This window comes from Lingula anatina, chromosome 1, assembly GCF_051362555.1.
Source record: "Lingula anatina isolate TDL-2025a chromosome 1, LinAna3.0, whole genome shotgun sequence".
Taxonomy (NCBI): domain Eukaryota; kingdom Metazoa; phylum Brachiopoda; class Lingulata; order Lingulida; family Lingulidae; genus Lingula; species Lingula anatina.
Genome location: NC_141767.1, coordinates 31,236,976 through 31,354,134, shown reverse-complemented (window position 1 = coordinate 31,354,134; position 117,159 = coordinate 31,236,976). Strand labels below are relative to the sequence as shown.

Sequence of the window (117,159 nt, the reverse complement as noted above, 5' to 3'; positions counted from 1 at the left end):
TTTTGCGTATCGCCTATATATTTCTCAGCCGTCAATTATTTTTGAATTAGGATAGAGAATTCTAGATTTGCGTAGAAAGCAATTGTTTAAGTCTGTTTTGACAACACATGCGCAACTTTTCTCTCTTCATTTTTTTCTACTCGCAACCAGAACTCATCTTCACACTCATTAACTCTTTAACTTAACATTTAGTTCCTCAAATTAACTGTACGCATTCTTATGTGCCGCATCCAAAATAATTTTTTCGGGGTCTTGATTATTACTATTATATAAAATATTGAAATGGTCAGGTATTCAACGCAGTCGACAATTTCCACTTTCCAAGTTATTTCTGCCTCCTATTGTTACCACAAATACACATTCAAAATAATAAAAAATTATGGAGACTGGGTTAGTATTAGTCATTTAGTTTCACAAAGACAAACTGCAATCATAAATTCCGTGGCAAACGCTTACAATCCACAAAAGCCACATGTACAAAGTCGAAGAATAAGATGTAAAACACGCGAGCCAATACCCTAAAATAGCTTCGATTTAAAAAAAAAACACCTCACATCAAATTGAGAGCAGCCACTAGCACTAATGACTAGTCCAAAAAGCAGAATTTATTTCACATTGCACGAAAGTTTTTGAAAGAGCACCTAACAAATTAACATCTTTACATAACGGACAATGCAATTAAGTGGTACATGTAAAAAAAAGCCCTGCTCTACACAGAAGCTCAAGTAACGAATAACCATATATTCTATCCCACTAAAAGCACGCTGTTTGAAAAAAATTTTGTACAGTACATAACGATACGGATGTCGATCACCTTTTTTCTCTCGAGTAAAGCGTGAGATGCCAGATAGCTCAAGTGTCTTCATTTCCTCCTATGCTCGCATTGGGAGGTTACACGCGTCTGGAACACTGAAACTAGGCCGCAATATACATTGTGTACTGGACTGAAACAAAAGATCCTACATTTGAATCTCACTCTCTGACGATTTTTAGATATTTCATGGGCAGTTTCATCTCTTCAGGAGTTAACAAAAGCACGGGAGCGGGGGTAATTAGGTTAATTAAGTGGATATTGACGTCACTGACGTTCAGCGTGATCTGATTTATTAAGTATTACCACTTGCTGCTTACTACACTGGAAATGTTACATTTGTGATTTTGTTTAATTTTAGAACATTAAAGGTCTACTACTTTCTTGCAAAAGTTCAGAATGTCTAATGTCTAAACATGACAGAATTGCACAATGCTTTGTTTTAAGAATTTGGGAATTCAGCATAATGAGTCTAAAAAGATAAATGGTTTGATAATTTTTTTCCGAGGAAAATGACGTTCTATGGGCATTCAAAATTAAATTCATCATCAAAATCTTAAGCCCGTGGCAATATGGCATTGCACAGTAAGTTCCCGTACAGGTATTGTTCGGGGGACATGTGGTGATCCTGACAATAGTTGAACATATTGTTGGTCTATTTTCTTTCCTTTCCAACTTATGTAGTTTTAGGAAGCATAATCATAGTGAAGATATTTCAAACTTAGTTTAAGTGTAATTCACTTGCATGAATTTGAAGGAGTGTGTTTCCTTATACTGACCACGTGGGCATTGTAAATCATGGGAAGGGGGGGGGGGGGCAGAAGGGACAACGTAGGCCCTTCGCTCTTCAAGGAAGCTGCACAGAGGACGTGCAGCAAGTGCACTGAGATCGAAAGGGCTCCGTATAACCACTTTTCAGCCGACAAACCTATTTTTCCTTACCGGACCTCAAGGCTCTGTCAGAGAAATGGCACGGCAGCTGTACATGATGTATACATACACGCCAACAGAAAATAATAAATAAATTAAAAAAATAAATAAATAAATAAAGACTAAAAAATCACTCAAAAACCGTTACGATTTCATTGCACAGCACCTGCGTCAAATGTTAACTCTATCATAAGGTCTTAATAGAAAGGATATGCTCTGTTTACATAATTTGCCTCTAACCACAAACTTCTCTGATCCAGTTCACTCCTTAACCACATACTCCTGCACTGGCTGTAGTTATAGGGTACTGAAGTGAGTACACTGCTTAGTAGATGCGCTTTTAAAGAAGTGCAGGGCATTAAATAGAGTACAAGAAAAAAACATGATGGGAAATATGATACCTTTGGTATCGAGTTATACTGCACTTAAAAACACTTGACTTTCTTTGTCATTATTTTTATTAGGTGTTATAAACGTTATCCTTCAACACAGCATAATTTGTAAAAAAGCTTCATATTTCTCAGTTTGGCCCTCAGAAATACCTTTTGTCTATCAATCAAGTCTCATGACTGGGTGTTTTTAGTAGGGTATCATGGTCCAATTTCACTTATACAAAATACTCTTTATTTCATATTTTTCAAGAAAGAATAAGAGTAAAATATAGCCGTCTATCATTTCTTCAATGTATATCTTTACTAGAGCAATTTCACTGCTATAGCACTGACAGTTCTTGATGAAACTTATTATTAAAAATATATATCAAAGCCTCTTGTACAGAATTTGCAAGCTGTGTTTATAAGGTGATTCCTTTTCACCTAATTTTCTTAGAACATTTTAATTGTTGCTTTTTAGTTCTCTTCTTATTTCCAGAATAAAAGTCTGTTGTCATGGAAATATTCCCGAGAGAACTGTTCTCCAACAGATTGCTGGCATCCTGAGTGAGACTGTCCTGCACAAATTCATCATATGGCACCTGGAAACAAATATGGTAAAATACAGACATATATTACAGAAACATGAGTAATCTTTAATTTTTTTCTAAAGCACAACAACTACATGGTTGAGCCCGCACGACTTCTCTCCACTAACTAAATCATGTATACATCTATGTAACGGGCATTCAATACTACAAGATCTCACCCAGACTCTCAATCTCTTGCATCGCAAACAAAAAATTGAAAGAAGACTAGTTGCTTTAAGTGCAATCATATTACACGAGCAGTGATTAAGTCTGTGTGATCTCTGGTCACGGTGGGGTCTGATCTGGTGGTGTTATCAGTACTGGAGCAGTAGCCCCATGTGAAGGAACATGTTATAGGAGGAGATTAATGTGTATGGGAGGCATTATAAGCCTGCTTTGGAGTGGAAAAAGAATGAAGTCAGTCAAAGTGAAAGACATTTCATGGCTCCCACATGAGGCCAGTCAGGCATGCTGGGATTAGTGCTATCACATGCACAGTGTACTCCCACGGCTTGACGTGACAAACTGCACAGTCTTTTATGGAACTGTCAGCATCCTCATCAATTCCTTTCACGCGTGTAACTGTACTATACACAAAAAGGACTGGAGTACATATGGGAATAAGTGAAAATGCTATTTGGGTGTTTTGGTATAATAATTTTCATTTTCACTAGACAATTTCAATTAACATCTCCCCTGAAGGAAAAACAAAATAAAACAAAAAGGACCTTGAGTTAACATCAGCAAAGGCTGACATATGCCACAATGATTTCCCTGTCCATTACATTAAGAAAAGGAAAGTCCCTGGATCTTCAATAAAACATAGCCACAATAATGTCCAGACATTATTTGTGATTTATCTGGTGAGTAATTATATAAAAAATCTTATTGGACTTAGTTGAATATATGCTCGTAGTTGTTGTGAATCCATCATCTAAGAACTCGCTATTACTGACCTGTACTCTCTTGGTTTTGGGGGCTTCCTTTGGTAGGTCTGGGATGAATTTCATAAGACCTGCATCGTATGCATTGTACAGCTCTTCTGGACTCCTTAAAGTGAAATTATATATCAAACTTATTACTTAGCTGTTTTATCAAAAACCCAATGAGAAAGCACAAAAAAGTATTAAAATATGTCCCATTTCAATCACAAAAAAAATCGCATATTTCACATCATGTCAGGTCAGCATTGTGTAAGATATCCTCAAGATCCTACTAAAAGAAAACACAACTGATAAATTAAAGCAAATAAAAGGTCTATCACAACATAAAATTTAATATATTTTGGCTTAAAATATGTGGGAGAAGTTTGTAAAAGCTTTGTGCGTGCACACAAAGGTTTGTTGAGATATTATGTTCTTACAGTATCATTATTCTAACTAGAAACAGCAACTGACAGTGCAGCAATTGCTAACATTAAAACGTGACCTACAACATGAATGTACCACTTCATATAAACTTAACATAAATTTCAAGTAGAGGATTTAACATCTGTAGTACAGCACATACAAGAAGCTACAGTCAAGCAGAAGTATGACAGTCACATAAGTTTTTTCAAGTTGTTAATTTCACTGACTTATTATCCAAGTTTATGTTAGATATAATAATGTTAGATATAATCACAATTTAATATAATGAATACAAAATGATACTAAAACAGGGGTGGATCCAGAGACATTTTCTGACAGTCTTCCAAATCATCTTTGATCCATCCTCCATTTTTTGAATGTCTTCCAACAGAAAAAATGAGTTACCCATCATTGCAAACTAGAAAAATCTGATTGTCTTCCGGAAAACCCAGAAGAGGGCCTCAATTGTAAGAAATAAAGTCACCTATGCTCAGATGAGTAAAATATGCAACTTTTCTGACATCTGACTTGTTGGTTAGGGCAGTTGTTAAGTGGAAACCAATTCCAAGAACATATACACAATTGATTAACTGCTCAAAACATGCCTCAAATTTGCAGAGCACTGTGTCAAAAGAGGGTAATTTTCTTTTGTAGATACACATTTACTCCACAAATGTTTTAATCTCAGTAGAGCACTTGACTAAATGTGGTGGCCTTTGGCAAGACCTTATCCTTTAGTAAATGGGTTTGCCCCTCTTAAAACAGTATTTTCCTGGAGCTGACATGGACAACTAGCTAAAAATTTGGTTTATATGAAAGCCACACAGTTTGCCTACAACTCTCTAACAATATTTGAAGCTTATTTTTAACAATTAATGAAAGCTGAAAAGTCATGGATTTTATTAAAGCTTGGGTTATGTTTTATGGCATGTATTTTATAGTAAAACACATATATGAACATATTTAACGGGAAATACACATTTAAAGCCAAAGTAACCCCCATTTTAACTACGTATTCTGGTGGTACAAAAATCATGTCAATGTGACACTAAAAAACACATTGAAACTACAAAATGAAATACGTATAACATGTAAATTGGCAATATAATTTTCCAATTTCATAGTTAATATGAGCAATGTCAGTATATAGTAACAACAAATAAAAAGACAATCTTACAGATTCTTTGGAACTTGCTCAATAAAAATGCTTACAAAGAGAAAAAGAGAAAAAATTCATTAAACTATGATATAATATAACTTACAGTTTTGTCATCTCAAGTGGAAGCTGACCATTTCCTGAGGAAGGGGCTCCGTGGCAGATGTGATTGCCATATTTCCTCACCACTGGGTGATAGTGTCTCTAAATGAATATAAATCAATTAAAATTTTATAACAATTTTACAATTTATAATTTCTTAAATATTCCATCTCAATTTTATAAACTTGAGCTTTAAACTTGTCACCTGCCTGTTCAGTAAGTTCCCAATGTGCCAGAGATGCTGAGAATGCATTACTCTCATACTGATACAAAGTAGGAATAGTTGATTACAGAAATGCATTTGTTTGATTCATTTTGAAGCACTTTGTTTATTTTCAATGATAATGTTAATTCAGAGAAAAATATTTGACCATTACAAAGTAAACTCCAGGCTTCTACTGTACACATTTTCCACATGAGCCACATGTGTCATGTTGTCCAAGCACTGAGTGGCAACTACATATATATAACTATACATATCATTTCCCCCTTTTAGACCCCATTCCCATGACTAGATTGATCTAGCAGGATTGACCCATCTCCGAGGGGTCACTTGCTAAACTGCATTCAGCTTAAGAGGCTCTGATGTCTGGAATGCCTACTGAAGCTGCTTAAGGATAGTTAATTACCCCCTAACAGTTTCAGTAGGCATGCCAGACATCTAAACCACTTTAGCTGAATGTACTTTAGCGAGAAACCCCTCGGGGATGGGTTGATCCTGCTAGATTGACCCAGGTATGGGAACAGAGTCTAATTGCACTCAAGCCACTTGAGTATGCCTTGGTGTAAACATTAAGAAGCTTATCTCTTTCATTATCATTGGAGAAAGAAGAGAAAATATTACTCTTTTTTTTAGTTTGAATCTCCAAAAGGTCTAACATGCATTTGGTTGTACTTGGTATCTTCTACCAGAGTTTGCAGTTAAGAAAAAGAACCAGTCTGTATACTGCAAGAGACCCGAGTAAAATCCATCCAATAACAAACTGTTTGTGGCCAAAAAGGCAATGCTGACAGTTAGTATTTATACATGAAAAATCAGTTCAAGGCAGTAAATCATGATCGAAATCACTTATTTGCAGTTCTAAGTCACAAATTGAAATTATTATTTATGACGGCAGGGCCTGATGTGCGTAAAAGTTGATTTCTGATGGGAGAATTCACCTCAAACTGATAGTACAAATTGACATCTCCACTGTTATTATTCTCACAGGCATTTTGAAGTCCAACAATCCCGCAAATTTTTGGACCACAAGGATTTTTTTCAAAGCAAATACATATTCATCAAATACTTTCAATATTTCCAATGTACCCCCGATGTATTTTGCTGCTTTGCAGAAAGCCATAATTATAGCCATCACCTGGAGCAATCACTACAATTACACTGCACACTAAATGAAGTATATCACAGAGCAGAAGTAACTCAATATCAATAATTTGTGATAGCTGAATTACTCCAGGGAGTATAGTCCATTACCATTGGAAGTACGGCTTAACATTGCTTTCGAATATATCAGCTTTGACAAATTTACCAGGCAAACATTGCACAGAAAGTCGCCAAGCTCAATGCTTGAATTTAATGGAAAGAAGACAAACCAACCCCTACCAACATTGCTCAAGGGCTATTCCACAATATTCAATGACTTCAGTAACTGCTTTCACTTCCATAATCTTTACATTCCCACTATTTTGTCAAAGATAATTCTGATGGAACACGATATCTTATTTTTGTATTTCATGATATATGAATGAGAAATGAGAACATTTTGGTGGTAGGAGTATTACAAAGGAATGAACCCAAATCTTTTGAACCCTTTATTTGTGATGAACTGATCGTAATTATGCAGGAATTTTAACAAGTCTTAGATCTCACTCATTCAACATTAGAAGTATATTTCATCATTTATCTATTTGTGTATTTATATGATATAAGCACATTTTTTGAAAACTATGACCTAATGAAATATTCTATATGGAATGAGAACTGCATTAAAACTAGGTTTATAATTTTTACAATTACAGATAACCACATAAGACTCTTTGTTTACTATATAAACTTACTCTGAGGGTGTGCAGTTCATACAGTGCAGTGGCATGGGCATTGCAATGCTCGGGATCAGCCAGCTCAGGGAAGAAAGTACCACTCCCAAGGGTTTCTGCATCAAACAGCAAGTCTGACTTGGGAAAGCTCTGCATAAATGTTAAATACAATATTGTTAAATAGATCAAGGACAACAAAGTATCCAAGTATGTAATGCGATCTGAAGAACAAGTCAACATTGTTACTCAAGCATTTGGCTAGAATATATAATTGAATATGTACTTTACATATGAAAGCAGTGCAAAACTAGGAAACTAATTACATGCTGACAAAATGTGTAGCAAACAAGTCCTAATAATAATGATGTTGTTGTTGTTGATGATGATGATGATCACGATAATTAAAAAAAAAAAATTGCAAAACTTTTGATGAAAAAATCAGGCCAATCTTTTGACTTGACCTGTATTTTAGCCAGACAGATGACTTCAATGTGTTTGAAGCCAATTATGCAGCAGCTGTATCTTTAAGTCATCATGGTATCTAGGGGTTTAGAACCTGTGGGCCACACCACCTCCTGGGTATGTACCACCAGCTGGATTATGTATATCAAAGAAATAATAACACATACAAGTTGCTAAAAATGAGTTATAAAGAGCTTTCAATTTGGGCATGATGACTAGCACATCTAAAGAATTAAGTCACCTATTATACTAACCACAAACTCAGGCAGCAGATGTGAAACACCAATGTACAGACTCATTTGAAGGCTTATTTTATTTCATTTTCGAACCTAAGATTGTAATATAATTTCTGTTTTATATATATTTAATTATATATATGCATTGGCCTGGTAAACCTTTATTATTATTATTATTATTATTATTATTATTATTATTTCCAGTAACACATACAAACCACCTCTACTAGTTTCTTATACAACTAAAATAAAGACAGCATTGCAAGTCATAAGCCAAGTTACTCTCTTGCTCAGCAGAAAGACAGCTTTAAAACTTCTTCAATTTTTTGGTCATAAGTTGATAAAGTACACAGTCTGTATATAAAAAGTTTACATTTTACTATATATATATATACACACACACACACACACACACACACACACACAGTCTGTATATAAAAAGTTTACATTTTAATATATATACACACATACAGTCTACATAAAAAGTTAACATTTTTAACTTGTAATTGCTGCTGCTCTGGAAAATGCACTGGTTGACCCCTAACTCAGCTGAATGGACTCCAAGTGTAACAATACAAATGCATAGATCTTTAAAGTTAAAGAAAATGGGCACAATCCTGTAAGAAACAGGTTTAAAATTCAGTCTTCCCATTAAATCCACAATATTCCAAAGCCAGAGCTGTAACATGTACATGAGCAGTTTATCAGTCAATTAAACAAAACCTCCACATGTGCGTTGATTGACAAATAGGGCTGCAGTGAAGAAAAACTGAAGCCAAACTGCATCCAAAATCTGTGGCACCTAATTTTTTTTTTTTTTTTTTGTATCAATCACAGCAGTAACTGGTCTGCCATGTGCTGCCTCTACAAATCAACAAAAGAGTTATTGTAAGCACTTACATGAACCAACTGGCGCAGGGCTGATAGGAGGCCCAGGGCTTCAGGATGCAGCACCTGCAGGGTGAGGGTGCTGAGGCGTTTGATGAATGCCAAAGCCCTTGGCACAGACACCTAGAAACAAGGGTGGAGAGGAATCAGTTAAAAAAGAAAAATGGATATAGGTTTACAGCAATCTAAATTCATACATTGTAATACCTAAGTAAGAGAGTATTATATTGAAGTAATAACAACAAATACTGTTGAAAGTCTATTTGTTACTTGTTACATAAATTTATTACATTCTCACTCTAAAACTTTCTTTTTTTTTTTTTTGGGGGGGGGGGGGACAACGTGTTGTTCAGTTTGTTTGTTTGTTTGTTTGTATACAAAATATCTCAAAATGTTCTTCACAAATTTTGTTAAAATTTTGAGGACAGACAGTAATCTGAAATAGCTCAGCACTGCAAGATTTTTGTGATGATCCTGCCCCATGCCCACATACAAGGATTTGAAATAATAAGCAAACAAATAAATAAATGCAAATCTTGACTTGTCACAATCTCGATTCCAAACGGTCACATTTCCTTACTATATAGTCCCAGTATAGAAACCATATTACTACTGAATGCTAATTGGAAATCATATATGGCCTTTAAATGGTATTGACCTTGGGTGATCCAGAAAGATCAAATATCAGTATATGAGATGTAAATGGCTTGTACCTCAGGAATGGTGCCAGGTACTGACTACTGGTTAATACTGAACGATAACAGGAAGTCATATGTGAGCTCTCATTGCCATTCAAAAGCTTGGATAATCTGGGAAGAAAATTATTTTTTATCAAGGCTCTCAGAAGTGTCACATATCAATAGAATTTCAGTTATCTTAAAACCAAAAAATGTCAACCTACCAGTGACAAATTCCCATATTTTTTCATTAAATAATAAAAAAAATTAAGGTGATAAAGTACCACATAACATATACGCTATCACCTCTAAAGTCATATAATTTTTTTTGCAAGGTTTCTAACACACACACATATACATGTACAACTCCACGTATCACTTTGATTAAAAAGAATACTAGCTGGCCTTCAAAGGGGTTCCTCTATATTACCCAATTTCACATCTCACTACAATATATCATCATAATATAGATGCACAGGTGCTTTTCATGGAAACACTAATGTTATGTTTTAGTTATGTCAGTACCAGATTGATTAAAATACCAGCTTTGTATATAGTTGAGTCTATTTATGTGCATCAAATGGCACATGTGGAATGTTAACCCAGTTTCTCTCCTTTGTTATGTTCACACACAATGTTGCCAGACAAACTCTCTACGGGATGTAAAAAAAATCCCCAAGGTCACTGAATAAGGAACTAAAGCCTGCCCACTATCTACCAGGGAAGCTTGAAACAAACTATGTATACAGAAAATGAAAAAAAAAAAAAAAAAAAAAAAACTATGAATTTTTAAAAAGTTTTTTAAAATGCACAGATTTAAAGGTATCCTACAATCCTTCTTCATAACATTTGATAAATAAGAGTAATATGTAGATACAAAATATACAGTCCAGTTTCATTTGATCATACAATATGCTGCCCATACAATGAATTAATTCACTGCCATAGCTAGGTGCCCGCAAACAGTCAACTAAATACCAGGTTCTTTATTGAATTTTACTTATTAAATCTCCTCTGGAGTTACAGCATCTAGAATTACCAATTTTTTATGTAAGCTTAATTCAAACAATTAATGTGGTTTTATATCTGGGAAATAAAAAAGTATTCATACTGTATCATGCAATACATAGATGACAATGATATTCCTGGGATGTTAGTGCTCTTAGACTTTGAAAAGGCTTTTGACACTATGCCATGGAAATTCAGAAACAGGGATAGATACTTTCAGTAATGGTGCACTGGCATGGTGCACAGGCAGCCATACACCAAGAAGGTCTTCAAAATGCATAAAAAACTACATAAACTCACAAAGCTACTTTTCTAAATGAACCTGCCTCATTAGAATACAAAGCCACTTAATAAATTTAAAGTTAAACAAAAAATACTGACAGGAACTTTTGGGACAAACATCTTGAAAAGTGTTATAAGCACACACACAGAAAAAATATCAATAACTTTTGTAAAAATAATTTTATCAAGTTAATTTTCAAGAGGAATATTTTTTAAACCAAAAAATACTATCCAAGGAATGATTTTCAGACAGCAATGACAAAGACAGACATTGTGATCAGAATATATACAGCCCACACAGTGTCTGTATATAAAATGTGCCAGGATTGATAATGCTCCCATCTTACTAACCCAAGACATTTGTGCCCAATGGTTCAGAAATTTGCTATGTAAATTAATGAAGGGGGTGGAGTTATTTGCAAAAATATCAGCCTTAAATATAAATACATTTTCAAGCTTAAAGGAAATTTTCACATATAAATAACAAACATGATCCTTATATAAATCTATCTATCTGACATGATCCTTATGAAAATCTATCAATCATTCTATCTGTCTGTCTATCTATCTATCTAGATGAATTTTCTCATTTGGAAGCCTCTCAGATCAGACAGTTTTTGAATTAAACAAAGTCCTCTATGACTAATACATTGACTGACCAACTTCTCTAAGCAAACAAATTGAAATTCCAATAAAGTCATTTCTTGAGACAAGTGCCACATTTTCACAGGGTAATAAGCTAATCAATAATAATCATCATTCTCAGATGTCCTGGCCAATATAAATATAATAGCTTCAATTTAAAACAGATAATGAATCTATGCTATCACCTAAAAATACCAGATACTTTATGATGATTATAAATAACCAGAGATCTTTACATGCCCCTCTGAAATGCACATTACATATATTGGCTGTCCATTAGTTAATCAAAGATAGGAATTTATTTAACCAATAAATTTATAAAGATATAAGAATCAGAAACATTTTTTTCTCTTGAGAGCTATCTGTTCTACAGTAAACAACTGAACATAATGAAGTGTTTATGAGAGAATAAAAATTTTATGTTGCACAGGGATAAAAATTACCTAAAATCATTTAATATCTTTAAAAGAGATAAGTCTTGCTTTGCTTGGTTAAAATCATAACAAAAGAATTAGCTGGATGGGTGGGATCCCCTAAATTCTGTTTCATTGTTTTTTCCATTCTGTCTTTTATGATACCATCCAGTTGGAGGAGATCTAAAGAAGAGGTATTGATACCATCATAGAGTTCTTTCCTTTCCCTTGAACAGAGCCCTGTCATGCCAGGTGCTAATACTAAAGGTTAAAATGCTATCAATTACACACTTATAGTGCCATAAGTAATTGTTGTTATAGATAAACATATATTGATCTTATGAAATATAAATAAATATGTATCACCTTTCGTAAAACTTTTTATTTCTTTTAAAATTCTACTGTTCAAAAACTTTGTAAATATGAAATTACCCTTGTGTGCTACTTGTAAAAACAGCAAAGTAATTGTGAGACGATGAATAAGCTGACATAACAGTTGTGGAAATATCTGTTATCAAAATTCATAAAATAAAGCTCATTTATAGATTTGATGACATGGCACACTTTTTTAAAACTTCAATATACTACATAGAGAACTATCTGTATTTGTACTTGAAACACCAATTTCTTAAGCACCACTTTCCACAGACATCTTTTTACATCATCAGATAATATAAGACTTAAGGAGCGGATGTACCCAAATATAACTAAAAATAGCCATTTTTGTTTTTTTATGTCTAATTATTGGTTAAACGTGTATTTAACGTTAAACAGAATAAAATTTTTACATTTTGAACAAAAAATTTGTTTTTTCTGATTATTCTGATGCTGCACACATCGACAGCGGTGGCCTGGTATATGCCCCGCCTTCGTTGTCAAGGGCCGTTGGCATGGGTAAACTCGGTAGGCGGACCTTAGCAGCATCAGCACGTCTAGGGAAACAATAGAACAGGGATGCGCCATGCCCCCTTTGTCATAAACAGCGATCGGCAAAGCAGTGCCTATTGTTCCGCTTAAGCTGTTTTGATAGTCTCTCTTGATTGTGATCAGCGCTAAGATGAATCTTTTCCGACACATTGGATTTGCTCGAAATACTCGTTCTCCCTTGAATATTGCTTGTTGTTACACGCGTTTTTTCGATTTTCTTGTTAACTTTTTGAGATACGCAAAAGAAAAGAAGAAAATTCCGTTGCTTGCTACCCGTGACAACAATCGTCATTCTTTCTATCCATTTTCGCCAACAGGTCGATGCAGTTTAGTGTTAGATTTTAAAAATATACATGGGGGTAACTAGGCATACGCACGGATGCACTGTGCGTACATTTTTTTGGCCAACCATGATATTATTTTATATAAATTTAGTGTATTTTTCACGGAATATAAAGAAATTCTCTGCTTATTAAAGTCACCTGTATGGAATATACTGGAATAACACACAAGATTGTTTTGCGTAAATACAAGACTTGAGCCCACACCCTAGCATAATTATTCACTGGGTGGCGCATAGGTTCAATACATGTGCATTAAAGAAAGTAAAGCAAATAAATCTAATGATATCGCTAGACTCCGCGCGAACTATATCAGGCTGAGGTCACGAAAGAGCTTATTATAAACATTTTGATTTTTCCGAATTATGAGCTGGAGAATTAGCCTTAGCATCAATTCTAGGTACAGTTCTGGATTCATGTACGCACTTTAAAGGCCGACATAGTGTTTTTTTTTCTTCAACAATTATCGCAGAATTTTTCCTGACTCACCCAACTTTAGACATTTCCTCTAACAAAGCCTTTCTGGTTGCATCTATTTCTTGTTGTTGGTGGTCCGATCGGCGTCCTGTAACACGACCGTGTTTTCGAACCATTTTTCGCTTGGCGAATGTGGACAAGACCGCATGCGATGCTGCTATTGTGTGCACATCCTAGAGCGCATCCCTAACACTTGCCCCGACGGCAATTGACGTGGCCACTGATTGCTTGGGTCATTAGGGCTTACTTGATTGCCTGTCAATCATTCTGGCAGTGCTAGCGGTAACCCCTTGAAGTTACTAACAGGAGGTGAGATTGATACAAAAATAAGATTTTCTGACATCCAAATACATGCAAACAAGCTAATTTCAACCGGCAAAAGAGTACCCATCTTCGCGATCGTCAGAACGATAACAGGTAAAGCTGTCAACAATTTTATTTGCTTATATGGACAATTACCTTCACTGAAAGGGTTTTTGCTCGTTTTCTTTGCTTTCAATATTGACGAGATAGCGTTTTCTTAACAAGCTTTAACTATCTACCTGTACACCTGAGGGAGACCAAATTCACCATGCTAATTATGAACAGTATGCTCTAAAAGTGCTTTTTAAGAAATTTTGATTGATCCTCTCTTTTCTAATTTATAGACTTTGAAAGTGAAAATTCCCTAATAGTTTGATGTAATTTCACGTTTTTATAGATAAAATCAACAATAAGTGTCTGAAGAAAAATCCCTGACTCCATGCTGTAGTACTTTGTTCAAGTGTCATAATGACATCAAAAGCAAGTTTATAGCTGTCCAGGTGCCTGAGAAAATCAGGTGTATAAAAATTGTGTTTTTGTCCCCAAAATCCCAATATTACGTCACACGATGATGTTAAAGCTGTGTTCCAAGCATAATTAGATATTTTGAAGATACGTTAAATGAATGTGACAGGAATAAAAAAGCCAAGACCTTTATTTTAAGAGAAAATCTCAAACCTACATTCCCTCCTTAACTGTAAAACACAAGATGACATTCTCTGAGTAGGTGTGTATTAAAGAGGGATGTTATAACATGACTCCAAATCGATATGTTCATACTATTAGCTTCCTTAGCAACAGGAAAGTAAATACTTTTCTCATGCAACACTCTCATATGTTTCCTGTATTTTGTGAATTGGCAGACAACATCCTGTCACTGCTGATGCTGATGCATGAGTCATTAGGGGGTCATTTCACTAAAAAATGAAGATTTAAGTCACATTTTTTTGTGGAAGGACACTAGGGAATTCTGGTTTAACAAATAATAAAGCTGTACAATTCCAATGACCACCTACAAGCGTCACTGCGGAATGACATATGAATACCCCCTCATTGTGGCAGAAGGAGTATTCACTACTGTATGGGAGAATATGAAAACTTGATCCATTTAAGCAGAATATGAAATATGGATATAATTCATACTTAAATACACGTTGAAGAAAATAGTTTAGTGCTGAATGACTGGACTGTATAATTTCTGTATTTATATATATATATTTTTTGCAACTTAAGGAACTAAAAATCATTGCCACCAATTTTGGGTCAAATCCTTAATTTCATCATTCTACTGGAAGTGATCTAATGTTTCTGAAAGAAAGCCATATGGAACTCGTGGCACAGATCCAAACTTCCTAGTACATAAAGCTTCATTAGCACTCCAAGTTGCTGTAGGTATGCCAACCAATAAAACACATTCAATGTTCAGTGCTTTAAAGCTGACATCACAATTACAACATCCATCTCAGCAGTGAAAATTGAAATCTGTATGGTTAGCTCATGGACTAGGCCAAATTCTTGGTATTAGATATATAAATTAAGAGCTGGTTTGTCAGAATGAATGCGATATCCAGCTGAAGTTGAGCTTGGAATGTTAACCATGAGAAGCATTGAGTACCTAGGTCTCTGCACTGCATTGTCCGCAATCTCAAGTAATGGTCCAATTTATTAAAATGAATAAGCCATTTGCCAGCTATAGATCCCTCCATGTGCAACCATTCCCATCAAAACTTTTACCCCAAGTAATAAACAGAATACTAAAAAAGGAATCTATTTGGCAAATGCAAAGATGATATGTACTTCATCATTGCTCTCTCTCATTTTTTAATACAACAAATGATTCAAATAATTACTTAGATTTTTCTAGATATCTGTAGGTAAGTATCATTTTAAAAATTTCAATTGCCTTAATGTAGAATGTTCACATTATCTAGACTTATATCAAATCCTGTGTGGATTGCAAGGACATCTATTGGAGAGTGAGATTTGATCTCAAGCCACAGTCCACACGCATATCTCATCCACTGAAAGGATATCGAGGGGTGAACATTCATCTTCAGTTCTGGAACATACCCATCTTAATTTTACCTTAGACTTACAGTTGTAAAATAGCAAAACTACACACACACACACATATTAATATGTTAAGATCTAACTAGAGAATGCATGTCCTGTATGAGGACCAAGGTTGACCTCAGAACAACCTGAATGTATTGAATCTGTCCTTAAGAAAGCTCTATGAGTCTTATACCCAAGTTTTAGTTATCAGTATGCCCTGCAATGTGTACATGGAAATTAAAGAATTGCTCGAAAAAATGTTCATGCATTAGAATGTATGGGAATGTGTTTGATAGCTGCAGCAGGCTTTATAAGATTTACTCTTTTCTTTTTTCAAAAATCTGTGTTATGCATTGAAACTCAGATTAAGTTTTTGGAAGAGTCCTGAGGAAGACTCATGGCTTAGTGAGCAAGGTACAACTAATACAGCTCCGTATTCTGGATGCATATAAATGAATTGGCAGAAATTGTAACACTTTTAGCAGATAAACTTTTAATAACTGGAATCGAAGACAGCACATACATTAAACAAATAAATTTTAAAAATATAGATTCAAAGACATAAAGGCAAGATATGGTGAAATGATAAAAAAATCATCTCATGTCTGTCTTAAAGGAAGTAAATGCTTTTCAAGTTTTCTAAACTCTTTTGGTTCTATGACAAATCCAGTTCATTTAACACTAGTGAAACAAAAATATGGTTTGACGCTTGGGGGGAGAACAGAAAAAATTCTTATGTAAAAATAATCCCATCATGTTGCTTTTTACCAGATAAAGCCACTAAGATAACTTTAAGTACAACATTTAACTGATCATACTTGCATTTCTCTACAAGCTTCTCAGTCCCAAAATGATTCATACAGAAAATCCATATATCAGTCTAAACTAAAAATCTCTTAGAATAGAACCTCAGTGACCTGCCTAAGGCTGCCCGTATTATGGTTTTTAGCATTAAAGAGTTTCATATTGTTGCTTACTTACCTGCTTTTTCCTCTTTATCATCATTGAATCCAAACACTGAAGAACAATCGGAATGTGAGCATTGGTCTGTGCTAAAATAAAATATCATAATACTGTTACAGATATCATGAAATACTGGGAACCACATTCATTACAATGCCTTTCCCAGTGTACAAGATGCATCAGTTTGTTAATGAGTTATGGTATTACACATCCAAAATCATTTATGAACAAACTGGTAACATTTAAAAAAAGAATTATCAAAATTTAAAAAAACTTTTATGATGAAATGTCTGAACACTCATAAGTTTTACAAAATGGAACTACTGATTTTAATGTTTTATTTTCTTACCAGCATTGATACTGAGCAGTGTTTTGTAGAGGTGCCTGTAAAAATTGAGAGGGTCAATATTCAGGGCTGATCCTTGCCCAGAGAGGATAGTGAAGGCAGTCTGGATACAGAGGAGTGATTCTCTTCGGCCAAGTTCCTAGTAAATCAATGATTAAGTACCATTGTTACAGTAAGGACAAACACTCTAACTCTGCAAGAGAATGTGTACAGACATCTTTTTTTCTACTTACATTTTTTAACCAGTGTCAAGGAACGTACATGACAGTGACACACATAAGCCTATGTTAATAAAGGGCAATTCATAAAAGTAAAATCTATTCCTGCTATTAAAGAATATAACAATGAATTGGAAAACAACTTAACATAAGGAAAAGAACAACAACAAATGATTAAAATTACCTCCGATTCCACCAATGCATTAAGGACATTAAATAAATCACTGAAGAACTCCACATTTATCAAGTGGGCATATCTGCAATAAAAAATAAAATATGATATAATATTATCACCTACATCAAAGATTTTATGTTGACTACTTCAAGATCTTTGAACTGTTAGCCACATCCCACCTGTATGCTATGCCTGTCCAAATATGGTTTATTAATCCCATCATGTTGATTTTTGAACTCGGCTTTAAAGAAATTCAAAGATTTATTGAAGAGTTATAGTGACTACATGACTGTACACAAACACATACATACATACACATTAACATCACTTGGTTTCAAAATATCCCTATACATGTGATAACTACTTAAAGACCATTGTCTTTTACAAGACAAAATAAACTTTTGATTCAATTTTAGGATGTAATAATATAATTTTTTCATAGCCCAATTGATTAGATTAAAGGGAATGTTTTTTTGGAATTCATCAAAATTAGACCAATTGTGCTAGAGAAGACACTGAACAATAACATTGCAAATAAGATAAAAGTATGGCAGATCAACAGAGTAATAAGCAATTATACAAACTTACTTTCTGTATATAAAAATAATAAAGAATCTCTGCAACAGAATCAGAGATAAGTCTCTATTAGACACAGGTGTGGCTTTGAAAATATGTTTGGTTATACTTACTTGGCTAGGCCTTCTAACACCGAGGACAGTAGCACTGAATTTCTTGCTGTCTTCAAAATACGGAAGTAGACTAAAAACAATGTCTGAACAATGTCTGTGAACTACAAAAGGAAACATTTTATAAATAAACCAAGTGCAATGCAAAACAACTTAAAATATAAAATATATCAATCATACCATAATATTGCATTTTAATCAAAATTTATAAAAATATTAAATATTTAAATACTTCTATAAAGTTATGACCAGACATGAACACTTAGAAAAATGAACACACAAGAGCTATATGAGTTCATTTAAAAAACCAGATGGTGTAAATGGGCTGCCATGGCATATCCCCTCACTTCCCCACATTTTAAAGAATAGCCTAGCCTTAGAAACCCTGTTTCCTTGATAACTATGATACTACATAAAACTATTGAAAGTCAACTTCATAATAACATCTGAAGAAATATGCTTCCATGTATGGCTTTAAAATATCTCTGAAAAATTACTTTATGTAAGATAATAGTATCATCCACCCCCAGGGGGAGCCCCACTCACTAAATTCTGAGGTGTTCATCAATGATTAAAGATCTATCAATCCATTCAAGTTTCAAGCAGTGTGAAAAATTATAATCATCCCTCACCTGCAAGGACAGCCCTACCCCCAGGCCCATTAAAATTCAGAAGGTCTATCAATCCTTAAAGTTTCGTATGTGAAAATAGCTTCACCCTGGGGAGGGGGGGGGAGGTGAGAGAGACTAACAAGTCATCATCAAGACTGAGGTAATTCAGTTGTGACCAAGTCTGGCAGAGCGAATAGACGGAATGGTCAACACATATGTAAACTATCTGGATCTATCAAAATGAAACCTTTTTGAACCTCAAGGTTTCACGTTCCTCACTCTAATGGTCTAGGAGATCGCAGAGATTACCATGTGAAGAAATGAAAATAAGCCAACCCAACTCCAAGGATAGCCCAATCATGTTAAAATGCAGTTTTGAATACACAGTGAGTTCTCATTTCTGTTTAAGACAAGTCACTGTTGTCTGCAGTTACTATAAGCCTTTGTCTGAGAATATGAAAGACTAGACTCCAAAACCCCAATTTAACCACAAATGTCAGGCACCAAGACTAAATAATAACATTTTACTTTAGTTTCTAAAGTTGATCTATGAGACTCCTATAAGAAATTCTTTCTGGAGTTTGACATTTCCAATAATTTCAGTTAGTAAATTAAACATACCAAATCATATACAAAATGCTGAATGTCATGAATATCACCCATATTCTCCCAGGCCCACTGCACTTCAAGCTGTCAGACAGATTTAATGTCACTGTAATACCACTTTCACAAGGGACCTCCATTTCCAAATACAATTACACTTGTATTGTCCACAATTTTATTTAGAGACCCCATTTGGGACAATTCAAATCCAGCTTATGTTATATAATATTTTGCTGATGACCAATAACATCTGCACAACACACCATGTCATCTGCATACAGCAAAAATATTTGGTGCACCTTTATTAACATATATTCATTATTATAATTATTATTATTTCTGGAGAGGCAGACCAATGGACCTTCTAACAGACTGACCAACTGGTTATCTCCCCTTTATATTTGTTAAAGCAGGTATGAAACTGACAAAAAACTTCTTAACTCACTGTTCTTGCTCTCTTCTTCTTGTCCACTGTGGCCTGAGCTTCCTGTAACTCTTTTTCAAGAACTTCCATCTGCTTGTTTCTCTGTATTTTCATAATGAAAAGAAAATGATAACATTAATAGATCTGATCATCCAAAAACTCTAAACACTGAAAAATTAAAGGTATTTAGTGCACTAGGCAAGCACTAGAAATACCAATCAGTGATTTTGAATGTTTAAATGGACTGACAAAATCCAAAGCACTGCTTTATATATATACATACATATGTATATGCAGAACAAATTGTAATGGGTTGAGGTCAAGATCAAACAAAGATCACCCAATCATGGTTTGTGATCAGACAATTTTGTGATGTATTGTAATTTATGTGGAGAATATGTTTTTATTCTTCTTCTGAAGTATTTTAATCACTAAATTGATTGTAATGAAACATCAAAATGAACTCTATTGAGTGTGTAGTATTGCTGCATGTGAGGCTTCCTGGTGAAATTAAACAGACTGCTTTGTGATACAATTTTTGAACGTGTTAAGCACATGAAGGGTGATGTGTATATTCTGCAAAGCATGAAATCCAGGCTGATGCACCTGCAAGGTATGAGATACAAGTTCATATCAGACACCTTCAAGTAGTTTGGATACTTATATCAGACAACTGATGATACTTCTGCCAAGTTGTTAAGCATTAAATAAATTACAAAAATATCAGATGTGTGTGTGTGTGTGTGTGTGTGTGTGTGTGTGTGTGTGTGTGTGTGTGTGTGTGTGTGTGTGTGTGTGTGTGTGTGTGTGTGTGTGTGTGTGTGCATATATGTGCGATATTCCTTATACAGTGACTAACCATCTTACCTTTCTCTCTTTCCTCGACATAGTTTGCATCTTTTGTTTTTTAGTCATTTTTTTATCTTCTTTTTCTTCTTCTTTATTTATTATATCACTTTCTTTTATCTTGAGGGAAAGACATGTCTCCAATACCTAATAAAGAATTCAAAGAATATTGATATTGATAACATGAAAAAAATGCACTGACTGTAATTTAATCTGACTTCTGGCTTTCATGTTTTAGTAATCAACATATATTATGATCTTAAATCCATGAGTTTTAGGTCCAACAAAACCTCATATTGACCAGTGATGTCACTGTCGACTTTTAAAACCAATTAAGGAAATGGATACAGTGTTGGGTAACAGTGATGCTGCAACTTTAGATATAATCTAGGATGACAGCGACATTCAGGTATTAAATTATGCAATAAACTAGAACAAGAGCTTTCAAACAAGATGTTATTTTGGAGTTTGGTTAAAATTTAATTGCCAAATTGGTATAAAATAAGGCTGTTTTAGTCCTAAGGACTTGTTTGGGAGGGATTTGATGACAACATTTAGTTACTCAGTTATTTGGATTTTTGTTAGTGATGTGTTGCTGTAGTTTTGGTAGATTCCCAAGTAGAGAAGTGCAAGAGCGAACTGGCTTTGAGTTTGATTTTTACAGCCAGCAAGTTCCACAGAGGACTCTCAAAAGGCTGCATGCCGCTTAGCATTTTGAATTCTTGCAATGCTAAATTTTTCTTTTCTCAGACTGGTCAGAAAATCAGTTTTTATATCATTGGACAATATTAAATTTGTTGATGATGTTTTTGGTCAATATTACGTTTTATAAGACCTCAAATTCACAAATGTAAGATCTTAATCTATGCTAATAAAATAACAATTGGGATGATAGGAGGAATATTCTGAACAAAACTAAATAGATTAGTAAAATATTTACACTAATATCACAAAAACCTTTTGGAAACTATTTTATTTGACTCATGTATAGTTCCACAATTTAGTTTAGAGATACTGACCGCTTGACTAAGAAATGCTTTGTTCTTAAATTTTCATGATGCCCCTAGCTATCATGAACAAATCAATAATCAATAATGTTTTTCTTTTTATCATTTTTGAATTCTCTATCCTACCTTAGGTTGGACATGTTCTCCCTTTGACTTAACCATCCTGTTAATGTGCTGGACAATCTAAAATGCAAAAAACAAAGGGTTGCTATAATGGGACACAGGGCCATGAAAAAATGAGTTCACAAAATGAATGAATTACCATACTGCATGTGGATTTATACAATCATATATTCAAGATGTGCCTCAGTATCTGTAGTAAAAACAAGGCACTGTTTCATACACAAAGACAAGTTTTAATTTGGCTCACTTGATTTAACCAATATAATTTGATCAGGAATCAAAAAAGGGTAGTCTTAAAGGGGCTGTTTCATGAATAAAAACTTCTTTTATTCATCAAAATTACATCAAAGTGAAAAGTTTGGACATTTTGATCTTTTTGATTTTTTTATGCTAGAACTGTCAATAAAATTGTTATGCATTGTCAACTCTGAATAGATCTGAGGTAAGTGCTAATTAATAAGAGCCGTGTTTTAAGTGAGGAAGTGAGGAAAAGATAAAACATTGTCACATTTACCTCAAGTGTTACTTCTCCCAGTTTGTCTGATTTAAAAATCTTTTCAACACATTCACAAACATGGTCAGAGAGCTGAAATGTGCAAATAAGTAAATGAATTAATAATTCAATTAGTGAATAAATTTATTCAAAACAACTAGACATCAAATATGGCAGATATGCACACATTTAGATAAATCAAAGAAACAGAATAAATTTATCGGTTAATAGGAAGTCTTTTTAAACTTCTATTATATAATATTGGAAATCATCTAAAATAACTTTTAATACAAGGCTGTTGCCACCGCATGATGCCATATGAGAGTAGAAAGCATTTGAGAATCCACTTGAGGTGGGACTTACTTAATGTACTGCATAAGGATTTTGAGCTTAAAGGCATACTGTAAGTGTTTGAAAATTCCCCAAAGTCATATCTATAGTTCCTTTTGAAATGTACAGGAAATTTAAAGCACTGGCTAGTCATTTAGAATGATATATTAATAAATTAAAAATTAAAATTAAAAAAAAAAAAAAAAACATCTGATCCAAGTGCAGGGACGGGATAAGCAATGGTTTTGAGAAATGGAAAAGAAAATTCATTTTAATTTGCTGTTCAATCTCAAATTAAGTAGCTTTAAGAGAAAACAATATTTGTAGGCAAATTTTGTTAGCTAAATTTAATGCTGCACTGGCAGTCTGCCATATTTTTCAGCCTTGATGCCTCACCTTGACATTCCTGTGGTTCATGAATGGCACTACCACTGTCACAAGATTGCTTCTAAAGTTGAAGTTTTGATGTGTCACCAGCAAATCACACATACAATGAACTGACAGCTCTCGTAGCACCTAAAGCAATGTATTTTGTTTATGTTAAAATAAATACTCTTAATCACCTTCACATTCTCAAAAATCTATATGTACGTAAATTTAAAGTCTAGTTCTACACTGAGGCAAAACATAAGAAACATTTTCCTTTGTGTAGTTTATTTTAGAATACTGATGCCAATAATCCATGTTTGAGGTACATAAATCTTTTTATTTCTCTTGCTCACAGATCATTATTTTAAATTAATTCATTAAAATGAACAACTGCCTCAGCAACATAAAGAATATCTTAACAAACTCATGTTAACATTATTCAACCTTCATTGCCTCCTGTGAAAAAAACAACAACAAACCTTTGCTGCCTCTTGTGGAAAGGCATTCTTTTCTTTGATATATTTTGCTTTTTTCTTGGTTGGTTTGGCATTCACTCCTGTTGACATTCTTTCCAAGAACTGGAGATAAAGCTTGTAGTTGTGAATTAGACTTTCTTCAAAGTCCCTGATTTTTTTGGTTTCCAGTTTCATCTGCAAGTAGGGATAAACATACAGTTTAATAAAAGAATACAATTTCCAATCACATTAAGATAGTAACTTCAACTTATTTATGTATTACAGAAAAATGACAGACATTAGACTATTGTAAAGAGACATGTTTTGAAGCAAAATTTTGATGTGCAGGCCTGGAGATAATTGCTGATTATTCACATATCCAAAATCCATTTATCATTTGGGCTTTTAAAGCCAGTAGTAAAACTACACATCATGGAAGGTACACATACAGACATTAAACAAATAAAGTAACATAAACAGAGTGAATGAGATGTTTCTGCAAGACAGACGTCAATATAATTTTTTTAATTAAAAAATTACTTTTATAATTAGCAATGTTTTTGCTAGGTTCACTTTTTTCACCATCAATACAAGTGACTGTTTCAGCACAATTTTTTTTATCTATTTATTTGCAACCTACTGAAAATAAAAATGGTCTTCCTGAATGGTACTGGTTGAAATTATTAAATAATTCCTATAATTCCTATATATGTATTGGATGTCATACAAAATGACACAGTACAGTGTTTTTGAAAAAAAAAAATGATTGACAAAGATGGCTGCACAGCTGATGCATTCAATTCATCATAGTTTGCAGCAGTTTGTATTCTACACACAGATATCAACAAAAATGCAGTAATGATGTAAATGTTGTAAGAACTTGGCTAGCTTTATCTAATTGTATTTCATCAACAAATCAAAGTAATCTAAGTGTCCAACACTTAGCTTGGATATTTAAGTGATATTTCACCATGTCACCATGTCAGATGCTAAATTTAGTAGTTGGACACAATGCTAAATGGCCTAGCACTTTGTCCTGCGTAATATCCAAAAGTAAGTAAACAACAACTAGCTACCTCATAAAAATGACAATATCATAACTCACAAGGTGTATTCAAATCCATTTTACACCAAACTGAAGTTTTTTACACCAAAATGAAGTAAAATCAAACTGCTTACAACATTATTTAATGATCTTCTCTACCACAACAATGATCTTCAAAATGAATAACATCCCTTGTATTTTATGCATCCAGATTAATAATTGATTTAAACAACAATGCGAGAATTACTTACTGACTGCTCTTTTTCTTTATCTGTAGGAGGCCTTATTCTGTAGCCAGGAATAATATCCTTGAACACCTCTAGCAGTGACAGCATGGCCAGTTTACGTACTGTTATAAATAACTGGGGATCTTGAAACTCTAGCATCACCCTTAGTTCTTTAAGTTTTCGCATCTGTAACAATACGGATTACTCATTATTATCATATTATATAATTTGAAAAACATCTCCAGGATTGCACTGAGGTTAACACTAAATGAACAATATTTCATGACTTCTACATAATGCTTGCCTATCCTATCATTATATCACAATCACCTATTAACACAAATTGCGATTTTTTTACCCATCTGGTCAGAATATTAGTGACTGCAAATGGTTTTCCAATGAAATTTCCATCAAGAACTTGAAAGTAAACAGTCCTAAAGATACTTGTAGCTAATTATGCTCATTGAGATGAAGATAAAAAAAAATGGTAAAACTTATTTATTTTCTCACATTTTCTTCTGGGTTTTCAATGATAGCACCAGCCAGCAGTGCAATCTTATGCTTTACTTCTCTCAGTTTTTCTTGCCTCTGTGCAAACAACTGTGCTGTACTCAGTGCTGGAAGTGGTTCACAGGGTTCTGGTATTTCTTCAGCAGCATCTCCATTTATGACAGTGTCTAAAGAAAAAAAAAGAAATTCTGGTTGATATTATTGTTTTTATTTGCTAAAGGCACAGAGTTCCCTGTTTATAACTGCCGCAACAAAATATGTTCATTTCATCATATGAAAAACATTCCTTGTGATAATTTGGCACTTTTCATCAATCATAATGATACCTGCAAATAACGAAACAAGTATAGACAACAAGAGTAATTGCTTTAAGAACATAGAGCATTTTTAATATATCAAAAGGATTCAGTAATATATCAAAATGTTTCTGTATTCATACCCTCTTTTGACTTTTCATCTTCTTCTTGCACTCCCATCCTAACAACAAGGCCTTGTTTGCTCTTGATAGGCAGCAGTGGCTTTAATACTGGTTCTTCCTCATGGTGCATTCTCCTGGGCACCTGTTCATACTGCGCCACTGGATCACTGTAGGACTGCCTTTTCACCCTTGAAAAACACATTTGCAAAACCATAGTGACTGTGATGAAACAATACAATTTCACATCTTACACACATCTAGACTAAGACTTGCTCTTAATTTTTTTGTGTTTTGGGCAATGTAAATTTTTAGACATCTATTTGTTTTCCCCAAATATATATCATACAAAACTATAGTTCAACTACAATAAAACTAATGAATGAAGCATACCCTTTTGCAATTCCTTCCACAAAACTGCAGTTAGGGTTGGAAAAAATTTCCACATCATCAACGTCCACTCTATCTTCCTCTTCCAGGTCAGAATATTGATGTATGATCTCTGCATTTTTACCTCCTTTCAGCTGCTTTAGTTTCTGTTCTATGAGCTGTTTGTTCTTCTTTAAATTCTTCTTCAATTTACCTTGTTTGGCTAACTTTGTAAGTCTTTTGTTAGAGAGTTTGTAATGACTGACTTTTGCCCCTGCTTTCTTTGCCTTTCCTCTTTTTGTTTTCTAAAAATAAATTTTAAAAATTGCATGTTCAATCGAAAATTATGTGCTACATGTATCATACTTTTAAAGGTATATTTTATATGCTGCTATATAGAAGGGAGCCCAATGAACTCACTTTAGATAAAATAAAAAAAGCATAGGATTTCAAGCACACATAAACCACTTCTGGATGGATTCATGCAAGGACAAATAATACTTTTTGATCATATTTAAATAGATACATGCTATGAATTAAAAAATTCTTCAAATTTATTACCTCCTGAAAAATCTTGCCTTCTGTCTAATCAGTGTGAAAATTGAACTTGGAAGGATGGCAGAATTTTAAAAAACATCTCTTAAACATGTGTGAATGACTTTTCAAATTCCCCAGTTTGTAACAGATACAATAATTTTTTTTGAAATAGACTAGAATTTGATTTTCTTATGTCTTTATCATATGACCCTTAAGGCTTTTCCCAGTCAAACAGGGGCATAACCAGACCTTTAAAAATAGTACGCACAGATTTTTAAAATTCCCAGCAAAATGTAGACTAATGCAACAGATGAAGGACAGCGTAATCACAGCATATGTGCCACACATCGCACCTTAATATCCACTAATAATAAAATCATCATTTAGTCAGAAATATTCTCGTAATTAAAAAAGTTTCAACATTCTTATTACCCAGAACGGTATATTTATTTAAAAGGAGGCTAACTTCGCATACGTGGAACCCCCTTCGAATAATCTTGGATCTGCCTCTGAGTTCAACTAACATATGGTTTCATTCACCTTTCATGTAGATGCATGGCTCCCAAAAACAACCAATTGTATGACACGACAGAGCTCTGATACATCTAAGTTTAATTATTTGTTTGTGAAAATTGCCCATGTCACCCTGTTAGTTTGGAGGGGTAAGCTGGGTCAAGTCCGTGTCAAAATTCTTTGAAGCTTTGCAGGAAAAATTCTTCCTTTGTTTCTCTAGCTCCTTATTTAACTTGGAGTCCAGATGCAAGAGGGGGAGGGTCAAAACAATTGTTCATATACAATTGATGAATATGCCTAGTTACGCCCATGTCAAATATTTACAAAGACGGCTGGGCAACTTATCAATTTTTTGAAAAGTGAGAGCTTGGGGTGCTGGGATAGCCATGAACATATGTAATATATATATATATATTATACACAGCAGAAATTGTAAATAAGGAGTCCTTCACTGTAATGTGTGAAATGTACATACTTCATACTTAAGGTGAATGAAGACAGGAAACTTTGTCCACCTAGCAGTATAAAGGTACTTATACTGCATATTTCCCTTAAACAAGTGTAATTTGATTTTCTGTGTTTTTCTAAATTCAGATGTCTGGTAATTTTGATAAAAGTTTCTGCTGTACATTGTGTGGCAATTAACTTTTAAAATCTTCATCCCAAATATTTTCTCAGCTCTCAATATATTTGAATGGGCCACATTTTCCTTGTAAAAACATTCAAAAGCCAGTAGATAAATGTCAAATAAATTTCTTGGGTTACTGTATCTGAACAGCAGAGGCTCTGATCCAAGTTACAACTTACAGTTACAAGTACATGTACTGAAAAGTACTAGTACCTGCACTGCACTACCAAGTATTTGCTAATTAAATATAGAAAAAAAAACGAAGGAAATCAAGTATATGAGGCGGGTGGATTAAATAACTACTTATATGCTCCCAATGAAAGTATTTTTTCGGTACAAACAAGGCCAAATGTAATTGCCTCATACATTGCTATATTGTCAGCCGTAATGTACATGGACACATTATACACAACTTACCGAACCCATGCTTGTTGTGTAGCATTGTAAAAGATGGCGCTGTTACATGAAGAGACAACTAAGATTATAAAGTTATATATTTTGTTGAAGATTTCATTCGAATATTTTATATAAAAAAACAAATAATTAAAGTTGTTTATAAGATGAATCATTTTAAAGATTGAATTATCATGAGCTGAAGAAAAAAGAGAGGATGCCTCCTATCTTGCTCTATCGCCTATTTTCGGTTACGGAAATGCCCGAATATATGCGATAAAGTAAAAATGGAGGATGTGACAATATTTAAGTTTCAAGTTTTGTTCAAATATAGACGGAAATTTACATCATATGGGACTATCGTGCTGTACATGATATTAATTACAAGCTATTTAATACCTGCAGACTCTAAAGAGAACTGTGATGTTTCGTGTGAAAATGGGAACTGCAAAAACGGGAAGTGTGTATGTTTTCCAGGTTGGACAGGTACTTCTTGTCAGTCGTGCGGTGGTCGCGTCAGGTAAGGTGGAGATGTTCTCCTTTAATTTTGTTTCATATGTGAAATCTTTCCTCATTCAGTTGATAATTGACTCCATGAGATGCATCGTGTTAAAAAAATGACATATGAACTGGAACTTTTCTCAAATGGAAGTGTAACAATAACAACCTGTTTGGGTGGTTCCTGGTGACTCAACACAAACCACCTTACCTGCTGTTTATTTATGGTCCACGTTTTTGTACAGAGACAAGAGATCAATACATACATCAGCAGAAGCCAGGAAACATACCTTTTAATTCACGCAGACTTTTTTTACTGTTGTGTTATCAAAGTAAAAGGTATCTGTCAGAAGCAAGACCATTTTAAAAGTAATTCCCTGTTGTGTAAACTAAACAGTGTCATATTTGTTGCCTAGTGCATGTACCATTCTGCAGAATATTATTTTAAGGTCGAAGAGCAATGGAATCATTTATATCTAATCTAAACATAATTGATCAGTTTTACTATTTTACAGCTAGACATGTACAGCTTGTTAAAATTATCAGTCTCCCATCCTCTGTCTCATCATACAATAACTTGTTTTTCATCATGGGAGGTCATGGGTCATCTGTTATGTCTATGCATCGTTTTTAGCCAGGATTGTTACTCCATTATACTAATTATTCTTGCATTGCCACTGTGCTGCAAACAGAAATACATGGGGAAAAAACAGTGGCATGTACATGTGCAACAGTAATACACCATACTTTAAATTTTTGCAGACTTTTAAACTTGGGGTACAGATAAATAGGTCAAGTTTATGGCCAGAAATTTGAAAAAAGTGCAGTTTTCAAGCTATTTTTTATTTATTTATTTTTATTTTTTGGCTGACTCACTGATTTATTTGGTTTATTCTATGGCATGTCAACTTTATTTAAATAGTGTAAGAATTTTGTAGAAGTGGTTTAATATGCATTACAGAAAATCAGTGTTTACTTCGTATGTAAGTTATCTTCCTGTACATTTCAGCAGAAACTGCTGATTAAATTTTTAAAAGTCTGAATTGGGAAAGATTAGTTGCTTTGCAGGATATGTAAACATAGAAAATATGACATGGGAGTGTTTAAAGTGTGTACAGTATACCTTTAGATTGATTATTGAGAATTTGCTGACACAGAATTGTGTATTGGTATTAAGTCTGAAAACTAAGAGAGAATAGGTATAGTGGAAAACATTTAGTTATTTTAGACTGACCATACCTCTTGTTAAGGTGAACATTTCAGATTTTAAAGCATTTTTTAAACTCCCTTGTTATCAGTCTTGTCTAGATGCTGGTTTCTTTGAATTTATTTGTTTAGTTTGTGTATATTAGACATCTTTATTTTATACAAAAGCGATGCGATTGCCAATTTTCTACCCTGTGTGTGTGTGTGTGTTTACAATTATTCTTCCAGTACAGTTTAATTTGACACCTTAGAGAACAATGATTAAGTGCAGATAAGAACTTGACTACTAGTAGGTTAATAGAACCACTACTCATTTAGGAAGTGGGAATAAACTTGGTTAATAAATCATTTTTATCTATGCCCCAGTGTTTCTGGAACTTCATAACAGCACAGCAATACTAATGATATTTTTAAAAATACAGTAAATATCATTCATTTAATATTATTTATGTAAAATGGTTAAGTACTACATAAAAATTTATGGTTTTGCTGTCAGTTTTGACAATGAACGTAAAACTTAAACACAAAACAAAGGTAAAGATCTACAACTTAAATTAATTTAACTTCTCATTTTCCATATTTTCTTCCAGGTTAACAGACCCCAGTGGCTATATTCATGATGGTGCTGGAAATTACAGTACAGATAGTAAGTGTTCCTGGCTGATAGACAGTGGTCAGGACAACGTTCCCATTCACTTCCGCCTGAAACACTATGCCACAGAATGTTCCTGGGATCACCTGTACATATATGATGGAGACTCGGCCTTCTCTCCACTTCTAGCAGCTTTTAGGTATGTGATCAACTTGAAGCTTTTCCTTATGCATGCAATTTTCAATGTTTAAATGATCAAAACACTAAAAGAAAGTGGAAGTTAAAGTATGTCGTTTCACTTATTTGCCATAAGTGCAGCTCTCTATAATGGTCTAGTGAAACTGAATTTTACATCCTTATTTTACATGTGGCCCCTTTGCCATAATTTAGGTGGCTGTATGGTAAATGTAAGTTTTTATTTGCACCTTTCTTATCAGTCTCTGGGTAGGTGCTAACAATAAAAATAAAACCTTTTTTTTTCTTGGCAGCCTGCAGGTTTATTGCACATATAGAATATGCCCTATTTTTTTCATCAGTTTGTCAGTACAAGTAGGCAGTTAACATTAAAAAGCCTTTTCATTTTATGGCAGCTTCATGTTTCTTTTGTGAAATACCTCTTGATATTTTTGCCATAATGTAGACAAAATATCCTATACAGAATGGTGGATTTAGATATCTTTCAATCTTATGTTATCTTGTATGAACTGACTAATAGCACTTTGGGCAATGTTATGTGGCTCTGAAAAACCATGTTCACTTTGAAAACACCGTAGATTACATATTGCATTTATGTAATAGAGCCTTCCATGTTTTTCAATGTATTTCATGTTCCAATATTTAAGCACCAAATTAAGTTAAAGGAACAAAAAGTAAACTAGTATTCATAAAATGTGTAAGTCCAGCATTAGTTTGTTGTGTTGCATCTGGGCTTTGCCACTGAGCCATTCACACATTGAAAACAGTGTTGTACCTCATTTTGAGATATATGCAGCACAGCTAAAGGTGCAAAATTACAACAAATGTCCCTTAAAATTTAGAGCTCCCAATAGGTAAATAATAAAAGTGAATATTTCTCTTTTTCACTTATTGATTACTCAACATACACCCTGAAAAAGCCATATTATTTACTCTGTACTTGTAGTTATGTAGGTGTTCTAAGAACTCTGTTCATGTGGCCAGATACCAGATTCACAATAGCTTACTTACATAAATTTGCAGATGCAACTCTGGTATGAAATGAGTGAAAGATGGTAGTGTTTTTCTGTAAAAAGTTGGCTTTCAACTAGCCTTGTTTCACATTACTGTAGGTATTGATTTACTATTTATGTCTTCACGTGACTGTAAGAAGCAGAAGAAAATCAAAGACAATTGAATTATATTGCAATGATGAGGCTTTGCCAACTAAATTATTCACAGTGAGCTGTTATTCAGGGCAATGGATAGCATATATTATCTCAATTTTAGCAAGTAGAAGGGATACTTGGAAGTACTGTTAAATGTCACATTACATAATAACTCATCCATATATAATTGAACTATCTATCATATTGAATGATTAGTGTAGAAAATAACACACGTGTAAAAAAAGATTGTAGAATTTTATTTTGTTAATTCTGAATCATTTGCACAATTTTGCAGTGAAAAAAAAAAAAGGCACGCCCAGAGTGCTCCTTCCACTGGTTAAAACATTACCAGGTGGTTGCAAACTTGCAATTCAAGACCTGCAGGGATACAGGCTCATTTTTAGAACACTGTTGCTCTGTCATAAATAACTTGCCTCAAAAGGACCGTATCTACATTTTCATCTGTATTTATGCCTTGGAGACTGCCTTCAATGTATGTAACATTGATATTTAGGTTAAAACCAATTCAGTCTATTTATTAGTCAAGGGCTAATGCGGTATTCTACTGGGCAATTTTATGGACAGACACTATGCATCTGGACTTTATGCTATCAGTTGTATATTGGTAGTCCCAGCCCTAGGATCACAGTTGCTGTGTACTTTTTCCTCGTTAAAACTAAATAAAAGGATAAACCTGTTATTTCTTCTCAAACTTGCACAGTACACTGCAGCTTGAGTTTGAAACCACAGTATGACTAAATGTTTTTCTTCGAGTTATAATTTTTATTTTAGCCCACAAGCTTATTTTGAACAAATTAAGAGTGTAGTAATGGAATGTGCCAGCTTGGAACAGGCACCTCGTTTGTTTGCTTTGATATATGGGTATACTGGCTGGTCAGTCTTTGATTGTCCCTTGTTACACTGTGACTTAAACCATTTTATGCACTTTCATTGTTAAATTGCTTCTTCATTATTTTCATGATAATGCTTCCGTTACTTTTGTCATTTATTTGTCTGTCTATTTGATGGCTTTGCTGCCTTGTTTAAGAAATCCTTCCCCATCCATCTTGCCTCAAAGTCATCGAGTCCGTTTCTTGGTATTCCGTTGTTTACAGTTGAATGCCTGTATATATGTGCTATCATGGATGTCTAGTTAAATTCTAACAGTCAGAAAGTATTGCCTTTTTAATGGGGGTGTATATAACCTGCCTACAGTTGCAGCAGTGGCTGTGCTCCTGTATTGATTGGATGAGTGGAGATGGTTGTTACACTGCACATGGTGTCAGTTAATATCAAATAAAGGCGCTTTGGTCCGTGAAGCTTTTTCTTTAGCTCTCTAATTGGATATGACTGATCTTGGGCAATGCATAATTTAAGAGTGGACTTAAAAAAAAGGTAATTGTTATATTAATGGATCCTTGAAGTAGTTATGGTGCTATACCTTTGATGTGACATTAATAATGAAAAGTGTTTATATTGATGTTCTAATATAACTTTGTATCTGAAGAACATCACAATATGATTATATATTATGATTATATATTGTGTTTCTTTTTACAGTGGATTGGTTGTACAAGAGACATTAAAAAACCAGAGCCATAGTGTCCCAGAAGTCACAACCAAGTCGGGCAAAGCTTTTCTTTATTTCTTCAGTGATGCAGCTTACAACATATCAGGATTCAATATTTCATATCAGTAAGCATTGTCTTTGCCAAAAATAAAACATGATTTATTTTCTTGCTGTCATTTTTATTATGAATTGCACATGCATAGATAACACGACCTATGGTAGATTAATATGTTTGATGTATTTTGCTGTAATTGAATGTCGTTTCATCATGAGCATATGTCTTCTTCAGCCTAATGAAATAACGATTTGTTCTTGAATTTTATTTGGTCATATATATTATTATGTAATTGAACCTGCTACATTTTGGGCTCAATGATGTGCATAGCAGTAACATTCTTCACAGTGCACCCTTGTCAAAAATGTTCAAAATAAAGTACAAATACGAAATAAAATGCACACTTACGCATACACACACTCTTAAGTGTTATTTTACCTTTCCTTTCAGAATCGGAGGTTGTCCCAATAATTGCTCTGGTCATGGAAGCTGTAATGGGCATGTCTGTAACTGTAGCCAAGGCTGGAGAGGTGTCTCCTGCTCTGAGGAGATATGTCCCAATGATTGTGGGAGATATGGACGCTGTAACTACACTATAGGGGGATGCTATTGTAACACGGGGTTCTTAGGTTTGTTTTCATCTGAATTAAGTAGTCATTCTTGGTGTAGATAAAAAAAAATGAACATGTGCCTTCCATGTATATTTGTTGTCGTTGTCTTGAAAATGTCAACAGATTACATTTTATTATTAAGTAAAACAGTGCTTTATGCCCACTATGGAAACCATACTTCTCAAATTGATATCACATCCAATTACTTTTATTGAATTTATCATTTTAAATGTAATGATTGGATGTTTTATTATTAAATGATTGCTGTCACAGGTCCAAGGTGCAATTTAACAGAGAAGAATGGCACATGGGAACAAGTAGTGTACACTACCTCTGTACACATAGATGGAAGAGCTTCTCATAGGACTGTGTTACATGGAGATCACATGTGGTTGATTGGGGGAGAACATTTTGGTGGATCTACATTTCAGCAGATAGCAAGGTATGTTGATGTCTTGGCTCTTCATATATATATAGATACTGGTAATAATATAGAGTAATGGGATAAACATGACCATTTCTGTCATATAAATGCTGATTTTTTATTGTTATGCAAAGGAAACTTTTCAGTTCTTTTCTTTGAAATGTAACCTTTACATTGCTGTAAATGAATTTTGTTTTCAAGGTGTGCCAGTTACGTTTTCTGAATGTCCACATTAATAGTAAAACATGATTGGTTGTTTTTCATGCTGTTAAACATTATGTGATATCATTTAGTGCACTGTTATGATAGCTATTTTCTGCTTCACTTGCTTCTTTTTTTTTGTCCCTGTATTTGCAGTAGAAGTCTGAGGCTAGACTTTCAGAGGCTCAAAGTGGTCTTATATCTTTATTCTTTTGAGAGTCTATATTTTTAACTGCTGTTTATTATATACGTACAAATGTCTGATTTAATTTACTTGTTCTTTGTTGCTCTACTTCAGATTTGATATGGTAAACAAGTTTTGGGAAGCAGTAGAGCCCAGCACAGTTATAAATCCACCCAAAAGATATGGACATACACTGGTAATGATACAGGTAGGTAATTAGGGTGATTAATAGGTTATTGATTTTGAAATAGTTATGATATAGAAATCTAACAAAAGAATAACAGTATGTAATTACTACTTAATATCTTTATAATTCTGTATTGCTTATTGCTGTCATTGACCTTCCATAGCCTGCCCTGGTTATCAGCTTTGATTACTTCAATGGACAGATTGTCACTACTTGTGTCTGGAGAATTGCCATTTCATACACATCAGGCAATGATAGTAGGTTGTTTTATGCGGGACTTAGGTTATATTTTAGTTGTTTTCTATGTCCATATCTTGGTGACCACTCATTCAGCCTTATAGTTCATCTGACATCCTTGATTCTACTGACGTGTCCTGCCCATTTCCATTTCATTTCCTGAATTGTAAGCAGCACATTCCTCACCTTGATCTGTTCTCTTCTCTACTTCATTTTCTTCCTGTCTCTTAGCCTGATGCTCAATGTACATCTTTCTTTCTTTGTGTGACTTATTACTTTTGTTCCATGGATATCCGTAACTACTGGATATCAATGAACATTGATATCCAGTAGTTACGGAGATCCACATCCATCTGTTCAATAGGACAAAACATTTTGTTGTACTGGTCATTGTGTATGTCGTTTCCTTCATTATCAAAAATATGTTTGTTATTCCTGACAATGCTCCACTTCTCAAAGGTATTTAAAGCCCACAAATTCTAGTGTGTGGTATTATGAGAGATTGTATCATGAACAATGGCATTCAATTGCTGATAAAAATGAAAGAGAACCTCACAGTAAAGTAAAACAGAAAGAATTTATACAAGGAACATTTATGTAAGATGACACGAGAACAGACATACTGGTATGTGCAATACTGGCTTGTATGGATGGTCGAATTGCTTCAAATACAAATAAGCAACATAGTCATACAAACAAATATGGTGATAAAATATTCAATATTTCATTAGTAAAGGTAACAAAAGCAATTGTTCCAGGGACAAATGACCCTGCTTAAATTTAATTCCAGTTTGCAATTGAGCAGAAACTTGTAAAAGTGGAAAGGCCGTTATTTGACATCACCCTGTGTATAGTGTTATGAGCGTATTCTATTTAAAATTGGAAGTTTTAGGTTGGAAACGTGTAACATTTTCTTTTGTGACACATGTCCCTGAACAGCATAGCACCATGAGGTTGTGGAAAAGCCGAGAGGAACTGTGTTATGGGTAAAGGAAAGTACTTTCTTTTGATATGTGTGTTTATAAATACACTGGCAATATGTGCCATGAACATTTATAAATGGCTTGGGTGACAGTGCATTATCTCACTCATAGCATACTAACAAATTCCATTGAAGAACAGGTATTTTGGCATTTAATTTTCACCACATTTTTACTTGTTTCAGAATGACATATATATGTATGGAGGACTAGTGGGCAAAAAACAAGTGACTAATGAACTGTGGAAGTTCAATATAAATACAAAAGACTGGCTGCTGGTCAACCAGACCGGACTTCAGGTTGTTGGACACACTGCCCACTACGTGAATGGTGAAATGATAGTCATATTTGGACACAGTCCTGTCTTTGGTTACTTGAATACTGTGCAAAAATGTGATATAGGTACGTACTTTTTCTTTTTTGAAAGACTTATGGTATATGCTTGTCTGCTATGAAAACGCCCCAGAAAAAATGACTTATTTTTGTCTAGGAGCTATGAAAATGGATTTGTTTTTGGAGTTTGTTTACTGAAGTGATTATTTATTATAAGTTAATGCTTTCTTAATTTTATCAATGGATATAGTATGTATGGTAGCCATGTGCAATATTTATTTTATTGACTAAATAATTTTCAAAATGTTATATTTTGCTCTTAGCATTTGATAAGCAATAAAAGAAGGCAATGCTTTTTGACCATCTTTTTGTGTTGTACACTAGTCTATGAAGTATTAATTAAGACAGCTCATGTGTTGCATATTTTATTTAACAAACTTTTAGAAGTTTAAGTACAAATAAGACTAACTAACATACAACTTGCATTGATTTGCTATGTAAATGCTGGCGTAATTGAGATAAACTTGATCCTCTTGGTTTTACTTAGTCATTGGATCCTGTCAGCTTGTCCGGACATCAGGGGCAATTGTAAAGGGAGGTTATGGCCATACAAGTGTTTACCATAAGGATAAGATCTATGTTCATGGTGGCTACCACTCCACTGCAGTCTCTACATACAAGATATCAGATGAATTATATAGCTTTGAGACAACCACAAACAAATGGTAAGTCTCTATATATAGTACAGTTTTTGTGTAGCTGTTCCTTTTCTTTAATATTTCATTTATGTTGGTATGTGAAAGACATACCATACTTACTATTGATATATTGCTTACAATTTGTGTGATTTATGGAGTTTCCTTTGTGGCATCATTTCCCAAAGTTGGTCATTAATAAATATATTAGTACTAAGATTTTAGTTATCTGTTGAGCTCATATAAGTTAAAATATCAGATGCAAAATTCCAGATGATTTCACTCTGTATGCACTTGCAAACTATGTCTTTTCAAACCTGTCACAGGACATGACTAGACTTGGGCATTCGAAGTCCAGTAATAGATCAAAATGTAAAAATGCAGTAGCTTAGTCTTACATCGAATTATTCCGTGCAATGCTTCCTTCAGGGTGATTTTACACAGCAGTGGCCAGAGGCGCTACCTTCATTCAGCAGTTGTCATCAGTGGACTAATGTTGGTGTTTGGTGGAAATACACATAATGATACTTCTACCAGTCATGGGGCAAAATGTCATTCCCTAAATTTTTTGGGATATGACCTTGGTAAGATTCAAGCAACTGATCTCCTCTTTGTTCAGCAGGGGCAGATTGAGGCCGTCTTCTGGGTCTTCCGGAAGACGGTCAGATTTTCAAGTTAACATTGTTGGGTATCCAATTTTTTCTGTCGGAAGACAGTCAAAAATGTCGGATGGCTAAGCAAAGATAATTAGGAAGAATGTCAGAAAATATCTCTGGATCCGTCCCTGTTCAGGTGGCTGACATGGCGTTTGATATTCAGATTTTTATTGTTAAGTTACTGTAGTTATTTTTAATGAAAGTTAAATTGATATTAAGTTGAAATTATGGACATACAAATGCTCTGAAATATTGAGGTGTCTTAACCTAGCAAAATCTGTTATTACAGGTTGTGATCAGTGGTACACCTTACCTGAGCCCAGGGTGAGAGGAGATCTAGCAAGATTTGGACATTCAGCAGAAGTGTATGATCAGTAAGTTGGATTCAGCTGTCAAAGGTTTTATAGTGCAAAGTTGACTTGTAGTATAGCACTGATTCTTAAATCCTAGTAGATTTTTTTTTGTATGATTTTAAGTGTTCTGAGTCTACATTATTTTTATATTTCAGGAAAATGTTCATCTATGGTGGCTTTAATGGACTTATGTTAGGAGATATGTTTCAGTACACACCAGGTAAAATGTGCCATTGTTCTGTATGACAAGTTTATATACAAATTTTGGTGTATTTTTTAAGCTGAAGCATTTATGAATACAATTAAAATTGCTTTATAAGTTTCAGTGTATATCATCTCGTAGTCATTGACTAAAAATATAATTGTGCTTAAATACGAAGTATTTTCCTTTCTGCAACAATTATTGAAGATTTTATTTCAACAAATTTACTTTAGTGAAATAATATTGAATTCTTTTTTACTTTTTTATGTGTGTGACATTGAAAGAAGAAAAATACAGGGGGGGGGGGGGGTGATGTTTTGAAGGGGAAAGCTTATGGAATGGCCTGTATATGAATGTACTTTATCTTCTTTTTTATGTACAGACACAGATGTGTCTGTACATATAGCCATCACCTGCGTCTGTCGTCGCCGTCGTCGCCGTCTTGCACTTTTACCGATAACACGATAAGTGGAACACCGTTTTTGCTTTTGGCTTGAAACTTACAGAACTGGTGAATATTCCTAATACGCAGGTCAAGTTCGAAAATCAGCATGATCGGGCCATTTTTAGGGAAGTTATGCTGTTTTTTCACTTTTTTCAGCATATATGCAGCACCGATAACACGATAAGTGGAAAACCATTTTATTTTTTGGCTTGAAACTTACAAAACTGATGAATATTCATAATCCGCAGGTCAAGTTCGAAAATCAGCATGATCGGGTCATTTTTAGGGAAGTTAGGCTGTTTTTTCACTTTTCTCAGCATATATGCAACACCGATAACACCATAAGTGAAATAACATTTTACCTTTTGGCTTGAAACTAACAGAACTGATGGATATTCATAATACGCAGGTCAAGTTCGAAAATCAGCATGATCGGGCCTTTATTTTAGAAGTTATGCTTTTTTTTCACATTTCCTCAGATTCAATTCTTAGGCATGTTAACAGTCTCATTATTTAACTAATAAGATACGTGAAAGTGTTTGTTTGATATTTCTTGCATCTTTACAACATTGTTAATTGATTGTGCAAAAATGATGGGAAACTTGTTATCGTGTATTGTGTAATAAACTGTCAAAAATGGTAATAAACTCATCATTGCAGTTTGTCAGATTCAATCATCCACCATGTTCAGAATCTCAGAATGGAGGAAATTGGACATTAAACACTGTTCTATTGATATTTTTCCCATCTCATCAATTTTCTTAGTTGGTCATATAAAAATGGCAACAAACTGTTTATTTTGTTTTATGTTTAAAAAATGTTAAAAATGGAAATAAACCCATTTCAGAACAGTGCTGTCTTGTTTACATTTTGGCATTTTTAAGCTGTGACTTTGAAATTTCATGAGCCTGCAGACCTTTGCTAATCACATTTTCTGAATATTCATGATACTAATATTTTATGATTAAAAATTGATGGTCATTATGCTGTTAAACATTATGTAATATTGCATCAAAACTTGAAGAAACCCCTATTTTGGGCACTGCTCCCATGATGACCATTTAAGAAAAACCATGTCACTTACTGTTTTCAAACTTACAGGAAAGAAAGATAGGGCCAAAATACAGCTTCAGTAGTCAATGCAGTCTGTTTGGTAATTTTTTTCTGGCAGTTAAACAGTTTTTTGTGAAAATTTAATTTTTCACATATTGGCATTTTCAAGGTGTGACTTTGAAGTTCCATGAGCCTGCAGACCTTTGCTAGTCACGTTTTCTGAATGTTCATGTTACTAATATTCTATTATTAAAAATTGATGGTCATTATGCTGTTAAACATTATGTAATATTGCATCAAAACTTGAAGAAACCCCTATTTTGGGCACTGCTCCCATGATGACCATTTAAGGAAAACCATGTCACTTACTGTTCTCAAACTTACAGGAAAGAAACATGGGGCTAAAATACAGCTTCAGTAGGCAATGCAGTCTGTTTGTTAATTTTTTCTGGCAGTTAAACAGTTTTTTGTGAAAATTTAATTTTTCACATATTGGCATCTTCAAGGTGTGACTTTAAAGTTCCATGATACTGAAGACTTTTGCTTGTCACATTTTCTGAATGTCTATGTTACTAATATTTTATTAATAACATTTGATTGTCATTATGCTGTTAAACATTATGTAATGTTGCATCAAAATTTGAAGAAACCCCTATTTTGTGCACTGCTCCTATGATGACCATTTAAGGGAAATCATGTCACTTACTGTTCTCAAACTTACAGGAAAGAAACATGGGTCTAACATACAGCTTCAATAGGCAACGCAGTCTGTTTGGTAAAATTTTCTGGCAATTTAACAGTTTTTTGTGAAAATTTAATTTTTCACTTATTTGCATCTTTATTTCACTTTTCTCAGCATATATGCAGCACCGATAACACGATATGTGAAATACCATTTTACCTTTTGGCTTGAAACTTACAGAACTGATGAATATTCATAATACGCAGGTAAAGTTTGAAAAACAGCATGATAGAGCCACTTTTATGGAAGTTATGCTGTTTTTTCATTTTTTTAGCATATATACAACACTGATAATACAATATAAGAAAAACAGATAGGCAAATTGTCATTTTACTCACAAGAGTGGTCAATCTTACTAAAACATAGGTTGAGTATGAAAATCAGCATAATCGGTCCATTATTTTAGAAGTTATGCTTTTTTTTCACATTTCCTCAGATTCAATTCTTAGGCATGTTAATAGTCTCATTATTGAACTAATAAGATACATAAAAGTGTTTGTTTGACATTTCCTGCATCTTTACAACATTGTCAGTTGATTATGTAAAAATGATGGTAAATTTGTTATCATGTATTGTGTAATGAAGTGTCAAAACTGGAAATAAACTCATATCATTGCAATTTGTCATATTCAATCATCCACTATGTTCAGAATCTTAGATGGAGGAAATTGGACATTTAACACTGTTCTATTGATATTTTCCCCATCTCATCAATTTTATTAGTTGGTCATATAAAAATGGCAGTTAATTGTTAATTTTGTTTTATGTTAAAAAAGTGTTAAAATGGAAATAAACCCATTTCAGAAAAGTGCTGTCTTGTTTACATTTTGGCATTTTCAAGATGTGACTTTGAAGTTTCATGGTCCTGAAGACCTTTGCTGGTCACATTTTCTGAATATCCATGATACTAATATTTTATTATTAAAAATTGATGGTCATTATGCTGTTAAACATTATGTAATATTGCATCAAAATTTGAAGAAACCCCTATTTTGGGCACTGTTCCCATGATGATCATTTAAGGAAAATCATATCACTCACTGTTCTCAAACTTACAGGAAAGAAACATGGGACTAAAATATAGCTTCAGTAGGCAATGCAGTCTGTTTGGTAAATTTTTCTGGCAATTAAACAGTTTTTTGTGAAAATTTAATTATTCATTTATTGGCATTTTCAAGGTGTGACTTAGAACCTCCACGGGCTTGAAGACCTTTGCTAGTCACATTTTCTGAATATCCATGATACTAATATTTTATTATTAAAAATTGATGGTCATTATGCTGTTAAACATTATGTAATGTTGCATCAAAATAGAAGAAAACATAATTTTTGGTGTTGCTGCCATGATGACCATTATGGGAAAATCATGTTACTTACGACTCAATCTTTCAAAAAAAGTTGGAAAAGCAGTCTAATTGGCTTCTTTTTCTGGAATTTATACATTTTAGTGAAATATTCATTATTATCTTTTTGGCATATTCATTGTGGGACTCAGAACTCCCATGGACATGAAGCCGAATGGTAATCAAATTTTCTACATGTCCTTGCTATTCATAGTCAATAATAAAAAATTGGTGATCATTATTCTATAAATTATTATGTAATGTTACATCAAAATTGACAAAAATATTTTTGTACTGCTTCTGCAAACATTATGGAAAGAAAACTGTGTTACTTATTATTATGTTTAACTTACAAGTATGATTTTTAGGATCGGCATGCAGTTCAAATTAGAAAGCCAGCTCAATTGGGTTGTCATTTATTATTGAATTTATGCAATTTTGTGTTAAATTTTCATTTTTCTCATTCTGGCTCTTTCTAATTGTAAATTTGAACTTTGATGGACCTGAAGCCTTATGCTTTTACTTTCGTCGTTGTTACCTGTTCTGCATAATTAAAATTTGATATTGACTGTGCAGTTAAACATAATGTACTATTGCATCAGAATTGGCAGTCTCCTATTTTTGTGCATTATTGTTTTGTGCTTTTCTTAAGCTGTGTCTTATGGGACAAATTTGTGTGGTCAGTCTGTAAATTCCCCTTGGGTATTCACTAGGCTAAGTTTAGTGCTATAAACTCATTTGCCTGATTAAGTGGCCATTAAATGAGATTTCATAAATCATACTTGTTGATATTTCCCTGTAAACTCCCAAAGGTTAAGCTCTCTGCTGGATAACAGTGTCCATAATAAGGAAGCACTGAATAGCAGCTTCATTAGATTATATTTTTGTTGTTTTCTTTTTAATTTCTTCTCCAACACTGGCATTTTTAAGATGTGACTTTCCCATCCACCTGAGGCTCTGCACAATTTCTGTATTTCCACGTAAGCAGTTGTATTGGTATTCATGTCTTTAAACACTAGTAATATTATTTTATGCACTGTCATCATTTTTCTTATATTGGGACTTTCATCATGTGAATTTTAACTCTCATGGTCATGAAACTATAATCTTATTGAAGGGGTGGATTGAGACCATCTTCTGGGTCTCCTGGAAGACAGTTAGATTTTTTATATTGATGGGTATCTATTTTTTTCTTTTGGAAGACCATCAAAATGCAAGATGGATCAATAAAGATACTTTAGAATACTGCCAAAAATATTTCTGGATCTGCTCCTGTTATTGACCATGTTACCTGTTGTGCATAATGAAAAAATAGTGTTGACTGACTGCTATTATAAGCATTATTTATTGTTGCATCAAAATTGACAAAATGACCTCTTTTGCATCTTTTTTTTTCTGTTTTTTGTCTGTACATTTGACAGCTTTGCTGCCTTGTTTTTCTTTGTTACAATGAATTACTCACCTTAAATTATATATTTTGTTCACATAAGTGATATGTTGATTCTTTTCAGGAAAATGTGAAAAGTATGGAACCAAAGAAGACTGCATTTCCACTCACCAGGGCTTGCGATGTACTTGGTTGGACAAATGTTATTCACTAGAAGATGCAGAGAAAATGCCCGGGACGAGGGTTGAGCCTTGGTGCAAAAGAAAAGGTATGTATGTATAGATAGATAGATCAAGATTTTGACAGGCATTTTGTTAAATCTGCTCTCCATGGAATTTTTACTACTTAAGTTTTAATCAGTGGTCAGAAATGACGTCTGTCTTCATGAGCATTGCCTCGTTTTTATTCAAGAAGATAGTGGGGGTGTTTTGAATCGGGCAGCCCTGTACCATGTAAAAAACATATGTTGCAAGTTGGTAAGGGATATCAGAGAACGGTGACAACAAGAAAATAACACTGCTAGGTACGCTTCCGATAAATTTTATTGAAAGAGTTTTTTTGTCTGTAGAGTCTGAATTGGGAAATTAAATAAATATGACCATGGGGGATTTTCAAATATGTGGAGACAACTAAAAATTCATTTTGGCAAGACAATACAGGAAGAGCATCTATTATGTTTTCAATAATTGATAAGTGAGCAACATATAACATTTAGGAAGAGGATATTTAATGTACCTTTTTCTGTGTTTTATAAAAAAAATGTCTTTCATCTCAATTTATGGTAACTTCAGAAACACTTTCACAGAGGGGTGATTTTTCTGATTTATAAAAGGGAAAATTTTTGCCAGATATACATGAAGTTTAGTAGTCATTGCAAAATAAGTTACATTTTGTATTTTGACCCATAACCATTTACTGAATAATTGCAGACATTGGGAAGAGCTATTGTGAAAATTTCACTTCCTGTCCAAGTTGTCAAGAGAATACATACAACTGCAGCTGGTGTGGGCATCATTGCAAGTCCAAGGATAACTGTAGTTCTGTAAGTTTGTGTGTGTGTGTGTGTGTGTGTGTGTGTGTGTGTGTGTGTGTGTGTGTGTGTTTTATGATTTTTTTAAAATTACAAGCACCACATAGAAAATATCAGTTAATATAATGATTTTGCAAACAGACACAAAAATTGTGTGTATGTATGTGTTATTGCATTTGTTCAGCAAGAAAACGGGTTGAGTTCAAAAAGCAATGTATTTTTGTTTTGTTTTTTTTTCCAAGTAAATTAAGTAATTATGTATTTTTTTTCTTTTTTTTTTTGTATTATTTTCCATTTGCATGTGTTTTTACAATGCCCACAACATAGTTATCAAATTGGTTTTTTGTTTAATTTAAATTTTACTAGAAGTTTTTGTTAAACAAAAGATGGGATCAATTTGAAAATAGGTATGGTCAGTTTTTAAAAGTTTTTTTTTTTATTGTGTGATGTTCCCTTCATTATTGCCAGAACCTTTTTTTCATTGCACTTAAAATGTACAAGTATATTTCATTTGGCAAAGTACGAAAACAGATTCTATAAAGCTATTTTTTATGTTGATCATAAATGGATACATTTAAACTGTTTGATATTTTCTTTATGTATGTATGTTCAAACATTAAAGGGCTGCTTTACAGTAAGTGGCAAGAGTTTTCTTGCCCTTTTAGATGGAGTTAAGAATGGCACAATAAGTATATTTGGTATGTATGTTGTGGATGACCTGATTCTTATGTTCCAGTTTAATGGTCTCCAGGATACATGTTCATCACATGACCAAGGTGCAGAGTGTCCCTATCTACACAATTGTGCAGCATGCTTTCTGGCCTCAGCCAATTGCACTTGGCGAGATAGTACTAAAGACTGTTTTCATGGTAGGACTGTAAAAATAACATTTGGAAGAGAAAGTATGATTCAGGATTTATATGCCATCAGTGGTATCTCGGTACTGTTTTAGATATTGGTTGATAGTTCATTTTCAAGATTTCTTTAGTCTTCAGCTGCAAATCTAGCATTTGCTAAAAATGTGAACCTCTCTGTTGACCTGTGTAAACCAATAAAAATTGGTGCTGTTGGAAACATGTCCACCAATGATGTGCTTTAAAACCTGAGTCAAACTTTTGTGCAGATTACAGAGTGCCTTCACAACTAATTTTAAATTCCACACCATTTCTTTTTATCCACCTGCAGCTAGTGTCACCCCTTGGTCAATGCAAGGCCAAGTACAGCAGTGAGTGTGACAAGTTACACAATTGCCAAGCTTGTCACATGCAAACTTATTGTGGCTGGTACAAAAGTGACAAACGTTGTATAACATACCTTCGCTCTGTGGGTGAGTGCATGATATTGGTCATGCTTCGTCATAGCTGTTTGTTATCTGTTTGTTGCACCTGCCTCTGAGTTTCTTATCGTAATGCCTTTTTATAGCCTGGTCTGTATGTTGACTTGCTCGAAATTAGATCAGTTTGGATTCTAGTTGTCTTAAGTGCCATTTATTTTGGTATTTCTTAAGTGCCATTTATTTTGGTATTTCCCTGTCTAAAACACTCCCCAACAAATTGTTGTTTTTTGTCTCCTGTCATAAGCATGATTTTAGAGCATTCTGAATGTTCTTTGCTTTTGATTAATATTTTTTATAAAAGCATTTAAAGTCACCTAGATTTTTTGTGGCATTGTTGTGTGGACATTTAGCCATTACCTGCATCTGTTATCTTTGTTAGAGTCACTGTCACTTAAGTTACAACACTGTGCCAAGGAGGGAATGGACAGGCTGAAGGCTATCTTCTGAAAGTTGATCTGCATTTCATTTGACTCATTATTAAATAGCAGAGAACCAGATAAGGCAGTAGAAAAGTGGTGGAAGGTGTAAACCTCCAAGTCTTAAAGCTGGAATCTCAAGGGTTAAAGACCACAAGAGGGAGGGCAGGCCTTATAAACAACAATTGCCATCTTCTAACATGAATCTTAGATTTGGGAGCACAAATGCACAAATTAATGACTCCAGCCACAAATTAACAACCTCAACACATGTAATTATATGCCACAAGCTTAGCGTTTCATTGCACAAACAATTTAGCCAGCTTTCTTTTGGGTCTCAGGCTGTATACATTTGGGTATGAATACGGCAGCAATGCATCTCGACAAGCTTTGGCACATAGGGAAGGTACTGAACAGGTAGAAAAGTGAATAAACAGTTTGTGTAATGAAATGCTGTGCTTGTGGCAAATGATTTTATGTTGGGGTAATTAATTCACGGTTGGAGTCTTTAATTTGGGCATTTGTGCTCTGGATCTGATGTTCCAGTTAGAAAACACCTAATCCATTTATAAGGCCTGGAGGGTGTCTGGATTTATAGGTGACTGATTCAAATTGGTCTTGCTCCTTATTCTGTCCATGGTTAATGTCTGTCCAATGTTCATAGTATACTGAAATGCAGGACTGCCTTGTGAATTATGTTTCAACCCTGAAGCAGATTTGAATTATACCTAAAATATGCATATCCAATGCATGGCGTAAGAAACAATTCCCCGTTCCTGGTAGTCCTGTAACTAAACAGACCAATGAACCCATCTGATGGTGTAAGGTCACTTATCTTATCTTGAATCTGCTAGATTTTGGGATCAGGAGGTGCCTTTGTGTGCATTGTGGCTCTAGTCAAAATGGACCCTTGTCATAATTTTTGTGAATTAAGGGAAATCTGGGAAATGTCCCTGCTGTAAAAGAGGCCATTTGACAGTGTGGAGATTGAAAATCTAACCTTGTATTTGACTTGCTTTTTGAAGGTCCTATGGGTTAAATTTTGATTTTCTATGTGAAAAATGTCTTTGTTGGTTTATAGAAACCTAAGAGCTGCAGCATTTTATATAGTAAGGTGGGCATAAATATATGGGATCAGTTTTCAGCTGCTCTAGTTTGGGGTCAAATGGTGCAGCTTCATATATTTTGAATAAAAAAGAGTCATTCAGTGGAGAATTGGTCATTCAGTCCATTTTAGGTGGTATTTTGCATTAGGTGTTTATACGATAATTAATTTATATTTTATGTTAACTTCAAACGTCTTTCTTAAATTTAACATTGTGTCATAAACTGTCAAAGGGTTTTTTTCTGATGGATATGAAATTGATTATTAATATAAAATAGTTAAATATTCTACAGGGATGTTTTTTTAAAGCGGACCAAATGTGACTAATTTCTTTGGGAAAATACATTTAGTACCAAGTGATAAAATGCAGTGTGAAAAAAAATTGAATTTCTTATGCTTTGTATGTAATTACCTACAATAATGTTTCATATATACCAAACTATTCTATTCCTACTCCAGATGGCACCACAGACCAGGCAGTGCTTGCAGAGGGAGAGGTGGATTACCAACAACGCTGCAATCCTCCCTGCTCCAGCTTTAATGACTGTGGCAACTGTACCTCAGCCAAGTGTATGTGGTGTGGTAGTGAGAACCGCTGTGTGGACTCTAATTCCTATGTGGCGTCTTTCCCTTATGGACAGTGCCTGGAGTGGACCACTGAAGAGAAAAGATGTGCAGGTTTGTTTTTTAACTGATGTCCATTTTTGATGAGGTGATTTCATGTAAGCAAGACCAAGGGCCATGTACACAAAGCTAATATATTAACTTCCCATGTGAATTATTTATGTAACATAATGAATGGGCTATCAGGCCTGTAGCCAGCAGTTACAAAAGTGGGTTCTTTTTCTGTAAAAGTGGACCTTTTACCATGAAACCTTCATGTACCTTTCCCTGCAAAAAGGGGTTCTTTTAACCCCTCCCCACGTGGGACATTTAGAAATAATATTCTTATGCATACCAGAATGAAAGAAATTAGCACAGCATATTTATCTTTGTGTATCAGCGACCAAATGCTCCGAGCTAAGGACTTGTGAACAGTGCCAGTCTAATCCACTGTGTGGCTGGTGTGATGATGGTTCTAACACAGGGATAGGCCACTGTAGGGAGGGGGACAACCAGGGACCAGTGGTCAGAAATGGCTCCAATGTACTGACCAAACCAGCCTTGTGTCCAGCACCAAGTTGGTACTTCTATAGTTGTCCATGTGAGTACCTGTGTGTGTGATTAAGTGTGTATATTAAGTGCAAAGTACAGAATGAGCTTTATTTCAGTATTCATGAGTACCTTGACTTATATGTGATTTATAGGTGAGAGAAATTGCAGACCTAGGATTTAGTTGGAACTCCAAAATTGTCTAATTTTTATGCCCATTATGAGGGCTGTTTTTAAAACTTGTGGACTATGTTATACATTAATCAATTTTACCCACAAACAGGAAATCTGTAGATAGTGAATCAAATCAAAATAAAAAGTATGAGTTCTTCATCATTCATTATGCAGTCAAGCATTTTGGAATATTGCATCAAAATTGACAAACATTTTGTAAGAAAACCAAGTAAACATGTAAAAAATGAAATATTTGTAACCTGTGTAAAGTTGAAAAGTATAAATCATGCCCTCAAAAAAGAATGAGCCAGATATATACTCATTTGAAAAAAAAAAACCTGATGATTGGCAATATTATATATTTGTTTCATCCTGTTTCTTCACTTGTTTTATATGGTTTGTTTTTATTAGGCTCCCACCAGTGTTGAACTCTCTCCAAGCCACATAATTTGTTATATATAAATATAATATACTCTTCTTTTTAGTATGTCAGTGCAATGGTCATAGTGAATGTTACAACAATACAGCCATCTGCAAGAAATGCACTCAAAATACACAAGGTAAGTTTCCAGTCAATTTTTACACACTATAAGTGTTATTGGTCCCCTGTTAGAATATGAAATTAAAGTTAAAATAGTGAAATTTAAAATTTTGACTGAAGTATACCTACTACTACAATTTGGTTCAGAATTATTTATAGTTCATATAATACATCAATTTGTTTGAAGCAAGTTGACCAGAAAAAACTGCTGGATGAATATGGTGCTATTTATCCCATTTTATGCCAAAAATGGCTCGTAATGGTAACCAAATTATAGCAAATTCTCCTTTACCTGAGCACCCACGCACACCTTTTCAATGCCAATTTAAAGATACCATTATGTACTCCAAAACCCTGCTAGTCTTAGTTCAGATTTTATTGTTGATAAAGCAAAATAATGTCTTTGTTTAATGAAAATCTGTAATTAGGGGCTCATAACACCATAACAAAAAACATTAAAACCAAAAAGTTAACTGTTAATGTGTAGTGTAGGGCAATGTATGATTTATCAATAATGCCATCTTACTATTGCATTTCATTTATTTTAAAAATACATTTGGTAATGTGTAGTGCAAAGTAGTATAGATGAAAAACTTGTAGATGTGGTATTTGTGTGTTCCTCACATATGCATGCGTATGTGTGCACATACACACTGGCACATGAGCTCGCACATCCTGTAAGGATTATGTGTGTGGATTGTTTCAGGTTCCCAGTGTGAAATATGTGCACCAGGGTATTTTGGTGAAGCCACCAATGGAGGGATCTGCAAACGTATGTAATTTCCAAAAATACTTTAATCCATTGGATGAGGTTTTAGTATACCATGTAAAGACAAACCAAAAATAATGCATAAAATCTTGGAGAGATTTCAATTTACCATAGATTTTAAAGGTTCCTTTATCACAAACTAATGTTTTAAGATATTCACAGTTGTTGTAGTGTTAATCTGACATGTGCAGTCTACTGACATCACTAGGTGTCTTCTTGTGACACAACACCTAATGACATCAGCATTAACTACAGAATATATTAATTATTTATGAGTATATTAAGCGGTTATTTTGTGACAAAAGAACTTTTACAATATAATCGATTATCGAACCTTTGAACTTATTTCAACATCTACGTCAAGAATTTTGATGCCAATTTGCCACCTGTGCATTGAACAGTTAATCACTGCTTGTTGATCTTCCTGGAATATTGTCTGTTCTTTTCTTTAGCATGTGAATGCAATGGTCAGGCAGACTTCTGTGAACATGACACAGGGATGTGCCACTGCCGCACCAGAGGAGTACGAGGAAATTTTTGTGAAGTGTAAGTTAAATTAGATTCAGCATATAGATTTAATCTTCTTTAAAAATTTTCATGTACAGACTGAGAGTGTAGGATGGTTTGCTGATCATGAAATAATGAAAAATGATAAATCAAATGTATTGAAATATCAAGGTCAACTCAGCTCAGCCCTTAATAATACTCATTTGGACTAATGAAATCGGTGATTGATACAAATCGGGAATGTTGTTTGGCATCTGCAAGCACTGCTGTGATATGGATTCTGTGACGTGTGTAATCCATTGTGGTGCACATGCCAACTATTTCATATCAGACCAGTTAAGTAGTTCTGACACGTACAGTTATCAAACAGTTGAAAGTACTGCTTCAGAACAGACATTAAATATTAATAAATTGCTGATATAGTTTGTGCCTGGAAAGAGGTTTATAGGTTAACTTTAATTTTGTGAATATTGTTCTAACTGTAAATTATCATTTGGCATGCGCCAAACTTTTTTTTGAAAAATCAGACTACTTTACTGATAACAACTGAAAAAAAAGTATGCAGATACAATGATACATTTTGATAGTTGGTCAGAATACCATGAGATTATTTAAAGGAAAATTTGTAAAAACTAAGATATTCTGAGATCATGCAAAAGGCATCTATCTTGCCAAGTTGTTAATGAATCTGTTTCTTTGAATTTATTATTTTTGCAAAGTCTTTTCAGTAAGAATTGTTGTAATTATTTAGTTGTTTGGTGTCTGTATTTTTGCCAGCTTTGCACCAGGTTTTTTTCTGAAAACATGGTTAGTGTGTAAATTTATTATAGAAGTAGATTCCTTTTTTGTCAAATATTAACAAAACTGTGACAATCATTTTGCATTTTACTGTTCTGTGCAGTTAACTGTAGCTATTGTTATTGATGCAGATGTGACAAGGACAACCGCTACTATGGCAATCCAAAGACTGGGACATGCTTTTGTAAGTCACAACTTGTAATTAAAAAATTTACAATTTATAATTTATACGTATTCTCTATTTGCCATGAAATATATTGATTAAAAGTTTACTTTGACAAATGCGTTATTAACCATATAAAGATGATAGATTTTTATGATGTTTTCTTGTTTCACATTGTTAGTTCCTTATTTTAGATGAACTGCCCACAGACTACCAATTCACCTTTAATCTTTCCAAGGAAGGTGACCGATACTTCACTCAGATCAATTTTATGAATAAACCTGGAACTGTGAGTGCATCTGTTTTGAATAAATTGGAAAATTAATTTCTAAAAAAAAATAGCTTATAATTTTCATTAGCATTGTTAAAGTAAATAAATCATTTATTTAAAAAAATTATCTTAAAAAAAGACATAGCAGTCTGGTAAAAGTTGGATTGATTAAAAAAATATTTTAAGTTAAAATGCATTAATTTGCAAGATATCAATCTCAGATGAAGTTGAGTCCAATACATTTATTGGTTTTCAGAATGATCGAGATTTGGAGTTTATGATCAATTGCTCAAAGCCAGCATTGATGAATATTACAGTAGCTGTTGGTGAGTTTTGCATTGATGGCATTGTTACTTAACCTGCTTGTGGATAGGCAGGCACAGTTCATTTCATAACCTTTAATAGTAGATACACCCAGCGGGTCAGCAACATGACTAAACCATTTATAGTACTTAATTTAAATGATATGTTAGTTTATTTTTCTCATTAGCCTTTCCTGGAATTTGAATTTCCACTTTCAGACGGAAAACCAGAGACTACTAGGGTAGAACTACATAGTTGTTTGCATAATTATCCATACAAGACAAAATTTCTACACAAGGATTACAATTTTGGTGAAGGCACAAACACCACATTCTATGTATATGTGTATAATTTCACTACACCTATGTGGTTACAGGTAAGTGATGTTACTATATGTTTCAAGTTTACTGTTATTTGAGAAGTATTAACAGAAAAGATGAAATTTAGAGAATTGAGTAAAATGAATGTTGTTTTATGTATTTATTTAAGGCCAAAAAAGGGTATTATGTTTCTCGTCGTGGTGCATGTCACATGAAACCTTATGCACCACTCCTATTATTTGTTTTTGGTCAGAGACGGTGGTCTTTGGTGCAAAGTTAGTGAGAAATTGAAAAAACCACTAATGGTTGGAAATTGATAAAAACTTTTATGTGTGCTGCAGATTTTTTAAAACCATAATGATAAAATGAACTTTAGGAATTTCACTGTGACATTCAGAGCCTCGGAGATGCAGTACCCCAATACGTAGCTGACAGATTCATTGGACACCAGGCCAGCGCACCTCATTTAGAAAGTTTTTGACTGTAGTTTGAGCTCAAATTTCCATGTTTGGAGAGCCAGGTTTTTAATCTAGCTGCACATGGTACTAGTAATTATTGATACAGTGATCTCAAGTTAAAATTTGGAATTAAATGTTTATTTAAGTTCAGTTGCGAATCGGATGAGGCAAATTGATAAAATATTCCTTGCCTTAAAATTAAGTTTTAAATAATATCCGAGCTCTAACATAAAACCAGTATAATGAGATTTTTCCTGGGTGTTTGGGATGCTGAAATAAGTCTACATCTTTTTAGAAATATCTTTTATACATTTTTCACTATGAAAAAGTTAAATTGAGAAACCACTTTGCAAAACATTCCAGGCATGATACCTGAATTATGGGAACTAGACTCAATATACATTAGAAAAAAGAAGAAGGGGAAAACCACCACTGCACCATTTTAAAGTTTTTCCTTACGAGAAACACAATACTTTTTTTTGGAGGGGGGGGGGGGGGACTTAAAAGATTTTTAAGTATTTGTAATAATGTTAACATTTAAAACTGAAAAGAGTGTGGCCAGGCCATGGTTGCACATGCACTTAATGAATTCCTCAAAAAGTTTCCAAGATGCCCCAAATTCCAATAATGTTGCTGCATGGCTTAATAAAAATGAGAAAATGTATGAATTATGGTCACTTGAACTGTGTAATTTTTTTTTTTTTACTTATTTATACTGTAGCTTCTGGCATTATGCATTTTTTATGCTTCAACATGAACCAAATCAAATATGCTTGCTTGTTTTTTCATTATAATAAAATGATGATATTCCCTGACCTGTTGATTATGATTTGGTATTTATTTCTTGACAGTTGTCCAAAATATATGTCCTGGTGAAATTGGCTATATATTTTTCTATGTACAGACACAGTGTGTCAGTACATACAGCCATCATGGTTGTCTGTCATCTTTGTCGCTGTGCACTTTTCATCATGTCTCTTTCTATCCTAAAACATACTGGAGTGATTTAAAGCAGTTAATTACAAGTTAATTACAAGTTTGAATAACAGCTTTAATGGAAAATTATAGTGTTAAGCAATATGTAATATTTTGTGCACAGTAGTCATCGTTTGACAGCTTTGCTGCCCTAAATTTTTTTAAAATAGGCTGAAATCCAGTGAACCATGAGTGCTTTTTAATCAAATTCAATTGAAGACATAAAAATAATTTCATTTTGATTAAGTTCGAACTAGTTTTTATAACTAATGAAATACAGGGAAAACATTGGTTTTTGTCTGCACAGTTTTTGCAGTCTGCCAAATCTGGTCACCATTTCATACAAGTAATTGACCTTGTTGATTATCAAAAAATATCAAACATTATAATTAGTTCTGAGTTCGATTTGCTAACAAAAACAATTTTTTATTTTCAGATCTCATTTTCACAGTTTCCTCAAATAGACCTGATTACCTTTTTCGTAACATTCTTTTGGTATGTAGAAAGTATATGATTGATTGTATGACACTGCACAAATAACCCAGGGTTTTAGTATAAAACTAGAAAACCAATCACTCTCACACTGAAATATGGTTTTATGTCAAGGTGCATATTAAAAAAAGCTTCAAAATTGGTTTTGCTTCTCACAGAGGTCAGTTTTCTAGTTTTAAACTAATTTTACCATTTTTTTACTGCCACTTGGCAATAGTGTAGTATTTGTTGCATGACCAGTTCTACATAATTTGTGTGTATATTTGTTTCTATATTTTAGATCTCATTTCAAGCACGGTATGCCTATCTGTTTCCAATTCCAATTAATTTACCAGTATTTTTTGGTGCCTTTCTTGGGTTAGTATTAATCTCATTCAGTGGTTAGTTGGTATTTCTTTTTCTTTTTTTTGCATGATTTTTAACACAATGTTGGGATACCTTTGGATGATTTGGAGGAATGGTCTTGATGTGACATAACAGAAAGAGGACTTAAGAGGTTTTCTAGAGTCTTCTAAGTATGCACAAACCATGTGAGGCAAATGAAAAGGAACTATTGATGTATGATCTCTGCTGCTTTCTGTTTTCCCCCCAAAAGCACCAAAATGTACCGTCACCTCAGAAGTCTGTGACAGCCATTAAATAAATATATTTTGAAAGTGATTTTCACCAATTTCAAATTGGGTGCCAAATTGCTAATTTCAACAAAATCCAGCATCCTAGTTTGTGCAAATTAAAAAAAAACTTATTTCCATGCCACAACAGTTTAATAATGAATAACAATATGTGAGATTGAGATGAAAGTTGTGTTTATAGCAAAATCCAAATTCGTGCAATCTTCAAAAACAATGATGTTGCACTTGGGTGGAAAATTCAATGTCACAAACTAACCATGGCCTGACCTTACACAGGGTATGTCCTCTTGAAGTTTCCTCTTTACTCTGACTTTGACCTCATCTATTCCAGATCTACTTTTCACAACAGGTTAATGTAAATCTGGTTAACTTTTTTGTTGTATTTTTTAGGTAAGTATATGGTGAATTTTGTTGTGTTTCTCTTCATCGCTCACAAACGGTTGCATTTAAAGGGATCTGTGCATAAGTTTGCGCAGCATAGAACTTCAAAGTGGATTTTATTAGAAGCTACGTACAGACTGTACCAAATGAAGCCATGACACATCCTGTACTTTGTCATGTTGTCAAGAGTAGCTCTCCCCTAGGGACCCCCATGTATTAGGCGTCTATGCCACAAACATCAAAATCAATGCATGATATCAACATCAGAAACGCAATTTCATGCATGGCTGTTTAAAAGACTGATGAAGAAATTCTTGATGTGGAAAAAAAAAAAAGAACCATCCTTGCCCAAGGGTTGGCCTGCCTCAAGGCTCACAAATACAAATACATGTCCCTGATGATAGATCTATCAATCCTAAAAGTATAAATTGTGAACATTTTGTATTATCTACCCTCCTACGAGAGCCCCACCCCAAGGAACAGCCCTTTCCAAAGGGCCTATGCATAGCCCTGATGTAAGGTTTGTCAGTTCCCGATACAATAAAAAAATTTGTGTCTTGTCCAGATATTGAATCTGTTTCTTTAAATTTATTTGGTTAATGTCTGTTATGTGCCATTCTCTATCTTGTTGTTGAAATCTAGAAAAACATTTTTATAATGTGTGTATATGTGCCATTTTTGATGTTGGAAGTTGTTTGGTAACCTGCTCTCATTTTTCCTTGCATGATGGCTTTCAAAAATTTTGAAGTCTTATATGAATTTTAACATTTTATGTACAAAAAAATGAAATGTAGAGCAGTTTTTGAGTATTACCAAAGATGTGAAAGATTTTTGTGAAAGTTTAAAACAGTATTAAAGTAGTCATTGCAATTGATTTACACATTAGGTTTTTTTATTTCAGTTGTTTTATATCCCTCCTTTTGATTGCCATAATTATATGGAAAATCAAGATCCGGTATGTTCTCTACTTATCAAGACAGGTGAGTGTACTTTGCCTTGTAGTTACAGCATATGTTACAGTCTGAGATAACCTCATAACCCTTTGTCTTAAACTTTCAAAATTTCAAATCAAGAATCGGAGGAGATTGCCAATTGCTGTCTTCTCACTGATTAAATTAGATAGTCATTAAATTCATTGATGACATTTTCAAGTATGAAGTAGCAATTCCGAGATTTATGAGTTCTTATATTTGTTTGAAATTGGACAAATAATTTTTTCCTGAAGTGGCCTTAATTTTCACATGTATTTTTCAGCGGATGTTTGTCCAGATGCAGCAGATGGCCAGCCGTCCATTCAGTATAGTTAGCCTGGACTTACAAGGTGGAAATGATGAGGAACATTTACAGCTCAAGGAAAAACCATTACCACAACCTCCTGTAGATCTTCGGAAAAGGATGAAAAATAATTTAAAGGTAGAACCTTAATTGTTCCGGGGTAGTAATGTAAGATTAACAAAGGATTTTATATGCTTGGTTCTAATGATTGAGTAAATAATATGAAGTTAAATATTTAGTGGATTTAAATGGCCTCCTTTTAAAGGTACATATGAATTGGGGTGTCAGTGAAGTGTTGATTCCCAGTAATGCATATAAACCACGTCTACTTGTTTCTTATACCACTCAAATTAAGTTGACGCAACAATGGATAAACTAAATTAATTAATGTATATGACATAAATTGCATGGTTGATGATGAGGACACAAACTTCAAAGCCTGTGGACAGCAGCACCTTTAACTGGGTAAATATGAGTTAGTATTATGTCTTGTATGCATATGCTGAACATTTGGTCTTTCAGCCTTGCAAATCCAGCCCAGTAGCTATAGAGCCATTACGTGGCCATAAAGCTGCGGTGCTGTCCATAGTCATCCAATTGCCCACTGGTGATGAAGATTTCACACCTCAAGGCCAGAATGGGTTAGCTATAGGCAGTGCTCTAGTTTCATTAGGTAAGAGAGAGTTGTTTTATGGTTAAATAAATAGATTCACTGATTTTAATTGTAGCAAAATCAAAAGTTCGATGTCTTGAGGCATTGGCAGTCTGTTTTATTATATATATGCGTATGTCCGTTTTCATCTAGGTAATGTACACTCAAGAATCAAAAGTCAAAGGATTATATTGGCATTCTCAAGCCATTCTTTAACTCTTTCGTCTATCTGTTTTATTAATTTTTATGTACAGACAGATTGTGTTCTACCCAAATGTATTCTTATCATTAAACACTAAAAATTCTAACAAACAATCTAACATTTGCCCAGGTCCTGGAATTCAACGAGAGAGGAAAAGTAGTGTAGACCACAGTAAATCCGACAAATTAAAGCACAAAGGGAAACAGGCGCAGTCTCCTACCAGTGACATTTGTGTGTAACACAGGACTCTCCTCGCTGGGTAGCAACAAACTTGTTCACAGTTTATCATTCTTAAAGGTTTTTTTTTTACAATTAATGGAATGAAGAATTCCATAGACAAATGAAACTGATAGATGGTAGACAAATGATAAGCATTAGAGGTGATTCTTATTAGGCAGCACAGCATTGCTGTTGTGTGGAATATCTCTGGTATTGATAATTATAGCGTACTTGTCTCTATAAGACATTTAAAATGAATGTGATATAGTTATTAAATTTTTCTTACATTTGATATAGTTGTAATGAAGCTAGATCTTTTTTGCCTGACAGGCACAAAATGAGTAACAGTAGCATCAAGTAAATCTTCAATTGTCAATTGACATGTTGTTAGTATGATTATCAGGGAGGGTGGATAAGGACATAATTGATCACAATGTCTCATTGATAACATGCACAGCTGAATGTGATAAGAAGAAATTGTTTCAGATTAACTGTATTTCAAGAAGAAACGTTCTTTTCTGTTCTTGTTTGTTAGATTTTCCACAGATGAATGTGTATCCAAGAAGTTGTGTCCCATATTTGAAATAGTTGAACAATGGTGAAGTACATTTATAATGCAGATTTACAGTTACGAGTCGAATGCAACTTGGGAATATTCAGCCTTCAGGTATTAAGTGCAATAGTAATATGTCAGTTGATACTTGTTCATATAAATATTCACTTGGTGCTTATGTAAAATTACTATGGAAAAAAAGAGCAAATAAAATTTTCTATATATTTAAAAGCTGGATATAAATGTTTTGTGCCGTATGTCAGCAACCTTGAATAATATCACGTTTTACGTACAGACATTAATATTGTAAATGCCTGCACATATTCCAAATACCTGAGCGTGTTTGTCTGAGCTGTCGTCATTGAAAACATTTGTTCACCCCATAACTAAATCTTATATGTGATTTACTTTTACTCTACAAGTTGTGTTTTGACAAAAAGGCAGGCCGAGTTAAAAAATCAGCATGTATTTATACCAGTTATTTAATGTAACTATTCAAGTTAGCTCCATAGGAGTAAAACTACTTTAGTCTTTAAATTACAAAGAACACTGTCTATCCATAAAACTCGAGTAAGCATAAGGCACATGCACAAAAAAAAAAAAAAAGAAAAAAAAACCTGCAACAATATATACAATAATGTTAGTGTGACCATGTTGATTTTTTTTTTAACTAAACAAAACCACTTGGCAAATTTGAGTCCAAAGTCTAAGAATAAGACCAGATAATTTATAAAAGGGACATTTATGGTGCCATTTTAACTCCAACCAATTTCAATATTTTCATTAATTTAAAAATATGCAGCAAAAAAATCATAAAACTTACGTTATATTAGTTAAAATTTAAGTTGAAACTGTGCTAATTTGAGATATAACAATAATGGAGACTGTTTGCATTGTACCTCGCACTGGTGGTACAAAACTCATTCTGTGATGGTGACATCATGAACAGACACAAGTAAGAAGACTATATACAAACAATTTTCTGCTGGTTGGTCAGAAAACTGGGAGATATTGGGAAGAGGGAACATGCACTAGATTCTACACATATTCTAAGATTATCTGAAAAGCACCAGATAATTTATAAAAGGGACTTTTAAAGTGCCATTTTAACTCTAACCAATTTCAATATTTTCGTTAATTTAAAAATATGCAGCAAAAAAATCATAAAACTTACATTATTTTAGTTAAAATTTATTGGGTTGAATATAGTAGTTTGATTTGGTTTTCAAATGTGTTTTGTCAGTTGAGGTATTTGGAAGCATGTCATTCTTCATCTATCATGCATATTTCTGTTTTGAGTTGAAATTTAACTGATGCTGAGGTGAAAGTTGACTGTTAATTCGAATGTTTTTAAAAAATTCTTTAACCATCCAACTTGCCTTACATGTAATTTATTTCATTTCTTTCTTTAATGTCTGCATACAGTATGTGCTATCTTCACTACTAGTTTTACACAAGCAGGTTTAACCTTAATAGTTATCATATGAAAGGTCAAATGTACTATTCAATACAGCAGCTTTATCTTAAGGCCGGTGATAGGGTTAAATACGCTTAAAATCGTGTTTTTGAGTTTTTTGTGTGTTTATATTAATCAAAAGAGTATCTAACGTTGGATGTAATAATTTTTATGAATTTGCATCGCAAAATGCGTCTTTTGATGAGTTTTTCAACCGGCACGCGCCCCAGTCAGGCTGACAACTAAGCCACGCCTCTGTTACTAAGGGCCGTTGCCATGAGGGGGTCGGAGCACAGTTAATGAATTATAAGCCGATTACGTGTGCGGTAATAGGTCATAAGTCTTACATCAGCTTAGCAGCGAAGAAGTCTAGCTAGTACACTACGGGGAAGAGAAAAGTTCGTGTTCAAAGTCCCTTTCCAGAGGAAAGAAGGAAAATTTTGAGAGTAAGGCCTATGCGTGGCGGTTGGGGAAAACCGGCCCTATTTGTTCAGTCGGATGACTGATTTCTGTATACCTAATAAGTGGGTGAAAGAGTTAATCGAAACGTCTAAATTAATTGACAAATGAAAGAAAAATCAATTAATACATAAATAAAAAAAGCTAAAAAAGGATACTTTTAGCCTACCCAGACAGCCTCAGTAATCTGGCCCACGTCTGGCCCAGATCTGGCAACGTCTGGCAATGTCTGGCAAAACGTATGGCCCACGTATGGCTTGCCAGATCTGGGCCAGATGTGGCAATGTTTGGGCCAGATCTGGCCCAGACATTGCCACATCTGGCCCAGTCCACATTTGCTCATGTGGCCAGATGTCGGCCCAGATCTGGCAATATCTGGCAAAGGTATGGCATGCCGGATGTGGACCAGAAGTGGGCCAGATGTGGGCCAGATTAGGGCCGGACATGGACCACATATGGCCCAGATTGTTTTTTTTTCTTTTTTTAAAATTATTTTTTAATTATTCAATTAAGATTACTATAAAAAAAGACATACAAGATTCAAAATTCAAGTATTTATTCTGTGCTAAAACCCTAAACAAAATTATTACACATTATATAACCTTGCTGGCAACTAACATGTAACAAATTAAGGGCCACTCCTTGTCTTTTTGTACAAAACAATGTATGTTTGAAAAAAAAAAAAAAAAAAAACTACACTGCAAAAAGGCAAATATACAGACACTTAACAAGAGGAAATGTCACTTACATACATGTAAAGAAAACAGTTATAACAGCATTTTTTTTTCAACACAAAGCTGCTCATCGAATCTGAATTAACACAAATTACAAAAATTGTAATTAATTATGCATATACATGGGGGGAGGAGTTTGAGGGGGAAATATTTTTTCCTTGACAAGCTTATAATTATTAAAGGAATCAACAATGGAACAAGTAACTCTACCAAGTTAACAACAGTTCATTCAAATGTCAAGTCAAAACACAACATCCCTTCCTTTCTTGGAGAGAAACGGTCCTTTCAAAACATGTTAATTGACAGTTCAGTCTTTAAAATGTCTTTTCAAACATTTGCAGAATAGCATATGAACTCCAACTTTTATTCCTTAAACCACACTGAAAATTCTCAAAACTAATCAACTCATATCCAATCCCATGTCCTTTCACTACTACTGGTCTCTTCCTTTGCTTGCCTTTACATCACATTCAAATGTTCCCTTCACTTTTAAAGGTTTCTCAGACGTGTATGAATAATACTGTTTGTTTTCTGGTCCTCCACAAGAGCCACATTTATTTTTCTTGGATTTCAGCATTCTCCATGTATTTTCATCAATGATATTACAATATGCACCTGAATCTGGTAATACACTGAGATTAACACCTCCTCTATTTCCTCCATGTCTTCTGTGCATTGGTTCCCACACCAAATGTATATGCACTCCTGGATTATCATGTTCAAAGCTGTCATTTACATGAATAATAGTTTCAGTTTTGCAGAGTTTTGCAAAGTGATCCAACGTTCCATGTTTTCTCAGTCAGGGAGTTTCTACTTCGTTTTTCATGTCTAAACTCGTAATGTTTAGACTGGCTTGGTTTGTCAAATGACTTCAGTTTCATCATACTCAGTTTCTGGTGTTCCAATTTCATTCAAAGCGTTAACTGTTTTATGTATATTCATGTTTCTAACCTGTGTTTGGGAGAGTTCTGAAAATATCTTGTAAGTTGTACACCTGTCCCTGCTGAATACAACATAAGCGCGCGTCTCCTTTGTCATGTATTTTTAATTTTCTATCTTTGTTCATTATTCATGCCGTTCGTTGGTTTTGAAAAGATCAATCTTTTCCGTCAGCGAAGAGTTTAAACTGTCTAGCCATCGCGTCGAGCGTGACCCTAATGTCTCCGGACTTCTGTACGGTTCGAATTCCGTAATTTCACATTTTTTCTCCATTTTTTTCAAAGAAACTTGACTCACAGTTTTTGCACTAGTGTTTATCCTCGTCGCCAGTGTTGATGCCTTCGAAATAAATCGCACCACGAATCAAATCACTCAACGAAATTGTATCAGTTTGATACGCTTGTGCTTTTTTCATATCCATAACTCTAAGAAACGCTACATCCGGGTCCTTGACCGGCTTAGCATAAAAAGCGGAATCTTACAACAGCGGAACGAGTAGTCCAAAAAAGTTTTAGATCAGTGAATTCATTCAAATGTCAAGTCAAATTAAACAAATAGCACACTTATGAGGGGACTTTGAAGAAAAAAGAGAGAGATAAATTAAATCAAAATTTATCAAATGACGTCAGTTCAATGCATTCAGCTCACTGGTCAATAAAAAATAAATAAATAGAAAATAAAAATTGAAAATGAAAGTACCATATCTGGCCCAAGTCTGGGCAGCATCTGGCAAAATGTGGCATAAATGCCAGACTTTGCCAGACTTGGCCCAGATCTGGCAAGTGTCTGGCAAAATGTGGCATAAATGCCAGACTTTGCCAGACTTGGCCCAGATCTGGCAAGTGTCTGGCAAAATCTGGCCCAGATATTGCCAGACGTTGCCAGATCTGGGCCAGACGTGGGCCAGATTACTGAGGCTGTCTGGGTAGCCTTTAATTTTTGCGATATATATCGTCGAGCGTATCTGCGACACGTTACGAAACCGGAAATGATTGTTGGTCGCCGTTTGCAAAAGGTAAATCTAATGTTGACAAAATAAAATTTTATTCTCCAAGATATGATATCATGGAGCTTGAGAGACACGCGAAAAATTGTGATTTGAATGGCCAAACAAGAGAGATCCAAGCAAAGGTTGACAGCATGATTAAAACAATAAAAATAAAAACGCATGTTAGCGGCTTTGCATTTTGCGATATTTGGAGAAAAACAATTTCAAAATCACTGATCAAGCGGGAAGAAAGAGTTCAAGTGTCCAAAAATGAAAATCACAAAAAGACCCCGAGAATAGTCAAGGCTAGCAGGTAAAAAGCAAATAGGGTCTAAGTGTCATGTGTGTAAAAATAAAATATTTATTCAAAAGCCTTCTCTCAGCCACTTTTACCGCTGAATCTTGTGCAGCTGAGCGTCACCCCTTTATCTTAGCTGGCATTTTGAGCGAGACCGCTCTGAAGTAATCACTGGATTTTTCCGTTGATCTGACGACTACCAAGTGCCGTGCAAAATAATCCTGCAGCGTTACCCGTCAAAAAACTCGTATCAACACAAGTGACGGACACTTGCTCTCGACACAGTTTTATTTGATCACTTTGCCGATAACAAAGAAGGAATCTCTCAGGTAAAATTACTCGATTGCCGAGGAAGAGCCATTGAAACGTTCAAATGCAACTTCACACCTCTTAATTGCGGTTAAACGTAATCGCCTTTGTTAGCGCTTCCTTCTACATATCCTTGACACCCTACTGGGCATCACAAGGCTAGGGCCCTCTCCAGAGCTGTCAATCAAAATGGCGGCACGCTTACATGCCTAACGAGTGGTCGGAAAATGTAACAAAAGCACGATTTTCTGCCCCTTCAAAGCACCCAAACAAAATATTTTTAGATGACAATAAGCAATGGTTCCAGCTGATCGTATAACCGATAACAGGTAAATTTGCCAGATAAGCATTTGACTAATAAGCCCTGTTAACCAACCTGTGAACGTTTTTGGCTGTTTTAACAGCTTTCTATATTGACGAGATAAGTGAATCGCTGCCAAGTATATCTCACTATCTGAGCAACCGATCGTTACAAAAGTTGCACCTATTGTTGTTAGGAATGTGGACTACAGCATGATATCAGGGGTTTAAGAGAAAATTGTTTGTTTGAAAGATATCGCCTTTTGAAGTGAATAAGCCATTGAAATATAGGGTAATTTAACGTAAAAGATGATAAAATCAAAAGTAAATAGTTTAAGACAATTCCCTGGTACCCCGCTGTAGTGCTTTCACCCAGCTTTATGAGGCCTTTTGAATCACTTGAATAGCTGTCTTGGTTATAGAGAAAAATCCCAATACCGAAAACGGCATTTTTCCCCTCAAATTGGCGCCAGAGCGTCATCCGTTGGACACTGTACTTAATCCCCGTCTTTAATTGGCCTTTTGGGAAGTTTGTTTTAATTTTTTATAAAAACTTATAAGCCCAGGGCTTTGTTTCTATGACTTTGGTCCTTTTACTATCACCGGCCTTAACTTAGATAACTCTTTGTTTGTGGTATTCAAAACATTACGACTATCACTGAACATGGATAATGTGGCTGTCGGAATAAGTTTTTTATATAGCAAAGAAATGTGGTACATGACAAACTGTTTCAATCAAATATCACGATTACCATTCATCCAATTCATCCACAATTATTCCTCTTTATTGTGACAAATAACTATAATTGGTTACGTGGTTATTTTACTTAAAGTCAGACACTTGCATTTAAATTTCTGTGCAAGTTTGACTTGAAAAACTTCCAATACTGAATGGTCAAGGAGTGAGCATCCAGAGATAAATATCATATATGGTAGAAGTGAACAACAATACTCACTGAATTCCAAGTGGAATTTAACAAAATAAAATAATGAGATAATCTAGTTGGTGGCATGCTAGCATATTTTTGTTTCAGCAAAATAAATAACATTTAACAAAGCATTGATAAAGCAGCAAGCAATGTATAATTTTACAGTGCCATCAATAACCTTTAAAATTTTGAAGAAAGCATTGAAAGCCTACTCTTATAAATATACTCGGATACAGTGGGTTTTGGTGACACTTCCATTGTTTATATCTGACATGGTGGTATGCCACAATCTTCAAAAATGCAGATTAATTAAAGAAATACAGATGAATGTCTTGGACCATAAAAATTACACAAAATTTCTACTGTGTTTGTACACACACTGAAATATACATCAAATTGGGTTTCAACTTGTATTCTAAATGAAGGCTGAAAATTATGAAAAATTCTTATCCATTTAACTGTGTACATAGAACAAACAGCAAAGCTGTCATAAATACAGAGACCTAACAACAAAGAAAAATACACTGCAACAATATTTAAAAAGTATTGATAACAAATAAAAAATGTGCAATAAAACTTTTGCACAAATATTCCTATCATGCTAATTTTTGCAAGGGACCTTTCTTCTACAACCAAACAAAGCTGCTCAGAAATTTAAAGTAAAATTATGCCATAGACAGTAATCAGGATACATACAGATGTATACGGTGTCTGTATATAAAAAAGAAATAATAGGTCTGGATATATACATACCATGTAAATGAGAAATACAAATACCCAATACCTCTAATAATTTTCAGCAGAACCTACTGTTATTCAGCACAGCCATGCCATAGCCATACCAAGATTTTTAATGCATTTTATATATTTTTATGTATTGGCACAACTTAACAGTTACTGGGTCTGGCTCACTGATAAAAAAGGAACAACCTCACATCTGCAAATTTGTGTCCCTTTTCCATGATGGGGTTAATCATGGACCACAAGCATCCATCCATACATTACCAAGTGACAAACCAGGTGAAGAACTGTTAATAGACAAAAACTTGCAGATGCTTATCAGTTGTGGAGACCAGAAACTTGTATTTATGTGCTGAAAGACAATCTATCAGTATGAAAGTGCAGAATATTGGTGTCTTGTGCTGAAAATTGTTTGATGTATGATTAATGCTTTAGTGAAACATATAATCTAGACAAACACCTTATTTTTAACTGAGTAACTTCACTTACGTAGACTACTTTTAAGTTTTTAAAACTGTACAGAATATGTCAAAACCACCTTTATAGAGAGGTTTCCTCTTCAAAGAAATACAACACAGAGTTGGATGAAAAGATGCTCTACTTTTAACACAATCATCATTATCAAACATATAAAAAAGTTTACTGTGGTAAACTGAGGTGAATGTGTCAATCAAAGCCCATCCAGTCACTTGCTTCTGATTCCTCATCTGCATCGATGCCTGTGCATTTTATGCCGTTCCTTAATGCTGGGGTGCCTTTGCCTCGCCCTGAAAAGACAACCGGAATTGATATAGACTGGTACTACTACATGTGTGTATATGGGTCATTTCATAGCATTTGGCTGCTGCAGAAATAAAAGAGTAGCATTTGGTCCAGTTTAGTGGCAAGGTTGATAATTGCCAACATGAACATACCACTAAAAAAAAGGCAGCATAAAGCAGAAAATAATCAGGCACAAAATAAGTTTTTTTGTCAAGTTGATGCAGTTTTAAAAATGCTTCAAGGGATAAAAACTATTCGTACGAAATTCAAAATTCCCCATAAATACATTGTAGACAACACAAAGAAATACTAGAGGATCAGAGAGGCGATACCGCCTCCAAATATTGTACCACCAGCTGGAGCAAACGCATTCGTATAGACCCCCACATACACAAAATAAGGGACACAGCCACCAGTTTTGTGCTTGACAAGCTGTAAAAATGCAATCAACAAGAATTTTTAAACTATTGCAAAAAATATATATGGTACAATCAAATTTAAGTTCTTCGTAAGGTAGGTCAAGGGTCAATTTCAAGGTCACAGTAAATTGCCAGTATATGACTTCCTATTCAAGTTCAAGAGTAACTATGGACCTATCTCTGTCAAGTTTGAAGTTAAAAGAGAAAGAAATAAACAGAGTTCAGTTCATGATGAAAAGTAGGTCAAAGGTCAATTTCAAGGTCACACTTAGATTGCCAGTATAGGACTTCCTATTCAACTTCAATAGTAACTATGGACCTATCTCAGCCAGTTTTGGAGATAAAAGGGAAGCAAAATTTGCAAAATTCAGTTCATGGTGAAAAGTAGGTCAAAGGTCAATTTCAAGGTCACATTTAGATTGCCAGTATATGACTTTCTATTCAAGTTCAATAGTAACTATGGACCTATCTCAGCCAGTTTTGGAGATAAAAGGGAAGAAAAGTTTGCAAAGTTCAGTTCATGGTGAAAAGTAGGTCAAAGGTCAATTTCAAGGTCACATTTAGATTGCCAGTATATGACTTCCTATTCAAGTTCAATAGTAACTATGGACCTATCTCTGCCAGTTTTGGAGATAAAAGGGAAGCAAAATTTGCAAAGTTCAGTTTATGGTGAAAAGTAGGACAAAGGTCAATTTTAAGGTCACATTTAGATTGCCAGTATATGACTTCCTATTCAACTTCAATAGTAACTATGGACCTATCTCTGCCAGTTTTGGAGATATAAGGGACTAGATGTTATAATTTTGGAGTTACCATAATGTGCCTTAAATTTCGTACAGAAAAAATTAATTAAAATAAAGAAAATGTCATTTTGGTCAAAATTCTTGAAATAGGAGGTGCTCTGAAGTTTCAGAAGTTCAAATTTGATGAAATAATGTCATTTTTGAACACAAGTTGTCTGCTTTGCCAAGCCTTATGTTTTATTTTTCCATAGTTAAAAATATATTATCCATTACCGTACTGCACATTTTGCTTTTACCACCAATATGTACTTTTTGATACAGCGTAACTCGAAAACCGTATGGAATACAAAAAAACCGAGACCACCTCCAGTGTTGGGCTTTACATGCTCTACAAAATGCAAAAAAGAATGGGTCTCTAGCATTAACGGTTCCCGAATTAGAGACAGTTTTCAGTTTCGGTATCTTATGGCCGCTACTCCCGTGAAAATGCACCGATTGACCCCAAATTCATGGAGATGAAAGATGACCTGAAGGGTAACACTTTCCAATAATATTATTGGTTAAGTCTGTGTGGTGTCTGAATAACAGGGCAAAAAAATTTTTTTTCGTAAAAAATTTCATTTTTTTGAAAATTTTGGCCCATTTGACCTTGAAGTAGAGGTCAAAGGTCAAATCCAAGGGTATATTTGAAATCTACACATATGACTTTTGGAAAGCCGTCTATAGAAATTTTTCCCATAACTCCTTCCGTAGGGTAGATAATTAGCATTTAATTTTGCCATTTTTAGACAAGGGTGCATTGCAATGAGTGCCACACCCAGACCCCAATACCGACAAAGCCCAAATTTTACGTGGAACGAGTTGAGATTATAGGTGACCTAAATCCATGAGATGGGTACGGGGGCCCTTACCGTCTAGGAGGAGAAGCGGTAACGGTAGCCGTCCGGCGGAGCCGGCGGAGCCGGCGGAACGATCCGGACGGGACCGAAACCATGTGTACCGCCAGCGCTAACGCTGGTGGTACAATAATAAATGCCATTTTACCACCAACATAGTGATTATCACAATTATTCTGAAATCTGTGCTTGCCACCAGACAACGTGGACCTTCATAATGGGCACACACACACACATACACACACATACACACACACAAATTAAAATTATTTAGAGGCAATTTTTCACAAAAAAAGGAATTCTTGCCCTTGTTAAAGGCATGGCAACTCGCCTATAGAAGATAATTGCAATATGCAGTAAACACACATACTATTAGAAACATGGCCTTGAGGAAGCATGTGCTCATGCTAATTGTGTGTAAATTTGATGACATTTGGTGCCATTTCAATTTTTATGGACATTTTTACCTATGTGGAAATCACTGTGGAACATCAGATATCTGAGATTTGCATCCTCTAAATTGGAATTTATGGTATACAATATGGATTTCTTCACCGGTATTTTGTATTTTCTGTACCATGACTCAAGTTAAATACAGTGTGTTAGATTTAACACTGTTCAAAATGGTTTACAGATATGAGGTGATCATTAGTAAACAAAAACTAATGGCATTGTAGGTGGGAAAACCAAGAGAGTATATTTGTTGCTGCCAATACTTGTTTTTAAGATTCACAAGAGTGAGATATAATATAGCATCAGCTTACCTAATACTCTAGCATGCAGCACTAAGGTGATGGCCTTATTTTTGTCATTTCTGCTCCTGAGAGTGATCTTTTCTTGCATAAGTTTTTCTTTGTGTGCAGCAAGATCCACTGCCACTGTGTGGCCAGGATATTCTGGAAGATTATAAGAATAAAGCTTTGTCAATTATAGTATGATAATAGTATGATGGAATGCCATATTTCATTTTCAAATATTTAAATGCATTTACCAAACATTTTTCTTCATTGTTAAGTACACTTTTGATGGCCTGACTATGATGAAGTCAAATACAATTTCCTTTCTTTTCTTCAAACATGTCAAAGGAATTTAAAGGGGAAAATCTGCAGTCTTTTTAGGTCTTACACCTTGGCCTCACTAACAGTCTATATGATAAAATAGAATCCATTCAAAAGAAGGGTTTTTTAAATATTGAATCCTGAAAACTGAAGCACTCAAAACTACCAATTACTGTCCCTATTACTACAGTGTCAGGTGTGTAAAAGAATGTAACAAAAATGTGCAATAATTACATTAATTACCACAAAATTGACCACCTTTTACCAACAGTTGGACCAACAGGTGGACAGTTTTATAAGTTACAAAGTGCCCAGACATTTGAAATGCCAAAACTGAGGACAATGAGAGACTCAAGGGACTTTTATTATCTGGGCATTATCAACTTATTGGTAATTTTTTTTTTATTTTATCTTACATCCAAAAAATTAATTCAAATGCAGTCCTTGGAAATGTATTTCAAAATGTATTTTAGTAAATGTTTTAATTGTACCACCAGCGTTAGCGCTGGCGGTACACATGGTTTCGGTCCCGTCCGGATCGTTCCGCCGGCTCCGCCGGCTCCGTTGGCTCCGCCGGCTCCGCCGGACGGCTACCGTTACCGCTTCTCCTCCTAGACGGTAAGGGCCCCCGTACCCATCTCATGGATTTAGGTCACCTATAATCTCAACTCGTTCCACGTAAAATTTGGGCTTTGTCGGTATTGGGGTCTGGGTGTGGCACTCATTGCAATACACCCTTGTCTAAAAATGGCAAAATTAAATGCTAATTATCTACCCTACGGAAGGAGTTATGGGAAAAATTTCTATAGACGGCTTTCCAAAAGTCATATGTGTAGATTTCAAATATACCCTTGGATTTGACCTTTGACCTCTACTTCAAGGTCAAATGGGCCAAAATTTTCAAAAAAATGAAATTTTTTACGAAAAAATTTTTTTTTGCCCTGTTATTCAGACACCACACAGACTTAACCAATAATATTATTGGAAAGTGTTACCCTTCAGGTCATCTTTCATCTCCATGAATTTGGGGTCAATAGGTGCATTTTCACGGGAGTAGCGGCCATAAGATACCGAAACTAAAAACTGTCTCTAATTCGGGAACCGTTAATGCTAGAGACCCATTCTTTTTTGCATTTTGTAGAGCATGTAAAGCCCAACACTGGAGGTGGTCTCGGTTTTTTTGTATTCCATACGGTTTTCGAGTTACGCTGTATCAAAAAGTACATATTGGTGGTAAAAGCAAAATGTGCAGTACGGTAATGGATAATAAATTTTGAACTCTGGAAAAATAAAACATAAGGCTTGGCAAAGCAGACAACTTGTGTTCAAAAATGACATTATTTCATCAAATTTGAACTTCTGAAACTTCAGAGCACCTCCTATTTCAAGTATTTTGACCAAAATGACATTTTCTTTATTTTAATTAATTTTTTCTGTACGAAATTTAAGGCACATTATGGTAACTCCAAAATTATAACATATAGTCCCTTATATCTCCAAAACTGGCAGAGATAGGTCCATAGTTACTATTGAACTTGAATAGGAAGTCATATACTGGCAATCTAAATGTGACCTTAAAATTGACCTTTGACCTACTTTACACCATGAACTGAACTTTGCAAATTTTGCTTTCCTTTTATCTCCAAAACTGGCAGAGATAGGTCCGTAGTTACTATTGAACTTGAATAGGAAGTCATATACTGGCAATCTAAATGTGACCTTAAAATTGACCTTTGACCTACTTTACACCATGAACTGAATTTTGCAAATTTTGCTTTCCTTTTATCTCCAAAACTGGCTGAGATAGGTCCATAGTTACTATTGAACTTGAATAGGAAGTCATATACTGGCAATCTAAATGTGACCTTGAAATTGACCTTTGACCTACTTTTCACCATGAACTGAACTTTGCAAATTTTGCTGCCCTTTTATCTCCAAAACTGGCAGAGTTAGGTCCATAGTTACTATTGAACTTGAAAAGGAAGTCATATACTGGCAATCTAAATGTGACCTTGAAATTGACCTTTGACCTACTTTTCACCATGAACTGAACTTTGCAAATTTTTCTTCCCTTTTATCTCCAAAACTGGCTGAGATAGGTCCGTAGTTACTATTGAACTTGAATAGGAAGTCATATACTGGCAATCTAAATGTGACCTTAAAATTGACCTTTGACCTACTTTTCACCATAAACTGAACTTTGCAAAATTTGCTTCCCTTTTATCTCCAAAACTGGCAGAGATAGGTCCATAGTTACTATTGAACTTGAATAGGAAGTCATATACTGGCAATCTAAATGTGACCTTGAAATTGACCTTTGACCTACTTTTCACCATGAACTGAACTTTGCAAATTTTGCTGCCCTTTTATCTCCAAAACTGGCAGAGTTAGGTCCATAGTTACTATTGAACTTGAAAAGGAAGTCTTATACTGGCAATCTAAATGTGACCTTGAAATTGACCTTTGACCTACTTTTCACCATGAACTGAACTTTGCAAATTTTTCTTCCCTTTTATCTCCAAAACTGGCTGAGATAGGTCCGTAGTTACTATTGAACTTGAATAGGAAGTCATATACTGGCAATCTAAATGTGACCTTAAAATTGACCTTTGACCTACTTTACACCATGAACTGAATTTTGCAAATTTTGCTTTCCTTTTATCTCCAAAACTGGCAGAGATAGGTCCGTAGTTACTATTGAACTTGAATAGGAAGTCATATACTGGCAATCTAAATGTGACCTTAAAATTGACCTTTGACCTACTTTTCACCATAAACTGAACTTTGCAAATTTTGCTTCCCTTTTATCTCCAAAACTGGCAGAGATAGGTCCATAGTTACTATTGAACTTGAATAGGAAGTCATATACTGGCAATCCAAATGTGACCTTGAAATTGACCTTTGACCTACTTTTCACCATGAACTGAACTTTGCAAACTTTTCTGCCCTTTTATCTCCAAAACTGGCAGAGATAGGTCCATAGTTACTATTGAACTTGAAAAGGAAGTCATATACTGGCAATCTAAATGTGACCTTAAAATTGACCTTTGACCTACTTTACACCATGAACTGAATTTTGCAAATTTTGCTTCCCTTTTATCTTCAAAACTGGCTGAGATAGGTCCATAGTTACTATTGAACTTGAATAGGAAGTCATATACTGGCAATCAAAATGTGACCTTAAAATTGACCTTTGACCTACTTTACACCATGAACTGAATTTTGCAAATTTTGCTTTCCTTTTATCTCCAAAACTGGCAGAGATAGGTCCATAGTTACTATTGAACTTGAGTAGGAAGTCATATACTGGCATTATAAATGTGACATTAAAATTGACCTTTGTCCTACTTTTCACCATAAACTGAACTTTGCAAATTTTGCTTCCCTTTTATCTCCAAAACTGGCAGAGATAGGTCCATAGTTACTATTGAACTTGAATAGAAAGTCATATACTGGCAATCTAAATGTGACCTTGAGATTGACCTTTGACCTACTTTTCACCATGAACTGAATTTTGCAAATTTTGCTTCCCTTTTATCTCCAAAACTGGCTGAGATAGGTCCATAGTTACTATTGAAGTTGAATAGGAAGTCCTATACTGGCAATCTAAGTGTGACCTTGAAATTGACCTTTGACCTACTTTTTATCATGAACTGAACTCTGCTAATTTCTTTCTCTTTTAACTTCAAACTTGACAGAGATAGGTCCATAGTTACTCTTGAACTTGAATAGGAAGTCATATACTGGCAATTTACTGTGACCTTGAAATTGACCCTTGACCTACCTCACGAAGAACTTAAATTTGATTGTACCATATATATTTTTTGCAATAGTTAAAAAATTCTTGTTGATTGCATTTTTACAGCTTGTCAAGCACAAAACTGGTGGCTGTGTCCCTTATTTTGTGTATGTGGGGGTCTATACGAATGCGTTTGCTCCAGCTGGTGGTACAATATTTGGAGGCGGTATCGCCTCTCTGATCCTCTAGTTTCTCATATTTTCCTTAAAATTACCATTTTTAGTAAAACATATTACAAATGTACCATCCAACTTATGGTCGCAAATTAAATTATTATTATTTAATTAAATAATTTAAAAAAAGGATTTAGATTTGATTTATTAAAAGGAAATATCTACCTGTTTCTGAAGGCATTACTTCCAGTATTCTAGCATGTAGGGAAGGTTCTATGTCTACATCCTCCCCCAGATCATCCTGTATAGTGAAGGCCACCTCATAGTGATGTCTGTGTTGTAAAAAACCTAAATGAACACCAAGAGTCCTGTCTCCCTCAGGACAAATGACAATCTCAGAGTCATGCTGGACAACTTGTTCTTGCGGAAAGTGTACATGACCCCCTGGCTGATGAGATGGGAATCCTGGGAATAAAAACCGATAACATTACTACAGTACCTGATGTCTATCACTGCTTGACTCTTACATACAGTGTACATCCAAACATTTTAAAGGTACATACGAACCGAGCATCAGTGGAGCTTGGATTCCAATTAACACACATAAACCACTTCTATTAGTTTCTTATACTCATACTATTAGTTTCTTATACTTCGACATGTGAAGGGATAAACTGAATAAATCACTCGATCAGCCGTAAAAGAGCTTTAGACTGCTCTTTTCTTTAATTTTGGGTCAAAAATTTAACCTACTTTCGTGACCTACGTACTTTTCTGCCCCATTGACATACAGCATAGAATGCTAGCAGAAAAATCCGTTCAAACATTATTTTCAGGTAAAATTATACAATGCCTTTTGGTAATTCTCTTAGTTATACTACTTGAAACTATATGCTGGCATTTGGTTGGCTTTTGTGGCAAAAAATTGACTTTATATGCATCTTTAAGAAGAACATTACAGTAAATATCTTTTGTGAAAATGGCCCCAAGGAAGCAACCTTTTTACCAAGCAAAATCACACAACACATATTTGGTACAGCAAAATAGTTTGGCATTCCATGGGTGAACACTGCCAAAATACATGCAAAAAAAAAAAAAAATTAAATCAAACATAATGAACTTTTGTAAAAATAATTCCATCATTATGTTTTTTAAAGGAAAATGCTTTTTGACATACTTAGCCACTCAGTAAATATGAAGTAAAACAAAAATATGTTCTGCAGGCTTCATAAACAATAATTGTCATGTGTGATCTGGAGCACTCGGTATACGATTGTGAGTGTCTTATTATCAACAATTTCTTGGCACGAATGTAAAAACAATTGTCACAAGCATTGCAAAGTACAGGTTTACATACAAAACAATTTGGGCAACTTTCATCTGAATCTCTTGCTGTTTATTTACAGGTTTATTTTCTAGACCCTTAACTATTTTTTTCTTGTGGCAAAAAAATAAAAATAAATAAATAAATAAAATAGTAATAATAAAATAAAAGGACCACACATTACAGCTCTCAAAATTCCAAGTTTAAAAAGGGTAACTTTTTCTCCCTTTTCTATATCTAAAATGAAAGAGATGTCTACACAAATTAATGTACAAAGTTTTTTATCTTAATATTAAAAATTATGATGTAAAGCAGACCTTACTGTGATCTTTAAAACAGTCAAAGCATAATTAGTTGGCCTGTCTTTTAGAACAAATATCAGAAGATTTAACTAATTTACATTACCAATTGCAATCCATTATACCACTCATTAAAAATTGAACAGTCATATTTGAGATTGACAAAAGGTACTCTATACCGGATAAAATTGATTTCACTGCAAAAAATAATTTTCCTTGTGAAAATTTTCTCAAGTCAGGGATTAATGTTCATCCCATCCCTGCTCTTGGATATATTATTTTTTTCTTTTTTTTTTCAATTTATAATTTAGTTCTAAATGACTGACCACTTCTTGTTGAACATATCAGAAGCCAAGTAATTCTTTTCTATCAATTTTATCAGATAAATGCTATAAACAGGGATGTGATTGTGCATTACTGAAAAACTGAAACTGTGTCCAGGTTTGTGGGTGCCGCATCTAAAGATCCTTTGACACCTGATTTAGTGCACCCAAATGCCATACACTGAGACATAACAATGTCTGTGTCTTTACTTCGTTAGCACAGATTTCCAAACTTCCATATGTTTCTTAGCTCAGATGCTCTATGGTCCATCAGCACACTTGCATATCATGTACAGTGCCACATGACACCTACATGTACATCTGTCACTTCATTTTCGCATATTGCGGTGGGCTGTTTAGAAACACATTTTTTCTACTTTCTATAGAGTTTATAGGGAGATAATCAATTTAAACACATCTTAAGCGTATAGATCAAGTTTTTTAAAATCAAACTTGATAACTCCTAAAATTTATAATTTTCCCCTGGTACAGATTATGCTGAGTGTCAAAAAAGGAGGATCAGCTAGAGAAATATACAGTTTACCACAAGAAATTAGTTAAGTATGAGTTTTTCATGGTAAATTCTTACCCAGCAACCTACCTGTAGCTGGTAGACAAGCAGATGGATATTAATTACCCTAATCAAAGCTCTGATGATTGGAAAGCTGGCTGGCTTTTCAGAAGTGGGCGGGTTGAAGAGATGAGAGGTAAGATAAAAATTGAGAGCTTCCGCACTCCGATGGATTCACATACTTGTCTTCATTTAACACTTATTGAAGCCTTTGATTTCATGAATTTCGTGCTGCAATTACCTTAATTTAGAACTATGTAGCCAGATTTATAAAAGCGACCAATAATGGATAACCTTGCTACAACTCATGATGACACATTGAATGTAAATATGTAAATATATAGACATATACCTCCATGATGGTGTTTGAATTCCATTTAGCCGTCGTATTTAACGTAGTTTATCCTTGTAAATTCTAAACTTTGAGACATGCCAGGTGATATCGATTTGTTTGGGAGTCTCAGTTGTGCCGAGGTCAAGGGTTAGCGCACTTGCGCAGCAATACCATTTTCACTTCCGTAACACATGGTCGTAAAACCTTAGGAACTTGGCGAATACAAGGATCAATTCCATCGTGGTATTGAATAAAATCAGAAGTCGATATGCAGCATGATGATGTAGGTATCTTTCATGACATTTAATGGCATGTTGATTGAAAAATAATGTAAAACCAAGGACCATATGTTGATATATGACCTGTAAGTTGTACACAATGTTGTTGGTAGATCACTAAATGAAGGCAATATCAATAAACGAAGGCAAAGCAAGTCGTTACTCATTTTTTATATCAGCGATGTTATTTGTATATGTTTTAAACATTTTAGTGGTATTTAAACTTTTTGTGGCAAATCTAATGTAAAAGTGATGTGTATTTTCTATTTTCATTCAGGTTATATGGAGCATCATTAACGGATCATTTTGCTCATACAAAGTCAAGTATGTTATGTTTTATGTATCTTGAATTAAATGTTTTGCATATTAGCTGGTAACCTGTAAGTTAAGTGTATATTAGTTTAACACACATGCAGCACACACAGTGGTATATGCAAACATACCAAAATAATTTATAGGACTGATATTGACATTGGTTTCTTTATAACAACATTGTACATGTATTATTATTATTATTTTTTTTTTTTTATTATTATTATTATTATTACATCACCGTGATTCTTTTCTTGAATGATTTCATTAATTAACAGGCAAAATTAATCAGCCCAGTTTTATTCTGATTTCAGAACAAAGTCACAGAAATTCTGTCGTAATGAGTTTAATTTAACGGGTCTGTGCAATAGATCATCATGTCCACTAGCCAACAGCCAGTATGCAACTATAAGGGAAGAAAAAGGTGAGTTTTATACTTGCACAACATTAATTTTTCTAGATGCTCATATGGTTCAACAGCAGATTTTAAAAGACAAGAATTGGCCACTCAGTTTACTCCATATTCACTCGAAAATTGCATGGTGTTTTGTGTCGTGTATGCTTCAGATATTAAACTTTAATTAAAGACACAAAGTGAACCATTTTAAACACAATATTTTTAATTAATAAGTCACCTGTGGCTTGGACATCCAGTTAACAATTAGGTTACTGACAGGGCTTATTATTATCAAAATACCGAATTTAGTTTTTTCTAAATGTTGGACACATCAGTGTGTCCTGTTGTGATTAATCATTATTCTCCAGTATCATTCACTGGTTTCTCCTCCCTCTTCTGTTCACTAAATGGGGATTAGAATGTGATGTAACTTGATTCTGCATTACAAGTTGTTTATGTTTAGTTGTATGTATACATGCATTTTTTCAGGTATATGTTACTTATACATGAAAACTATTGAAAGAGCAGCATTCCCAGCCAGACTTTGGGAAAAGGTTAAGCTATCGAGGAATTATGAAAAAGCTCTAAAGCAGATTGATGAAAATCTGATATATTGGCCTAGGTATGTTTGAAAAAGGCACATATATACTTTCATTTAATATATATTTTGAAAAAAATATAACTTTTAGAATGATGCATATTATTGAGAAAACATTGTTATTGAACATTATTGCATTAAAGAAACAAATTGTTAACTTAGTTTTCCATCTGGGGTTCATTTGATTATAGTAATGCATATTTCTTTATCTATAAATCCATTACTGGACTAACATCATTTGAGTTGACGATGACTTATTGTCTCCAACCCAGAAATATCAGCTGGTCTACAGAGAATAAAGAACTATTCTCAAGCTAATTAAATAATTTTACACTGTTATGTGAAATAGAGGACAGGAAGCTGAAAACAAACTATCTGTAGAAAACCAAGCCATACTGACTGTTGTTTACCCTTAACCTTCTGCTCTTATAAAACTTAAATTCAAAAACATGCACACACACACACACACAGAATGTACTTGTTGGTGTAAAAGTGGAGAAATCGGGGATGGCTTTTTGTGCTCAATGTCTGTGTATTTGCCAGCTTTTCTTTTTTTTTTCAGATTTATAAAACACAAATGTAAACAGAGATTTACAAAAGTGACACAGTATTTAATCAGAATAAGGAAATTAACTCTGAAAAGACAGTAAGTACATATTTTTTAATTTATCTTTTAAATAATGTAAATATTCATGGATTGAAATGATACTGGATAAATAATGTATTGAACAATATTCTAATGCTGTTTTGGTACTTTTCATTAGGCAGAAACTGGTGCCACTTAGCAGAAAAGTGGAGAGAAGGGAGAAGAGAAGAGAGGTAAGCATAATGAGCTGTTTTATTGGACTATTTTTCTTGAAATTATGCAGTTTTAAGACATTTTCATTTTTCACACATTGAAATTATCAGTGTGCAGCACCATATCTACATTTTCTGAATGTTTGAAAAATTAGATTAATTCCAGCCACCTTACAGCAAGGCAGGACACCCAGGGGCCTCAAAGCATACACCCACTATGACCTTTACCAATGGTCAGTCATCTCGGCCTACCTACATGACAGGGAAAATGGCACATTAACTTGTTTTACTTGAATGATGTTGTGGATGCTCAGGAACTCAGGAATGTTGTTTTTATATTTTTAGGAGAAGGCACTGGTTGCAGCACAACTTGATAATGCCATTGAGAAGGAGTTACTGGAGAGGCTCAAGCAGGGCACTGTGAGTATTGTTTCATACACAGGAATTGCATATACAATTGCCAAATATTATACAAATGTGGGCTTAAGCTGATGTCAACATGCTGTTTTGCAGACATCAAAGTGATATCTACTAAATAGAGCCAAGTTAAATCTTTCTTCTGTGGTCTGCAAAGTGGCATATATATAAAAACTGAAGTCTGTAGTTATGATTTTATCATAAAATTCAATACCTGCATTTGGTTTCCTTCAGTATACTATAAATTGTCATTAGACATTGTTTTAATCTGATATATGGTATGTTTCCTTTACTCTGTTTTGTCAAAAAATTGATAATGTTGTCATCTATCAATATTATGTTCAATGATGTTTTCATTGTTGATATCTTTTCAGACCTCAAAATCTGCATATAAAATTCTGTGCTAATTGTATAATAATCAAAATACAAAGAAATATCTTTAAAGGTCAGGAAGGTCTGTTACTGATGATTTGTAAACAGTACATATGTAACTTTGAATTTGCAATTTGCATAGTGGAAGGTAAGCTCACAAATTGCTGAAAAAAAAAATTAAATGAATTTCTTATTGAATTCCTCATTTTCAGTATGGCGATATATATAACTTCCCACAGCATGCCTTTGATAAGGCACTGGAGGTTGAGGAGATTTCAAGTGAGTCAGAGACAGAAGAGACAAAAGAAAAAGAAGGAGAGAAAGAGCTAGATGAAGAGGAGGAAGGAGATTTGGACGATGAAGTAAGAATGGTGCATGAAATTTGTTTGGTGAAAGTGATGATTCAGAAATATTTTGACAAGGAAGTTGTGCATTTTTTACGTATAAGCTGTCAGTGTTATTGAGTGTTATTTGATGAGAAAAAAATCACTATGCAATATCAATGCCACATTAGTGTTCTCCACTTTTAAATGTAGCTTTTTATTCTTTCGTAGAATCTTAGTAAAACTGATGAAATTAAAGGAAAAAAATATTTTCAAATGCCATTACTAACACCTATTTCAACTGAATTGCATTTTTCTTTCTGTCAATAGGAATCAGACTCTGGAGAAGTGGAATATGTTGCAGAGGAAGAATTTGAAGAAAGTGATTTATCAGACCTGGAGGTATATTTTGCAACAGCTTGCATTATGTCATTTCTATTTCAATATTGTTACCTAAGATTTATTCCAAGTAGTATAAACTAAATTTATGTTATAAAAACAAGTATTTGATGAAAACAGGATTTTAAGTTTACTTATTAGGTATTTGAAAGCTTTGCCTTTCTATATACAAACCAAAGCCATTTTTAATAAAACATAGATAATTATAGTTTGTATAGTGTACTAAGCCTTGTTCATCTTTGTTTAGGACACAGAAAAGGGGAATGGCAAATTTGATGAGAGTAGCAGTGAGTCTTCAGATGAAGAAGAACAGCAAGATAAACGAAGGACCAGGCAGCGAAAGAGGCCTAGAGTAGAAATAGAATATGAACAAGAGACTGGACAACCTTCAACTTCAAAGTTAAAACTCAAGGGCTAGGTCAAAAATCAGTAGGACCTGAAGCTCTGAACATAACTCTAGCATTGTTCTTGTAAATATGTACATACCAGTACTGATTTTTTTTTTTTTTTTTTTTTTACAAAATTTAGAAATCCTTATTTAATTGCAAGATAAAAGCCACCAAATATATATGAAACTGAGCCAGTAATCTTCCATTTGTTTTATAACTGTCATCAAATTTAATATACATTGACCTGAGAATGTTCATTTACCAAATAAAAATTGTGAATACACTTAAAGCATGAAATTATATGGCTGCAGTTTCAGTTGTTGAAATATTAGAGGCAGATTTAAAATGTGTACATCAAAAAAGGCAGCAAAGCTGTCAAATAGACAGGCACTTATGTCAGTAATGATATTACCAGTGACATTAAAATAGTCTAGTAACGGTAAACAACCAGTTCAACAATGAAAGAGAACAAAATGTTTTATGGACAGACGCAATGTGACTATATATAAAAGGCACCTGCACCTGTCTTTCCTGCACACTTGTATGGCTAAAATACAACACGTTCCGAACATTCCCATTTTAGAATCTGACGTGTATTTTAGGACAATTACTAGTCCCTATGATTATGAAGCAAAAGGCCAATGGCCTCTTATATACCAAATTTTGGACCAGAAATCAGTAGTTGACATCAAACGAGAAGACCTAGGTAGATTTTGGCAGAAACATTGGAGGTGTAGAGTTTTAAAGGATTTGCGCCATACGCAACATATTCTTCAGAAAACATGCCCAACTAACGATATCTTTATCCAACACAAATTAAAAGCTCATTTTGTAAATTTTGGGCTTTAAAAACGTCCTATTTGCTCGGCCTGGGAGTTAATGAGCTACGTGGTCCGATGACGACAATCGTGCCACCGGAGAACAGAGTGTGCTTAGCTGTCAAACTGAGCTGCATTGTCTACCTGTAAGATGACTTCTCTGGCTTCTGATAAAAGTTTATACTCATTCAAATCTCTTACCCGAGGGGTCTAAATCCTCGTGAAGCTGTGTAAAACCATTTCCCGTCTAGTCAATTCTTTAACAAGCATTTAATTATGGTTATCCCAAGTTGTATAAAACACTGCATTTGGATGATTTAAAGGTACTGTTGATTATTGCATATGAGGTCCATGTTATTTGTGAAATTCAATTAATTTTATTAAACCGCTGACACTCCGTCTTGCATACTTTTATTAAACTGAGGTAAACAATGCCCGTTACCTTTACAAGTCCTATCTTAACCATCCATCTAACTGGAACTTCCTTTACCTCTTAATTAGAGGGTTAAATGGCATTCAATTCTCCTGTAGCGAGTATCGAACGCACCCTCGCTGGCGATATTTATCTCAGGTAAAAATCTACCTGTGCGTTAGTTTCAAAGAGCAGCTCCCGCAGACCTGGGGGTACTAGATAAAATCTGAACACCAGGTTTATCGAGGAGCTAGAGAAACAAAGGAAGAATTTTTCCTGCACAGCTTCATAGGAATTTTAACATGGACTTGATCCATCTTAGACCTCCAAACTAACAGCGTGACATGAGCAATTTTCACAAACAAATAATAAAACTATATTTCAGTTAGCCTCCTTTTAAATAAATAACCGTTCTGGGTAAATTAGAATATTTATTAAATCGCGAGAATATTTTTGACTTAAATGATGATTTTTTTATTAATGGAAATTAAGCTACTATATGAGGTACATTTGCTGGGATTACGCTGTCCTTCATGTTTTGCGTTAGTCTACATTTTGCTGTACGTACTTGTAATTTTAATCTTTAATCTGTGTGTACAACTTTTGCAGGTCTGGTTACGCCCCTGTTATGTGATGAAAGTCTTAATTTGGCAATTAGTTCCTTAGCTTATTTAAATAGAATTGCAGTGTAAAAATTTCAACAAGATGTTGGCGCAATAGCCCTTTACTCTTTGTGGATATTTTCCCCGTCAAAGTTTGTCTATTTGTCTAAAATCATCTTTCAATCTTTACTCTTTCAAGGACAGTATAAAGTTATCTGACATATTTTCGTGAAAACTTATTGACAAGCCAAGGGTCTCCAGTTCATTCCGTACTTAATTTTAGCCAAGCAAATTTTTTCTTCAGTAGATCTTTATAGCACGGTTTTATAATACAATTTTTCGAAGAGGGGATTTAAATCAATATATTTAAAAAAATTGTAGCTTCATACTTAAAAGAATTGGGTATCTCCCGCTTTTCATAATATACTAAGTTATATACAATAAACTAAGTTATCAGTAGTGCTCTTTTTTTACACCCAACATTCTTTTTAAAAAATCCGTTTGTGGCTTTCTTATATCCCTTACCAGGTCAAATCTCCATGCATAATTTAAAATATACTAACGTACGTAAAACTGCACATTTAGTAAACACATTAAATTAATGATTTTTCCATGCTACCAGTAGCAAACAATTCTCTTTTACCTTGATCTGCTACATGTTTTTGGGTTTGACAAAGCTTACAAATCTGCAAAAAGTTTTGCGTACAGACGCAGAACTTGCCTTTCAAGTTATAAAATGATAAACCTTTTAAATTATTTAATATTTCAGAAGAAATAACCTTCAGAAACAAATCCTCAAAGCATAACTGTATTAGGATTACGAACCATTTTATTACAGCAGTTCCCAGTTTTTCTTTAATATAACGCTCTTTTTCCTGTTTTTCCTCAACACGTTTTTTTCCAAGGAAGTAATGCCTGGGCATACGCATGCTTCAAGATACCCTGAGAGGAATTTCTGTTATTAATGTTCGCGACCGTGTTTGATCTTAATCGTTTAAATATTGATATTTTACGTCATTTACAAATACCAATAAAATAACCCCATGAAATAAATGAGATATATTGAAAAATATGAAAGCCCACCAAGACGAGTTTGATACCTGTTATTACCTGGCTTGGGAATTGCAACAGTGCATAATTAACAGGTTTTATTGTTAACGAGCTCTTGGTCAACTACAATGCATTTAAAATGCATCAGCAATTAGCAAGCTTGCCAACTGATAAAAGACTAGCAGCTTTTGATATGATCTAAAACACCTGAGGTGACCGAGATCGCGAGCAGCGCAACTATTGTATTGTCTAGTAAGTAAGTCACGGAAGACCGTCACAGACAAAGAAAGATTGTCAAGGAGTGCTGCAATTTTGGGAAATTCCCACGGCAACACAATGAGGCATAAGGAAAATTGCTCAATTCCGTTCAACACAACTTTCTTAAACTATTGTCTGTATGCACCATGCAGCTCAGTTAAGTCTCATAGACCTTTATCCTCATTGTCGTCACAGTACCACGTGACCCAGATCTGTTGCTTCATTTATGCATATTGAGGTGAGGTTTACTAAAACGCTTTTTTTTTCGACTAAAAGATTGTTTTTATAATTTTTTAATGGCGGGGATCGATTAAAACATACCTCTAGTGTATAGATTGAGTGCTGAATATTTAAAATTCGAGAAATGGATTTTTGTGGGTCTATTGTCCTTTAAGCCATTTTAACTTCTCATGCCCATACACACAAGTCAATATGTCTGCATTTAGTTAAATGTGATGTTTAGGCAGGTTGAAAAGTATTGCATCACCACTCAAAATTTGTTCGGGGTATGATACTGTGAAATGCGATCTGACACACCTTGAAAACGGGTAGTGTGGTCCGATCTACCGGTGAATTCAGGATCGTTCGGTGCCGAGTCTGGTAGTTGGGTAGGCCTGAGTCAGCAAGAGTCGGGCGGATCCAAAGATATCTTCTGGCAGTCTTCCAAATTATCTTTGTTGGATCCTCCTCCACTGCCCCATCCCCACCCCTGCATGTGCTCACACACACCACACACACACACACACATCTGCACATCCACAATACTGTGAAAGTTTGTCAAAATATCCCTACATATATATTCAAACACGTTTGGAATGACTAAAATGCATATTTATTGAAAAGAAAGTACTCCTTGTAGTCAAATGTATCCAGTGTTTTGGAAAATACGTAAGATGCTGGTTCGAACGGGGAGTTTATCCTAAACAACCAAAACATCCGACCAAACATCCCACCAAACATCCTTTCTACGACCACAGCGACCTTTTTTCCTCATTTGTGCGACAGGGAAACTGGTTGTAGAAAGGAAATGTTGCAGGCATCTCTTTGCAATAGTGTATCCAGAATTATTTCATCGAAAAATTTTGGTAATTTAGAGGGCGAATGGTGCCATTTGGTACGGTTTAGAACTATTATTAAGCTTAGCCTAGTCAAAATTCTAATATCAAAAGGGGAGTATTGTGTGATTTTTTTTCAGAAAGCGAAGGAAAACCCCCTTGACACCCCCCTAAACCCGCCACTGCTAAGGCTGCAGTGTTTTGCCTGTACTGCGATCTCGCTAGCACAACATCCATGCGTTGTACTGTCTGTGCTTACGCACGGCGGGAAAGGTCTTAAAAAGTGTTAAGCCATTGATGTTGTGATTTTGTCATGTAAACCAATTAATTCTTATACGGCGTAGTATCCATTTTATATATAATGAAAAAAAATTACCAATCAGATGAAATACAGAATATAATATTGAACGAACAACTTCAATAAATTGAAGAATTTCCACTATTAGTTTATTAATTTTCACACTTTATTGAAATCAGTTTTTAATACTTATGGAGTACTAACAATATATCGCAGATGAAAGCTCGTTAACACATTTCATAAAATTCCTTTCAATTTTAATTTGGCAGTTTTAATTGTGTAGTTTATTTTAAAACAACAGTTTTCATGCACGCTCATGTCAATATACAGCGACGGGCTACTTATCGCCCCGACACTTTTTTAATTTACCAGGCCACTAACATCATTATCTCGGCATTTTTTCTCTCCCTAGCTCATGAAAAATAAATAACAAAGGTTTTCCTTTTAAACCATTCGCTTTTTATTTAAATGATCCAAAAATATTCATTGGGTGTAAAAGAACATGAGTATGATTAAAGTAATATGTTCAGTACCGATTTCGTGCGAGCAACAAAGAAAGGATTATGGAGCAACAAACAGCGACAACAACGCCAATTCATGTATAGTCATTTTACATCATATCCAGTCAGAAAAAAATTACAACTGATTTTTAGTACAATTAAAAACGCCTGTGAAAGAACCGGGGACTCTTTCACTTTGTTAAATCCATGTAGTCTCTCGGTTGAAATAAAGAACCCGACTTTTTGTAACGCGTTTAGTTCAAGCTTCCTACATCTTTTGATTGACAAGGTGCCAATCAAATTCAGTTAGTTTTGATAGTTGCTGTCAAGTAATAACAGCTTGATTGGCATATGATATGAACGAACGTCAATCATCGCGCACTGTGATTTCTATCGCTGTGAAACGGTAGAAAGAGAGCGTTAAAATCTGAAGTTAGGATAGTAATTAACTTGCAAAATATTTCAAGAGAATATATACAATCTGTTTCCAAAACTAGTTCTCTTTCTGAACCCTTCAGCGTGTCTAATACGACACTCTAAGAGTACAAACTATTTTGTAAAAAGAAGATTTTAGCAAAAGAAACCAATTTAAAAACAGATTCAAGTAAAAAAATATGACATTTGACTTTATTCTGGAGGTTGCGCAAGGGTTGTATCAAAATTAGTGCAACTATGTACCCCAGTATGTGCGTGGAAGAAGGAAGAATAAAAGTTTTTGCATTATGTGTGGAATATTATTAGATTCTTTTACTGTCAAAGTATATACTTTTTGAAAACAAGGCAGCAAAGCTGTCAAATGTACAGACAAAAAACAGAAAATAAAGATGCAAAATAGGTCATTTTGTCAATTTTGATGCAATAATAAATAATGCTTATAATAGCACTGTCAGTCAACACTGAATTTTAATCATGCACAACAGGTAAAATGGTCAATAACATGAGCGGACCCAGAGATATTTTCTGACAGTATTCCAAAGTATCTATTTTGATCCATCCTCCATTTTGATGGTCTTCCAACAGAAGAAAAAATAGATACCAGGCAATATAAACTTAATAACCTGACTGTCTTCCGGAAGTCCCAGAAGATGGTCTCAATCTACCCTTTCAATAAGATTACAGTTTCAGGACCATGAGAGTTCAAATTCACATGATGTAAGTCTTAATATTTGAAAAATGATGACAGTGCATAAAATAATATTACATAAGTAACATAATGTTTAAAGACATAAAAAACAATACAACTGCTTATGTGGAAAAACAGAAATGTCAGAGTCTCAGGCGGATGAGAGTTTAAAGTCACAAATGCAAGTGTTTGAGAAAAAATTATAAAGGAAAACAACAAAACTAGAAAAGCACTCCGAGAGTGCAAACCTCTGCCAAGGTAGCAATTGTTGATTATTATTGATTTTTGTCCTCTTTGGCCCACTTCTGACAGTTCCTGAAAATTTCAGCAAAATCGGTCCATAACTTTTTGAGTTATGTTGATGACAAACAGGGGTGAAAATATAACCTCCTTGGCAGAGGTAAATATAATTCCAATGAAGCTGCTATTCAAACTTTTAATCTTTCAGTTTGATATATATATATATATATATATATATATATATATATATATATATATATATAACTTATTTGCAATATTAAACAAAATTTACCTGCATAATTATCACTGCTTCCTTATTATTAATCTAGCAGAGAGCTTAACCTATGGGAGTTTACAGGGAAATATCAACAAGTGTGCTTTATGTAATCTCAAATCACAAGTGTGCTTTATGTAGCCTATCAATTAGGCAAATTACTTTATAACTGAAATTAGCGAAGTGATACCCAAGGGAAATTTATAGACTGACCCTCTCAAAGGTCTTTCAGGCCCATAAGTCACAACTTAAGAAGAGCACAAAACAATAATGCACAAAATAGGAGACTACCACTTCTGATGCAATAATACATTATGTTTAACTGCACAGTCAACATCAAATTTTAATTTTGCACAACAGGTAACACCGATGAGAGTAAAAGCATAAGGCTTCAGGCCCATCAGAGTTCAAGTTTATACTTAGAAAGTGCCAGAATGAGAAAAATGAAATTTCACACAAAATTGCATTAAATTCAATAATAAATGATAACCCAACTGACCTGGCTTTCTAATTTGAACTGCATGCCAATCCTAAAAATCATACTCTTAAGTTAAATATAATAATAAATAACACAGTTTTCTTTTCATAATGTTTGCAGTAGCAGTGCAAAAAGATTATTGTCAATTTTGATGTAACATTACATAATAAATTATAGAATAATTATCACCAATTTTTGATTATTGACTATAAATAGCATGAACATGTAGAAAATTTGATTACCATCCGGCTTCATGTCCATGGGAGCTCCGAGTCCCACAATGAATATGCCAAAAAGATAATGAATATTTCACTAAAATGAATAACTTCCAGAAAAAGAAGCCCATTAGACTGCTTTTCCAACTTGGGCTGCATTTTAGTCCTGTGTTTCTTTTTTGAAAGTTTGACAATCATAACGAACACGGTTTTCCCATCATGGTCATCATGGCAGATGTGGATGATTGAATCTGACAAACTGCAATGATATGAGTTTATTTCCGTTTTGGACACTTGATTACACAATACATGATAACAAGTTTACCATCATTTTTACATAATCAACTAACAATGTTGTAAAGATGCAGGAAATATCAAACACACACTTTTACGTATCTTATTAGTTCAATAATGAGACTGTTAACATGCCTAAGAATTGAATCTGAGGAAATTTGAAAAAACAGTACAACTTCTAAAATAATGGCCCGATAACACTGATTTTCGAACTCAACCTGCATTTTTGTAAGATTGACCACTCCTGTGAGTATAATGACAATTGGCTAAGCTGTTTTTCTTATATTGTGTTATTAATGTTGCATATATGTTGAAAAAAGTGAAAAAACAGCATAAAAAAATTAAAAGAAAATGTAAAATAAAACATAACAAAAAATACCAATAAAGCTGCTACTCAAACTTTTAATCTAGCTGTACAATTACTAACATGATATGAATAACCCTATTGAGTTTGAGAATAATAAGGCACTGTTATTCATCTTTAGCATTAATGTAAGCGTTACACAAATTTTTTTTTGTAAACTTATTTTCCATATTAAATAACATTTACCTGCATAATAATAATCGATTCCTAATTATGTGACACAGTTAAGAAAGCTAAACCGATGGGACTTTACAATGAAATCTCAATGTGTGTTTATGTAATCTCATTTAATACCCACTTGAAAATTAATTAAGCAAATTATTTTATAACCCTGAAATAACTTGAAAATCAATTAAGCAAATTATTTTATAACCCTGAATTAACTGCCTACTATCCATATACATTTATTGCACCAAATAGCACTGTACTGCATTGCTTTCAAAACAGAAAACAATTACGATGGTTTTCCAACACAAGCTGCACTTCACTCTTTTCAGTAAGGTTGATTATCATAAGTAACATGGTTTTCCCTTAATCGCTATCCTGGCAGCAGTGTCCAAAATAGGGTTTTCTTTAACTTTCATGCAATATAACATAATACTTAACAGCAAAATGACCATCAAATTTTTTATAAAAAAATAAAAGTATCATGGATATTCAGAAAATGTGATATGGAAAGGTCTCCAAGGACATGGAAGTTAGGGTCACACTTTCAAAATGCCAAAATGTTAACAAGAGATAACTGTACTGAAATGATTTTCTTTCCATTTTCAACACCTTTTTTACATAAAACCATCATCAATTAACTGTCATTTTTAAATGATCAACTAGGAAAATTGTTGACATAGGAAAAATATCAATAGAACAATTTATAATGTCCAATTAGCTCCATTTGGAGATTCTGAACATAGTGAATGATTGAATCTGACGAACTGCAATGATGAGTTCCTTTCCATTTTTGATACTTTATTACACAATGCAGGATAATAGGTTTACCGTCATTTTTATATAATCAACTAACAATATTGTTAAGAAGCAGAAAATGTTAAAACAACACTTTAACATATCCAATTAGTACCGTTATGAGACTGTTAACATGCTTAAGAATTAAATCTGAAGAAAAACCACTTAAATACAAAAAGGCTAATAACTTCATCAAAACTTAACTGATCAAGCTTATTTTCAAACTTGATCTGTATACTGGTCAGATTGATCACTCCTGTGAGTTGCAAGACAAAAGGCTGATTGGTTTTCCTTAAAATGCGTTATCAGTGTTGCATGTATGCTGAATAAAGGGAAAAAAACAGCATTACTTTTGTAAAAATAGTCCAATCATGCCAATTTTCAAACTTGACCTGCGTATAATAAATATTCACCAGTTCTGTAAATTTCAATCCAAGGAAAGGAAAAACATTTTTACACTTATCATGTTATCGGTGTTATAAAAGTGCTGAAAAAATTGAAAAAAAAAAAAAAAAAAACAGGATAACTTCCATAAAAATTGTCCGATCTTGCTGATTTTCAAACTTGACCTGCGTATTATGAATATTCATTAGTTCTGTAAGTTTCAAGCCAAATGAAAAAACAGTTTTCCACTTATTGTGTTATCAGTGCTGCATATATGCTGAAAAAAGTGAAAAAACAGCATAAATTCCCTAACAATAATCGAATCATGCTGATTTTCGAACTTGACTTGCGTATTATGAATATTTATCAGTTCTACAAGTTTCAAGCCAAAAGGTAAATTGGTTTTCCACTTATGGTGTTATCGGTGCTGCATATATGCTGAAAAATAGTGAAAAAACAGCATAAATTCCCTAAAAATGACCCAATCATGCTGATTTTCGAACTTGACCTGTGTATTATGAATATTAATCAGTTTTGTAAGTTTCAAGCCAAAAGGTAGGATGGTTTTCCACTTATCGTGTTATCGGGGTTGCATATATGCTGAAAAAAGTGAAAAAACAGCATAAATTCCCTAAAAATGACCCGATCATGCTGATTTTCGAACTTGACCTGCGTATTATGAATATTCATCAGTTCTGTAACTTTCAAGCCAAAAGGTAAAATGGTTTTTCACTTATCGTGTTATCGGTGCTGCATATATGCTGAAAAAAGTGAAAAAACAGCATAAATTCCCTTAAAGTGACCCGATCATGCTGATTTTCGAACTTGACCTGCGTATTATGAATATTCATCAGTTTTGTAAGTTTCAAGTCAAAAGGTAAAATGGTTTTCCACTTATCGTGTTATCAGTGCTGCATATATGCTGAAAAAAGTGAAAAAACAGCATAAATTCCCTAAAAGTGACCCGATCATGCTGATTTTCGAACTTGACCTGCGTATTATGAATATTCATCAGTTCTGTAAGTTTCATACCAAAAGAAAAAACAGTTTTCCATTTATCGTGTTATCGGTAAAAGTGCACGGCGACGGCGACGGCGACGACGGCGACAACGGCGACGGCGACGACAGACGCAGATGATGGCTATATGTACAGACACATCTGTGTCTGTACATAAAAAGGGAAAAATACCCCCAGGACCCCCCTGACCTCCCCCCTCTAAATCCGCCACTGCTTTGGTAGCAGAATGAATGTTCAATGATCGGCCGGTTGTCGGCACGTACAGCATTTTTTAAACTCTAAACGGGGCCATACGGCGAGACGCCGTCCAGTGTAAAGGGGACTTTAAAGGTATCAGTTTTTCGCGTTCAGTACATCCTGAACAAGGAACATAGTAACATTTTCATCTGTTTTTTAATCAAGGTCACGCATTACTACTCTGCTAATGACATCACTATCATTTCAGGTCCCCCTATCTGACTGTATATATTTCAAAAAAATTGTTGGCTTTATAGTATTTAAATATTAAAATATAGTTAAAAATCATTTAACATTGTGTCCTTTTTTTCTAATAAAGCTGGACTAGCTGTAAGCTGTAGACCCCTCCATCTTTTAAATCAAATTTAGCTTTAGCAGTGAACGGTTATTTCTCTCTTGCCTACACCTTGTCAAAAATTCCCACCCTCCCACCCTGTAGTAGCTTGTTGATTTAGTCTTCTGCTACCATGTATAAGAATAATGTTTTGGCTTGCTGATTATTACTTGTAGATTATAATTCCATCCCACTGATGGGAATTTGTATATTTAATTCACTGTTTGCCTAATTGGTACTTTTTAAAGTTTGTAAAATTATCATTGCTTGTAGTCAGTTACCAGTTAACTTTTCTAAGGCAACCTCTGTGTTGATGTTTAATTGTTTATAATTACCTTAATGTAGTTGTTGGCAATGACCATTTTTTACAAAAATGTTTCATTTCTCAAACCCCTCTCAAACCCTCACAATAGTAGAAATTAAAACTGAGATAATGAAACACAATGCACTGAAAGATAGACACAGGTGACAGTTATATGTTTAAACACTGTATCTGTCCTTTAAAGATTAACCTCATCACCATACAAAACTACATTTATTTTTGGAAAAAAAATTAAATGAATACATATTTTTCGTTTAAAAAAACCAAAAAACCCTAAATTAAACAGCCTGGAGAGAAAAAAATAGAATAGATAGATAGATAGATAAAGAAAACTACTGTTTCAGTGGATGGTAGGAATTTTGTATTTTAATATTTAAAAATATCATGACAGGACTTTGTATAGGTGTCAACTATCCTGTGACTGAAGTTTGTTATTAATTTTATCTATCAAAGTTTGTAGATGGATGTTTAACTGCTCCTCCTGACCATTATTGTCAATGATCATATGCCAGGTAATGCCACTGTCCAAGTCACATTCCGACTCTGCATCATCTACCCCTAGAAAAAAGACATGAAATTTACTTACTGGTAAAGTAATATGAAAGACGGTTCCTTTCATGTATGATTTTCTATTTTCAATGTAAATGAAATTGTGTAAGTGAAGTATATTTATAGTAAACATGGTTTCTTTAAAAAAATTGGAGCTAGAGACAAAAGCCATTTTTTTCTTCATTTTTAAATGTCAAGTTTTGCCAACTGAACCAGTGTCTGTGTTTTCATTATCAATTCTGACATTACCTGACGTAAACTTCCATCCCCTGTCCATTCTCACACTTTCCTTGGCTTGTACACGAATGAGCAGAGTTTGTTCTTTGTAAAAACTATTAAAATATTCAATGTCTGTTTTTCTCCTGGCATCAGATATAATCCATACTGGTTTCAAAGCAGACATGCCCTCTGTTGCTAGCCTGCAAAAGTAACTAGGATCTTTTTGGCGTCTTTCTTCGCCCCATTTAATCATGTCTGCTCTGTAGTGCTCCTTGTATGAGGTGGCATCTAAAAGTCTATCTGCATCTAGACGGTGTTCCTAATAAAAGATGATAAAATAAACATGTATATGTGCAATTAATCCTTGAAGATGGACCCCTCACAGAAATAACTTCAATTTCTCATATTGTGAATATTATGATCTGAACAAGATGGCTGCAGGCAAATAAATACCCCAAAAATAAATTAATTAATTAAATAATAAAAACATTGCAACAATAACAACAAAAAATAAATAAATAAATGAAAATTGAAAAATGTTAAATTCAAAGAAACAGATTCAATGAGAACTAGGCAAGGTAGTTAGCAGAATATCTTTAAAATTTCTGACAGAAACTTAAAAAATGATCACCTATACAATAGTTAGGGTCTGCGTAATTGTAAATGTTTTTCACAATTCCCATAGCTTTTAGGCTTTCTGACCAGCCATTAAGACACACTAATGTGTCAACACAATTTGTAATGTTTTTAGTTGTCATCAACTTAAAGTCCATTTAACACTGCCAATACTCTGCATGAGTAAACCATGCACAAACTTCCATAAAACTTATATACTGCTTATACACTTTTAAAAGGTACAAGTACTATCGTTATACTTTAAAAATGACTGAACAGCAGTTCAAATCAAATTCAAACAATATAGGATTATATGGGCTACAATGCCAAGTAGCTATTTAATTCATTTTCTATGTACACTTACCTTAGCATACTGACTTTTCAGCGGCCCTGACAAACGCATAATGCTACATACTTCAAATCCTAGTCTGTAAACAAAAATTAAATCAAAAATTAATTGTATTATCGACTGCAAAATAGTTTAATTTCAAAGCCTGTACAGAGAATGTGTATATGTGTGACCTCTTTCATTGAGGCATGACGTTTGCCTCAGTGCTGCCAATATAGTGACTTCAACTGTCTTATCTCTAATCACTCATATATTTATGTGTCTGTTCATAAAAAGACCTCAAATCTCTTTTAGGGAAAATTTGTAATTAAAGTTATTTTATGTATAAAACTATTTTAATACATATTAACATATCTTTTATATGTATCCTTAAAACCAATGTCTAAATGTTATGTTATGTCTGTGTTTTCACAATGTAAAACAATATATAGTCCACTGAAAATTTAATGATTTAGACTTCAGTATCATTATCATCATTATAAAAAGAAAAAGATTGAAAATAGTGAAACTCAAAACTAATTTATTTGAATCAAAGTCTCAATATAACTTCATATTGATAATCATTAGAATATTTAAAATAGTTTAAAGGGGGCGATTCATTGTACTGTAAAAATACACGAATAAATGAAAAGTATACCTCAGCTCAAAATATTTGGATGGGCCTTCAGAGACGTACACGAAGACATCTCGTTTTATATGACTGGCCAGTTTACTGAAAAATTACTGAACTAAGTAAAATATGGAATAAACATTGAATCAAGTGCAGGGACGCAATACTTCGTGAGTAGAAGAATGCAACCCCTCCCCCTTTCCGAGGAAAACTCATTTGGAGGGTAAACCTCGTAGTACATGTACCTTTAATTTAGAAAAGATATTGAAAATGGAACACTTATATGGTGGGGGGGGGGGGGGGGGGGGTAGTTCAAAAGTGTCGTCAATTTCTGTATTGTACCTTTTCTGTATGATTTCCGTAATAAAATCTTTTCCAGACTTTCTTTTTCCGCTAAAAACTAGCACCACAGCAGGGGTAATCCTAGAGACCACAGACGGACGGTCAGACATTTTTAAATGGTACGCATCATGGGAGAAGTTTGAGCACCGTAAGTAGTAAAATAAATATTGCCCATAATTTTTAATACATAGTCTTCAAGAAAATGTATCAAACTGAATATTGTAAATCTTTATTTACTCTTTCGACAAATATATTTATATATAGTGCAAACAGTGATGCTTTATCCTTGGTAAGACAACCATTCGGATCTCAGAATAAGGTGAAGGTCATCTGAAGCGTGGACGACTTGTGATGGTACTTGATAAGTCCACATCACGGGAGTAAAGAGCAGTCTTATTAAGGTTTGATAGTTAACAAATAAAAACTTGCTGAGATTACTTTATGTACTTACTTCACATTGCTTACCTGTTTTTCTGGCATAATCGTAAGCGTAATTTATGCCGTTTGATTACATCCAAATTTTGCTAGTTTTCGTTTATTATAACATTACCAGATATATATGTTTATATTTTTACCTTAATCCATTCTTCTCTGACTTGTGGACACCTGCATTATGTAAAGTATCAACATTAACATTTCCTTTTCATTACAGTATGAATGACACCAAGGAAGGAGACGAAAAGGTTTTTATGGATAATCTAACGTCTGTAAAAGAAGGGAAAGCAGAAGCCTTTTATCCCAAAGCTGTGTTCTATAATCCTGTTCAGGAGTTTAATAGAGATCTCACAGTTGCAGTCATCTCTGAGTTTTCACAGGAATACATTGCAAAGAAAATAGAACAAGCAAAGAGAAAGGGTGCTAAAGAAGCATCAGAACAGGCTGATAAAAGAGAACATACGGCATCAAAAGTAGAAACACCTGCAGCTGATATCTCAGAAGACACAGAAACTACTGGCCTTAAGATTCTAGAAGCGCTGTCAGCTTCAGGTTTACGTTCTATGCGTTTTGCTTTAGAAATCCCTGAAGTAAAAGAAATAGTAACAAATGATTACAGTGAAGCTGCTGTGGAAATAATAAAACACAATGCACAACACAATAAGGTGCAGCATTTAATTTCTCCAAGTTGTGCAGATGCAGCCCTCCTCATGTACCAGCACAGAAGCAAGAAGGAGCGATTTGATGTTGTTGACTTAGATCCCTATGGCAGCCCATCTCCATTTCTTGATGCAGCAGTGCAAGCTGTAACAGATGGGGGTTTACTCTGTGTAACCAGCACTGATACTGCTGTGCTGTGTGGCAATAGTCCTGAAAACTGCTATGCTAAGTATGGCTCCATGCCCCTCCGAGGCTCTTTCTGTCATGAGATGGCACTGAGAATTGTGTTGCAAAGCATCCAGTCCCATGCTAGTAGGTATTCCAGGTATATTATACCCTTACTGGCAGTAAGTGTAGATTTTTATGTCCGAATATTTGTTCTGGTTTACACAGGAGCACAAAAAATGAAGCGATCTGCAGCCAATATGGGAATGGTGTATTTGTGCACTGGTTGTGAGACTTACAGCATACAGAATTTGTGCAAAGAGATACCTACCAAGGGAAATAATTTCAAGTACTGCGTAGCCACAGGTCCTTCTGTAGAGGAACATTGTGGGCACTGTGGACATAGACATCACATTGGAGGTCCTGTCTGGACAGCTCCCATACATGATGTGGAGTTTGTAAACAGAATACTGAAAAGGATACAGGGGAATCCAGATGCCCTAAATACCTCACAAAGAATAATAGGTAATTACATTGAAGATGGACTTTTTAAGACATTATTCAATATCAAGGGGGGACGATTACGTGGATAATTTAGGATTTTTGTCTTTTTATTATTACACACACTATACTTGAAATATCATGTGAAAAGAGTAACTACATATCTTGGATTTTTTCATCCCAAATGTTTTTGTTGAATTTTCATGGCTCTCTCATATAGGGTAATGCCAGTGTTACATGAACTGTTGAATTCAGTTGATTGCAAATGATTGCATATGATGATAAGGTAATGTGTATGGATTGTTGGTCAGAAAACCACTGGGATCTGGAGCATTTACTTCTTGTAGGCTGGCTGTACCCCTTTTTGAGGTCAAAAGTCCTGAACTCTTAAAAATAATATGCCTTTCATTTTGTCTTTATGCCATTGAAGCTTTTAGTTTTAGTTATGTATATCTAGTTTATTTTTCCAGGTATTCTCAGTGTTATATCTGAAGAACTCCAAGATTCACCATTACACTTTACTCTTGATCGACTAAGTACAGTGGTACGGACAGTTACACCCTCGCTGGTGCAATTGCGGTAATTGTATTAAGTTTTGAATATCATTGTAAGAGTAGAAAACTAGGCTGCATTGTGCTCTTATCTGTGCACAGTCAAAGTATACAGGAACACAATATGGAGAACAACATTGCCTGCTGTTTTACATGAAATAGAGAAAATAATTACTGATTTTTTCCTCTATTTTGCAAACTTCAGCTTTAACTTGCAACTCATGGCTCACTTATGCTTTAAAAAAGTCTGCTGAGAGCATGCTTGTAAAGAACTAAGTAATGTATTTTGTTGTATATTTTCATTTCGTGTTTTATTTTTTTCAGATCGGCCATATTGCATGCTGGGTATGATGTGACATTTTCACATACATGTCAGGGTTCCTTGAAAACAAAAGCACCGAGTCAGGTCATATGGGTAAGAGAAAGATTTTTATTGTTTCTCTCATTTTCTTATCAGTCTGAGACTTCAATTGTCATTTGACAATGTCCAGCTATGATGTGTAGCTGCAATTGTTTATTGAGAAGATTGATAAAAAAATGCATATACAGAATGTTGGTGCACACTGAAATTAATTAGTACCACCAGTGTGTCTGCTGGCAGTACTCATGGTTTTAGTCCCTACTTGTCTCGCACAGGTCCGCCGGCTCCATAGGATGGCATGGCATAAAAGTTGCCACTTCTCCTCCTAGACCACAAGGACCTGTGTCATCATCTCTTGGATTTAGGTCACATATAATCTCAACTTGAATACCCTGTATTTTTTTTTTTTTTTTGTCTCAGTCGGTACATTCGCCTGGGCATGACACTCCTTGAAACGCACCCTTGTCAAATTTTTTGAAAATTCAATGTTAAATATCTCCCAAACTGAAGGAATTATGGGAAAAATTACTATAGAAGTCTGACCGAAAGTCATGTGGAGATTCTAAATATGCCCCTGGATTTGACCTTTATTTCAAGGTCAAACGGGCCAAAATTTGATAAAAATGGGAATTTTTTGCAAAAACATTTATATTTGTGCCGATTTTCAGAAACTACACATACCTAAGCATGTACACATACCTAAGCATACCTAATGGTAATCATACTGTGACCTGAAATTGACCTTTGACCTTCTTTTCACCACAAACTGAACTTTACAAATTTTCAGTCCCTTATATCTCCAAAACTGATGGAGGTACGCCCATAATTACTATCGAACTTGAATAGGAATATATATATATACTGGCAATCCAACTGTGACCTTGACATTGACATGTGGCCTACTTTTTGTTATGAACCGCACTTCACAAATCTGGATTTGACCATTTACTTTTCACCATGATTTTGTTTTAAACTGTAATTTTCAACAAAAACAAAATGAGAAATCTTGTTTACTGTATTTTGAAGAGCTTGTCAAGCACAACATTGGAGGTGGTATCCCTTTTTTTTTTGTCCTTACTAATGCGCCTACTCCAACAGGTGGCACAATACCCGGCGGCGTTATTGCCTCTGTGATCTTCAAGTAGCAATCAAGATTGTTATTGGCAAACCTCTCCTGACCCAAGGTTTCTTGGTTTGATTAAACAGATGCCTGTAAGCTTGAGCGGAAAACAACTGTGCATGGCATCAGAATTTTTAAAACTTACACAGGTCTATTTTGAGTTTTGACGAATTTTTCAGTTACACTTTTCGTGCACTTTCATTGTTATATGAATTACTTGACTCTGTTTTACCTTTTGTCTTTAAACTTAAGGAAGTGGTGAATATTCATAAGATATAGGTCAAGTTAAAAAATCAGCCTGATCGTACCTTTCTTTCAAAAGTTTTTTTTCTTTTTTAATTGCATTTTGCAGCATTTTTTATCAACTGTTATGCAAATAAAATGAAAACCATTTTACCTTTTGTCTGCAAACTTAGGGAACTGATGAATATTCATAAAATATAAGTTAAGTTTGAAAATTGGCCTGATCAGACCATTTTTTCATAAGTTGTGTTTTTTTTCTTTTTTTCAGCATATTTTATCCACCATTATAAAAAAAATGAAAACAGTTTTACCTATTGTCTTCAAACTTACAGAACTGATGAATATTTTTGAAATACATTTCAATTTTGAAAATGAGCCTGATCAGATCGTTTTTCCAAAAGTTATGCTGTTTTTCTTCCCTTTTTGTTTTGGCATATTTTATCCACATTTTCTAGATATCTATGTTATCTGTAGTGCATAATTTAAAACTGATGGTGATTATAAGCTGTTTATTATTATGTAACATTGCATCAAAATTGATAAAAAATATTTTGTACAGTGCTACTGAAAATGCTCTAAAATAGTCTAGATGACTGGTGCAAAAATTGCTCAAAAGGTGGAAAAAGCATGAAACTTGGCACAAATGTTCTTTGGACTATGCTGATCATTTTCAAGGGCAGTGCCCAAAATTTCAAAGCATTGCTTAGCAACCGTTGCTAAGGAAGTGATTTACCTTAGTAACAATTAAGCTAATTGGACCTTTCTTGTTCAGTTTAAATGATTTAAAAAGGCTTTTAATAATGTTTCAAACCATCAGAACTATCACTATACTATTTTAAGACATTAAAAACCCAAGTAAACCATTGCAACAGTTGCTAGGCAGCATATTACCCTAGCAACAAGTATTTAACATGCTGAATTAGCCCAGAAAGTTAGTGTTAAGGTTGATTTTTTGTTGAGTTCCTCTAGACAGAGGGGAGTTCAAATGTCATTAATAATATCATTGATGTAAAAAAAACAAAAACATTTTACACCATCTTTTATGGAAAATAGTTTTTTAATTTTTTTCAATTTTTGAGTTTTGACATAATGGTTGTGATAAGATTTCATCTGGGGTTAAATTGAAATTTTCCTGAATTTCACTCAAAGAACCAATAATGTTTGCCAAAAGGGATAAGAAGTTGCTTTTAGTATTTTTAATCCACCTTTTGTTACTACCGATTCCTGACATTTTGCCAAGAAAAACGCTCTCCACTTACTCTTATTTTCTTCATAAAGAAGTCTCTTAAGCCATGTAAAGTTTAGGGCCTTGGAAAAATTTTTATTTGCTGTACCTTTTTCCGTCCATTTTTGTAATCAGACGCCATCCTTGCTCATTTTATTTTGTATCTTTTTCCATTCCTGATAAAGTTAAATATGATATGCATATTTTAAGTATTGAGGGAGGGGGGGGGGCTGGTAGGAGAGTTTATACATGCCCTACGTAAGATGAGAAATACTAAAGGTTTAACCACTGTTGACTTTCCTATTATTGAAAGGTTTCTCAGAGACCAGATTTCCAAGATATTTTTCATTTTGTTCAATATTTTCTAAAAAGTTTTTTTCACATTGTATTTTGTCAGTTCAGCATGGTTCTATTTTAATTCTATTTGTTAATCAATAAAGTTCAAAAGTTTCTGTTCACACCCAAAGGCCGTTAGATGCCATATCTTACTTGCACATACAAGGGAGAATTAACTATTATTATTATTATTAACTATTGCAAAGTTTTATAAAGAGTCGTAAGGTGATAAAAGCATGGAAATGGCTGGTTACTAATTTTGAACATGCTGCCTTAAATTTCTGCACTGGCAATTTATTTGATCGGATGTGTGTTATCACACAATTGGTTCAACTTACTGGATTAAAAGTATGAACATCTTGCTCAAAAGTGTAGTTCTTAGCTAGTATTATAGATTTGCCTTACTTAATAGACTAACGCAACTTTAAATGCTTGTTGCTAGGGTAATATGCTTCCTAGCAATCGTGGCTAAGGTTAATTTGGGTTTTAATTGCCTTAAAATAGTCTAGTGATAGTTCTGATGCCCTGAAACATAGTTATTAGCATTTATAAACTTTTTAAACTGGACAAGAAAGGTCTAATTAGCTTGTTACTAAGGAAATTCACTTCCATAGCATCGGTTGCTAAGCAACGCTTGGAAATTTTGGGCACTGCCCTTAAAAATGATCAGCATAGACCAAAGAACAATTGTGCCAAGTTTCATGCTTTTTCCACATTTTGAGCAATTTGGCCAAAATATAGCACCAGTCATCCAGACTAAAAGGAAAACTTCCCATGTTGTAACTTGCAAGAATGATTGAAATACAGCTCAAATTGGCAAACCAGCTTGACTGGATTTTCTTTCTTGTTGTCTGTACATTTGAGAGCTTTGCTGCCTTTTTTATCTGGTTAATTTTCTTTTCAGGACATTATGAGGTGTTGGGCAAAACAGAACCCTCCTAAAGATGGCAAACTTACAAAGGGATCAGCTGGTAAAGCCATTCTAAATAAAGCACCCCAGTTGGTGGCCAATTTTGAACTTCATCCCAAAGCCAACCCTAAGTCCAGAAAAGAAGGTCTGGTTCGTTTTCAGCAAAATCCTGAACCTAACTGGGGCCCCAAACCTATTGCAAAACCCCAAAACGATGAGGATGATGTAACCCCCCTAGAGAAAAGTCGAAGATTGCAAGGAAAGAGGAAAAGAAGGAGAGTGCAGGTAAAAGCAGCCTGTGTGTGTGTAGTCGTTATTAAGGTACTTCTACCTTCAAGGTTTTATGGTATGCATTTCTCTCAGTTGAAAAAAGAGATTTATGTAATATTTCCTTGTAATTCCCAATAAATAAAGCATTCATTATATTCGAGTTGCAAATGTTTTGTTTGCACATTTTGATTTGCTTGAATACTTTTGTGGAGAGACATTACAGGCCTTATAAATGGATTAAGCATTTACTAACACCACCTGCAGATCATTTAGCACAATCATCCATATTAATCACTTAACCCACAAATTAACCAGCACTACCAATGTGAGTGAATGTTAGGTATTGCTTTGTTGGTGCTAAATAATTGTTCGGTGTAATCCGTTTACAAGGCCTGCATTACCTATGTCTTTCTGCATCATCACAATGCACTATTCACTGTTTACAACATAAATTATGGATAACCATTTTGTTCAGAAAATCTTTCTTTCCCAGAAATGAAATAGATTTCCCTGATGTTAAAATCATAAAAATTTATTTCCCTGATTTTGAAATAGGTTATTTTTATGATGATGATAATAAATTATCAAGGAAAGATACAATATGACTCAAGGCTAGAAATTAACTTTAATAGTTAGAAGCAAATCCTACTTAAAAGTTGAAAGTTTCAATGAATATTATTAAGGTCCTATCGGTCTATGTAGATCAATCCAACTGCAGGGACTCTTGCTGAGTGCAAACTGCTTAACTGAGTGACACGCCACCAGCTAGCTTTTAAGTAGAATACATTAAGAGGTTATGGATGATAAACATTTATGCTTGTAGTAGTGAGCTTAGTAATTCAATTCCAGTTATCTTGTTAAGTTGGTAAAATTGTGTCTTTCACCATTGTAGGAAGTGAAAGTGATTGACTACAAGAAGTTTCCCTGTAAGAAGAACCAAGAGGGGTTGTGCACACTTGGTGAGGATTGTAAATATTCCCACGATAAAGACAAGGTGGCTCGGCAGGAGGAACACATGGAGGTGGTTCAAGGTTGTTTCAGTGAGGATGCATGCAAATAAAATAAGAATGATAACTATGCAATTTTTCTTGTTCAAGTTGCTGTCTAACCACAAATAAATACTAGTCATTGGTATAATTGAGCAGAATTAGCACTGATGATATTGTTAACTTGCTATTTGGAGAAAAGTGGAATGCATATAGATGTAATTAGGCCTCTATAATTTATAAATAAATTAATATAAAATTTGTAATAACATGTACAGTTGACTATACAAAATTTCCCAAAGTATATGTACAATTAATAGATGGAAACAAGTTGTATACTTTGACTACAAAAATGGGTATCAAGACAAAATAATTCAAGTAAAAATCTAATATTTCAGTATATAATTTAGGATGTTTAGATTTTGAACAAAGAATGATATAAATAAAACATCTTTAAACAAGTATTTTTAGCTCAATTCTTTTTCTTTTAAATGAATACACAGATTATTCCACTCCACCCGTGCAGCTGTACAAAATGCTGTCACCATGTTTTTAACCTAACTTTGGGAGTGTCATTAACTTTGTCACCAAAAGTCGAGTTCATTAAGGATTAAGATTAACAAAAAAAAAACATTGCCATTTGGTATAGTTTAGAACTATGAATCGTTTTTTTTCCAGAAACTGTTAAGATGGGGGGGTTCACTGCCTGTTAATGAACTAATCTATGCTTACGTGGGTTGTTCTTAAAAAAGTGGCCACAAGCATCATACCAAAGGAAAAAATGGCCAGCATTCATATAGGTGTCCCACTATTAAGATACGGGTTCTTTTTCTCAACCCAACTATTTTTAATATGGAAGTAATGCACTCTTGACAATCTTTGTCACATATGGGACATACCAAACAGGTAAGAAAATGTGGTGCTCACAACCACTATTTTTATGTTCATATCTTTGAATTGCAGTTTGAGTCTCCGATTCTGCCTTTGCGATTATAAACCAAAAGCTCTAGATCATAAACAGCTATTCTTTTTATAAGACCTGAAGACTGCAAATACCATAAAAAGAAAAAAAGCTTTTTATTAATAAACCAATTTGAAAGCATTTTCATTCTCACTAGTGGGCTTGATTTGGTCTTAAAGTGCAATTTAAGCTCACAAATAGTCTTACATGATCTTAAAACACAAGTAAGACTATTTCTGGTCTAACAGCCAATTAAGTTGTCTCCCCTTACACATTCTCCTATTGTGAACAGAGGTGTCCTCTATTGTGATGGGAGGTATCCCCCATTGTGAGGGGAGGAAACTGCTTGACCACTTAAGTAGATGTTAGTTCATTTTTGAGCTTAAAAGCAGATTCAGTCCATTTTAAGACTACTGCTGTAATGATTAAGATCGTGTAAGATCACTTGTTATCTTAAATTGCACTTTAAGACCAAATCTAGCCCACTAGTGTCTGGTACTCAAATTTGCCATTTTATCACATAAATCTCCCTAAAAATGTTTAAGTAAAACAATCATTAAGTTTGGCACTAATATTGCAAAATCAAAATATACATGCAAAAAATTCAATTTATTTCATAAAAATGATCAGCTGATTTCGTATTTTAGTTAAACTGCCTTATTGGCCATAGAAAACCTTGTCAATAAAAGACAAATTTACAGTTTGGCAATTACAGGGTGAACAAATGTGACAGAATCACAGTTACAGCAATGAAATGAACAAACACAGGTGATCAGAATATACAATAACACATTTTTAATATATAACTGCTGTACCTGTATATAAAAATCTTTCAAATTGGAAATACAGTGCAAATGTCACAAACCCAACATGTACATTAAACTTGAGTTAATATTTGTATCAAAATGCAATATTTATAAAATGGTGACAAATGTAGAGAAATAAAGCATAAAATACAGATGATGGTACACAAAGAAAATAATTGTATGATGATACCCACAACCTTACAGAGGCCTCTCATGCCCAGACACACTACACTGGGTATCTGGTGCTGATAACCAATAAGCCAAGTATAACTTTTAGTTTACGGGACTATCGTGGCCTCTCAATCAAGTTTCACTGATATACATTTTAGGGCACCTATTTTATGTCACAATTTTAAAATGCAGTGTCAGTTTTTCAAGGTCCCCTGTTTGCACTTCAGGGTTAACCACAGATCAAGTTCTTCCATGCTAAATATGTGTGGTGGCCTACAGAAATGACATTTGCCTTAACACAAAACATACATGTTGGCTTTATCTATTTCTCATAATAGAAGCACACCCATTACGTACATGTATAATTGAATGCACATGTTTTGCACGAGCTAAGGCACAACAATTTACATAACCAGAAGTCTTTTAATCAATGTCATGGCAACTCATAATAACATGATATCGTTACAGTTACTAATTGAAGCATGGCATCACAATGCATCAATTTGACAAAAGGAATTGTTTTTGCATAAATATATAGTATGTTTGTCTACTTTTTAAGTGGAGTAGATTTACAAAATGCTTTCATTTGATATGACAAAGTGCCTGGTCCATTATTTTACAAAGTGCATTTGAGCAACAGTATTATCCAATCTTTACATTAATTTCTGAGTACATTTAAAACAAAATTAAACCTCTGAAAATCATCAGCACAGTTTTGTTAAATGGATAATAACTCTTCACATGAGATTTGAAATTCCCCAACAAATACATTGTAAACAACAAAGAAATATAATAAATTTCATTTTACCACCAAAATGGTGATTAGCACAATTCTCAAATCTGAGCTTGCCATCGGACCAAGGAGACCTTCTAGATGGTTACCCTCCCTAATAATCTCTTAATACCACACAACTGTCGTTAATCATAGGAAAATCCCTTTTATGGCACTTTTCTTTGACAAAATAAAGTTGTTACCCCCCCCCCCCTTTTAAATCATTACTTCCCCCTATTTTCCTACACTAACAGATAAATGGAAAATGCTCTACTATATTATATAGGAAATCATGTATACAATTTTTACATCTTGGTTTTAAATATAAATATATTGCACTTCTTACTAAATGTTTGCAAAAAGCCTTAAAAAGAATAAAAAAAATTGGGGGGAAAAGTAGGTAGTTTAAATATTCAGCTGCATACATAGCAGTGCTTGTCGTAAATCTGGATCTTTCACATATCTCTCCATTTTTGTACAGAATGCCGCTCTCACTAACACCATATTGTAACACGTCTGAGGAAAACCTGTCACACAGTGACATTATTGTTTTTATATGCTGCTTTTCACTTATCAGTAAGTAGGTGGGATATAGCCGCCTTGTGCTGGTGGAGCATAGGCTGAAACAAATTCACATATTTAGATATACAAGAGTAGTGAAAAGGAAAGCTGAATATAAAATTTAAGTGAGAAAAATTGGAAAAATGCATTTCATTGTTAATTGCTATCTATTGCACCACCTGTGTGGGGCAATGAAAAAATACGTTCATTTCAATGCAAGCCAACTGTTAATACATTTTTTCAAAGCAATGTGCTCTGAAATGAAAAAGAATTCTCTGAATGTTTGACAAGCCACTTACGAGGCGGTTGCTGAGCATATCCCTGACCCTGACCATATGCCATTTGTTGCTGAGGAGGATAATATGGCTGCTGTACCGGTTGGGGTGGGTAATATTGCTGTTGTCCTGGTTGAGGTGGAAAGTATGGCTGCTGTCCTGGTGGTGGTGGGCCTGCAAATTATAAGACTTGAGGGTACTGACAAGGTTAGACAAAAACTTCTTGATTATGATGATGACAAGTAAAAGTCTTTGAGTACATTTTGGATAATAGATGAATATTCAGTGTTCACTGACTAAATTCCTTTGCATTAACATAAATGTCATTTTACTATTGATGTCAAAATTGTGATTTTTAGGGTAAAAATTGCAAAATTTGGTTTGTCAAACTTCTTCTTTACCTGAACACCCCCACAAACATTGTTTCAACATCAATTTAATGTTACCGCTGAGTACTTCAAATCCCTGCCAGTGATTTTTCTTAAAAGCCTTAGTTCAGAATTAATGGTTGATATGGCAAAATAATACCTTTGTTCATCACTACATTGTAATTAGGGGCTCATAGTGAAAAGATCTTTTTCAGGGATGGACAGGAGTTATGCCCCATACCATTTGCTATCTCACCTCGAAGTAACACAAGAGAATTGCCAAAAAGTTCACTTACTTTGATATGTGACAACAGTTTTGTCCATTTGTCGCTGCCTCCTCTTTCTTAAACAATATACCAGAACAATCACACCAATGATTATTAATACTATTGCTCCAACAGCACTCAGTAAACCTTTCATTAAACCCATGTTTTGTGGTTTTTCTCGTTTCTGAAAAAAAAAAAGACATAGTAAATAAAAATAATTTATAATAACTCATATTTGGCTCACATGTTCACCTGTATTTTAAAAAGCTTTGGCGCCTTCATCCTATGGTTTGAAGCGCCAGCCATGGGATAAATCAGTTAACTATTTGTTGTCCACTGTATGTGACATACAAGTCATTTAAATATGTCAACTGCACCTCGATTTAATTATGCTCTTGTACGTCACATACACCGGACGACTTGTGTTGAAAATAGTATTAAATATGCAGATTAAATATATATGTTATTATGAACTGATAGGATATGATATGCTCTTGTGATATGATATAGTGTGCCAATAACATCTGCTATAACTTTAGTTTTTATGTTATGCTCTTCAATTATGTTGTCTTCTTACTTTCAAATTAATGAGTCTCTTAAGAAAGTAGTAAAAAAAACAGGCATGTTTTGAAGTAAGTCAATTATCTCACCAAGGGTCTTCTAAGTTCTATTTACACAAGAGAGAGATGCGGAACATTGAAAATACATAGCTGAAAATAAAGTCAAAATGATGAGGACTGGACAATGGAAAATTCCAATATTATTCAGGATATTTCAGGATTCTTGATATTACAGGGAATATACAGCTGATTATCATCGGCGTATATGTGAAGTCAATTCCACAGATGCATGTCATTGTGATTTCACCAAGAACTATTGTTTAGATACATCATGGACAAAATCGTTATTATGTCCAAGGATGCATATATTAACTGGAGAGGATCTAGTACACTTCCTTGTGAAACACCATGTACTACTAGGTCTGAAAGACCAGACAAAATTACTTCAAATGACTGCCATTCAGTTAGAAAGGAAGAAGATCAAAGGCTTTTCCTTTGATCCCGATATTCTCCTATAGGAAAATGAGAAACAATTGATGGTGACAAGTAAGAGTAATGGGGCAATTAGAACCATCAAAGAACCGTTGGAATAATATCTGAACATGTAACACGGTTATCTGAATAATTGAAAGTTGTAACTTACACTCTGTAAACTTATGTCCTGGCAAAATGGTTCCTTTTGCTGACTTAAAAGTTACATGCGCATGCGTTATGACTCACTTATTTGCCACTGCTTACAGTAATTTGCGTTGTTGACGCTCTGGCTCAACAGACGCAGTATTTCACAACACCTCGCAGAATAAAGGTTTGCTCAGCTACTACAATCTCCAGGCACTGCAACAGCACCGTGTGCCAAAATAGCACCTGTGATGCTTCAGCCGTAGCTCCGGAGGCAGTGCCCTTGTTCTGAAGTTAAATTATTTTTTTTACTGATGATTCATTCATTTGGTGTCCGCTCTTAATAAGGGACGAGAACTAATTGTTTTTGTAACTATAACTATTTATTATTGTCACGAAAAAGACAAAATTTGAACTGTTAAAAACTATTTTTTTAATTCATAACAGATCAGTCTAGATCCCCACAACTCTAGCTAGGTAACACGCCTTGGATGTTATGCAAACTGGCAAGCCCCCCCCCCCCCCTCCCCAAAAAAAAAAAAAAAAAAAAAAAAAAAAAGAGATATCTGGAGAGAAAAAATATTGGTTTTCTCATTCGCATTATCTGACAAAATGGAAATCACCCTGACCACCCCCACACACATACACAAACACACACGCACGCACACACGCACGCACACACACACGCACACACACACACACCATGCAAGCAATACGAATAAGGAAGAGCGCACCCGCTGTGTTTTTTATTGTTTTTAATTCGGGAGAGAACAAAAAAGTAAGGGTGAAAGCCATATGTGTTTTTGTATGATCTGCAAAGAAAGAGATTATGTGAACAAGACAGGTAGGCTACTTGCTGGATGAACTGTAGGATCCCTTATAATAGTACGATGAAAAACATTTCGTGAATGGTCGTGGTCTCAACTTGATCTTGTTTCTTTAAAGTTGGTATGGGGGTTCTTTGACCAACGTCAAAATAAATTAATTGTTTTCGAACAAAGTTTAACACTATTACCGTGCCACTTAAAATTCTAATCTTAAATTTTATATTGACTTGCAAAAGTCCCATGTGTGGTACACTTATGTTTTCTATCATAAATAATCTTTTAGTAAAATTCAAGGAGTTTCAACAGTTGAAACTCCTTGGTAATATTATATTCTAACCGAATATTATATGTTTCAAGTGGGAGTATACTTGCGTAAATTCAAGTAACGCACCCGAGCAGATTGGTTTGATGCTGTTCCTTTCTTAGATTTTCGTGTTCATAAGTAGGCCTTATTCGATCATTCTTTTCCTTGCGCCGGTTGTATTCAAGTTGAAGACGAAAGTCATTAGATCCAGGTAATTTGTTGTTGCTTCAGCCTTTTTTTCTAAAAAAAGAAACACGCACTCACAATTATATTTTGTTACCTCTATAACTATAACATGAACATTTCTGACCCGCACATACACATACTAACACAATTTTATCTTTTTAATTCAACATGAACATATCCCACTACACACTTACACACATATATCAATCATTATGAGTTGACATTAAAAACTTCGCGTTGGTTCAAATGACCAGGGCGTTTTATTGGTTCCTGCATGACATGACCGCTGACATCACCAATTAAGTAGGCTGGCATCTATGATATTTAAATGGTAGCAATACTTTATTTAAACATTCTCAATGTAGAATGCGCAATGGCGGATCCAGAATTTTGCCAAGGGAGAGGGGGTCACAAAGATAATCTTTTTAATAGACGAGAATTGATTTATTTTTTTGTGACACCAGAAGCATTAATTTTTAGACTCACCTTGTAGACTGTCTGCATCCACAGATTTGTTGAACAATTTTATACAAATTAAGGTGAATTCATTTGTTTGATTTTCTCATATTTGTGTTTAGGCGGTAACGAAGTGATAATTTTTATTAAGCAGGTTGGCATTGCATGACATCGCTTAAGCTGTCATGTACAATCTTCATTTATCACTCAGCTGACGTTTACTGCTCCCTTGGCAACGTAGGCCCGGGGTAAACCCACGAGGCTGTGGTCTGTTAGCTGGACCTCGCAACACAATCCCCTGACGCAATACCATAAAGAGATGGTACTTGGGTCGTAAACTCTATACCGTAAGGAATACAAACCGCGAACATATTTTCTCAAGTATAATTATGCAAATTATATTGATGAGTTTATAGCCGAGGAGAGCTTGAAAACATAAACAACTAGAAAAGGACTCAGAGAGCGCAACCTCCGCCAAGACAAACAATTAAGTAATAATTCATTAACCAATTAATTAATTAATTAATCATCACCAAAATCTAATAATTTTTTCTTTGGCCCATTTCTGACCTATTCTGAAAATTAAATGAATTAAATCGTCGATTATAATTAATTAATTCAATAATTGATGAACCATCAACAAATTTCCAATACTTTTTTCTTTAGACCATTTGTGATCTACATTTTATCCTGAAAATTTCATCAAAATCTGTACATCATTAGTTAATTAAGTACGAAAGTAATCTAATCATTTCTCCTGAAAGCTTCATAAAAATCCGTCCATGACTTTTTGCATTATGCAGTGCAGAGACAAACAAACAAATAAACAAACAAACGGTAACGAAAAATAATCTCCTTGTCGGAGGTAATAATAAAAAAAAAACTGTGCGCGAATGGCGGGGGGGGGGGAGCTTGTCACATCTATCACAGCCCCATTCTTAGATGAAGTCCGGCCGTAAACAGACTTAATATTTTCTGTTAAAGTATCGATCTATTTTTCAAGCATTTGGCAAAATTTAAAGAACTTGCACATTTACAATACAACAATGAACAGGAATAAAGTGCAAAGATAACTTGACTAAGCCAGACCTTTGGTGGGAAAAATCCCCTGGTGGACAATGATGTGGGTCGTTGAAACTGGTGCCAGCAACAGAAATAAACTTTTTCAACTCAATCACGATGGTAAAGGAAAATGTCTTACTGTAACAAAAAGAAATGGCGAGCATAAATCTGTTATCTTCTAGGATTAAAGGAGGAGACGCTACCGTCTAGCAGGGCACTGAAAGATGCGCTGCAATTGGTGCTGCTACTGACCTTTACCGCCAGGTCGTGCACACGTTAAGCACCAGTTTCGCAATCAATTAATTTTTTTATTGCGCCAAAATTAAACAAAATGTCAATTTAGTCCTAATTAACTTCTTTTGGTTTCTTTGGGCTTTATTAACTGTACAATAGACACCAATCCCCTGAACGCATGGTTGCAAATTTTATGACTTCCTCGGGGGGAAGGACGATCAGTCTTACTCAGATGAGAGGACCAAAGTCTGCGAGAAGGCATATGTCTTGATTTAAGAATGATAATTAAAAAACGGAAAGGGGCGCGGGAAAACAGTGCCAGGTTCACTACGGACAAAAGTAATTATCTTGTCCTAACTTCTCATATGCATCTTTTGTTAATAAAACACACTGTTTTAGTAAGTACCTACACCTTAATATTACAACCTTGGGGTCCAAGGGACCAAAGGAGGTGATTGTATCGGGACATTCTCTATTGAGAAACACAAACCGGGACAGCTGTGCTAAGTACGTTAATTTATACGTTTGTGGCTATGGAAGTTCTGATTTTCCGAAACCCTTTTTCACCTTCTTACAACATTTTGATTAAAAATTGATTGTGGTAATACAGCACAGCCACTGACAATTTTCTTTTCATTGTGCAAATCTTGATATAAGGTGTAACAAAATCATATATATTAGATAGCTGAATTGATTAAGATTCTATAAAGCCTTCTTAAAAATCATACGTAATTCTTTTTATAAGCAAACATTTCAGTTTTCAGAGAGAACTGAATGCACCCTGTCATTAGGGTGGAGCTAAAGCTTAGAGGCAGAAAGCCTTTTCAAGCCACGTTGAGCAAAATAAGAAACAGGTGGAAAAATAGCACGTGCATTTTCTAATGAATTGACAGTCATTTACTTATTTGAACTACCTTCGATATGAGCGTTTAGCATTTCCAGTCATACATTTTTTGTAATTAACCTACGTACCAAAGTCAACATAGGAGGAGTTAAAACGAAAATCTTGGTTTTACAAGATTTATTTTACAGTATTCCTACCCTTATGTTGATACGGAATGGCGATGTGTCTTTATAAAGAAGGAAGTTGACACAAATGCATTAAACATCGTTTTGTATGCTGTTTTGAAACTGAAACCAAATCTTTATTGTTTAATTGAACTTGAAATTGCAACAAATGAACTTAAGCGAACGGAAAATTGAGCGCAGACGACAATTTTGGGTAATTCCATCTATAGGTTGAACAAAACAGTCCATTGAGGCTGCAGATGGCGTGCGCGCTCTTGTCATGTCAGATTAATAAAAAGAGAACTGTTTTTATTTTACAGGTGAGCGCCTCCCTTAAGCATTCACTGAGGAAAGAAAGACGCGCTGCGTATGCTTAATCTTTCATGGGAAAATGAAGACATCTGAATGTCTGTGAGCGGTGTTAGCACTGATCTCCTGATTTGCATTAGAAAATATGAGCCTATAGTAAAACAGGTTTATATATATATATATATATATATATATATATATATATATATATATATATATATATATTCTTTATTGTATCATCCGAATGATAATATGATAAAATGCGCTATTAGTCAAAATGATGGAAATTTCCAGAATGCCGAAACTAGTGCCAAAACGTTGTCACCGTTATGTAATCCATTGGAAATTTGCACTTGAGTTTTTATATCATTTTTTGTTTTATACCAATAAAATCTTTAACGGGCACTGCTAAGTCAATATCTTGATAAATAAAAATATTGCAAGTATTCATACCGCAGCTTATCCTCTTAACTTTCGATACACGATTAATTTCAAATCTTGTTATTTTCTCATAAAGGTTGACTCTGGCTCTGCCAAGGAATGTATCATACAAATCATTGGTGCATGTTGCCTCATATTTAGCCGATTGACGGTCAATCTGCTTGGCGGCAAGTCGTGTGCCCTCATTGTAAAAACAAGGAGGACAGCACCTTGGGCAAAAGAGTTACAATTGCACAATTACCCAGTCAAGATCTTCACTAACCTGGTATTAGAGAACACTGAGTTGTCAAGTCCTATAAAATTCAATCCGTCAAATTTTACATTTTAAAATTCTACACGGAAAAAAACTACACTCTACGTTTTTCTAGCCTCAATCCCTAAAGTCTAACTGGAGGAACAAATGATATTACACTTTCCTATGCTATTCAGACGTTTCGTCCCGTAACGGTAAGATTTCCTTGCAGCCCTTCACTATCATCATGATCATAGAGGACCGATTCGCCTTTTAAAAATAAAACTGTTGTGTTGAGGCTATCATAATATCGTAACGCAAAACAAAATAAAAGGAATCTAACAAAATTTCATTTTACATCCGTTTTTTTTAAATATTAATATTTATTTGCAAAAGAAAATTACACAATTATATCTTGCATCTATTTGAGATTTTGCACATACCAACACAATTCCAATAAGGTATACTACAGCTTTAAATCACATGTGCAAAACATCACATCTAATTAAATATCTGAGAATTGTCGTATATGTCTTCATTTTGAGTTTTTAAAATTTTAGAAATCTATTTGAGAGAAAAATGCTCTGCAAAAGTGTAATTAAATATAAATTTATATATGTATATATAAAATAGTAAACAAGCGTGCATAGTTTGTTTTAAAGACTTATTTTTTTAGGGCAATTGTTTCCCTCAATCATTCAGTTGCTACGTTCTTACCGATTTTAGCATCCTTCATTCAACCTTGCAATGAATATAAAGCTATTGTTTACCTGGATGTGCATCAACATTTCTGATCAGACAAAATCAGACATTGAAGTCCAATTGTTGGACATTCTATGAAAATAATCAGTTTTAAATATCCATCAAAATGTCAAGAAACCTCTGAATTTTCACGGTTTTGAAAGAGGATGTTTCCCATTCAGCATGGTTGCATATGAAACCCTGACCGTGTCAAAGGCGCACTGTGCACACGTACAGGGGACGGAAGGAATACCGTGCCACGGTCCGTACGGAGATGTGTGATGCCTATCTGGCAATGACGGAGGAGGTGGCGGTGGTAATGACACAGATGACGGTATACTGGTGGCAGGGGCTGTCTTGAAATGTTCTGAGTGGGGCGCCAATGCCGCGCCTGGGGTTATGGTCAGGGGTAGGTGAGCATGAGGAGGATGCGGTACTGCGGGATGCGCTATGGACATCCTGTTTGGTTGGGAGGAGTACACATCACTGATCAATTTCTTCATTTCCTCCAATGAATTATTCAGCATGAGAATGTAGTTCCTGGCCAACAGTAAAGTTGCTATTTTTGACAGTTTTCTTACAGAAGGCCCGTGAGCGTATGGCATCACCTCCCTTAAGCCGTCTAAAGCAGAGTTTAAATCGTGCATTCGTTTGCGTTCTCTACCGTTGATTTTAAGGCGCAACATCTGCAGTTCCTCCTCCGTAGCGCACTTGTCTGCCAGACTCTTGGAAATTTTACGAACTCTTCGGAGAGCTTGATTTGCAGAGACAGGAGATGTACTGTTGTAGCTCTCTGTGAGGCTACTGGTGCTACTAGCTGGACTGCCAGGACCCGAATCCGTCGATATCTCATTGACAGTATTGTTTTGCTGGTTCAAAGACATTGGGTTTTCTTCCATGGTTAATGTGGTAATAATTACGTCTGTGATGACGACTTTCTGTTTCAGTTATCTTATTTTAGGACACAGAAAAGTGAGCCAGATACTAAACAGTTTTTCCGGATTCCTCTTCTTTCTCTACCAGTTAGATTTAATTAACATAGGTCAGTATTCAGATTACATGTAAAGGCCCCTGTAGAACATTCTGCTATACTCTCACCAGGTTATCGAAGTGCGTCCGTCTGGCTATCACTATACATGTACCTGGCTGAGTTGGCTGGGTATGAGCAATCGTCAACCAGCAACACCTTTTATACCTTCACACGTGCGACAGGAGGCGGGGACTTAGAGCCTCAGACTGATTACTGGTGACAATAGGTGACTTGGGACGTACTTCTTACACAATTTTACGGCTGATATTTCGTATAAAAAAGAATCTAAATGTATAAAATAGTCTAACTTTGTCGAATTTAAAGCAAGAATCAGATTTAAGTCTAAAATGTAAATATTAAATTGATCTCGAAGGCTCTGTGTTTACAAAGAAGATTTACGGTAGCAATAATAGGTACCTGCCGTCTTGAATCCGTTGATAATCAAATCGTGCAGTTGACAGTACGAGTTTAATAGATGCCTTTCATCTTTTGTTAGTAAACTAAAGCTAAATGGGGGACAGACAAGTTAAACTTTTCTAAATCATAATAGAAATTGCGCAAATAAAATGAATAGACGCACACGTACTCCTGAGTCCAGGATAAAATAATCGATTCTTTTTCTGCATAAGTTTGATTGCTCAAATTACTATACAATTTAAATGAATATATTACAATTATTTCATTTTTAAGGTCAAAATAATTATCCAATTGAGAGCATGATTAATAAATGAAATGACAATCATTTGCATTTTCTCCTCCGTAGTAATTAGTATTTTGTAGTATATATCGTAGCTCACAATTTTCCCCGAAGATAATGTTTTATCGTGATTATCAATGGCTTTTTGCTAATTCTATTTGAATATATATATATATATATATATATATATATATATATATATATATATATATAATGACTGGCCACGATAAAATATTATCTTCGGCGAAAATATATAGATAATGTATGCAAAACCTTTTGTCCAACTTGCATTTCGTGCTGCTCATCGATAATAACACCAGGAAAAATGCATTGTCCACTGGGTGTGCGGTCGCGTACGTGAGTCATTCAAAATGATCAAGGGGGATTAAACCGTGTGGGAAATGAAGTCATGAAGTCACCTTTATTTTAATTGAACTTTTTAATGCTGCGTAAAAACGTATCTTTAATAGTTTATTTTATTTATATTGAGTAATGTATGTTTGTATGTGTGTATTTTAATAATATTGAATAATGACAGTGCTTTGTGATATTTGATTTAAATATACAACACAAAGCCAAGGAAAAAAAAAGAGGACTTTTAATATGCAAGACCACCTACAGATGGTTCACCGTGCGGTAAAAGGCCGAGTGGCGCCACGGAGGGAGATGGTCGATGCTATCTTTAAGTGCGCGATGAATGTTTCCTGGCGTAAAGCGTTTGATGCCTGTTTGTCTGTATACGAGATGTGCCGAATTACACTTTGTTTTTTACCAACAGCGTCATTGATCACAGTACATGAGGCAAAAATCACGTCTATAACTAACTACTTTGTCTTGGTTCAAAAAAGAAAGCTCATGGGAGAGATCGTTGATAGGCCCATTCATGACCAACAGAATGTCTCATTTGGAGGGAAGATTTGATAAGAAATTTAAATTTATCCTCGTGAAAATAAACAGTGCAACCTATATAAAATGCTTACATACAGTTAAAAAGCTTTAGTTCCAACATTGTACATCTTTCCTTCTGGTATGTTACCAATTCTCACTGCGCATAATGAAATAGCCTTTTCCGAAGGATCCCGGTTGATAATACTTTGTAGGCCTTGGTCTAAATATAAAATTATAAGTATAAAATAATAAAAGATCAAGTCAAACTGCACTTTGCAATAATAGATATCATTTAGCAGACTGAAAAAAGTTTGAATGAAAACAATTGCTAGCTGACTGACATTTTGTTGAATACTGAATTATCTCTATTAAGAGAGAAAAAATCACAAAAACGTAGAGCAAGTAAGCATAGAGTAAACAATGCGTTCTTAAATGCCAGAAAGACCACGCCGATGTGACAGGAATATGGTACTCTTGGGAATGGACGTCCGGTTCCTAGCTTATCAATGGCGGATTCGGGGGGTGGGGGGTGGGGGGTCCTTTCGATTTCTGAAAGATGTAACACTAATATTCTCCTCTTGAAATTAGAAGTTTGAATAGTTGGATCATAGTTCTAAACCCTACCAAATGGCACCGCTCGCCCTTCAGCAGGCCCCGAACCTCACGCTGTGTGTGTGTGTGTGTGTGTGTGTGTGTGTGGGGGGGGGGGGGGGGGGGGGGGGGGATCCGCGGACCCCCCTTCAAATAATTGTGGATCCGCCCCTGCTTATGGTTAGTGCAGGTAAAAGTTAGTCGGAGTATTGGGGTTAGTATATGGGACGTATATCACCTGTACAAAGTAACGGGGAACTGACTACCATTCTTGTCATAGTGGTCTTAACGAATCAAAATTAGTCTAGAGCTATAGGCCTCCCCCCCGATGGAAATAAGATTTGGAAAGAAAATCCTGTATAGGACACCTTTAAATTATAATATATTATTTAGTGTACTTAAAGTCAATTGAATTTGTTATGTTTTCTTTTTTAATTGGTAGTTGGTCAACAAGTTACGCGTATTCTTCAGTTTTCTCATTTTACCATTTTTGAAACTCTCGAGGCTATAAATGTCCACATCCTGACAAAAACGATGCCCCTCGTCGGACCCTTTGTAGGCCTAAATGACGGCACATTTTACCTCCAGAGTTTCTAACACTGAAATGACAGCTGAAATGAGGACGAGAATTTACAAAACTTAGGCCTACATGCCGTGGCACTGCC

At 34.4% G+C, this 117,159-nt stretch overlaps 8 protein-coding genes across 12 annotated transcripts; 3 read left to right on the top strand and 5 right to left on the bottom strand.

The window, feature by feature from the left end:
• Window positions 1-2,181: 2,181 nt before the first annotated feature.
• Window positions 2,182-28,500, bottom strand: LOC106180867 (nucleolar complex protein 3 homolog). The gene is made up of 20 exons (XM_013565040.3): window positions 28,371-28,500; window positions 26,300-26,580; window positions 25,931-26,097; window positions 25,492-25,658; window positions 25,006-25,167; window positions 23,734-23,904; window positions 23,282-23,401; window positions 22,577-22,648; window positions 22,066-22,122; window positions 20,954-21,079; window positions 20,108-20,188; window positions 18,452-18,552; window positions 17,772-17,844; window positions 17,373-17,508; window positions 17,042-17,112; window positions 8,945-9,055; window positions 7,368-7,496; window positions 5,314-5,411; window positions 3,659-3,752; window positions 2,182-2,714 (listed from the first exon to the last, which is right to left on the bottom strand). The coding sequence occupies exons 1-20, from the start codon at window positions 28,377-28,379 to the stop codon at window positions 2,553-2,555; spliced, it is 2,388 nt and encodes a 795-aa protein (XP_013420494.2). The 5' UTR covers window positions 28,380-28,500; the 3' UTR covers window positions 2,182-2,552.
• A 101-nt stretch (window positions 28,501-28,601) lies between these two features.
• LOC106155829 (attractin-like protein 1) lies at window positions 28,602-58,602 on the top strand. Of its 3 annotated transcripts, none has more exons than XM_087002738.1 (28): window positions 28,602-28,866; window positions 30,641-30,841; window positions 33,546-33,680; window positions 34,061-34,239; window positions 34,495-34,663; window positions 35,145-35,238; window positions 36,620-36,836; window positions 37,315-37,492; window positions 37,892-38,046; window positions 38,408-38,492; window positions 38,627-38,691; window positions 43,768-43,911; window positions 44,573-44,685; window positions 45,410-45,542; window positions 47,990-48,208; window positions 48,534-48,734; window positions 49,342-49,416; window positions 50,104-50,169; window positions 50,619-50,712; window positions 51,603-51,655; window positions 51,829-51,923; window positions 52,162-52,231; window positions 52,427-52,584; window positions 55,417-55,475; window positions 56,368-56,446; window positions 56,721-56,879; window positions 57,264-57,414; window positions 57,725-58,602. In XM_087002738.1, exons 1-28 carry the CDS (start codon window positions 28,634-28,636, stop codon window positions 57,832-57,834), a joined length of 3,690 nt encoding a protein of 1,229 aa, XP_086858864.1. In that variant the 5' UTR covers window positions 28,602-28,633; the 3' UTR covers window positions 57,835-58,602. The 3 variants fall into 3 exon arrangements, with proteins under 3 accessions (XP_086858864.1, XP_013386294.2, XP_013386295.2); XM_013530840.3 differs by lacking the exon at window positions 55,417-55,475 and adding an exon at window positions 54,734-54,810; XM_013530841.3 differs by lacking the exon at window positions 55,417-55,475 and adding an exon at window positions 54,398-54,456.
• Window positions 58,603-64,522: 5,920 nt separating this feature from the next.
• On the bottom strand, window positions 64,523-76,313 carry LOC106180878 (adipose-secreted signaling protein). Its single transcript, XM_013565053.2, has 4 exons — window positions 76,180-76,313; window positions 73,536-73,775; window positions 69,105-69,236; window positions 64,523-66,287 (listed from the first exon to the last, which is right to left on the bottom strand). The coding sequence occupies exons 1-4, from the start codon at window positions 76,202-76,204 to the stop codon at window positions 66,187-66,189; spliced, it is 498 nt and encodes a 165-aa protein (XP_013420507.1). The 5' UTR covers window positions 76,205-76,313; the 3' UTR covers window positions 64,523-66,186.
• On the top strand, window positions 76,275-80,741 carry LOC106155821 (protein MAK16 homolog). The gene is made up of 10 exons (XM_013530833.2): window positions 76,275-76,444; window positions 76,717-76,763; window positions 77,066-77,175; window positions 77,638-77,770; window positions 78,309-78,392; window positions 78,511-78,565; window positions 78,890-78,964; window positions 79,546-79,695; window positions 79,987-80,058; window positions 80,303-80,741. The coding sequence occupies exons 1-10, from the start codon at window positions 76,430-76,432 to the stop codon at window positions 80,471-80,473; spliced, it is 912 nt and encodes a 303-aa protein (XP_013386287.2). The 5' UTR covers window positions 76,275-76,429; the 3' UTR covers window positions 80,474-80,741.
• Window positions 80,742-88,027: 7,286 nt separating this feature from the next.
• On the bottom strand, window positions 88,028-94,499 carry LOC106179226 (phosphomevalonate kinase). Its single transcript, XM_013562763.2, has 4 exons — window positions 94,368-94,499; window positions 93,431-93,494; window positions 92,482-92,770; window positions 88,028-92,241 (listed from the first exon to the last, which is right to left on the bottom strand). The coding sequence occupies exons 1-4, from the start codon at window positions 94,475-94,477 to the stop codon at window positions 92,090-92,092; spliced, it is 615 nt and encodes a 204-aa protein (XP_013418217.1). The 5' UTR covers window positions 94,478-94,499; the 3' UTR covers window positions 88,028-92,089.
• LOC106179225 (tRNA (guanine(26)-N(2))-dimethyltransferase) lies at window positions 94,346-102,592 on the top strand. Of its 3 annotated transcripts, none has more exons than XM_013562762.2 (6): window positions 94,346-94,515; window positions 95,020-96,152; window positions 96,599-96,707; window positions 97,004-97,094; window positions 100,869-101,159; window positions 102,037-102,592. In XM_013562762.2, the coding sequence occupies exons 2-6, from the start codon at window positions 95,021-95,023 to the stop codon at window positions 102,202-102,204; spliced, it is 1,791 nt and encodes a 596-aa protein (XP_013418216.2). In that variant the 5' UTR covers window positions 94,346-94,515; window position 95,020; the 3' UTR covers window positions 102,205-102,592. The 3 variants fall into 3 exon arrangements, with proteins under 3 accessions (XP_013418216.2, XP_086875333.1, XP_013418215.2); XM_087019207.1 differs by lacking the exon at window positions 94,346-94,515 and adding an exon at window positions 94,638-94,768 and having other exon boundaries at window positions 97,004-97,085; XM_013562761.2 differs by lacking the exon at window positions 94,346-94,515 and adding an exon at window positions 94,639-94,768.
• A 1,271-nt stretch (window positions 102,593-103,863) lies between these two features.
• Window positions 103,864-107,663, bottom strand: LOC106179224 (uncharacterized). Its single transcript, XM_013562760.2, has 4 exons — window positions 107,514-107,663; window positions 106,341-106,494; window positions 105,701-105,850; window positions 103,864-105,460 (listed from the first exon to the last, which is right to left on the bottom strand). The coding sequence occupies exons 2-4, from the start codon at window positions 106,471-106,473 to the stop codon at window positions 105,414-105,416; spliced, it is 330 nt and encodes a 109-aa protein (XP_013418214.2). The 5' UTR covers window positions 106,474-106,494; window positions 107,514-107,663; the 3' UTR covers window positions 103,864-105,413.
• A 5,243-nt stretch (window positions 107,664-112,906) lies between these two features.
• Window positions 112,907-114,508, bottom strand: LOC106179219 (oligodendrocyte transcription factor 3). The gene has a single exon (XM_013562755.2). It carries the CDS (start codon window positions 114,185-114,187, stop codon window positions 113,438-113,440), a length of 750 nt encoding a protein of 249 aa, XP_013418209.2. The 5' UTR covers window positions 114,188-114,508; the 3' UTR covers window positions 112,907-113,437.
• Between the last annotated feature and the right edge of the window lie 2,651 nt (window positions 114,509-117,159).

What these genes read in the sequence shown, in the direction of transcription:
- LOC106179225 (XM_013562762.2), top strand. Translation starts at nt 95,021, where the DNA reads ATGAATGACACCAAGGAAGGAGACGAAAAGGTTTTTATGGATAATCTA. An exon ending in TACCTCACAAAGAATAATAG is followed by an intron (nt 96,153 to 96,598) that starts GTAATTACATTG and finishes TTATTTTTCCAG; the next exon opens with GTATTCTCAGTGTTATATCT. An exon ending in CCCTCGCTGGTGCAATTGCG is followed by an intron (nt 96,708 to 97,003) that starts GTAATTGTATTA and finishes TATTTTTTTCAG; the next exon opens with ATCGGCCATATTGCATGCTG.
- LOC106180878 (XM_013565053.2), bottom strand. Translation starts at nt 76,204, where the DNA reads ATGGAATTCAAACACCATCATGGAG. An exon ending in ATTCAAACACCATCATGGAG is followed by an intron (nt 73,776 to 76,179) that starts GTATATGTCTAT and finishes TTTTATTCCCAG; the next exon opens with GATTCCCATCTCATCAGCCA. An exon ending in GCTGCATGCTAGAGTATTAG is followed by an intron (nt 66,288 to 69,104) that starts GTAAGCTGATGC and finishes TTGTCTTTTCAG; the next exon opens with GGCGAGGCAAAGGCACCCCA.
- LOC106180867 (XM_013565040.3), bottom strand. An exon ending in ATGCATTGGTGGAATCGGAG is followed by an intron (nt 17,509 to 17,771) that starts GTAATTTTAATC and finishes TTGATTTACTAG; the next exon opens with GAACTTGGCCGAAGAGAATC. An exon ending in CCAAAACCAAGAGAGTACAG is followed by an intron (nt 2,715 to 3,658) that starts GTCAGTAATAGC and finishes ATTTGTTTCCAG; the next exon opens with GTGCCATATGATGAATTTGT.
- LOC106179226 (XM_013562763.2), bottom strand. Translation starts at nt 94,477, where the DNA reads ATGTCTGACCGTCCGTCTGTGGTCTCTAGGATTACCCCTGCTGTGGTG. An exon ending in ACGGAAATCATACAGAAAAG is followed by an intron (nt 93,495 to 94,367) that starts GTACAATACAGA and finishes TTTTGTTTACAG; the next exon opens with ACTAGGATTTGAAGTATGTA. An exon ending in TGAAAAGTCAGTATGCTAAG is followed by an intron (nt 92,771 to 93,430) that starts GTAAGTGTACAT and finishes ATCTTTTATTAG; the next exon opens with GAACACCGTCTAGATGCAGA.
- LOC106179219 (XM_013562755.2), bottom strand. Translation starts at nt 114,187, where the DNA reads ATGGAAGAAAACCCAATGTCTTTGAACCAGCAAAACAATACTGTCAAT.
- LOC106179224 (XM_013562760.2), bottom strand. Translation starts at nt 106,473, where the DNA reads ATGGGTTTAATGAAAGGTTTACTGAGTGCTGTTGGAGCAATAGTATTA. An exon ending in AACTGTTGTCACATATCAAA is followed by an intron (nt 105,851 to 106,340) that starts GTAAGTGAACTT and finishes TATAATTTGCAG; the next exon opens with GCCCACCACCACCAGGACAG. An exon ending in ATATGCTCAGCAACCGCCTC is followed by an intron (nt 105,461 to 105,700) that starts GTAAGTGGCTTG and finishes AATTTGTTTCAG; the next exon opens with CCTATGCTCCACCAGCACAA.
- LOC106155829 (XM_013530840.3), top strand. Translation starts at nt 28,634, where the DNA reads ATGGAGGATGTGACAATATTTAAGTTTCAAGTTTTGTTCAAATATAGA. An exon ending in TCGTGCGGTGGTCGCGTCAG is followed by an intron (nt 28,867 to 30,640) that starts GTAAGGTGGAGA and finishes ATTTTCTTCCAG; the next exon opens with GTTAACAGACCCCAGTGGCT. An exon ending in TTTTTTGGGATATGACCTTG is followed by an intron (nt 38,047 to 38,407) that starts GTAAGATTCAAG and finishes CTGTTATTACAG; the next exon opens with GTTGTGATCAGTGGTACACC.
- LOC106155821 (XM_013530833.2), top strand. An exon ending in TTTTGCTCATACAAAGTCAA is followed by an intron (nt 76,764 to 77,065) that starts GTATGTTATGTT and finishes TTCTGATTTCAG; the next exon opens with AACAAAGTCACAGAAATTCT. An exon ending in AACTATAAGGGAAGAAAAAG is followed by an intron (nt 77,176 to 77,637) that starts GTGAGTTTTATA and finishes GCATTTTTTCAG; the next exon opens with GTATATGTTACTTATACATG.